The sequence below is a fragment of the Nothobranchius furzeri genome, chromosome 17, assembly GCF_043380555.1.
Source record: "Nothobranchius furzeri strain GRZ-AD chromosome 17, NfurGRZ-RIMD1, whole genome shotgun sequence".
Lineage (NCBI taxonomy): Eukaryota > Metazoa > Chordata > Actinopteri > Cyprinodontiformes > Nothobranchiidae > Nothobranchius > Nothobranchius furzeri.
In genome coordinates, this window is record NC_091757.1 from 36,944,610 (window position 1) to 37,086,469 (window position 141,860).

The 141,860-nt window shown below is 41.6% G+C and overlaps 7 protein-coding genes and 3 long non-coding RNA genes across 13 annotated transcripts in view; 3 read left to right on the plus strand and 7 right to left on the minus strand.

Annotated features, from left to right (window-relative positions):
• Window positions 1-4,438: 4,438 nt before the first annotated feature.
• On the minus strand, window positions 4,439-10,858 carry LOC139063754 (uncharacterized). Of its 2 annotated transcripts, XR_011517106.1 has the most exons (3): window positions 4,922-10,858; window positions 4,600-4,801; window positions 4,439-4,528 (listed from the first exon to the last, which is right to left on the minus strand). It is a non-coding gene; the product is annotated as an uncharacterized lncRNA (long non-coding RNA). The 2 variants fall into 2 exon arrangements; XR_011517105.1 differs by having other exon boundaries at window positions 4,600-10,858.
• A 2,164-nt stretch (window positions 10,859-13,022) lies between these two features.
• mfsd3 (major facilitator superfamily domain containing 3) lies at window positions 13,023-42,827 on the minus strand. 2 transcript variants are annotated; one of them, XM_015972234.3, is made up of 6 exons: window positions 42,633-42,782; window positions 41,319-42,141; window positions 28,010-28,157; window positions 21,044-21,144; window positions 18,558-18,667; window positions 13,023-14,411 (listed from the first exon to the last, which is right to left on the minus strand). In XM_015972234.3, exons 2-6 carry the CDS (start codon window positions 42,013-42,015, stop codon window positions 14,202-14,204), a joined length of 1,266 nt encoding a protein of 421 aa, XP_015827720.3. In that variant the 5' UTR covers window positions 42,016-42,141; window positions 42,633-42,782; the 3' UTR covers window positions 13,023-14,201. The 2 variants fall into 2 exon arrangements, with proteins under 2 accessions (XP_015827720.3, XP_054587351.2); XM_054731376.2 differs by lacking the exons at window positions 13,023-14,411; window positions 18,558-18,667; window positions 21,044-21,144 and adding exons at window positions 25,131-26,389; window positions 26,466-26,608 and having other exon boundaries at window positions 42,633-42,827.
• A 1,891-nt stretch (window positions 42,828-44,718) lies between these two features.
• anxa1a (annexin A1a) lies at window positions 44,719-48,617 on the minus strand. Its single transcript, XM_015972237.3, has 12 exons — window positions 48,476-48,617; window positions 47,904-47,982; window positions 47,167-47,257; window positions 46,824-46,918; window positions 46,620-46,733; window positions 46,391-46,481; window positions 46,233-46,312; window positions 45,823-45,967; window positions 45,630-45,725; window positions 45,488-45,546; window positions 45,281-45,403; window positions 44,719-45,158 (listed from the first exon to the last, which is right to left on the minus strand). Exons 2-12 carry the CDS (start codon window positions 47,961-47,963, stop codon window positions 45,099-45,101), a joined length of 1,014 nt encoding a protein of 337 aa, XP_015827723.3. The 5' UTR covers window positions 47,964-47,982; window positions 48,476-48,617; the 3' UTR covers window positions 44,719-45,098.
• A 3,155-nt stretch (window positions 48,618-51,772) lies between these two features.
• Window positions 51,773-62,801, minus strand: LOC139063762 (uncharacterized). The gene is made up of 3 exons (XR_011517110.1): window positions 62,674-62,801; window positions 53,258-53,346; window positions 51,773-53,067 (listed from the first exon to the last, which is right to left on the minus strand). It is a non-coding gene; the product is annotated as an uncharacterized lncRNA (long non-coding RNA).
• A 138-nt stretch (window positions 62,802-62,939) lies between these two features.
• si:dkey-96l17.6 (uncharacterized) lies at window positions 62,940-68,531 on the plus strand. Its single transcript, XM_070546429.1, has 17 exons — window positions 62,940-63,059; window positions 63,150-63,242; window positions 63,370-63,430; window positions 63,509-63,648; window positions 65,279-65,449; window positions 65,540-65,700; window positions 65,813-65,919; window positions 65,990-66,087; window positions 66,240-66,339; window positions 66,413-66,608; window positions 66,711-66,891; window positions 66,965-67,202; window positions 67,384-67,544; window positions 67,634-67,738; window positions 67,813-67,910; window positions 67,985-68,063; window positions 68,184-68,531. Exons 2-17 carry the CDS (start codon window positions 63,234-63,236, stop codon window positions 68,232-68,234), a joined length of 1,956 nt encoding a protein of 651 aa, XP_070402530.1. The 5' UTR covers window positions 62,940-63,059; window positions 63,150-63,233; the 3' UTR covers window positions 68,235-68,531.
• A 104-nt stretch (window positions 68,532-68,635) lies between these two features.
• Window positions 68,636-80,164, minus strand: cyp1d1 (cytochrome P450, family 1, subfamily D, polypeptide 1). Its single transcript, XM_015972233.3, has 8 exons — window positions 80,033-80,164; window positions 79,403-79,756; window positions 78,729-79,331; window positions 77,765-77,888; window positions 77,573-77,662; window positions 71,126-71,249; window positions 70,970-71,056; window positions 68,636-70,890 (listed from the first exon to the last, which is right to left on the minus strand). Exons 2-8 carry the CDS (start codon window positions 79,682-79,684, stop codon window positions 70,608-70,610), a joined length of 1,593 nt encoding a protein of 530 aa, XP_015827719.3. The 5' UTR covers window positions 79,685-79,756; window positions 80,033-80,164; the 3' UTR covers window positions 68,636-70,607.
• A 5,489-nt stretch (window positions 80,165-85,653) lies between these two features.
• tmc2b (transmembrane channel-like 2b) lies at window positions 85,654-102,291 on the minus strand. Of its 2 annotated transcripts, none has more exons than XM_070546554.1 (20): window positions 102,049-102,291; window positions 101,894-101,935; window positions 101,367-101,769; window positions 99,916-100,071; window positions 97,097-97,187; window positions 96,932-97,013; window positions 96,721-96,827; window positions 96,543-96,641; window positions 95,007-95,149; window positions 94,783-94,930; window positions 94,397-94,591; window positions 94,133-94,312; window positions 93,786-93,944; window positions 93,568-93,696; window positions 92,371-92,438; window positions 91,870-92,109; window positions 91,441-91,566; window positions 86,562-86,640; window positions 86,351-86,477; window positions 85,654-86,266 (listed from the first exon to the last, which is right to left on the minus strand). In XM_070546554.1, the coding sequence occupies exons 1-20, from the start codon at window positions 102,092-102,094 to the stop codon at window positions 86,049-86,051; spliced, it is 2,838 nt and encodes a 945-aa protein (XP_070402655.1). In that variant the 5' UTR covers window positions 102,095-102,291; the 3' UTR covers window positions 85,654-86,048. The 2 variants fall into 2 exon arrangements, with proteins under 2 accessions (XP_070402655.1, XP_070402656.1); XM_070546555.1 differs by having other exon boundaries at window positions 85,654-86,260; window positions 101,367-101,772.
• A 5,106-nt stretch (window positions 102,292-107,397) lies between these two features.
• On the minus strand, window positions 107,398-121,436 carry tmc1 (transmembrane channel-like 1). Its single transcript, XM_070546557.1, has 18 exons — window positions 119,280-121,436; window positions 119,023-119,208; window positions 118,852-118,942; window positions 118,674-118,755; window positions 118,454-118,560; window positions 118,255-118,353; window positions 117,997-118,139; window positions 117,801-117,917; window positions 117,503-117,731; window positions 117,134-117,313; window positions 116,914-117,066; window positions 114,843-114,971; window positions 114,676-114,743; window positions 111,298-111,537; window positions 110,674-110,799; window positions 110,471-110,549; window positions 109,971-110,106; window positions 107,398-108,011 (listed from the first exon to the last, which is right to left on the minus strand). The coding sequence occupies exons 1-18, from the start codon at window positions 119,741-119,743 to the stop codon at window positions 107,803-107,805; spliced, it is 2,838 nt and encodes a 945-aa protein (XP_070402658.1). The 5' UTR covers window positions 119,744-121,436; the 3' UTR covers window positions 107,398-107,802.
• An 8,637-nt stretch (window positions 121,437-130,073) lies between these two features.
• On the plus strand, window positions 130,074-130,648 carry LOC139063802 (uncharacterized). Its single transcript, XR_011517141.1, has 2 exons — window positions 130,074-130,485; window positions 130,556-130,648. It is a non-coding gene; the product is annotated as an uncharacterized lncRNA (long non-coding RNA).
• A 7,142-nt stretch (window positions 130,649-137,790) lies between these two features.
• Window positions 137,791-141,860, plus strand: part of zfand5a (zinc finger, AN1-type domain 5a) — a 4,377-nt gene continuing 307 nt past the window's right edge. Inside the window, exons 1-5 of the mRNA XM_015972238.3 lie at window positions 137,791-138,011; window positions 140,702-140,863; window positions 140,985-141,087; window positions 141,192-141,277; window positions 141,662-141,790. Of these exons, the coding sequence (XP_015827724.1) occupies window positions 140,704-140,863; window positions 140,985-141,087; window positions 141,192-141,277; window positions 141,662-141,790 (478 nt within the window). The 5' untranslated portion in view covers window positions 137,791-138,011; window positions 140,702-140,703. The remainder of the gene's footprint in view (window positions 138,012-140,701; window positions 140,864-140,984; window positions 141,088-141,191; window positions 141,278-141,661; window positions 141,791-141,860) is intronic.

Below are 141,860 nucleotides of genomic sequence, written 5' to 3' on the forward strand. Positions count from 1 at the left end.
TAAAAATAAAAATAGGACACAATCCAGGGCCAAAAGTCTTGGAGCTAACTTTTTACCAACCAACTTCTCACCTTTTGCCCTCTATCCCCTTCAGGCAAAGTCTCTGTTTCAAAGACACGTTTAAATATTGTTAAACATCATTAGTGTTACTGAGATGTCATTGTCACACACAGACACACACATCCATGATCCTATCCATCCCCCGGCTGCAGATTCGGGGTCTGTGATGCAGATATGTGGGTGAAGGCAGCGCTGAGCAGAGCTGTCGCTTTGCATGTCTGTCTATCTTCGCTGAGCTGAGTGTGTGTGTGTGCCCATGAGTGTGTGAGGACTTTCTCTTAATAAGCAGGTCCCTAAAAGCGCGCCGATTACCCCAATTAGGTGATGTTCCCATCACAGTCTCTGGGTCCCAGGGCCCCAAGAGCCCGCTCTGGCCGAAGGAGTTATGACAGCAGACCAGACAGCGGGGCGTGGACAACGGCACAAAATGCAAAAGTGGAATTTTGTTACGCTTTAAAATTTTATAAACGTAATAATTTCATAGATCCAGTTTTCAATGCAAAAGTCAAAAATACGAAACTTTAAATGTGAGAAAAATTAATTGTACCCATAAGAAAAATGGGTACAATTTGGAAAAAGAATTGTTTGCAGCAGTTCAAAACTAAAATCTGGCATTTCAATGATTTAGCAGAACTTCTGGTACATGTGTTTAGACACCAGGAGATTTTCTTCATAAATAATGCAACACATTTCTAAAAAGGTCCTTAATGCATTTTTATAAATATGTTCAATTTTGTTGCATGTGTAAAACAAGCAGTGAAATAACAACAACAACAATAATAATAATAACAACAACATCCAAACACTAAATGTTCTAAAAATAACATTCCTTTTGGTTGCTTAACAACACAGTAGATGTTTAGTTGGATTTTCGACTCGTTTTTCAATCATGAAATTGAGATTTTAAGTAAAAAGGTGTGTGGAAAACACAAAAAAACTTTAAAAAATCTTATTTCTTATTATAATTGGTCACTTAGTTTTTCACACAGGCTGAACATGAAAATAGTCTCCTACACTTATCTCCTGCATTAGCTTCTGAAAGAAAATAGTTAGTGAAACTCGAGGATTGGTAAAGCCTGACAGATTATACGTCACCCATCTTAGCTCATGACGGGGAAGGCTGTTTTTGGTTTAGCGTCCAGGAAACGGTAGAGAACTCCTCGGCTAATAGAAGCTAAGCATTAGCAACTCCACCACACAAGAGAAGCTCCTCCAGGTTTGTGTTATTTGTGGAGATAAATCATCAGTAGTAGAGTTGCGTTGCTGTTATACAATCCGAAGCAAGATGTTCAAATATCAGGAAATAAAACTCCAAAACCTGAACATCTAGGTGTGTTCTTGCTGTGTCACGTTTCCAATTCCATGCTGTAGTTCTTTTTTAAAACACAGAACAGTTTTGTTACCTGTTTTCCCGCTACGTTTTGTTTGCGTCAGCCTGAGGAAGTTTGCAGCCGCAAACGAAACGTAGCGGGAAAACGGGTAACAAAACTGTTCTGTGTTTTAAAAAAAAGAATTACAGCATGGAATCCAAAACCTGAAGCTCAGCTGTGCTGTGGCTCACTTCTAGTTTCTCAAAATGGTGCACCGGTGTTTTTTTCCCCACAGTACGACTTAAAAGGCATTATTTCCCATTAGAGACCACTGAAAATGTATTGATTAAACAAGTGTTCAACACCTTTAGAGGAAATATACCTAACGTTCGTGTTTAAAGTTAACTCTTCCCCTACATATGCATCTCAGGTGCTCTTCAGGATCTATTAGATCAGTACATGAGGATGAGGCAGAAAAACAGGTGATCCGAGGCACTCTGATTATATTATTTTATTGAGCAAGAAAATGCAGACGTGTTTCGGTTGTGTACGACTTTCTTCAGGGCATAAACAATCTGAAAATACCCAGGTGTCCCTAGGCTGTTCCCAGAGTGCTGTATCAAGGCACCTCAGTGGGAAGTCTGTGGGAAGGAAAAAGTGTGGCAAAAAAAGCTGCACAACAAGAAGAGGTGACCGGACCCTGAGGAAGATTGTGGAGAAGGATCGATTCCCGACCTTGGGGGACCTGCGGAAGCAGTGGACTGAGTCTGGAGTAGAAGCATCCAGAGCCACCATGTACAGGTGTGTGCAGGAAATGGGCTACAGGTGCCGCATTCCCCAGGTCAAGCCACTTTTGAACCAGAAACAGCGGCAGAAGCGCCTGACCTGGGCTACAGAGAAGCAGCACTGGACTGTTGCTCAGTGGTCCAAAGTACTTTTTTCGAACGAAATCAAATTTTGCATGTCATTCGAAAATCAAGGTGCCAGAGTCTGGAGGAAGACTGGGCAGAGGGAAATGCCAAAATGCCTGAAGTCCAATGTCAAGTACCCACAGTCAGTGATGGTCTGGGGTGCCATGTCGGCTGCTGGTGTTGGTCCACTGTGTTTTATCAAGAGCAGGGTCAATGCAGCTAGCTATCAGGAGATTTTGGAGCACTTCGTGCTTCCATCTGCTGAAAAGCTTTATGGAGATGAAGATTTCATTTTTCAGCATGACCTGGCACCTGCTCACAGTACAGCACATTGAATTGCCTGTGTTTGAAATGTACTCTATAAATAAAGCTGCCTTGCCTTGCCTAATGACTTTTAAAGTTTTGTGAGACTGTGTACTGAACTGGAGTGAACAGAAATACATTTTGAATCTCATCCATCCTCCGTTCTTTCTTTTGGTTTTAGAAAAAAGGTCAGTAAAATGCTCACGTTTTTATGAAACTATTTTATTTAAATGTTTTACTGTGTGTTTGTTAGTCAGTAAACACAGCCAAAGCCAACACTATGTTTTACAGTGTGTTTCAGTTTAAAAATTGATATATTATTGACATTTACTTTACTCTGGATGTTTGAAATTTTTTGCTGTTCAAATGAAATAAATAGAGGAAGAGGATGCCTTATTTTCTCCTTTTATTAGAAAGTAGCAACAATAGAAGTGTAACCCTGTATGATGTTTAGAACAGGTGTTTTAGTCCAGTCAGCACATAGAAGAGAATAAACATCAAACATCTGATTATCCAAATACGAGAGTCTCCACGCCAGTTTGACTCATTAATGTTCCAAGTTAAAACATGAAATTAACCCATTCTCATTTGAGACTTTTCTGCTGATTTCATTTTGTTGCAGTTACCTATAGTCTTCTTTCTGTATGTAAGATAAGAGGGTTGGATTCTGGCTAATGGGCCTTTGAGCTATACACATGCTGGTTTTAATAGATCCTCCTCTGTCACTCTTCTCAGAAGCACTCAGTCAGTGTGAATGAGCTAAAAGGAGCCTCCACTGAATGAACAATGTGTGTTCAGGAAAAAGCTAAAAACCTTTACTCTTCAATCACAGCTGGCTAGAGATTTTCCTCTTAGTCCAGCAGCTCAGTTACTCAAGCCAAGTATTTACAAGTAATTAAGTAAGTATTTCCTTTTGCTGACAAAGAGAGAAAAGTGAAAAGAAAACAGTTTTATAGATTGATTTGAGTCAAGACTGAAAGTTGATGAAACATTTCCCTCTCTTTCTCACTCTCTCTCTCTCTCTCTCACACACACACACACACACACACACACAGCAGTGGTGTAATCACTGAGCGCAGTCGTTTCCTGCTGTCGTCTGGCTGTCACAACCCCAGTGTTGGAAGAAAAGCCCGCACTGGGAAGATCCCATTTAGACAGATTAAAAAGTCCATGTCCAGCTGTCTAAACCAGTCCCTCCACTGTCTCTCTGATGGTCCAACCAGACCCCCCGTCCCCCCCCCCCCCCCCGATCTGCTGTACTCTACCACACATCCATCTCACTTCATCTGGATGCACTGCATTCTCCGTCACTCCCTGCTCACTCGCCATCTCATCTTTTATTTTTGCCGCCGTTTCTCTGCAAGACCATAATTTTGTGCTCGGAGCAAGAGGCAGCTGTCACAGTGGTTCTAGCTGTTGAATTAGATTAGATGGAGAACAACAAACGCTGGTGGGGATGAGCTGGCTTTTCTCAGCAGCGTGTCACTGTAAGCCTTTTTCTCCTTAAAGAACGTGGAGATGTACCAATGCTGCTGCTTTCAAGGTACAAGGGATAGATAAGGTACTCCTTTGTGTCACAGATGGCACATAAACACTTACATAACAGTAATAAAAGATTTGTTTTCTTGTGAAGCAAGAGGAAACCCAGACTTTGGTAGTGTTGCATTTGATGCACCAGGATATACTTTGTAGTTCTGTTTTGCAGCAACATTTAAAATGGAAACAACAGGAGATCACTGCCTATAAGTCTGTAAGTGTCCTCAAAATTACAAATGTTAATAATCCACAAGAACTGTCATGGTTTGGGGCAGGAGCCTAACCCAAGACATGCAGAATCACACCACCGTACACAGATTGATGGGAAAGTAAAAATGATTTTATTAATAAGGGGAACTGAGGGCGCGCTGGGAATTCCAGCAGATCCAGAGACACGGGAACCAGGGTCTGGAGAGAGAGCAAACCAGAGGTGAGTCCAGGGGAAACGGTCGAGGCAGGAATACTGAGAGGAGACTTACGGGGGATGATTGGGTTTGTGGAATGAGGGGAGGTTGAGAGCCGGGGTGGATCCAGAGGGGAGTTGTTCTGAGCTGGAGAGGGAGCGCAGGTTCGAGCATGAGAGCGGGTCGGTCTGGGAGGAGGAGGATGATGAAAGTGACTGAATGCGGAGTCCAGGAGTCCTATGGAGGTTGAGCGAGTAGATCCAGATGAGCAGAGAACCTGAGGTGGGTGAGTCCAAAAAATACAAAAATCACACTAGGACCAAAAATACACACGAGCCAAAGTACACCAGAGAAGTTACGAGTAACCAAGAGAACTAGAGCGAAGGCTGGAAACTACCGAGTCGTAGTAATCATCCGGCGTCCAGTAGTGTTCACCATCTCCTGAAATGGTCGACCTGCTAATCAGCTGATCGGGTGCAGCTGCCGCTCCCTCTCCTGCAAACACACTCAGAGATGGTTTAGATGAGAGCGAGTACTCACCCCGGCTCACGACAAGAACAACACAAATCAGAAAGCTCTTTGTGCTATTTCTAGTATAATATCCCAAACCCTGTAAATACTATGTGACAAATTTGACATTTCCCATTTATTCATGAACTCAGTTTGAGCCAAAAGTTATTCTGATATGGGACAATGTGTAATCTGAGTACAGCGACAGTACTCTTCAATTTGTTTTCTGCCAGAGCTTCACCAAACAACTATTTCCCAGAGAGATGCTGAAGATAATTGAGGACTGGAATCTGATATGTACAAGTCTACCAGCAAGAAGGATTTCTCAGCAAGCTATTTCATTATATTTATCCACCTGAGATGGACGGACGGATGGATGGATGGATGGACGGATGGATGGATGGACGGATGAACGGACAGCTAAAAAGAAGTCGAGTGTGTGCACTAGAATGAGGCTTTGCCTGTCTTGGCCCTAATGGTTCAAATGAGGCCTGAAGGATTTGTGTTTGTGTGTGTGCGTGCATGCACGTGTGTGTGTGCATGTGTCTGTGCATGCGTGTGCTGCAGGCCTGGTCTGAAGGGGTTTCTAGCCCGTGGACAGAGGGAGACTAGAGCTCTGTGAGTCAGACTCAACACCATATGAGGTGGCAGCTTGTCACATCCCAGCCCGTCACTGAACAGAGGCTGTTTCACCACAGAGCAGCTCCAATAACTTCTAACTCCCACAAAAGATGTTTTAACATGTTTGTTATTTCCATGAAGGTAGAGTCACACCATAAGCCATGAAAGATACAAATAACCACCAATGTGGACCTGTGAGGAGGGAAGCATGTTTTTGTTTTGTTTCTTGTTGAAATAAGCAGAACAGAGGACAAAACGCTTTTAAGTGTTTTATTTCTGTTTTTTTTTATGTATAAACTTTCAATTTTAGTAGAAGAAATCTTTAACAGTGGTTTATGATTCAGAGAAGATTCAGAGATTGTGTTAAATAAAAAGAAAAGATTTAAAGAAGGCTGTTGCCAGTATTTCTGTGAATTTGCAGTTTAAGGCAGATAAAAACAAAGATTGATTATTCTGGAAAGAACAAGCTCGATAAAATAAAATAAAATAAAATTGGATTTTTATTAACAGGATTACATTTACTAAGACACATGCATGCCACTTTATTCTGGATAAAACACATTTATGAAACTTCAGCAAGTTTCAAAGGGAGCTGCTTTCTATAAACAATAAAATATCACTCTTCTTTGAAAATAAAAATATAAGCTGAAGCGGAACCTTGACTTTGTTTTTCATGTTTAAAAAATGTGATTTAAAACTTTAAATCTCCAAACCGTGAAAATAAATCATCTTTCTTTGGACTTTCTGCTAATTTGTGGGATTAATAGCATTCTTTGTAACCTTTTTTCAAACATCTCTGTATTTGATCTATTATTTAACTACATTTTCAAAGACACTGTTTGTTTTTTATAGTTTTGTAAATAAAGCACTAAAGCACGATGAGGATGAACACTTTATTTACTTTCTGGACCATAACAAAATATGGAGTGTCAGAGTTGTTCAAACACACATTTAAATCAAAATGTGTTTTATGTTAATGAACACGTAATTTAATATTGATGCAGTAAAAGTGATCATCAGTTATTTTAAACGGTTCATTTACATTCTAACTATTTCATATTAGCTTGTTAAAATAAAAATCTGACCAGGAAAATATATAAATGCCACCAGTGCAAAGGAGGATATTTTTCTGTGCAGTAACAGCATATAAATATTCATAATTAGAACATTTGTATTTGTATTTTTAAATATATAATTCAGCCATGGAAAATTATAATAATAAAAGATGATGTTTATTAGAATATCTAGGTAAAAAGTCCACAATAATGATAAAAAAGACTTCGGTCTGGTTGTGTACAAATGCGTGCCTTACATGCAGATTGTGTGGCTTTTTCTCAGGAAAATCTCACATTGTTTACCATCTTCAGCGTGCGCCTTGACAGTCTCTCACTGGAATATTCATGCTAATTAAAAACCCCTGTGCCTAAAAATAGACAGTATGATTATGTTGGAGGGAGCAGAAATCCTGTATTAAAATTAGCTGTGCATTATTAATGAAATGAGCGCAAAACATAAAATATCGTCTTATACTCACTTATTCAGTGGAGTTTTGGCTTGTCGCCCAGAGACACTTTATAAGGTAAATTCATATCATTTTGCAAGAAACTAATTGAGAATTAAATGTAGGTTGTCATTAGAATGGAAAATGTCTGTTTCTTATTCCAGTACACTATGTGTCTGTTTTTTTTATATTTTGGTAAAACACCCAGATATTCTCTTTTTTAGGTGCAAAATCCTGTGTGGGACATGCTTTATTGATGCTGTCACACAAACAGAAAACATACTAAACAAGCCACAATATATTGTCCATGTTAATAAAACTGATTCCTGTGAGGTTGCTTCTCTCTTTTACAGACAATACATCTGATGGTCTAACTTTTTCCTCTCTAACTGCACTAGCTGCAAAATGACAAAAAGATTACTTGAATATAATAAATACATTTGTGTAAATTTTTTACACTTTCTGACAGATTTTAAAGCATTGACTGCAAAAGGAATAAAATAAGTTGTTTCTTGTCAGCAGTGTTGCAGAGGTAATGTGAACGTCCAACAAGAGAGATCAAATCGGGGAGAATCTCAAGTTTGTTAAAGACAAAGTTCACTTGTTTTTTAAACACATTAGCAGTGATCTCAAATGTCTTGTGGGTCAATCTCTGTTTGAGAAAAACTCTGGTGTTCCTGTTTGAGAAAGTGAGCCGGAGCAGAAGACAGCATGATTTGGAGTCTTATAGGGAGCCTAAGTCTCCTCCCTTTCCGGTTGGCTCATGGGTCCGGGGAAGAACGAAAAAATTAATGCAAGTCAACGGCGCTAAAAGAGCTATTTTCTAATCTGCGTTGCCTTAGATCCTGGATCACACACATGTTGTACTGCAATTTAAATGAAAAGTAATGATGGGTGTTTCCACCATGCCAGTCACGCACTTTGAGATTTATCAGCTTGTAAAAGTTCATAATTAGCATGACTACAAATCAGATATCGGCACGTCGCATACATGACGTCACCACACAATCTCCTCTGCCCTAGCGTAGCGGCTACCAAATGGCCAGATTTATGGTGGTTCTTTCCTCCTGAATGAAGGATTTGAAGTTTACTGAACTTACAGCCATTTTCCCTTTGTGTTTGTGTCTGGTTTGATGACGTCACTTCCGTGAAGTGCATTTGCAGTCCTGGACTTATTTTCACACAAAACCTAAATTAATGTTTCCCTTCATTCGAAAATAAGCTTGGTATCAAAATGCTTCTTTAAAATCCACATGAGAAATCCATGGCAGAAAACAAGCTAAATTGGAAAATTGCGTTTTTAGCCCCATTGACTTGCATTCATTGTTTTGTTCTTCCGGGTACCCATGGTCCGGAAGTAGATGTAGATGGGCGTGACTTAGGCTCCCTATTACCTGATAAACAGATAACTTGCCTGTGATTGGCTAACAGCAACGTGACTCTACCACGGACTCAGTTTGCTCTGCAGCATTGATTTTTTTATCTCCACAAAACAGAGGCCAGAAGGAGGTCTACCGTGTAGTGGTAATGCTAACGGTTAGCTTCTACTAGCCAAGACGTTCTCTGCTGTTTCCTGCATGCTAAAACAACAACAGCCTTCCCTGTTGTGAGTCAAGGTGGGTGAGTCCATGAATGCTAATTTTGAAAGCGACGTAGAATTGACTGGCTTTTCTAATGCAAGTGTTTCCCTGTTTCTTTTCTATCTGCGGCTAATGCAGGAAATAGGGGTAGATAAGGATTTTCACGTTCAGTCTGCATGTTAAACTAAGTGATTGATCATGTTTAAAAAAAGACTGTTTCTCAGTGAACTTGGTCTTTATGATAAACATCAAAAAGAAAATAAACTGTATGAAAAAATTCATGCTTTATTTCCAACTTTGCATTTGTGCCACTCTTACGTTGATTTAATTGTGTTGATTAGAAACGTTATTAATATTGTTATCCAGACCCTCGTCCCATAACCTCTGTGACTAATTCCAATTCATTATGTCTACATTTGCATTTTCAATACATTTGTTTTCCTTCTTGTCACTTAAGCTGAAATGTAATTGGACATATGATTTACATGTAAAATATAATTACATTTAAAATCTGCATGCTTTTCCAGCCAAACATGTCTCAAAATCCAAAACGTGTGAAGGCTCCTTTGGAGTTATTAGGAAACTTCGAGGACAAAGAACAAAGTGATAGAAAGGACAAGAAGAAATGCGTACAGTTGGACAGAGGTGTCCATGTCTCTCATTCTGCAAATAAACAAAAAGTAAACACTGGTGAAGGAAACACAGCGACACCTGATGCTGCTGATCGCTCCTCCACCTGCCCACTCAGGTTTCCCAGGAGCCATTCTGTCAGCTTCTGGACAAAAGCAGCGCAAAAAGCCAACACCTCTCTTCTCCCAGGGCTCTTGGAGACAAAAGAAGAGGGAAAAAAGCGATACAACACCTTTGTTTGTTGAGATTAAAAGATGTTGCATTTTCTAGAGTCTAGAGGTAACTCTACCAGGTGAAGGATGCACTGCAACTGCCAATGAACTCTCTCTCCATTCTTGGATGCTCATAAAATCTGCCTTATTATTTTTGTGTTTCCTATTGTCTGGCCCTCTTTGTGGTGTGTCTGTGATTAGCTGATCAGACTTGGCACAGGCTGAATATGCAGGCGTATCGTTCGCTGGGCTCCCCCTGCGATACGGGTATAAAGTTGGTCATGTGACGATTCTTGAGATTCAGCCTGATTGTTAATGAAATAAAATAGCTGCTGAAATAAAATAAAAATCCTGTCTTTTTCTTACATGAACGGAATCTGATTCTGGGTGATAACAGCTCAGGAATTCACACGCTAACAAACACCACGCCATGTAGACTGGAAGGTTCACACTCAGTCCATGCCTGGAGATTGCCAGATGAAACGAGCCACCTTCCCTAACACTTTAGAAACGCTTATGCTGCCCCCATGACTGTTTTTCCACAAAGTTATTAGTTGACATGGGCAGAAACACACACATCTAATCCAACAATCTATCGCTGCAGTGGAGGCAGAAGTGGCCCCGAGACATAGTCTCTCCACGGGGAGTTTCTGCCAATCTGGCAACCGCAGCAGGGGGTCTCACTCTCATCAGGCTCTGCGGGATCCAGACCACTTACCTTCCTTTCAATGTCCACACAGGCCTCAAAGCGGGGCTCACAAATGATGCACCTGCAGTTAACCTATTTCTCATTCAGTTTTGCAAAACTTGAGATTTATTTATTTATTGACTCAACAAAAAGACAGTTCATGTTGAGTTTAGAGGATGGACAAAAGCAATCAGAGGATTGGTTACAGAAAAACAGTTTAACCTTTCAGTCCTTCTAAAGCTTGGTTTCATCTTACTGGAGTTGAAACTAAACGTGTACTCGTTGCAAATGTGGTTTCAATGGTAAAATGTTGCAACAGAAAATGGAAATTAAGTTTATTTCAGACTTTCAGAGACCACTAAGCCCACTGATCTCAGGCTCAGGGGGAGAGAGTTCCAGAGTCTGGGGGCCACAGCAACAAATGATCCGTCACCTTTGGTCTTTAGCCTGGTGCTGCACAACCAGTAGGCTTTGATCACTGGACCTCAGGGACCTGCTGGGGGTGTAGGGACTAAGAAGATCACCAATGTAAGATGGTGCTTGTCCATGTAAGGCCCTATAGACCAGAACCAGGATCTTGAAATGAACCCTGATGTTGACTGGCAGCCAGTGAAGCTGGAGGAGAAGCGGGGTGATGTGGGTGTGTTTGGAGGACTTGGTCAGAAGCCGAGCACAGGCATTCTGAACCACCTGTAGACGGTTCAGGGAGGTTCTGCTCAGACACGTGAAAAGAGAGTTACAGTAGTCCAAGCGTGAGGAGATGAAGGTGTGGAGAACTGTCTCAAGCTCAGAGCGGACCAGAATGGGACTCAGCTTAGCAATGTTCCTGAGATGGAAGAAGGAAGAGCGAACAAGAGAACTGACAAGAATCCAGGGTGAGGGCTGGGTCAAAGGTCACACCAAGATTCCTGACAGAGGGTTTAGTGTGAGAAACAAGCTGACTAACTGATCACACTTCAGACTAGAAGCTAGAAACTAGACTAGAAACTATATTAGAGCATTCTGGTGCAATAAACTATATTTTTTAGCACGACACAATTAATCGCCAACAAAACTGGCGATTAGTCAACTATTAGAGAAGAAAGAGTCACGTGGTGAGGTGCTGGATCAAAAACTCCTGATGAAGGTCTCTTGACTGAAAGCTCGACAAATAAAGCTCTGACATCGCAGGTTGAAGAGTGCGGATTCTGATCTTTTTGATTAGTCAACTATTAAAAGAGTCGTTTGTGGGAGCCCTAGACAAAAGTAAAGGCAAAGTTTTTGTGAGCAACCATGATTTGATTGTGGAATCAGTTTAAGTACAGATGTGGGTCTAAAGTCCCACATCCTCCCTCCTATCAGGCCTTTTGTTATTGAAGCATTACAATAATTACCAGACATCTGTTATTATTTTAGTCAGGAAAATGTCCCAAAACTGACTTTACCTTTGTCCCACAGGCAACCACCGATTTATTTTTGCTTCAATGTCTAACTTTTAAAGTGCCCCAATCCTTTACGTTGTGGTATTTCGACCACCTGAGACCTGAGTTTTTGTTTGGAGTGCATTTTTGCTGGCGATAGATGCCTAAATCATTGCAAACAAGCAGTAAGACCTTACCAACGGATGGCCATCAAGGTAAAAAAATCCTTGGTTGCACAACCTCCAGCAAAATGACAAGCACACAAGACTCCTTTTCATCACTCATTTTGTAACCTTTACAAACCAGTAAATTGCATTTGTTCTCACGGGTTCCCGTAAAGGGAAACACGGCGTCACACAGAGACCAAGGCCCAATCACGATAGTTGCACTGAAGTGCGGATCAAGGGTACAAAAGGGTCAATTTCTGCAGTTGAGAATCAGAACGCACGTGCACCCTGGATGGGATCACGCAACTGAAGGGCGCAAATGTGTGGAAGTGCAAGTTTCGGAATTGGGCCTTAGACCCACTTCCATGTATTTTAGCACCAATTTCTATAGTTATGTTATAGTTATAGCTAAGTTATAAAACCACCAACAGTTTACAACAACTGCATCGTTTAATTCATTTAACTAAATTTTGATGGACTGTCCAGAGATTAACGATAAAAACTACACAGCCTCTTTAATTTCACCTAGCTATTGTGAGTTAGTACAACCACCTAAACAATAAAAACTAAGATTTTTAGAGTGAATAATCAATAAAAATATTAAATATAGAATTACTGAAAACCAGCAGACAGTTTTCAGCTTCATTTTTGGGTGAATAACGTAAAACGTTTGCCCATGTTTGGCCTGTACACAGTATGTTCCTAACCATGTACTTTTCTTTCTTTTTATTGAGTAAACGTCTGATACTGAACATTTCAGTGACTTTGAAGCTTTATTTGGTTTTTCTAAAGAAACCAAGCTGGCACATTTTACTTGCCGCTTCCCCGTCATACAAAAGGAGAACGAATAAAAGCCTCTCCTCAAATCTTCCCTTTATTTTGCCCTTCAAACTAAATAAATAAAACCAACTAGCCCAGATAATGAGATCTGGAGAGAGAGTGGAGGCAGTGTGAGTTGGTGTAATCCTCGTTCACTACATTTGCTGTCATTAGGGCTGTTTGGATGCTGAGGCATAGGTCTTATTTACTGCTGCAGCACCGAGCCAGTGCACCGCTGAGACACAGAATGTCTAACTGAATTTGTCTAAAGGAAAGCTAAAGACCACGCATGCACAAAGAGAACGCAGAAACCCTTTAGTGGTGAAACCTAGTGACAATAAAACACCAATAATAAAAACTTACAAGCATATTCACTTAACTTTTTATTTATGTGCAAATCTGATAGCACAGCAGCTAGGAGACAAGAGATGTATTGTGACTGATGCTGGTAAGAGTCAGGACCTTACAAAGAGCTGGCTACATTCATAAATAACTGTTCTATTAATATAAAGTCAGTAAATGCAGGTGGCGAACATAAAACTCACAGATGAGATTTTATTCATAAACCAGTTCTTAAGCCAGTACGAGGATCACATTTTAGACCTAGTTTCTGTCCAAACATCCACCTGCATTACAGATGTCGAGTTATTCTTGCACCGTTTGACGAGATAAACATATTTTACTGCCGTTTCACTCATATTTTAGGCTGGGGAAACATATGTAAGGGGCACAGAAGTAGGAAGCTTTAGAATATATTTTCAAGTATATTATTATTATTATGCATTTAACATTTTTAAACATTAAACACAACAGCTTTACAACATTATAGGAACTGAAATTGGCCAGTAATACTGGTCATTCAAGTTTTCTTAAAACAGAGCTTCTTAATAAGTCTAATTAAAAACTAAGAAAACAATGGCACCATGTAGTGTAAGGCTGAGGCTTCCTACAAGTGTTACACCAACACTCGCAGAATTAACCAAGGTAAGGAGTTCACTTAGCAACTAAATAGTTGGCGTGAAGTAAATGCTCATGGATCAAAATGATAAACATCTTTGTTGTGTTTAGAGCTCTTATTGCTGGCTTCCAAATGGCTCAGATGGTAAAAAACAATTTTTTTTATTTACCTTTGATTTTAAAGACTTTACAACTCTTATTTTACTAATGTACAATTCTAAAATAGATTACACCCCTTTAATTTATCATTCCTTTGACCACATTTATTATGTTTATATGCTAACGCTTAGCTAGATTGTTTCTGCAAGGGTTATGGTTACTAACAACATCTCACTAGTTACAGATTAGTAAGACTTATTGTGAAATTTTATAACTAAAATAAAACTTTAAGACTATTACTGAGTGCAAAATGACAAAGTCGGTGTGCTTAAAAGTATGGCTGCCCTCTTTGGAAATACCTTGAACTTATTCAGGATCCTCTGAATTCAATAAACTTATTAAAATTATATTTTAAAAGACATGAGAAACATTGTTTCTAAAAACTGGTTGCCAAAAATGTATGCTTTTTTAATTGACTAGTCCTATAGCAAAGCTATGACTTGGGCTGCTCTTTGAGCTGGTGCTCCCTGAGAGCACCTGTGAAGGTGGCCGTCCACACATGCAGCGCTGTCCCTGCAGAGAGAGTGAGGAAGAAGAGGAAGGCGACTTGGAAACCAAACCAGTCCACCACCACCCCGGCTAGAGCACTGAACATCAGCTTCCCAAGCACCTCCAGAGTCGCCAGGAAACTGTAATGGGTGGCCTAAACAGAGAAGCACAACCGAGAAATAGTCTGAGAAGGGAGGTGGGGGATTAAATGGAGACTGTTAAAGGGGAAAGTAAATGAAAACAGAGTGAGAATAACATCAAATTGGTAAACAGGTTTATAATAAATGTAAAATTAATTGACAAAACCTTTTTCTTGTGATCTTTAGATCACAGTCTGAAAGTAGGGGTGGGCGATATGGGGGGAAAATATCATCACAATTTATTTGTTGCAAAATCACGATCACGATTTTATCACAAATTTTTTCCATTTCCACACTTCAGACATTTTGGAAGTTATTTACCAGTAAAACACATCAATTTAAAAGAATATCTCGTCACAAAAAATAGGATAAAAGATTTCAGAATCTTAAAAATTTCCTAAACTTCCAATACAAGTGCTGGCCAGTAAATTAGAATATCATCAAAAGGTTGAAAATATTTCAGTAATTCCATTCAAAACGTGAAACTTGTACATTATATTCATGCAATGCACACAGACCAATGTATTTCCAATGTTCATTACGTTTAATTTTGATATTTATAGGTGACAACCAATGAAAACATCAAATCTGGTATCTCAGAAAATTAGAATATTCTAAAGGCCAATGAAAAAATGTTTGTTTCTCTAATGTTGGCCAACTGAAAAGAATGAACATGAAAAGAATGTGCATGTATAGCACTCAATACTTAGTCGGGGCTCCTTTTGCCTCAATAACTGCAGTAATGCGGCGTGGCATGGACTCGATCAGTCTGTGGCACTGCTCAGGTGTTATGAGAGCCCAGGTTGCTCTGATAGTCGTCTTCAGCTCCTCTGCATTGTTGGGTCTAGCGTATTGCATCCTCCGCTTCACAATACCCCATAGATTTTCTATGGGGTTAAGGTCAGGCGAGTTTGCTGGCCAATCAAGGACAGGGATACCATGGTCCTTGAACCAGGTGCTGGTGGTTTTGGCACTGTGTGCAGGTGCCAAGTCCTGTTGAAAGGTGAAGTCTGCATCCCCATAAAGTTGGTCAGCAGCAGGAAGCATGAAGTGCTCTAAAACTTCCTGGTAGACGGCTGCATTGACCCTGGACCTCAGGAAACAGAGTGGGCCAACACCGGCAGATGACATGGCACCCCACACCATCACTGACGGTGGAAACTTTACACTGGACCTCATGCAACGTGGATTCTGTGCTTCTCCGCTCTTCCTCCAGACTCTGGGTCCTTGATTTCCAAAGGAAATGCAGAACTTGCTTTCATCAGAAAACATAACTTTGGACCACTCAGCATCAGTCCAGTCCTTTTTGTCCTTGGCCCAGGCGAGACGCTTCTTGCGCTGTTTCTTGTTCAAGAGTGGCTTGACACACGGAATGCGACACCTGAATCCCATGTCTTTCATGAGTCTCCTCGTGGTGGTTCTTGAAGCGCTGACTCCAGCTGCAGTCCACTCTTTGTGGATCTCCCCCACATTTTTGAATGGGTTTGTCGTCACAATTCTCTGCAGGGTGCGGTTATCCCTAGAGCTTGTACACTTTTTTCTACCACATTTTTTCCGTCCCTTCGCCTGTCTGTTAATGTGCTTGGACACAGAGCTCTGCGAACAGCCAGCTTCTTTAGCAATCACCTTTTGTGTCTTGCCCTCCTTGTGCAAGGTGTCAATGATTGTCTTTTGGACAGCTGTTAAGTCAGAAGTCTTCCCCATGATTGTGGTGCCTTCAAAACAAGACTGAGGGACCTTTTAAAGGCCTTTGCAGGTGTTTTGAGTAAATCAGCTGATTAGAGTGGCAGCAGGTGTCTTCTATATTCAGCCTTTTCAGAATATTCTAATTTTTTGAGATACCAAATTTGGAGTTTTCATTAGTTGTCACTTATGAATATCAAATTTAAATGTAATGAACATTGGAAATACATTGGTCTGTGTGCATTGCATGAATATAATGTACAAGTTTCACGTTTTGAATGGAATTACTGAAATATTTTCAACCTTTTGATGATATTCTAATTTACTGGCCAGCACTTGTATAGTGAAAGTTTAGGCAGCCTTGGTAATCTTCAGAATTTTTTTTTTAGAAATCATTGGTTGTTATGATAAAAACAATTCAGTTAAACATATCAAATAGGAGACACACAGGGATATTTGAGAAGTGAAACTAAGTTTATAAGATTTACAGAAAGTGTGCAATAATTGTTTAAACAAAATTAGGCAGGTGCATACATTTGGGCACCACAAAGAAGAAATGAACTCAACATTTAGTAGATCCTCCTTTTGCAGAAATAACAGCCTTTAAATACTTCCTGTAGCTTCCAATGAGAGTCTGGATCCTGGCTGAAGGTATTTTGGACCATTTTCCTTTACAAATCTTCTCTAGTTCATTCAGGTTTGATGCTTCTGAGCACGGACAGCTCTCTTTAACTCACACCACAGATCTTCACTAATACTCAGGTCTGGGGATTGAGATGGCCGTTCCAGAACATTCTATTTATTCCTCTGCATAAATTCCTTAGTAGATGTTGAGCGGTGTTTATGGTCGTCTTGTTGAAAGATCCAGCCCCGATGCAGCTTCAGCTTTGTCACTGATTCCTGGACATTGATCTCCAGAATCTGCTGATTTTGAGTAGAATCCATGCGTCCCTCAACTTTAACAAGATTCCCAGTCCCTGCACTGGCCACGCAGCCCACAGCATGATGGAACCACCACCATGTTTTGCTGCTGTGTTCTTTTTCCTCCATCTATAACGCCACTTGTTATGCCCAAATAACCCAAACTTAGGCTGATTTTTTTTTTTTGATGATTAAAGGTTTCCTTTTTTGTTTAACAACTGAAACCTTTCCCTACAGCCACCGTCCGTCTACAGTGTGTAGACCTGCTGCTTTTCTTCTTCGTGTGTTTTCTGTACGCTGTGTTCTTTTTGGTATTGAGCCATTCGCCCGAGGAAACAAAATGTCTGAAGGTTTCACCTCAGACAATGAAACCAGAAATTCTCAACTCAATTAATAACTGATAGTGATTTTAAATTTTAACTAATTTATTTGTATCAGTATGTCGATTCACAACAATAGTGTCAGGGTTCAATACAAAGAACAGATAAACATGTCGGATCTAAACCCAATTACACCCAGTCCAGTTTAATAAGACAATGTGCTGAATTTAGAGTCTATTAGGTTGAGCACAAATCTGACAGCCGGAGTTGTGGTTGTGGTCTGCAGGCTGATGCAGACAGAGAGAGAGTGTTCTGAGAGTCTGTGTGACCACAGCTAAGTGGAGTGTCTTTATTCTGAGCACCTTGTTTAGCAGATTATGTTTCTTTCTCCTGGGTATCGTTAACAAGCACTCACACTATCGGCTTTCTGTCACTGGATAGCACGACTTTCAATAACACGCACATATGCACACAACGTGCACAGAGAAACTAATGCTTTTCCCGTGCTGCATGTGCACAGATTCATGCACAGACTGCAAAATGCACACTGTGTAAATATCCAGAGGAACCCAAAAATCGACCAATGATTACATATTCCTGAGTGTTTTCTCCGGTTATTTATTTTCCTTCATACAATGACCCTGACGTCTGTGCAAATGCCTGTAGAGTTTTTTGTTCCTCCTTCACACGTTGGGACTCACAGCAATTTACGTTATAATTTGTCACCTTCAGCGGCTGACTGAGTGACGTCTGAATGGCTGTGTGAACAACGATCACCTCCAGGCAATGATGGCCCAGTTACAACAAGGACAAAAGGATGTTGTGTCAAAGACGAGACATTAAGGGAAAAAGTTTGATAGGAAAACACAGCATTTAGAGGATTACTCTACAGAATAGTGCAATAAAACAGTATGATGCTGGAGATACGATGGCAGCAAGGGAGGACAAAAACACAAGAGGAAATCAGTGAAAGGTTATGGGGTCTTCTTGTAATTTTCAGACCATCTAGGTGGAAACAACTAATAAGAACTGAGGTGACAGAAGGTAAGGTGGTGTATCTCACTTTGATAGAAGAAAATATAGAAAAGAAAACATATAAGTGTCAGGATATGTCTCAACACTAAATAACACAATAATTAAGAATAACACTTGAACAAAAAGGTAAATGTGCAGTATAAAAGTAGTCTGAGCAGCCTGAGTGAGCCTGCTGTTAGGAATGAGTGAAGCCTTTGTTACCTGAATGCTTTCCTCTGCTCTCTGAGTACAATGCATCATAGTGGTGAAGGTGAGTGTGGTGATCAGGCCACCCAGGAAGTGCTGAACACTCATGCTTAGGACTGCCATACCTGAAGAGGAAAACAAGCTAAATAAATCAAAACTCAGTCACAAAACATCTACGTCCAACGGCAGTCAAACATCCAAGAACATGAGTGATTCTTCTACAGTCTTACAGTGTTGCCTGCTTTTCTACGCTAGTTTATGTAGAAGTAAAAGTGAAGAGACAAAGCAGCAAGAAAAGGTAAGATGCTGAAGAGCCTCCCGCCTCACAACTCCAAAACACATGTAGCGTTATCCTCTGAGGGGAAGTGGCAGAGCAGCGAAACACAGAGGAACCACAGAGCCTATCTGTCTCCGCTCCCACGAACACTGAATTATTCACTCAAGCCACCAGAGTTTTTTGCCGAATAAGACTCTTCAGTCAGCGACACAATGCTGGTGGAGTCACACAGATACACCGCCTGATCAGACTGGAAGAGGGGAAAGCGGAGTGTTATCATGTAATATTGAAAATCTGAAACTGAATGTTTTTCTGCTTGCCGTTTTTTCTTCCTCCCATTTTTTTTTGTCAGATTTCTGAAATCTTTGTTAGGGCTTTGAAACAGAGGAAGGAGAGGCCTCAACTTTTAGTTTGAGAGATTTGATAGAAGAGACGTTTCTGACAGAGATGAATTATGTGAATCCCAAAACACCACGGCACCAGGAGCACAGTGATTGTAGATGTTTTAAACTGATGTGCTGTCTGAAAAGAGACCTCTTGTCCACATCCATCCAAAGCATCAACCGCTTGTGTCCTTTCCTGTTTAAATGCATCTAGATGAAAGGCTCATACACTTATCCAGTCATAAGTGTTGGTAGTATTTTCTATAAAATTAAGTTTTACATTCAGCTATGGGGAAGCTAGAGCTTGGCAATTAAACAATAAAAATAAATAGCTTGAAATAATTTTTCCTTGACTGAATAATGAGAAAAAACTGATATAAGGCCTTAAAATAAAGAAAAGATGAACAGCTTTGCACCGGACCAATCATGTTGCTGGAATAAAGTCATGCTACAATAGGTTGATGCAGAAGCAACATAGTAGCTAGACATGCTAATGGCTAATGTTTATGCAGCTGTAGCCACTTCAGGTACCAGGTAGAACATTGCTGCAAAAAAATTAGTGTTCCAAAACAGAAGACACAGCAAATGACATTGTTGGTAAGAAGGGCCCGAGCAGCTCAGTCATGTGATATTTTGGCTATTTACAGGTGCATGAAATAAGACTGACATCCTGTGGCCAAATGTGGGTACTACAATCCATGTATAAAAACAAACAAGTCCCCTCCTCCCTTTGTGAGTTGTGTGCCAGTTTCCAGTTACGGAAAATCGGCAGAAAATTCTAGATGATGAAGGAAGATGAGTCATACACATTAAGTAGATAAGTAGATGAATACATTTTACTGTAATATCGAGTTGTTGGTAATTGAAAAGGTAGCTTACTAAATTGTGGCACTTAGGAATGACACCACGGATTTCTCTGTACCACTTTAGCAGAGCCTGCCCATGTCCTGTCCACATCCACGTTCCTGAGAAGGCTGTGTAAACACAACTTGTCCACGCAGAGGCGGGCTGTCCCAACCTGGCCCACGTAGAGCAGATCAAAGTGTAACTTCACCGTTAGGTTCACAAAAAAATACCTCTGCCTTTTACTTACATTTGATTGGCTCTGGAACCAGGAAATATGGTGGCAGGACAGATTGTAAACAAAGACTATGTCCCTTTGTGGCCTTTTTAAAGGTGCATCAAGTAACTTCCTTTAAATAATTTTCTTGTGCCAGTATGGTGCTACAGTGACCCTTTACCTGGTGACTAAATAGTCCCTCAGCTCCATCCGCTTCTTGTGGGCAGATCACTGCATTTGAGACTTGAGCCTCCCTGAACTCAAAGTCACAAATCTCACAAGAAGCAGTAAAGCTTTACGATAACCTATGTTTACACTTACAGACAAAAATGTTTAAATATATTTTTGTTTCACAAGTCCCTTTCAAAAATGAACATAAAACATCAATTTTGTTAGGTCAAAAATGTATAAGTTGATGAAAAGACAGACCTGTTGGCTTTTTGCTTTAATTTTTGATTTTAATTGCATTTTCAACAACTTCTTAACACAGGATTTCTTGGTTTCTTTAATGATTTCTTAAATGAAATTTCATAAGCTATGGATACTCTTCAGTTTCAGACAATGGTAAAGAGGGAAAACCTTGAATTTGCAGAACTAAATTGAAATTATGTCACTGAGAAAAATGAATGTATTGAAAATAACTCAAAGTTTTTGTTTCATGAAGATCTGGTTTATTTTTATTTATTTTATTTTATGAAACATCTTCTTGTATACCATCTAAAACAATATGGCAAACTGGACAACTTCTTGTCTGTTGTTGGGAGAGTTGCTTGTTTCTCACCTTTCATGAGGGGGGATGGTTCCAGTATAGTAAGCAGAGAACTCTGGAAGACCATGCTGATGGTTCGTAGCATGAACACACGCCGCATCAGAGCCCCGATGCTGAGAAAAGACCAGGAAAAGTCAGAGAGATGTCAGCTATGTTGTTTGGTATGAGTGTATCAGATAGCAGTCTGTTGCATGATGGCAAAAGACAAACGGGTATCATAACATTTACAGACATCATGAGTGTCTTGATGCAACACACAATTACACTAATGCACACAAATGGGGGGGACACACATTTACATGAGAGCATGAGCATAAGTAAACAAGTCCCCAGACACTAATTGATTCCCTGTTAGTGCAAACCCCTGTGGGTTTGGTTCGTGACGTAATCAATAACCTAAGGAGATCCCCAGCATGAGAAAGATAATTAATCACTGGTAACATAAATACAAACACACAGACACTCACACACATGCACTCTCAGTGTTGTGTGACAATAGGGATTAGCAGTGCCAATCACACAGAGGATACCTGCCACTCAAAGGACTGCATGTGTGCGTTTGTTTTTTTTGCATGTAATTATTTTTCTGTAATAAAGGTTGTGAGAGGCCTGCACTAATCACAATATCTGATTTAACAGTTTAGTTGCAGTTGGCTGCAAAAAACTTACCTCCAGTTTGTGCTTTTTTAGCATTATTCTAGTATTTGCAAGATGGTTTTACATCAGAACACAATGTTTTTAAAGTAAGATGACAAATTCTGCTGATTTTTATTTCCTTAAATTTCATTCCCTTTCCCCTCTCACCCATCTTGCCTCGAAGCCCAGCCTTTTCTTACACGCTGGCTAGAAAACCCAAGCCTGCACCATTCACATGCAAAGACATTCTTCCATTTGTTTCTTCTTTACCTCCTTTCTCAATGATAGCCTTTCATATCACACTTTCTCAAGAGGTGTGTGTGTGTGTTTGAGTGTGTGAGAAGAGAGAGAGAGAGAGAGAGAGAGAGAGAGAGAGAGAGAGAGAGAGAGAGAGAGAGAGAGAGAGAGAGAGAGAGAGAGAGAGAGAGAGAGAAGGAAGAAAACCTGCCTGGCTGCCACCTTACTCAGGACAGGCCCAGATAAGAATAGGTTTGTTCTCAGGTTGCTGGTGGCGGTTCTAAAGGGGGTTACTCACTGACCACTCAGCCGTTTCTGATGGTGGAGAGGATAAACCTTCCAACGGAGCTTTTAGACGTGGGACAGCAGCCTGCTGGACAGCCCCCCTCTGTGTGTGTGTGCGTGCGTGCGTGTGTGTGTGTGTTAAAAGAAAAGTAAAGGGAGAGAAAGTGTTAATCTGGAACGGAACGTTTCTAACAACGAACAATATCATGTTCCTGATTTTAAAGCATAAATACCGTTCTGGAAACATGGCACATGATTTTATCTCGAAAATCAACTTTCACAAACATCATCTGCACAGCGAAGAACCCTGGTGACTTTCAGCTTCAAGAAAAGCTACTGTATTTTATTTACAGCTGCTTCTCTAATCTGCGTTAACCGTGAGACATTGTGTGAAAACGAATGACCAAACAAACCCTCCACACAATCACCCTTGAATCTGAAGAGCTCAACTGAAGTCTAATGGACGGCGCCACGGCTGTAACACCAGCCTGCACCAGGCTGTAAACGTGTTCATTTCTGCTGTGAAGTTGGCATTTCTAACATGTAGTCAATGGGAACTTGCTTCTATCTGGAGTCAGCCCATACTGGCTGAGGGGGAAACAGCTATACTTTGGACAGACGGAGGTTTATGTTTGTTTATTTATTTGGCAGATGCTTTGATCCAAAGTGACGTACAATTGTTAACCATAGGGCATGTTGTGATCTGTGGGGGAAACCGGAGTATCCGCAGGAAGCCCACGCATGCATGGGGAGTACAAGCATCTCCACGCAGAAAGGCCGCAGCTGAGTTTCGAACCTGCAACCCTCTTACTACAAGGCAACAGTGCTAACAACTGTGCGATCACGCAGCCTCCTTGGCGAAACCCCCCCATACACCTCTAAATCAGAGCTAATCAATCTCGGTCCTCAAGGGCCACTACCTGCATGTTTCTCTGCACCAACACACCTGGTTTGAATCAATAGGTGATTGCAATGATAGAGAAGCAAGGGATGCTTCCCATCCAGCTGCAAAGGCCCATTATTGTTTTACAATGAAAAAGGTCTTAACCAAGTCCTGAATAAAGATATTATTAGAATTATGTCCTAATTAGTTGAATGTTAGAACTCAGAAATAATGTATTGTCTTTGTAATGTAACTGCAAACCTCACTTGATAAGTTTGAATCTCAAGTAAACACTGTGACATCAACGTAGCTGTTTGTTTTATTTAAAAAGAGAAATAAAAACTGATGACTGAATGGCATCACTCTACCAGTCTGTTAGGTGATTAATGTTACAGATATAAATAAGTGATTGAATCTGTACTTTTACATATGATTTATTTGAAATGCCTTTAGTTCAAGATGACCAAAGCTCAAATTAAAACCAGCTGGCTGGTGGTGAGAAACAAATAAAACTCAATTTCTCTTGATCCAGCTGCACGATTTTTCTGACTCAAGAGGTATGTGAAGTGAACATGTCACTTCCTGACACGGAGACAGAGTTAAAGATCAAAAGCCAAAGTATCACAATGACAGCTTTTCAAAGCACTTTAGCCTTTAGAAAAGTTTGGCCTTTGGAGAATTCCTCTGTTTATTAGTGTTTCTTCACAAAAGAAAAGAACCAAACGGACTGACATCAGAGAAAGTAAAGAACAAAGACATGGGCACACTAACACACACCTCCAATATCGACATAGACACCAACATCTGAAAAAGACACCATATCTCTCCATTTCCAAACAATGAATTACATTAGCTCTACTGACTTGTGATCAGTTGACGTAGCTGGGTATGTAACTGTCTAAGCAGCAAATAATCCTCACGTTGTAGATCGAATGACTATTGAATATATTGTTAGGAATATAACAATGCATGGAATGTAAACTAACAGGGCATCCACCGAAAAAGCATTGTTGTTATATATAGTTCCCATTACATCACACTGGGTATAGGAAGAGCTGTGCTACAGTAAGATTTCAGTCAACAGACCCAGCTGTGGTCCTGCAGTAAAGGCACAGTGTCAAGTTGCAAGGACTTATGAAAATTCCAGAAAATTTGCTGTTTCTCAAAAGATTGTAATGCTTTTTTATTTTTATTTTCTACATTCTAAAAAGTTCAACATAAAATGAGAACGGCAAAAAATTAAAAGTTCTCATTCACTTTTTTCAACACATTTTCTGTAGTATCTAGTATGAATGAATGCCTTGTGAGTCATTTTCTATGGAATAAAGCTTTGGTTCTCCTGTTTGAGGGAGTATAATTAAGAAAACAGCAGGGTTACGACTCTTGCTCAATAAAAATCACGACATTTAAATATTTAACCTCTGACTAGCTAACAGAAATGCAGCCAAGCCAAGGTGGGCAAGGCCATAAATACTAGAGGTGTCTGACAAATAATCTAATTCACGTCTGAATCGCGATTTCTATTTATAAATATTCAGAATTATAAAAGTCAGAAATTAATCCTGTCGGAAAGCCTAGATGTAAGCTGCCATCTTTACGAAGGTCCATGAACACATCTTCGCTGGAGCTGGTGCTAGCATTAGCTGGTGACTTTGTGCTCGCGCTGTGTGCACCTGCGCTGCAATCTGCTGAAATATGACAGGGACTTACCTTCATTTCTATCCTGTGTGCATTTTTTGAGTCAAGAAGTAAGTTCCATTATGTTTGATAATGTTTAAATGGTTTTATCTTTGAACATCTTAGGTGTGTTCTTGCTGTGTCGTTTCTCTAATTCCATGCTGTAGTTCTTTTTGAAAACACAGAGCAGTTCTGTTTACCTGTTTTCCCGCTACGTTTCGTTTGCCGCTGCAAACTTCGTCAGGCTGACGCTGATGGTGGCGTCACTTCCTTCTCCGTTTATTGGTGGGCAGCAGAGGACGTTGTCGCCCTCTGCTGCCCGCTCTCCCCTCTCCGACGATGCAGTCCCATGCGCGGTCCACCGTGTAAACTCCATCGTCCCTGTTCATGGTCCCACATCCACGTCTCCTTATCTCGATTGCTTCTTTTATCCATCTTTTGTATTTCTGTTGTTCGGTGTTTATGATCCTTGTGTTGTCCCAGTCCATTATATGGTTTTTCTCTTATGCAGTGATCTGTTACGGCTGATTTCTTTATTGTGCTTTCTGCTTCTTCTTTTGCTGCTCTTGTGTGTTTTCAACTTGCCTCTTTCTCGCACTCTTTTCTGTTTTGTTCGTGTGTTTAAACAGACTAGTACACCCAAAAGACAAAATATTAGCTGGACTTAAATGTGGAGTCATTTACGAAATCCCATGCAAACTCTGCAATAAAACATACATAGGAGAAACCGGACGCCAACTCAACTCTTTGTATTTGTTTGTAAAAAATAGACATTCATTCACCTCCATGTTGGTTCTGAGCGTGACTTCTATCACGTGTTGTGTGTGTGCACAAAAATGTGTGTAAAGGATGTGCTTCTCTTGCTGTTCTCACACCACACACCACACAGGGGGTCCCTGTGCTCTCAAACAAGGCAATGTTTACTTAAATTACTATACACACACTGTCAGACAGACAGAAATGCACACACACAATCTCCCAAAGTGTAATAATAAAGAAGAGAAGGTAAAGGATAAATCTGCATAATCAACTGAGGAAGCTGATCAAGACTGAAATGGTTGACAGCATGTAAAACCTCTGATTATGTGGTACAACAAGCTGCAGTCTGGTAGGGGTTTTTGGGCTCTTGTATATTTTTAACACATCCTTAACTACCTTTACCATCCATCCCCATGCCATAACAGGGTTTAAAAACAGATACAATGCTAATCATACAGTCAGGTCCATAAATATTGGGACATCAACACAATGCTAACACTTTTGGCTCTATACACCACCACAATGGATATCAAATGAAACGAACAAGTTGTGCTTTAACTGCAGACTGTTAGCTTTTATTTGAGGGTAAATTACATCCAAATCAGGTGAACGGTGTGGGAATTACAACAGTTTGCATATGTGCCTCCTACTTGTTAACGGACCAAAAGTAATTGGACAATTGGCTTCTCAGCTGTTCCATGGCCAGGTGTGTGTTATTCCCTCATTATCCCAATTACAATGAGCAGATAAAAGGTCCAGAGTTCATTTCAAGTGTGCTATATGCATTTGGAATCTGTTGCTGTCAACTGTCAAGATGAGATCCAAAGAGCTGTCACTATCAGTGAAGCAAGCCATCATTAGGCTGAAAAAACAATAGAAACCTATCAGAGAGATAGCAAAAACATTAGGCACGGCCAAAACAACAGTTTGGAACATTCTCAAAAAGAAGGAACGCACCGGTGAGCTCAGCAGCACCAAAAGACCCGGAAGACCATGGAAAACAACTGTGGTGGATGACCGAAGAATCCTTCCCCTGGTGAAGAAAACATCCTTCACAACAGTTGGCCAGATCCAGAACACTCTCCAGGAGGTAGGTGTATCTGTGTCAAAGTCAACAATAAAGAGAAGACTCCACCAGTGTGAATACAGAGGGTTCACCACAAGATGTAAACCACTGGTGATCCCCAGAACCAGGAAGGCCAGATTAAAGTTTGCCAAACATCTAAAAAAGCCTTCACAGTTCTGGAACAACATCCTATGGATGGATGAGACCAAGATCAACTTGTACCAGGGTGATGGGAAGAGAAGAGTAAGGAGACGGAAAGGTCTCATGATCCTAAGCATACCACCTCATCAGTGAAGCATGGTGCTGGACGTGTCATGGCGTGGGCATGTATGGCTGCCAGTGGAACTGGTTCTCTTGTATTTATTGATGATGTGACTGCTGACAAAAGCAGCACGATGAATTCTGAAGTGTTTCGGGCAATTTTATCTGTTCACATTCAGCCAAATGCCTCAGAACTCATTGGACGGCGCTTCACAGTGCAGATGGACAATGACCCAGCATACTGCAAAAGCAACCAAAGAGTTTTTGAAGGGAAAGAAGTGGACTGTTTTGCAATGGCCAAGTCAATCACCTGACCTGAATCCGATTGAGCATGCATTTCACTTGCTGAAGAAGAAACTGAAGGGAAAATGGCCCAGGAACAAGCAGGAACTGAAGACTGTTGCAGTAGAGCCCTGGCAGAGCATCACCAGGGATGAAACCCAACATCTGGTGATGTCTATGTGTTCCAGACTTCAGGCTGCAATTGACTGCAAAGGATTTGCAACCAAGTATTGAAATGTATAAGTTTGATTTATGGTTCTTATTCTGTCCCATTACTTTTGGTCCCTTAACAAGTGGGAGGCACATATGCAAACTGTTGTAATTCCTACACCGTTCACCTGATTTGGATGTAAATACCTCAAATAAAAGCTGACAGTCTGCAGTTAAAGCACATCTTGTTCGTTTCATTTGATATCCATTGTGGTGGTGTATAGAGCCAAAACTGTTAGCATTGTGTCGATGTCCCAATATTTATGGACCTGACTGAAGCTGCTCCCATTCTGTCCAATAACTTACAGATTCACCATAAGAAGTGTTCCAATGTTGGTTATTTTCAAAACGCTATAGACCTAGGCCGGGCTCCATGGGTAAAAACCTGGCCACCAGGCGCTCAACAACATGCCCCCCTCCAGGCCTGGCTTTAGAAGGGGGCATCTGTGACCCGTGTCTGGGCTGGGGAGCACTGTTTCCATTTATATTTTTCTTTATAAGGGGTTTGACCCTTAGGCCTAAACCTTTTTTTTTTTATTATTAAAAGGCATTCCTTGGATTCAAGACGTGGAGAAATTTATTAGAAGACTTATGCATAGTTGAATTTAAATGCTATGCATAGATAAACCGAAATTATTTTGTTCACCGCATCTCAAACACCATGGTTGTTAATGAAACCCACCTAAACTGTGCGAGCAGCAAGCCTCCCAGAGAAGATCCACAAATGGAGAAGCCCATGGCGATAACGCCGTTCCAGAAGCCGAGCTCCCGGGCTGTCATGTGGTGATCCAGGAGGAAGAGAGGAAACATGGTGACTGCACCCTGCTCACCTATAGACAAGACACACATGATTTAAGAGAACATGAGCAGAAATAGTAAGTCTTGCAGGTTAAAGTTTAAATCAGCACACCATGTGCTGCATGTTTCTGACTAAGCAAAACTATTTTTCATCTACAGTAAATATGTCGTAGTGATGTTGAATCAAACGGTTTAGCCTGCAAGCCTGAACAAGTTTTCCTGAGATGACGACTGCAGGATTAAATGAAGAACAGCGACGTGCAGCGTACCTAGGCCTATTCCTGGAAAGTGTCAATAATAGATGCCTAACAAGAAAAAGAATACCGTCAGTCACTTCATCAAACAGGAGCCTATCACTTTTCCTAAACCACAAAAAAGGAAAACACAACAAAAACACAAAAACTTCCACAGATAAAACAGACCTCACAAAGACCTTTCAGTCAAAATAAAAAGTTTCTGCCAGACGGTAAGACTTTCTCTGTGTTGCGTTGAGTGAGGGGGTAACGTTCTGCAGAACATTACAGTAAAATATTCAGTGGCGCCGACTACATAGCATTATTATATTAATGGAGACTGACTTCAGAAAGACAGTGGGACCAAGGAGCTGTTTGAGTGACAGCTTGGCTCCCAGACTGCTGTCAAAGACGACGCAACACAACCGACGACTCACTCACTCAGTCAGCCAGGAGACAAACAAAAATAGAGAAAGAGGGGGAAAAAAGAAAGATGAAACAGACTCCCAGTGATAGGGAGTGCAGCAGCAGAATTAAGAGTGTCACCGCTGTAACAGTGGCGTGACAACCTTCCAGAAACCTGGGGAGGAAACATGGATTCTCAGTGTAGCAAACACTTGTCTCTCACTTCTGTCACTCATGTGTTACTGCTGGCATATTACACATGCTCAACATACAGACAGGACTGACTGTGTCAAAGTCCCCCATGAAGGTTAATCCAGCCAATCAGATTGGACATCTGCTTTATGACAGAAAATGAGTCGTTTCATCTTTTATGGTAAGACATAGTAAAAAGCTGCCACAGTGCAGGTAATCAGAAACAGTTTTTTTCATGAAAGAAATCTATAAAACATGCTATTATAAAAAGCTATAACTTAATTTAAGCCAACAAGATTCGTATAGCAGCAGATAAACAAATAGTATCAATGTTTATAATAAATGCAGTTTTTTTTTCAACTAAAAATAAGCAAACATTGAATATATTCAGCTCCAAAATAACTAGACTGATACATCAGGCCAATATTTACAGATTTTTTAAATATATCGGCCAATGTTGAATACCTCTTTACTAGAGTTAATTTAAAGTTAGGCACATGTGTAGATAACATGATAGAAAGTCTCAATGTCCAGCCTTCGGCATGAGGGGTTTGTTATTGTGGTGCTGCTAAGTCAAGAGTGTGAATCAGAATCAGAATGTCTTTGTTGTCACACAATCACATTACTCTGGCCCTCTTACACAGATCTGCATCATGTCAGCAAATAAAAAAATAAAGGCTTTATTTACAGTTTACCGACAATGTTTAAGAATTAGTATTAAAAAGTGAAAACAAGTGAATACACTTTAGGTGTTTTAGCAGGCTTATTGATTTGTTTGATAAACTTTGGTTAAATGTTTTGTTTTAATACTGAAAAGTGTACAGATTTAAGATTCAGGAGTTGGCTTATTTCATTAAAAAACTGGATTCTGAAATAAGATTCATTCATTTTTATTAGTGTGATATTTCAACATGCAAATAAGGCAGAAAACATCTAAATATCGGTCATGGAAACTGGCCCAAAACATCGACAGGACGTATTACGGACCATGACCTCTGCATATCGAGATTTGTAATAGAAATATCTATCTGTCAATCTGCAATTTTAACATTGTATACGAAAGCGAACAACTCAGTTCCTCATGTCAAATGTAAATCAAAAAGTCTGTCTATTATTTGTCTCATCTGTTATTTTACTGTGAAAGAAATGGAAATCAAATAAATTAACTAGGAAAAGAAAATTTGCTAAACTGTCTATCCAGTTCCATTATAATAATGAATGTATGAATAATGATGTTTTGATTTGTTGGGTTTAAAACTATACTGCACCTCTAATTAAAAGGAAAGAATTCATCTACTTTCATTGTGTTATCACCTTCAGCAGCATGGAGTAAATTTCATCTATATGCAGACGATTACCAGATCTACCTTCCCCTTCAGTGGGTGGCAGGCAGATCTGTGTCAAACCGATTAGACTGCTTAGGGGATATTAGATCCTGGATGGCCTCTAACTTTTTTTGTGTCTGAATGATGACAAAACTGAGGTCATAGTTTTTACTGCAGGTAATGTGAGTGCTGATGGTGATCTAGAACCTTTGCAGGCTAATTTGAAGAGCACCGTTACCAATTTAGGTTTGAAGATGGATTCCTGCCTCAAGTTTGAGATGCATATTAACCATGTTATGCGGGCATGCTTCCTTAACCTATATTGCTTGGCTAGAGTTAAGCCCCTGCTATCAAGAGTACACCTGAATTCTGTCACTCATGCTTTAGTCATATCCAGAACGGACTACCACAGGGAGTGCAGAATTATTAGGCAAGTTGTATTTTTGAGGAATTTGAGGAAGGTATTTTTTATTATTGAACAACAATGTTCTCAATGAACCCAAACAACTCATTAACATCAAAGCTGAATGTTTTTGGAAGTAGTTTTTAGTTTGTTTTTAGTTTTAGCTAATTTAGGGGGATATCTGTGTGTGCAGGTGACCATTACTGTGCATAATTATTAGGCAACTTAACAAATACATACCCATTTCAATTATTTATTTTTACCAGTGAAACCAATATAACATCTCCACATTCCCAAATATACATTTCTGACATTCAAAAACAATACAAAAACAAATCAGCGACCAATATAGCCACCTTTCTTTGCAAGGACACTCAAAAGCCTGCCATCCATGGATTCTGTCAGTGTTTTGATCTGTTCACATCAACATTGCGTGCAGCAGCAACCACAGCCTCCCAGACACTGTTCAGAGAGGTGTACTCTTTTCTCTCCTTGTAAATCTCACATTTGATGATGGACCACAGGTTCTCAATGGGGTTCAGATCAGGTGAACAAGGAGGCCATGTCATTAGTTTTTCTTCTTTTATACCCTTTCTTGTCAGCCACGCTGTGGAGTACTTGGACGCGTGTGATGGAGCATTGTCCTGCATGAAAATCATGTTTTTCTTGAAGGATGCAGACTTCTTCCTGTACCACTGCTTGAAGAAGGTGTCTTCCAGAAACTGGCAGTGGGACAGGGAGTTGAGCTTGACTCCATCCTCAACCTGAAAAGGCCCCACAAGCTCATCTTTGATGATACCAGCCCAAACCAGTACTCACCTCCACCTTAAGCCGGGCGTACACTGTGCGACTTTTTCACTTTTTTGAGCCGATTTTCCAGTCGTGCGAGAATCCACGACATCGGGGCGAGTTTTGCGCCGAGCAGTCGTGTAGTGTACAGGGGGTTACGAGAGGCGATTAATACCACGTGACCAGCTGCTGATCAGCAGTCGTGAGGTTGCACGGACTTCTGGTGTGTTTAATATTTCGCTCGTCCCTCGTGAGGGTATCGCACTGTTGAAGCGGCGCTGCGAGCAGCTGGGAGCAGCTACGATCCAAAAAGTATCAGAACCGCTCACGGCGCATGCGCGCGCAATCCTGCATCAACGCCGGTCGCTCGCTATTTCCCTAATAACACACGCTGTTCGTTTTTGTTTCTACACGTTTTTTTTACTCACAAAGATTGTCAAGAAAGCGTGTTTGTTGTGTTCATGTCAAATTAAACTGATCACAAAACACAGATTTACTCTCTTTATTTCGTTTTCCTCATCCAACCCCCATAAATCCCTGTGTATCCTCCTGCAGCACTCCCGAAGGACAACAGGCAAGACAAGACAAAAAAGTCTGACGTGTTGAGTAAAAACTGCTATTTTTAGCACATTTTTAGAGCCGACGTGTTGCTACCAGACGTACAGTGTGAGCAGTCAGGTCGCATGCAAGAACTGGGTCGTACAGTGTGAGCGCCTGGCTCGTGAGATATGCTCTGCAAGGAAGTCGTACAGTTTGAGCTGAAGCTGAACGCTGCGAGTGAAAAAGTCGCACAGTGTACGCCCGGCTTTACTGGCGTCTGAGTCGGACTGGAGCTCTCTGCCCTTTACCAATCCAGCCACGGGCCCATCCATCTGGCCCATCAAGACTCACTCTCATTTCATCAGTCCATAAAACCTTAGAAAAATCAGTCTTGAGATATTTCTTGGCCCAGTCTTGACGTTTCAGCTTGTGTGTCTTGTTCAGTGGTGGTCGTCTTTCAGCCTTTCTTACCTTGGCCATGTCTCTGAGTATTGCACACCTTGTGCTTTTGGGCACTCGAGTGATGTTGCAGCTCTGAAATATGGCCAAACTGGTGGCAAGTGGCATCTTGGCAGCTGCACGCTTGACTTTTCTCAGTTCATGGGCAGTTATTTTGCGCCTTGGTTTTTCCACACACTTCTTGCGACCCTGTTGGCTATTTTGAATGAAAAGCTTGTTTGTTCAATGATCACGCTTCAGAAGCTTTGCCATTTTAAGACTGCTGCATCCCTCTGCAAGCGATCTCACTATTTTTGACCTTTCTGAGCCTGTCAAGTCCTTCTTTTGACCCATTTTGCCAAAGGAAAGGAAGTTGCCTAATAATTATGCACACCTGATAAAGGGTGTTGATGTCATTAGACCACACCCCTTCTCATTACATAGATGCACATCACCTAATATGCTTAATTGGTAGTAGGCTTTCGAGCCTATACAGCTTGGAGTAAGACGACATGCATGAAGAGGATGATGTGGACAAAATACTCATTTGCCTAATAATCCTGCACTCCCTGTATAGAGCTTCGGACCCCACGTAACAGTTAGTAGATGCCATATTGGCAGGTAAAAGAAGCTAAACAAACACGGATCGTAAACATGAACATGAACGGGATCGGCTTGGATTTTACTTCGTCTGAGTTTACTTCACACTTTAAAACCGAAGAAATCGTTTTATATAGTCAGAAATTAAATAGACTAAACATCTCCGACCCTTACCGTGCCCCTGGGATACTTTTTAAAAACGCCAGAAGCTGTCGAGCTGACTCCTTACCGGACCTGGCCGGGGAACCACTTGGGATTTACCCGGAGGAGCTGGCTCAGGTGGCTGGGGATAGGGAAGTCTGGGCCTCTCGACGCTACTGCCCACGCAACCAGACTCCGGATACGCGGACGAAAATGGATGGACAAATAACAGATTTACAGGTAAGTAGTTTAAATAGAGTGCTGTGCTGTTTGAATGTATAAACTGAACACCAAGAGAAATCACTAGTTTGATTGTTTTCCGTGAATAAAATAAATATGTCAGGCAGGAGCGTCTCAGGATCTGTCTGAGATCTGTCTCGGTGAGACAGATAATAGCAATCCAAAGTGCTTTTTATGTGTGATCTGACAATTGATCAACCATTGCTTAAAAATTAAATACAGCTTAGCCGGTTAATTGCTGGGATCATAAAACACGTAAACGGCAGCACGCAGAAATCACGAGGCAACGTTTTACATGACGTTTACTTGTTGCTATGAGTAATAAGACAGAAAAAGCCACGCCTGAATAAGTTTAGGAAGCCCACTAAGAATCGTAATAAAAGCATTTAAAATAAATACCATACACAGTTGAGGAAATGTTGGTTTAAGTACCTGATATGAAGCGGTCACTGCATAAGCAAAAACCTTTACTCTCGGGATCCCACAGTTTCATTTTAGCCCGGTCACTAGCGTGTTTTATTACAATGATCCAACGTTTGCGGCGTTCCGGATCTTGGGGAATCCTGTAGATGGCTCATTCCTTATGTCATCCGTGTCTGTTCTGCATCCTGGGGCACAACAGGAATCTACCATATTTCCTGTCTGATTGAGTTTTCTGACAATAACAAATAGTCCAGCTGCCGGCTTCTACCTGCCAATATGGCGCCGTTTCGATTTGAACTGTTGCATGCCAGGAGAAGTGACGTCAACTCCCGGAGCTCTATAATGTGCTGTACGTCGGCCTAAGTCAGGGTGCGGTGGTACGATTACAGTTAGTAACAGAATGCAGCTGCTAGTTTCTTGACGGACACAACACATAGGGAGCATATTACTCCTGTGCTGGAAAATCTGCACTGGCTCCCTGTGCACTTCAGGGTGAAATTCAAGGTGCTAACTCTGATGTAAATAGTTCCTCAGGGAACTGCGCCTCCTTACCTGGCTAGCCTTTTGAACTATCATGCTCCATCAAGAGCCCTTGGCTCGGCTGATAAAGAACTGTTAGGATCGTGCATTCTCAGTGTTGACTTTGAGGCTATGCAATGAACTGCCTTTAATTGTCCGTCCGTCAGCCAGTAAACTTCCTTGATGCTTTTTAAGTCCTGTTTGAAGACACATTTTTATGTCATGGCTTTTCAACAGCAGATGTCGTAGCATGGATTCACTGTCCTGCATGTAATGTGGTCTTTTTTTTATTGGGTTTTATGATTTTATGGCTATATTATACTGTTCTACTTGTAGTTGTTCTTGATTGTTGTAATGTCCAGCGCCTTCGGTGTCCGATAAGGTCGTGGAAGGGGCTTTACAAATAAAGTTAAATGAAATGATATTTATGTGCAACTCAGATGACAGCATGCATGAAAATAAGCCATCGGGACTCTAAGTTAAAGCTTTTAGTACAGTGTGTAAATAAACAGCAACAGAATTTGCTGGACAATGACAGTTGATTATCTATACAGTACACACTCAGTGGGTGTTACACCTATTTTTATGTATTAATCACATTTGAATCTGTCATTCTCTGACCTAAACCGTTCTGAGTTCCTTCAACTATGCAGTAACTATATTAGTCATAACAAAATAAACACTGGCAGCATCAGTACCCATAATGCCAGGGCTATTTACCCATGGTTCTGTGGTTCAGCTCAATGCTTTCACAGTCCTGCCTTCAACTAATTATTTCTTTACAGGAGGGGGAGTTGTGGGGGGATCTACGGATAAATAAAGCCAAGCTGATTATTTTTGTTTCTATAAATATTCTCAAAGCAACAACTGTCCATTTTAACTAAGGTTTTATAGGGCAGCTACAAAATTTTACAAAGTGAAGAAAGTAAAAAGAAAGAGGGAGAAGGGAAAAGAGGAAATCAAGTGGATTTAAATCATGGAAAAGCCAAGAGTAAGAGAAAGTGATGAAGAATATTTAACAAAACAAAAAAAAAAACAAGACAAACAAGGATCAGAACGAGACAGTCTAGAAAAGAAGAGATTTAATGGAGAATAAAAATCAAACAGTCATAAGTGGAAGGATGCAAACTAAACACGATGTAAGGGATAGGACAGCAGCCATGGATGGAGACAGTTGGAGTGGGATGAACAGAGACATTGTTAGGAGGTTAGTGAAGAGGAAACAGGAGGGATGGCAGGCTCAAAGAAACCTGTGTTTACAGTCAGCACAAAAAGACAAAACTATCATTAGGAGGGAGCATTAAAAACATCAGGGAGATGAAATTTTTTATCCTACTTTTTTAAAATGTTAACAGAAACCGTCTGCACTCATATGAAATTTAGGACAACTTTAGCATTTCAGGAGAGGAAAGAATACTTCCAGCCCTTGGCTTTTGTTAACTTAGCGGTTTTATGAGCATCGCCTTTTTAAACCGTGATCAGGATGTTACAGGTTATTTAACAGCTAATTAGCATCTAATAATAAGTGGAAAACACCCCTTCTACAACACCAAAAACCCTAATAAAAATGTTTTTATATTTCCCTAATCGGTTTATTTTAGCAAAGTCAATCTCCATCACAAGTCCTCCAATTTCAGGGCATTTCACAAAGGTAATTTTAATGTTACAACAATGTGTCGGAGGAGCTAGGGTTGTAATGTGGAGTGGGATCAAAGAAGGATAAACTTGAGGGCGTGAGGTCGACAAGGACAGAGGGGTGAGTGCCTGACGTCTGTGCAGCAGCTCTAACAAAAGAGCTGGGAGAGCAGGACAGATCACAGTGTACACACAGAGCCACCCTGTAGAGCAGCATTGCTACTCCACACACAATATCAGGTTCATACAAACATGTCTAGAGACAAGGCAGTAAATGTATACATGCATAAAAAAACACACTTTTCAGATGGACAGTCTCACTGAGGACAGCAGCGAACATGACCTGGTCAATGTGCAGTTTTACGACATTCAATGTTTTAACACACTTGGACAAAATGAGTCAGCGGGTTCTTTCTGGGCTCAGGAACATAAAGTCAATGACTAGTCAACACACCATCTAAATGTCTTATGGCCTACTGGTCTTTTTTATTTAGACATTTTAAATATTCAGTCAAGTTTTATAGTTCCCATTATATTATTGTTCTTACAAGCAGGTGAATTTTTTTAAAATGGCTGATAATTGAAAGTGATTCCAAACGACATCCTGTTGCCAAATTTGGTTACTGCGGTCCATTTTCTAATCACGAGAGTTACTTTCTTACTACCGTCTCATGAGTTTCATGGCAGTTGCCATTTATGGATCAATGCCAAAAGATTCTAGATGACGAGCGAAGACGAGTCATCCACAGCAAGTTGATAAATACACTTCACTGTAAAATCGAGTTGCTGGTAACTGAAAAAGCAGCCTGAGGTTTTTTTAGAACAGAAAATTTGTTTCTAATTATCGTTACCATTGTTAGTTCAACGTTAGCCTCTAGCCTTCTACACTTGATATTAGAGTAAAACAAAAATACGCTCATGCTACTTAAGCCTGACTTATACATCTACGTCAGCTCTGCGAGGGAGAGACGCACACGCGTTGACAGATGTTTTGCTCTCGGACTTCTCCGTCACCTGGGGAGTGTTGCAAAGCAATTTCCCACCAGGTCAACAGAGGGCGTAATGCTTCTCTGTGAGATCATGCCACCATTACACTCATGTATCCGGTCCACAATAGTGTATTTACCATTGTTTATATATTTCAGAGACTTTATAACATGGATAAATTTGTCCTCCATTCTCCTGCAACTCTAAACCATGCTCTAAAACAATGTTTCCCGTCATTTCCGTCCACGAATAAAAAGTGTGCTCCGTATTTTAGAGCTCCTTCAGTCATGGGTGAATAAACGTTAATATTTTAAGACTTTTACCGCAATGCATTTTTCAATCTGTTCCATGTCATTTTTGACAGGGCAATTGAGGTGCTGTTGACAAATTTAAAAGAAGTGGCGTCCTGAACAATCACAAGTTTGGGGCCTCCAACACATTGGCCGGATGTTTATAAAGTTTTGGGCATGTCTCAGCACCCTCTGTGTGCCTGTTGGAGAGCCCTCGAGGCCAACGCATTATGGCGTTGTGTGTCTCTGCACCAATGCAGAAGTATAAACCAGGCTTTAGTGGTTCTTTACAAATAATGGCGCTGCGGCACCCACTAAGCAACCCCACGGCTCACAGATTGTAAACAAAGACGGCATCCCTCTGTGGCCATTTCGAAAGGAGATCCATTTCAGTGTAACCTTCCTTCCAACAGGATTGAGACATTAGACAATTTTGTGATTATTTCCCCGTAAAGTTTTTACTTGATGTACTTTTAACATATTTATCCTGGTGGCTGTACAGTGGAAGAGTAATGCATTGCCTCTCAGTGTAAAACAAATTAGCTAAAAAATTTAAAACAGATCTTTGTTCCACGAGCTGCAAAACATTTTTCATTATTTCTAGAACAGCAGCAAAACATATTTTTATTCCATCTTTCTAAAATGAGGCTTTGCTTTTTCCATTCATTTAGTCCTCCATACACTTGCTTAGGGCTGGACAATAATTCAATAACGATATGTATCGATCGATAGACATGTGGAAAAATAATGGTTCAATAAAAACTTCAATAAAAAGTTTCCTTTTTCCATTATAACCTATAGTTTCATGCTAGAGTCATTCCTTACACCCAACCAATCAAAAACCCAGACCCAGGCACACTTCATCACCAAGCACCCTCCTCACAAACCTAAACAGACAGCAATGTGACCTAAACAAGATGTTGTAGCAATGAGAGGGGGAAGAAATTGTCCCAGAAAAAGGTTACAGTACTTCAGCAGTGTGGCGATATTTTCATTCTTACGAGTCTGACAAAAAAACAAACAATGGTGGTTTGCAAAATTGGCAGAGAATCAATAAAAGCCAAGTTTGATAATGCAACCAACTTGTTTTATTATAAAGTAATTACATTAAACGGCCAGGACTGCACTTTAAAAATATTTTCTACATTTTTCATATAGTTTTCAATAATTATTGATATAAATAAAGATGCTTTTTGTTTTATCGATAGTTTTTTTCTATATCGTCCAGCCCTACACTTGCTTAATTCTGACTTTCAGTTGTTCTACTGTAAAGCAATTTTATTATCTCTAGCATACCTATAGAGTTGACTTATGAGATATGGTCAAGGAAAAGAATTTCTCCAACTTCTTTTCTTTTGCACCCAAACATATCAGTCACTCAGACCACAAACACAAAAACTGTCCACTAAAAAAAACTTTCTCTGTTAAAACAAGACAAGAAGCAGTTTGCGTGTACTTTTCCATTTGTTATCATATTTTATCTTTATCTTATCTTTTTGTTTGAGCTACATTTTAAATGTTTAGTCATGAATTACCTCTTTATCACACTTTTTATAAAATAACCTCAACTCAATATTTAGTGAATACAGCGTGACAAGATAAACACATTTACATGTAAGAATAATTACAACTCCAAGCACCATTGTTTGCCACTTTCCTGGCTTATTTCCCATTTTCTCTGCCCCCCCCCCCTCCCCCCGTTGCTCCACCCGCCCGTCTCTCGGAGTCTACCCAGACAGTTCACCCATCATGCTCTTAGCCTCAGATGGCACAGGGGTCACAGTTCAGACACAAGGCTGCCAGTGATTGGCTACAGTGTTGGACGCAGCACAAATTCAGAGTTCATTAGTGACAGCCGAGGGAGAGGGGTTTGAGCTTGTAAGTGCGTGTGAGTGTGAGAATTGGGGGGTTCAGACAGGCAGATTACTGGTCTCACACAAACATATCCACATACCCCTTGAACAAAAACAATACTGTCTCACATTGATAAGTATGCTGGGACATCCGAACGTAATCTAAAATTGTTATTGGACATATTGCTATTGGTAGAGAAGGAAAATCGTTTTGATAAAGTGATCAATTGTGGCGCTTAAAACATTTAGAACAATCATTTTCACCATAGGCATAAACAAATAGTGTGTGTGTGTGTGTGTGTGTGTGTGTGTGTGTGTGTGTGTGTGTGTGTGTGTGTGTGTGTCCCTGTTCATACGGTAGAGAGAGTGTTGAGTGGGGGGGGCTGCTCCCTAGACAGATTAGGGGGTCCAGCCAGCCTTCATATTTTGTCTAGTAGTGTCGTCTGCTGGGGATTATCAGATTACTGAGCCACCCTTAACACTCTGAAAAACACACACCGTCACACACACGCAGAATAAAAACAAAGGCCTATACATTTATCCACATACACAAGCAAGGAACATGCAAATAGGAGGAGACAATTAAATTCCCACCACCCACGTACACACATACATGTAAACACACAACCGCATGCATCGTCTTCCGTTTCAGTTACTTTACGCACAGACACAAAGACGCTCTAATCCTTACATAATCCCCTTCTGCTACCAAAAACCAAACTCTGGTCATGTTGACTCTCGCTACCACATGCTCTAAACCTGGACTACTTCAGAAACAGTTTAAAATCTGTTTTATTTTTATTGCTTCCAATAAAAAAGGTTTAAAAACTGGCCGTAGGGTTGTAATAGTGTAACTAGTGTAACTGCAACATTAAGAACAAGTGTTTAACTGGTCTGGGGTCTGTAATTCTCTGTGTGTACTCAGGAGCTCCTTGGACAAAATAAAGTTCTTTGACACAATCATGTCTCTTATTTCTTTAATACACCAGTTGTTGGGTTTAAACACTGAACACCAACAGTGGCATCTAGTGGTGAAATAGGGATGTTTAAAATGGGACACAAAGGACAACTTAAAAATCTTAGACTTTTGTGGTCTAATTTCCACGCAGAAAACTTAAAAACACCTTAAGTAAAAGCTTTTAATTCAGTGATTAAGTTTTTCTTCTTTCGTTCCTCCTTTTTTGGGAGACTACTGTGAGTTAATTTTGAATTTATTTCAAAATACTTGATATAATGTCAACACAGTGCTTATTTTAACAGTCTTTTATTCTGTTCTAAACCAAAGACGTTTTTGTGGAAAAGGGGAAGTATAATAAAGGGCCAAAACAGCTACTTAAAGGTCACTTTTTAATTATTATTTCTGATTATGACTATGAGTTTATCATACTGGCTGAACATGAAAAAAAAAATCCATCCCCATTTCCTGCATTAGCTTCTGACAGAAATAAAGAGAGTGAAATGATAGAATTTGAAAATCCTCACAGATCTACAGTCACAGTCACTTAACGTTCATGGACTCACTCATCTGGGTTCGCAACTGGGTAGACTGTTGTTGGTTTAGCATCCAGGAAACAGCAGAGAATGTCTAGACTAGTAAAAGCTAACATTAGCATTAGCAACTACACCACACAGCAGAACTCCTCCAGGGTTGTGTTAGTTGTAGAGATAAAACATTAACATTGCAAAGTAAACTGAGTCAGTGGTAGAGTTACATTGCTGTTAGCCAATCAGATGTGAGATGACTTTTCTGTAGTCAAACAGGTGCACCAGAGCATTTTTCCCCAGAGTACGACTTACAAGGCATTCATCCCTGATAGAGACCACAGCAAATGTATTAAAATGAGTGAAGCTGACCTTTACAGTCACATATTTGATTGAGAATCTATACATACTTTGGAATTCATACCAATTATCTACAATCAGTAACAGATCAAATTAGTCAAAGATTAACAGTGATGTATACAATTTGAAAATGATCCAAGATGCTGTGAAAAAAAGTTTTTCTAATGATTTCCTTCACATTTGACAAAAAAAAATTATGTTAACTCGTTGGGATTAAGTGAAAAAAATGGATCTATAGAACAAAATAAGTTGCATGTGTGTGGGTAAAGGATATGATGAAAAAAAGGCATTTGTTACCAGTGTTTATAATAAAGTATTTACATACAATCAAGACTTACCTAGTTTGTATGTGAGCACATAAAGGATTGTCCAAGATGTGCCGGGTACTGCCATCAGTTTCCTCCACACCTTCCATGGCCTTACAGCTTCTGTTCCCTGCGCACCTTTCCTGCCATCAGCCTGTTGGCTTCTTAAAGTCTCATCGTCCAGCACAGGGGCCCCCCACACAAACAGAGCCACGCCAGCATACACAAAAGTCAGCAGCATAAACATCCAACTCCATCCTGCGACATCAATCACAGCCAGGAGTCCTCCTCCAGCGAATACTGATCCAGCCTTATAACCTACAACTTGGGCAGTATTGCCCAGCCCCAGCTCCCCACGTCCTTTCAAAAGCCCAACTGCTGCCCCATCCACAGCAATATCCTGAACAGAGGCTAAGGTGTTCATAGCCAACAGAGTTCCAGCTACCCCCCAGATATGTGCTTCTGGGGCCAAGGCAGCACTGGATAGACATGCCAGTGCAAGGCCAGACACCGTCCCCACCAGCCAGCGACGCTTAGTACCCACTCTGTCCACCAAAGGGGCCCAGAGAACCTTCAGTACCCAAGGGAAGTAAAGGATCTTGGTGAAACCAATGCGGGTGAGAGAGTGGCCAGCTCCACGCAGGTAGACCGGCAGCAGAGAAGACTGGAGACCATAGGGAATACCCTGAACAAAATACAGCAGGCCCAAGAAGACTAGTTTGTCATTCATGGTCTTCTTCAAAGCACACCTCTCTAGTTGAACAGACTCTGCTGTGGTCCATGGGTCAGGTTGTTGATTTTTTTTATTGTTGTTTAGATTTTAAATGGGTGGCTTCAAAATGATTAACAGACTTCCCTGAAATACAAAACAGAAAAAAATCAGAGTTTGTTAAGATAAATGTCAAATCTAGCAGTGCTGGGTGTTAGTAGGGAGCTAATTGCCTCCACATCCCATACCAGCAGCCTTAAAAGGCTGGGTCATTGCTGCTTGTTTACTGCTGCTCTGTCCATCTCAGTTACCTGTAACATTACCCCAGCGAGCAATGGCCTCCTTTGTGTCAGACACGGTCAGACTCACTTAATAATCCAGTTACACGTGCATTTTCATAATTAAATTATTACCACTAAGTCTGAGCAGCATTGGGTTTACAGTAGCCAGTTGTCAAACTAAATGCTAAGCTAAGTAGCGAGCTAGTTCCATCGTGTCTATTAAAATAGTTTTTAAACGCAGTTGTACGCTGTGTCAGTCTAATTAGAGCCAATAATCTAACAGAAAAGTAAGAAAGAATACTTTGACAACTACTGTGTATTATTTTTTAGCAAAATACTGAAAAAATGTTGGTTTACCCAGCGTTAGCCACTCATAGCATGCACCGGTTTGTTGACAGGCTGAATGAAGAGCTTGACGTTGCCAGGTATGAGTGTGAACATCCCCCTTTCCGCACATACAGAAAACGTTCGAAGAGCGATTCTTCTTCTTCAAAGAATTTAGAGCAACAGACCCGTTTAGACTTGCAATACTGCCATCTTATGGACTTAGACACGCTTATAAAATGTTCCTGTTTTCATCAGACCCGTTATTCAATCTAAAAACTACATTTCCATTTGCCAGACTCCATGGAAACAGCTATTAAAGCTAACTGGAGATTAAAAAGTAAAAGTAGGGATACAGTTTTTGTTTATTTTAGTGTTTTCATAAATGTGGGATTTGTTGCTGAAACAGAAGATATGCAGTGTTGTGGCCGAACGCATTCATTGAACGATCGTTCGTGAATTCGTATATATATATATATATATATATATATATATATATATATATATATATATATATATATATATATATATATATATGAGGAAACTATGAACTAGTTCGTTTTTGGAATAGTGAACTTAGTTCAAATTTTTTTTAATTATTGACTAAGAAACTAACTAGTTCGTTTTAAAATATATGAACTGAACTTTGAACTAGTTCGTTTTTCAAACGAACTTTCCCAACACTGAAGATGTGTGTTTACAACATGAGTCATTTATGAATTTTCTCCCACAGTAACTTCTACACTAAATAAAATGGACAAGATGAAATGCCATAAATATATATGGTAAATGGCCTGTATTTGACATAGTACCTTCTAGAATTTTACAACCACCCAAGGTGTTTACAACACAACCAATCATTCACCCACACATTCACATGCTGGCGGTGATAAGTTACAATAGCCTCTGCTTTCCTGGGGCACACTATAGAGGTGAGGCTGAGCACTGGTGCCACCAGTCCCGCAGATCACTACCAACAGTGGATTACATGACTTGCTCAAGGACACAAAAGACAGGTCTTGAACCTGCAATCTTTTAGCTACTGGGCGGCCTCGATTCCTCTGTCATTGTTGCCCCACATGATAATCTGTACTCAATGTGTGAAGAAGACTCATTTGTTTCCATCAATATTTAAATGTGGCTGATTAACAGATCTAGAAAAGCACAGCTCAATCTGCAAACAAGTGAATGATCAGGCTAAAAATTACAAATATAAATACCGGTATTCAACTGAGCTTCATAGAATACACATTAGAATAGTTACAAACTCCACAGAAATTTTAACCAGATTTTTATCACGAAGGCTTTCAAATGGCTGTGCTGACACAATCAGCCACCTGTTTCTAGAGATTTGACAAGCTAAAATAAAAGCTCTCAATATTCTTGGTTGAAATCATCACATGGTGTAATTCATATGTCATGTCAAAATTGTTTTAATATAAAGTTATTTAATAATGTAGTGTAGTCGTTAGCCTTAGATGGGCAAAAACGCAGTGCAATGTAGTTTAGGCTTTTCAGCTTGACCAGTTTTTAATATTTTTTTATTTTGTTAATGTATTGTTTAATTTGTTTCTCTTTTCACTGAACATACCTGATAATGTGTCATTTAATTATTAATGTACTTACAGGTATTTCACAAAAAAGATGCCACTGAGATTAAAAAAACTTTTTCAAGCAGCGCCAATGCCAAGATAAGTAAAACAGTGAAAACAGATTTCTACTTTTGAGCTACTCCTTTTCCTATACTTACACAAGTACCACACCTTGATTATTTGTGAACTCATTAACATATACTCTTCTTTGGTTGAAAACTTTGACTTTTTCCCCATTTTCATGACTTTTCCACTCTCAACACTCATTTATATTTGTGTAGCATTGATAAACTACATATTTAGGAATTAAAGGCTGTTGCTATTCAGCTTATGTTTTAATTCCTAAGAGATCAAAGGCCATTCAGTGACGCTGCATTTGCTACATTAATCTTTTTCATTTAAAAAAGCTCCTGAGGATTTCTGAAATTTTTTGCATTGTATTATTATCATTAAATTCATCATTCTTAATTTATTGGTGACTTTGTGTTTTATGAGCATGTGCAAAGCAATGAGACCGCTCAGGCTGCTTTTCATTAAAAAAAAGCTTTATTTGCAGATATCAAAGCTCCTTCAAAAGTATTACTACCACTAAAAAATGACTTGTGATGATCTGTATATATCAGCTACACTGCAGCCTGACTTGAGCTTCAAATGAAAAAGGCAAAGCTAAAACATTTGAGACCATAGATCCAGTGGTATGTTCTTGTAAGATCTATTCTCAAATATTTCAGATTAAAACTTAATTCCTAGGGGGGAATACGTTTGCTGAAGCAGCATCAACTTAATATTTGCTCTTGGCTAAAGGCTTTGGTGGTCCCAAACAAAGTCGCTCCTCAGTTCTCCACAATACAAAAAGGCACAATATGGAAAACCTTTGGCTTTTGAACTTGATCCCAGTAAAAGACGTTTAGTTTTCACCCCCACAAAGAGCGAGCAGGATCGTCTCATAGTCTCCTTTAGTGTCATCCTAAAGAGAGAAAATAATAATTTCAATCAAACTTAAAACTTTAATTGATTAAGTTCATAAAGAATGAAATGTGAGACACAACTGATCATTTATATTGTTGTTCTTTAGGGATTTCCACTCACCAGAATATCCTGGTAGAGCGTTTTTCCGTAGGTTTTCTTGTACTCATCCTTGATTCGCTTCATATCGATCTCAGAGCGGCTCACCATGATGCGTGTCAGGATGTGTTTACGGGTACCTTTACCCTGATGGTGGTGACATAAACAAAATGAAAACAGGAATCAGGGGAGGTCTCGGCAGGATGTCAGCGTTTTGCCACAAGACAATACCTTCATGGCCAAGTAGAGCCTTTCTGCAAAGTATGCAGGCCTGCTTCCAGCACATTTCACTGTTAAAATTCAACACAACAGTCAAAGTTGAATTTTTATTTACGTCAGACATGAAAATTATAATGAAAGTGTCTTCTTGTACCAATTGCTGTGAGACAGTTTTCTATATCTCCCTTCATCTCCAAGTCGATCGCTTTGGCCATGTCCACTTTGCTGTATTTTGAGTAGCGGTCAAATACTACAGATAGGAGGAAGTACCAAAAACATGTTGGATTTCACAAGAAAAGTAGAAAAAAATAGTTTAAAAAGGCATGCTACTCAGCACAGCAACTAACCTTTGCGAAGATGAGCAGCGCTCCTGGTGGTCAGGATTTCAATGAAAACGGAGGCGTCTGTGCCCTTCCTGCCCTCCCCGGCTTCATACAGAGACCTGGCATCGCTGTCAATCAGCTGCTCATTCACTCCTTCAGTCCTGCCAGCCTGTGGCATGCAATGAACAAAAAATATCTAATTTATTATGTCTTTTTCTTATCTATAGCAACGATACTATAAGGCAGAAACAATGCATAGAAAACTAAATATAACATTACAATTTAGGAAAAAAAGCTTTTCCTTTTGCTTTTGATGGAATGGATGTTCATTATGTTGAGTTTATACTGTACTTTTGCTCGTCTTGAATGCCATTTTCAGTTTGTGTTCTTGTGTATAATATGAGAGTTTTGGGAGCAAGTGCAGACACATCTACCTTGCAGAGAGCCATGAGGGCATTTCTAAAGTCCCCGCTGGTGTCAGACCTGATGTCCTCCTCCAGATCCTTCTTGTAATCTTAGAAAAACAACAAAAAACAAACATTTGCATGAATTACTTGTTCTGTAATGCACCTTCTGCTCTTCTGGCACCCACCTTCCTTGTAGGCTTTCTTCAGTTCCAGGATCTGCTTGTTGTTTCTGGAGGCCAGGATCTCTATAAGAGTGTCCTCATCTGTTCCAAGACCCTGATGTAGGGAAGTGCAATATGACAGTATTTTTTGTTCGTATATTCAAAGCTAATAAATGTATATTTAAGCTCCTATTAAGAAAACAACAAATGAGAGGGTTTGAGGGGTGCATCAAAAGTGCATGCGTGTTAGTACCTTCATTGCCTGTTTCAGCTGCTGGGCGTCGTACTGGGCCGGTGTTTTCAGCAGAGCCAGCACCACATCCTCCAGATCTCCCTTCAGAGCATTTTTCAGTGCTGTTTCCAAAGGCTACAGGGAATAACATAACACAATAACTCCTGTGAACTAAATCTAAAGAGTAAACTGCTTCCTGTCATCAAGTGAGTGCAGCTTTATTACCTTGCCTGTGGCCTTGAGGTAAGCCTCTTTGATCTGCTGTCTCTGATCATTGCTCCTTTTGACCAGAACTTCGATGATGGTATTCTCATCCACTCCTGCAGAGGGATTGAACAGGGATCAGTCACTGCACAGGGTTTACACTAGAAGTTAAGAACCCAGCGATATGAGAAGTTCATTTCAACCTCTTTGCAGATGCATGCTTTGTTGTGATAATGATTACCAGCAGATGGTGCTAACTTTAACACACCAAGAAAAAACAGGCCTCAGGATTTAGGAGCAGAGCATGAAGGTCAAGACTTGTCCAAACATGCTGAAAGCATTTATCTGTGCCTTTTACGTTTACCTTTTGCCTTGATGGCCTTATCCAACACAGTGACATCTGCACCAGGGTTGAAATTAGCTGCTGCTGTCACTGTTCCTTCATTCTTCAGGGTCTGAGAGACAGATGTTTGTTTGGTAAATACTTGGAGTGAGCGAGACAGGTTGCAAAAGTACACTTTTCAAATTTTTAAGCAAGCAGATTATGCCACGCCCCTGCATCAACCATTTCTCTTGACCCTTTTTACTGTTTTTGAACGAATTTAGGAACCTTTTTACTCCCGTTTTGTACGAAGACCATGATAGTACACTTTAAACTCTAAACTGAGCCAGAACTAAAACGTTTAAATCATGCAGGATAGCCTTGTGCAATTTTTCCTTTGTTCACTTAAAGCAGCGGAGGAAAGGAGAAGTACCATTTTGTGTTTGCAGAGTTTATAAAGGGAGGGGCACAAATTCCTGCTTCGGTGAGTCACACGCTTCCAAAACCTTAGCACAGTCGTCATTCTCACTCCGTGTGACCTTTACAGTCAAGATTCTCCTTTTCTCTTTTATTGTTATTGCCATCTTTTATCTCATCATTGTGCTAAGCTTTTCTACTTTTAACTCAGTCACTCAACTCTGTGTGTATGTTGTAGACTTCGCTCTCTCTCCTCCTCTGTGTGTGCTTAATCACTTTTTCCATCCCAGCATACCACAAGAGGAGAGAAAAAAGGAAAACAGATTGGTTGGCCTAAGCAACCGAACCACAGAGTTACTCACGGATTCATCAGCCATGCCGATGTAGACGGCTTGCTGCATGAAGGCTTGAATGAAAGACATGTTGGGCTGATGGTTGCGTCTGCAGAGTAAGAAGAAAAGTTTATTTTTAGTGTGAAAGTGTGAAAGCTAAATGTTGTCTCATGGCAGCTCTCTAACTTAAACTTTACTCAGCTTTTTTCCATCAAGCTTTTAAAAAGGTTGCTTTTTCCCTTTCATCCAACAGGAGGCAACACAAAGCAAACCCTGTATTTACCAGAGATTTAAGTCAGTCTGCCCAGCAGCCACACCCACGTTCAGCTACAACACAAGATATTGCCGCCTAGATCTGTTACTTTTCTTTATTTGTTATTAATATTTAACAAATGTACAAAATGAGAAAGGCATATAAACCAGAATGTTTAATGTAAAAAATCCAGAACATCTGCACTTTTTCCACCTCAGCCACACCCTCATCTGCTGCATCAACATCTAAAAAGGGAAGTAACCTGGAGCTATAACATCAAGATCCAAACGCAGCTAACATCTCAAGAAACGGAGAACAAACTGGAGTTTTTTGTGGATAAACTACTCACCGAGTGTTCTCAGATGGGGGAAGATAATTTCAGAGTGGTTCCAGGGGCGTTTTGGTGCAGAAGGTTGTGTATTTATACACGACTAAACCCCACCTAGTAACGGTCCGGCCCACATGCTCCAGCCACTGAACTCCTTTCCTGTAGAACCCAGAGCGCAGCGCGACGCATTTACGCACAGCAGCTCTCCGTGCACCAAAGCCGAGCTGCTTCTCCTTCAGCCTTTTTTTAAAGCCACGCGGCTTACCGAAACACATGTGCAGAGCAGCCCATAAGCTTTCATAAAAATTGGTATCTCATTGAAAATCAAGAGGATATAAAACATCCGGGACATCCGCGGGTAGTTTATGGCTTCTCATTCAATCTTCTTGGCTTTCACTTATTTGTGGTAAATGAGTCATTTTGCAGACATGTAAAAGTTTGAGAAGCGTTTGATAATACGGAATAAAATCAAATTAAATATAGATATTTATTTAGACTACTGCCCTCAGTCCTGGACCCATTTGCTGCATATTTTAACGGATTTGTTTTAATTTTAATTTATATGTGAATTTTTTAATAGATGAGTTTTTCATTAATAATTTGACCTTTTGTGCACCCTCATGCACAAGAAATATTCTTTAGGGCTGAACTCATTAAATTCTTTAAGAGCAGTGTTTGAGTCTGGAAAGTAAAACTTGTTTTGCAGAAAAGAAAATGCACTTTTGACCAGGGCCGGATTATCATTGCAGGGGCCCCTGGGCACAATGTGCTTAGCCCCCACCCCCCACCCCACCCCACCCCCCACCACTTTTTAGACATTTCATAACATTGTCAATATTAAAACTTGCTTACTTATGTTGATACACGGGTTAAATATCTGCATGTTTTTTGTTTGTCTCCTGTCTCCTTCCTCCTCTTGTCTTCTGTTTCCTTTCTCATCTTGTCTCCTGTCTCCTTCCTCCTCTTGTCTCCTGTCTCCTTCCTCCTCTTGTCTCCTGTCTCCTTCCTCCTTCTGTCTCCTATTTCCTTCCTCCCCTTGTCTCCTGTCTCCTTCCTCCTCTTTTCTTCTGTCTCCTTCCTCCTCTTTTCTTCTGTCTCCTTCCTCCTCTTGTCTCCTGTCTCATTCCTCCTCTTGTATCCTGTCTCCTTCCTCCTCTTATCTCCTGTCTCCTTCCTCCTCTTGTCTCCTGTTTCCTTCCTCCTCTTGTCTCCTGTCTCCTTCCTCCTCTTGTCTCCTGTCTCCTTCCTCCTCTTGTCTTCTGTCTCCTTCCTCCTCTTGACTCCTGGCTCCTTCTTCTTTTTTGTTTCCTCTTGTTGGTCTCCTCTCTTGCCTTCAGAAAAACTGATTTCTGGCCTTTTATTAGTAAATTCATTTACAATGTCATCAAAGTCCAGATTCCTGACAAGCTGAGATTCAATTGCCATCAGTGACAGTGCACTGAAGCGCTGTTGAGTTTGTGTTGTTCTCAGTTCATTTTTTATTCTTGCCATTTGTGAAAATCATTCCCCTTCACAATTTGTAACTGGTAGCAGGCGCGTTGCAAGCTTTTCAAAAGTGTGGGGGATGTTGTCTGTGCCTAAAATAATTATGTTATTCATCTTGTTAGTTTAATTTCCATAATAGCTGAGCAGGTATGAACTTTAGACGCGTCATGCATGTCTCCATTTTAAACACGTTTAAACTGTTCAGAATACAAATCCAGGCTCTGTCTCGCTAGATTGGTGTGACTAAAGTTTGGACTCAATGAAATTTTTACATTAAGCCATGTCAAAAAGGTAAGAAAATGATCCGATAAAATCATTTTCCCCCTCATTTACAGTCAGTACAGCGCAGTGCGCATAGCTCTGGTGTTAATCAAGTTGAATTGTTTCTCTTTGCAACAATCTTCACAAGAAGGCAAAACAGTTGAATGGCAGGTTACAGATATTTTCCATTTGACTGTTTATTTTGATGGATAAACTAAAGGATGTTGGTTGTTTTGAAAGAATTACCCGACGCACACTGATGCGCACACAGATGAGCTGACATTTTAATCGTTAACGCACATCGCGGAGGGAACTAAATAAATCAAGAAAAGATTCCCATCAGAACATCAGAGCTTTATACTGGACAATGTGCTCAGAGCAGCTTGCAGCGCACACGGTGGACAGTGGGCTGAAGATCTGTAGAGGGGTTCGCAGTGCAGCACAGAACCACAGCGATGCGGTAGGACTTCCTTCCACTGAAGTGGTCTGGAAACCCTGTCTCTCTGAGGCACTTGGAAAATGTTCTCTGATTATGAAACTTTGGCTGAAGAGCGCTTGTTCCCCTCTCCAATATGGAGACGCATGACGCATCTAGTCTGTCTGAGGAAGAATAGCCTCTTCAGCTCAGAAAGCACCTGTAGAGACATTTGATCACGCACAAAGTTTATGTGGAGCAGAAGCGGTCGGGCCACGGCAGGTGAAATGTTCCTAGCCTACATAGAGTAAAACTGTGTAATTGTAACATTAATGTCACTGGACATGCTGGTCTGGTTGGTTAGACCAGTGGTTGAAGTGGAAAACACACACACACACACACACACACACACACACACACACACACACACACACACACAAACACAAACGCACCAATTAAAATAATGGTGATAGCGTGGACTAGAAGCCAGGTAATGGTATTTAAATGATGATCAGGCTGCTGTAAAATGTAATCTCCATCCACATCCAGACAGAATTATCCTCTATTCTGTCTCTATTTTCTCTGCTCTTGTCTGGGCTGATGTAGCTGATGGTGTGGTACCCTTATGAAAGAGTCCTACGTTGAGAGGTACATATAAGAAGTGCAGGTAGAGTTAGAAAAATCCACAGGGCCACAAACACATTAGGGAAGATGGACGGTAGGCTATTTTTTAAACCATAAACAATCATGGTTCTATTTATATTAAGTTATTCATGTGGACTCTGCTGGGATTATTTAGAGCTGAGAGGCGCAGAGCTCTGATGGTTGACGAGCTCCAGACAGATGCGTCCTGAGAACGGCCACAGTAACATTCTCAAAGTGTCGCCACCTCAAAAACAAATTTAACACGCAATCGTTTATGTCGGCTCATATCCTTTTATATTTCCTGTCTTTTATTTGTGCCTGATGCATTTTACTGCTGCGGAGCGGATAATCTGTTTCGTCCTCCGGTGATTTCACCTCACCGGTGCGGCCGGCGCGGGGTACGCACTCCGATATTTTTGTGGTCGGTAGATCTTTTTTAACTGCAGTTCAAAGGTAACTCATAAGGTGAATGTTTATGAAGCCATTTAGCAGTTTTTCTTTAGGACTGAGAGGAGATGCAGGAAGATAATGAATAGACAGGACAGAAAAAATAGTCAAATACAAACAAGTTCATTTTTGTATCTGGTGGTTGCAACAAACAGACACCATTGAAGGTCATCAGAAGTGAGGAACAGAAAATTAAAAGATTCTTTCAATGTTTAGAGCAGCAGGAACTCTGAGAGGCTGCAAGCGCATCAGTGAGTTTGGAGCTGCTGCGCAGGGGGAGGGGGAGAGGGCAGAAGCAGGAACAGTAAAGATGCAAAAACCAACATTGTTAAAAGAAATGTGTGTTAACTTAGAAAATGTGGGTGCAATTTTAATTACTTCTCAACATTTTTCTCCATTGTTAAGACTGCTGCACAAAAAAAAAGACTGCTGCTTGCGTGGGCCCCCTTGTGGCTGTGGGCCCCTGGGCCTGTGCCCAGTTTGCCCATATTATAATCCGGCCTTGCTTTTAACCTTTGACATTGTTCTTTTTATCATCTTTGATCTAACAAAACATTGTGGGAGGTAAACGCATCACAATGCATTTAAACCAAGCGTCACCTGACTTTACCTGAATATTTGTGATTCCTGAAAATAGTCTGACTCCAGTTTTATGAGGTATGCTCCTTTAAGGTGTGGTTTCAGGTTTGTACAGCAAGAACATAAAGCAACCACATGCCTCAACAGAGGATGAATGCGTTCGCACAATGCTTTCGCACCGTGATAATGATGAATCCCTTGATGAAATCACTTGGACACAGTGAGACTTTGTCTTCGTGCCAAATAACCAAACCTCTGAGTGTTAGTGTCTTTGTGATCAGCCAGACTGCTGTGACCCGCCCATGTGTGTTCATTGAAACTGTCTTTTATTTGTTGAAATTGGCATATTTTACTTTAACCTGTGGAAGTAAAAGAGCAGACCTTGGATTGTGAATAAAGACTGAATGGTCAGAGCTGTATTTTTTCATTAAAGTAGCATCAGGGTGGATTTTTCTTTAAGTCGGGTATGTTAAGCAGATGGCCAAGCTATGGTCTAAATGTTCCAAATGATTCTTTTGGCTTACAAATAAGAAGGAAATCCTCTAAGAGCGTCTTTGCCAACAACAATAGAGCAAAGGAGAGAAATGTTTGTCAGAAGCAGGAGCAGCAATGACCTTAACATTGATTTAATTTATTATTTGCACATTTTAGACAAATTCTGACACATTAGTGTAGAGAATACTTTATTGTTTTAACTTCTCTACAGATTACTTCTTTATTCTCATCAGTGCCTCAATCTGTGTGGCTTATTTCAGCTTGACCTTCACAATTTTGGAGTTTCCTGGAAAACAAATAAAAACAAGAGGCCAAAGTGAGTGAGTGTGTGTGTGTGTGTGTGTGTGTGTGTGTGTGTGTGTGTGTGTGTGTGTGTGTGTGTGTGTGTGTGTGTGTGTGTGTGTGTGTGTGTGTGTGTGTGTGTGTGTGTGTGTGTGTGTGTGTGTGTGTGTGTGTGTGTGTGTGTGTGTGGTTACCTTACGTTTGGGAAACCTGAGGTCTCTGGAGTATATTTCTCCCGACAAGCTCTGTGGTACTAAAGCCAGCTCCTGGTGAAACTTCATCTCTGTGGGTTTAATATTTAAAGACTGTTTAGAGTTTGGTTCCCCTTAGAGATCAGGATCAACTCATCCTTTTCACTCCACAACACTAACTGCTCCGAATGTCCCACAGAGGATCTGTTCATCTCCCAGAATCAGGTAGTTCTTTTTATTCAGTGTTTTTACTTTTATTTTCCAGCTAAGTTAACCTCTCCATTATCTCAAAAGGAAATAATATCTTCTTCAGCTCATTTATTCATATACTTTAGATGTTTAAGCAAAGTGGTTGTTTGTTCAGTAATAACTGAATGTGAATTTATTTGGCTAGTTTGCTCAGACGAAACCAAACCTTGAGGAGAGCTTACATAAAGTAAAAAGAAAACACCAAATATTGAAGTTTTAAAGTTTTAACTGTTGGGCTTCTTACAGCAGCTGGTAGAGTAACAAATTACAACCTGGAGATAAACTTTGTGTGTGAGCTTTTAGACATCTGCAAATAATAAGAGTTGAATGAGGTTTCATAACAGGGAATAAAATATTTGGAGGCAGCTGATTGCATATTAAGTAATATTTCTCATCTCTCCAGGCTTCAGAAGAATTTGAATGTACTTCTTTCTGCAGATTTTAGAGTGATCCAGCTCTAAATGCTATAATACATCCACCAAACAGAAGCATAGAAGTGAACGCCAGCACATACTCAACACAATGTACATGAACTCTGCAAGTGGGTCTTGTTCACTGACCTTTCTAGGGAAAAGAGTTGGGAGAAACCACTCAGTGGCCCCTGCAGGCAAGCAAAGTAAGTAAACCAGCTAATCTTAATAGTCTTAGTTGTATGTATTTTTTTATTTAATTTGTTTTTGTTTGTGCTTTTGGCCATTATTTTACTGTTTTTGACTCATCTTAAAAACACTTGTTTAGATTTAACAAGATCTGAATTCTTAGACAGGCTGACGTAGGTGAGGTTTAAATATTTAAGATGCTTGTCTGCCTCTATTATGAGGCAGACAGCATAACACAACAAATATAATACACAGTTTCGGCCATGGTGTGGGTGAAGAATGTACTCAAAACTCACATGCCTGAAAACACACGTAGAATAAACCCCAGCTGCAGCAGAAATACAAATGTGTTCAAAAAGTTAGGCTCGTCGCTTGTGTGGGTCTTCTGAAACCAAACCACAGGGTCAAGAGAATTAGGTCAGTGCTCCTCCAGGAATGGGTGCATCAAGCAGCAGAACTGAAAAAATCCAATAAAACAGCTGAAGCACCGACCATTTTCTAAACTTACTTCATTTTGTGAAAATTTTAAGCTTACTGTGAGTCAAAATTGTTGAAAAAAAAATAAAAAGATAAATTCCAACTCTTTGTTTGAATCGGTTTTTATTCAATTTTGTTTCCCCAACAGGCAGATGGTCGCTATGAATATGGTTCAGTTTTCTCTGTGGCGAGGGGGCAGTCTTCCAAACAGAAAACTAACTGTGCAGCCTCTCACCAGCCAGGCCTTCAGAGACGTGTCTAAACGGCACCAAACAGTCTTGATGTGAACTCATATAGACACCAATGACTGTCAGACTGAAGCTTCTCTGGAACTCTCGGGTGTTGCATGAACACACTTTATTGCAGTTAAACATTTCTGTTAAGATGAAAAATAAACCCACAGAGATTCAGGACCAGCTTCAACAATCATTCATAATAAGGGAGCTGAAGTCAGACATGTTTTAGTTTAGTGTTTTGACCAAAGAGAAGGTTCTGTATTATGAAATTAAATAGTTGTTCACAAGCCAAAACGTGATTTTGCTTTGATTTTGTTGGGCAACTTGCTTCTTATAACTTCTTGTACCCTTTGTCAAGAATCTTGGCATGACCTTTGACCCAGCTCTCACCCTGGATTCTCGTGTCAGTTCTCTTGTTCGCTCTTCCTTCTTGCATCTCAGGAACGTTGCTAAGCTGAGTCCCATTCTGTCCCGCTCTGAACTGGAGATCATTATCCACACCTTCATCTCCTCACGCTTAGACTACTGCAACTCTCTTTTCACATGTCTGAGCAAACAACAAACAAAAAAATACTGCTTGCTTGCAATGATTTAAATATGTACATTTCCAGGGAACATACAGACTGTCACTTTAACTGCATGTTGATCACACTAAACCTTTTTTTACATTTAAGGATAGATCTGAATTTTTTGTTGTTGTTGTCATAATAGACAGATCTGATCTGTGGTCAAATGACCTACATGTGCCCGTCTTGATTCTTCTGAACGTTGTTTTGTGTCTCAGTTGCCTGGGAGACGCCTATCCGGTCTCCTGACCGGGTAGTACCATCTCACACCGGTCGAATCCCAGTGGCGGCACAGGTGCATGAAAATCTACCAGGCAGCGTACCAGATTTAAAGGAGGAGAGGTCACGTCCGATGCCTCACAACACACAGTTGGACCAGCATGGAGACAACAGACCAGGTCAGACTTGGGGACTCATTCAGTTTCACTCTGCTTCGAGAGTTTCTGGGGTTCATCTCCTATCTGCTGAGACATCAGATCACTAGTCTGAATCACATTTTGCCAACTTTGTTATTCCTGACATCATTTCTATTTCTCTGCTGAAAGGTGTTTCTGGGAAGAAAGTCACAGCATGATGACACATCCGCATTCCTGTTTGAGGAAAAATAGGGGGTGTGTGGGATGAGTCTGGGCGGTGAAAGCCGTACCCAGTTTATGGAATGTGTCAGTGTATGAGATAAAACTGAGTGATGCAACAAGTTAAAATGATGATATATAGGGACTAGCCTTTTTGTTAGCAAACCTTTACCCTGCTTTTTTTCAGTGTAATAGAATTGTGAACAGAATTAAAAGAACGCGTTCAGCTTAATGTTGCAGTGTAAGATTTGTTTTAAATATTCTAAATAAAAACATAAACATTCTTAAGGTTCATGTGGGTTTTTTTTCTGCAGACTGTCTCTGTATAAAAACAATAAAAGTATCATAAATTTGTTATTAATCAATCTAGATTTAAAGATGAACTTTGGTAGCTACTAAAAGACTCTTTTTCTTTACGTTTCTTTTTTTCTGTACTTTATTATATTAAATCAATATTTAATTAGATCATTGCGTTCAAAATAAAGAGAGCCAATGGAATTTCTGGCTTCCTTCTCTTTCACCCATCCCATGACTACAACCATCTATCAACAACTGTTTGGCCGTCCAAGCTCCCTGTCATCACGAAACTCTGTGGACGAAGAAATGGGCCTCATTCAGACGCTGGATTGCCGCTGGTCGAAGGAAACACAACCGGCCAGGAGCTGACCAAGGTGCTGTAAAAAACATTATCTGTGAAGTTACAGAAAGTGAGCCTGCATGACCAAGGCAACAAAATAAATGTATTTTATGCAAACATGATTCTAATATGATTAAACAATCCTGATAGCATTGACTGAGAATTTAAATACACACACTTTGTGGTCAAATGGCTTCTAATTGTCTCCATAAATTTCCATATCATGGGATGAAACTGGGACTGCATGATGGCACAGTTGATAGCTCATAGTCTTGCAGGAATGAGGTTGCTAGTTTGAATCCCAGTAGCAGCCTTTGGGTATAATCGTTAGTGTATGTATAAACTCCCCCAAACAGAACAAACCAACAAAAGAAAAACATGACTACCCACAATGCACGTCACTCACTGCAGCTCCCGCAGCTCTCTGCAGCCAATCGGTCGCTTTACCAGTCCAACTTTGTAATTAAAGGGATGAAGTCTGCGAATTAACTCTGCAGTTCAGAGTTAGCTTTTCAGGATTTATTTTCTCCAAAATAACACCTACAGAGCTGATCAGGAAATACTCCCTTTTAACACTCGGGTTTGACTCTCTTTTAGTGGTTAATTAACTTTTCTTAGTGTTAAATTGGACCAACACCTAAAAATTAACACTTTTAAATTTGCTGTGTAGAAAAAAAAATTGTTGTATAGAGTTTTCCGTGTTCTCTGCATGAATGTGTGAGCTCTATCTGGTTATACTAACTTCCATCCATCCATCCATCCATCCATCCATTTTCATCTGCTTATCCGGAATCAGGTTGCGGGGGCAGTAGCCTAAGTTGAGAGGCCCAGATTTCCCTCTCCCCAGCCATTTGGGCCAGCTCCTCCAGGGGAATCCCAAGGCGTTACCTGGCCAGGTGAGAGACATAGTCCCTCCAACGTGTCCTGGGTCTACCTTAAGGTCTCCTCCCGGTTGGACATGCCAGGAAAACCTCACCAGGGACGCATCCTGGAGGCATCCTGACCAGATGCCCGAGCCACCTCAACTGGCTCCTCTCGAATTTTTTCTAACTGAGAAATCTTTATCTTTCAGTACAGTTCAGTTCATTTATTCAATCCATTTTCCTCCACTTATCCGAGGTCGAATCCTAAGGCTCTCCCAGAAGGCATCCTCCCAGGAGGGATACTAAAGATGCCTGAGCCACCTCAACTAGATCTTCTCGATGTGGAGGAGCAGCGGGTCTACTCTGAGTCCCTCCCGGATGACCGAGCTTCTCACCCTATCTCTAAGAGAGAGCCCAGCCACTCTTCGGAGAAAACTCATTTTGGCCGCTTGTATTCGTGATCTTGTTCTTTCAGTCACTACCCAAAGCTCATAACCATTGGTGAGGGTAGGAACGTAGATCAACCGGTAAATCAAGAACCTTGCCTTCTGACTTAGCTCTCTCTTGACCACGACAGACCGGTACAATGCCCGCATCACTGCAGATGCAGCACCTATCCGCCTATCGATCTCACGCTCACGCTCCAGTTTTCCCTCACTCACTGAACAAGACTCCGAGATACTTAAACTCCTCCACTTGGGGCAGGACCTCATCCCTGACACAGAGAAGGCATTCTACCCTTTTCTGAATCAAGACCATGGTCTCAGATTTAGAGGAGCTGATTCTCATCCCAGCTGCTTCACAATCGGCTGCGAACCGCTCCAGCGAAAGCTGAAGATCATGTTCTGATGAAGCCAACAGGACCAAATCATCTGCAAAAAGCAGAGACCTGATCCTCAGGCCACCAAAACGGATGCCCTCCACACCTTGGCTGCACCTAGAAATCCTGTCCATAAAGGTTATGAACAGAATCGGTGACAAAGGGCAGCCTTGGCGGAGTCCAACTCTCACTGGGAACGAGCCCGACTTTCTGCCGGCAATGCGGACCAAGCTCTGACATCGGTCATACAGGGACCTAACAGCCCGTATCAGAGGGCCTGGTACCCCACACTCCCGGAGTACCCCCCACAGGGCCCCCCGAGGGACGCGGTCAAATGCCTTCTCCAAATCCACAAAACACATGTAGACTGGTTGGGCACATTCCCACGCACCCTCCAGGATCCCTAAGGGTATAGAGCTGGTCCAGTGTTCCACGGTCAGGATGAAAACCACATTGCTCCTCCTGAATCTGAGGTTCAACAATCCGACGGACCCTCCTCTCCAGAACCCCTGAATAGACCTTACCAGGAAGGCTCAGGAGTGTGATCCACCTGTAGTTGGGGACCACCACCCTGGTCTGCCAGTCCAGTGGGACTGCCCCCGATGTCCACACGATATTGCAGAGCCGCGTCAGCCAACACAGCCCCACAACATCCAGAGCCTTAAGGAACTCCGGGTGGATCTCATCCACCCCTGGAGCCTTGCCACAGAGGAGCTTTTTAACCACCTCAGTGACCTCAGCACCAGAGATTTGAGAGGCCAACCCAAAGTCCCCAGACTCTGCTTCCTCACTGGAAGACGTGTTGGTGGGATTGAGGAGGTCTTCGAAGTATTCTGCCCACCGATCCACAACGTCCTGAGTAGAGGTCAGCAGCACATCTTCCCCACTATACACTGTAAAAAAAAGTCCAGTGAACTTAAAAAAGTAAAGCAACCAGTTGCAATACAATTTTAAGTTCAGTCAACTTTTTAGGTGCTTGCTTTGCCAAGTCTCATATTTAAGTTGGTCTAATTTATATGTGCATTTTATGCTTACTTTTAATAATAAATACAACCAAATTGAAATATTACATTTGTAGAACCAGGAATAAAGAGTTAACTGAACTAACGATAATAAGTTTGGCAAAATTGGGATACATAGTTCTCTAAACTTAGAATAAGTAGTGGAGTCAATGGCCAGATAAACTTAAAATAAAAAGTTGGCACAACTTTCTACTTGCAAAAAGTTGACTGAACTCAAAAAGGGTTTGCAGCCAGTTGATTTAATATTGTAAGTTGAATCAACTTTTGAATTCAGTTCTATAAACTATTTCAACTGTGTTGTCCTTCACACATTTTGCTGACAAACAACACTTTCATTAAAAACACAAAACTGAATATTTCAATTTCATGCATGTATTTGTTAAAATGCTAATGGCACATTTAAAAAAAGTTACAAAATTTGTAAAATTCAAAATCTCAGGAGCATTAACACTACAATAAAATATATTGGCCACTTAAACTGATAACATGGCAAATATATAACAAGTTGCTAGTGCAAGTGTTGTAACATACTTTCTTACAGCCTATACATGCGAACTTCCAGTATCTTTGAAAAGGTAAAGCTCTAACTGCTTCAGCAATAAAGACAAGATAAAATTAATAATTATTACCCAGTACCAGGTTATTTTTTTACCTAAAATGAAAACAGTGTGGACAGTGTTGGTAGCGCACTGCTTTCCCCCCATGAGGCGCGGGATGGTGGACCAGAATCTCCTCAAAGCCGTACGGAAGTCTTGCTCCGTGGTCTCACTGAACTCCTCCCATGTCTGGGTTTTTGCCTCGGCGACCACCCGAGCCGCGTTCCGCTTGGACTGCCGGTACCCGTCAGCTGCCTCTGGAGTCCCACAGGCCAAAAAGAACTGATAGGTCTCTTTATTCAGCTTGATAGCATCCCTAACCGCCGGTGTCCACCAGCGGTTTCAGGGGTTGCCACCACGACAGGCACAGACGATCCTGCGACCACAGCTCCAGTCAGCTGCCTCAACAACGGAGGTACGGAACAGGATCCATTCAGACTCAATGTGCCCTGTCTCCCCCGGAACATTTTGGAAGTTCTGTTGGAGGTGGGAATTGAAGCTCCTTCTGACAGAAGACTCTGCCAGGCGTTCCCAGCAAACACTTGCGATACATTTTGGACCTGCCTGGTCTGACCGGCATCCTCCCCCACCATCTGAGCCAACTCACCACCAGGTAGTGGTCAGTTGACAGCTCCGCCCCTCTCTTCACCCAAGTGTCCAAGACATGCGGCCGCAGGTCAGATGAAACAACCACAAAGTCGATCATCAAGCTGCGGTCTAAGGTAATATGGTGCCAAGAGCACATATGGACACCTTTATGTCTGAACATGGTGTTCATTATGGACAATCCATGACTGTCACAGACATCCAATAACAAAACACCACTCAAATTCAGATCGGGGGGGTGTTCCTCCCAACCACACCTCTCCAGGTCTCACTATCATTGCCCACGTGAGCGTTAAAGTCCCCCAGGAGAACGAGGGAGTCACCGGAAGGTGCGCTCTCCAGCACCCCCTCCAAGGTCTCCAAAAAGGGTGGGTAGTCTGAACTGTAGTTTGGTGCATAAGCACAGACCGCAGTCAGAACCCGTCCCCCCACATGTAGGCGGAGGGAGGCTACCCTCTCATTCACCGGGGTAAACCCCAACGTCCAGGCACCAAGATGGGGGGCAACTAGTATGCCTACCCCGGCTCGGCGCCTCTCAGTGGGAGCAACTCCAGAGTCCAACCCCTCTCAAGGAAACTGGTTCCAGAGCCAGAGCCATGTGTTGAGGTGAGTCCGACTATATCTAGTCGGAATCTCTCAGCCTCACACACCCACTCAGGCTCCTTCCCCACCAGAGAGGTGACATTCCATGTGCCAAGAGCCAGCTTCTGTAGCCGAGGACCCCTTTGGCCCCTCCCACGAGTGGTGAGCCCATAGGAAGGGGGACCCACGTTTCCTCTTCGGGCTGTGCCCGGCAGGGCTCCATGGGTGAAAGCCCGGCCACCAGGCGCTCGCCAACGTGCCCCACCTCCAGGCCTAGCTCCAGAGTGGGGGGACCCGGTGACCCACATCCGGGTGATGGAACACGGTTTCCATTTATATAATTCATCATAAGAGGTGTTCGGGCTGCTCTTTGTCTGATCCCTCACCTAGGACCTGTTTACCATGGGTGACCCTACCAGAGGCATAAAGCCTTAGGCAACTTAGCTCCTAGGATCATTGGGACACTCAAACCCCTCCACCACGGTAAGATGGCAGCCCAAGGAGAGGGTTATACTAACTTCCTCCCACTAATTAAACACATGCATATTAGGTTAATTGGAGACTCTAAATCAGGGGTGCCCAATCCTGGTCCTGGAGGGCCGGTAACCAGCAGGTTTTGTGGTTTGTCCTCTTCCAACACACTTGATTCAGTAGTTGAATCACCTGTGCAGCAGTACATTAGGCTCTGCAGAAGCCAGATGATCACCTTTCGATTGAAATCAGGTGTGCTGAAGCAGAGTTAAAACTAACACATGCTGGATATTGGCCCTCCAGGACCAGGATTGGGCACCCCTGCTCTAAATTGTCCCTAGACGTGAGTGAGTGAGTGAGTGAGTGAGTGAGTGAGTGAGCGAGCGAGTGAGCGGTTGATTGGTTTGTTGGTTATTTAATGCCTTGTGATGGACTGGTGATCTGTCCAGAATGTCCCCCTGTCTCTCTCACCCCATGATTGTTGAAAATAGGGAACAGCTCCCCAGCTACTGAAGATGATTATGTTAAGATAGAGAAAACTGAAACTAACTTAAAATCCTCCTCTAAAGTGCTGATGTTTTTATGTAACTGTGCCAGTGACGACTCATTCTATTGTGAGCCATAAACTTTAGTTTTTTCTTCAAACAAATCAAGTTATCATCAGAAACTCCCAGCAGACAGATGAGAAATGGGTTTGATAATGTGACAATGAAATCAAAAAGAAGTGAGATTTGATATCAGGCATGAGTAATACCCTGACTCTAATCTGTATGTTACCTAAACAGGCTCTGAATCTCAGCCACCAGCTGGCAGTGAGGCAACAAAAGCCGAAAGCTCACAGGATGTCAGAATCTACATTCCCTATGAGTCAGCTGAGCTCTGCATCGCCCAGGTAAAATAACAAAAAACAGCTCTGAACTTTTACAGGATCTCACATCTCAACACTGAAGATAATTTCACACATTTACATGAGATGTCCTGCTCCACACAGACAACAATATGAAAACAAAAACAAGGGTTGTATTATAAAATGGTGAAAAAAACGCTTTAAAAAGCCTTTTGCTTCATCACTTAGAAAGCATGCAAACACACAATGGAGGCAGTGTCTGGTTTTACTCACATGGCAGCACTGATGCTTCAACCTCGAGGATATTTGTCCAACATTGTGCTTTGGTGAATTTGTGCTAACCGATACTGTATGCTGTGCCTCTGCTACAGATAGCTCAAGACATGGAAACAATGAAGAAGAGGCATCTGGAAACGGTGCAGGGGCTGGAGGAAAGATTTCAGATCACATCACAGAAAACCCAGGTTAACGAAGATGTGAGAGAGCTTGTGTGTGCAATTTGACACAAATGCAACACAAATGTTGTGTGTTACCAGAAATGGATCCTCCAGAAGGTCAGGTCCTACTATCAGAAGAAGTTAAACGCTTTGAGGAGAATCCTCGATCTCTACCAGGAGAGGGTGGAGAAGAACAAGGCTGAATGGGAGACAAAAGTTGCAGTCGGTCATCAGTTTTTCATCCAATCTCCTCTCTGTTGTTTCCACCCAAAACATTGTAGTTCCGTTAGTAGTGTTTTCTTTGTGCTGCAGAGTTTAACGACACAAAACAAGCATCTTCTGGAGGAGCAGAGAGCTGAGAGGAGAAGAAGTGAGGAGGAGGCCCTGCAATGGCAAATGGAAAAGGTTGGATCTTTATCCTCTGAACAGGAGCACACTCTGGTGGCCACATCTCAGCAGAACACAGATTTTCTTTTTCATATTATCTTAGAACAGATGTCAGTCAGATTCATTTTATGTGTTACTGTATTAGAACAAAATGCTGGAGCTATTCTCCAAAAGGATGGATGCCCTACAATGCCACCAGGCCACTAGTGAGAAAAGCAGCATTTAAAATATATCTTATACTGCTTTTTTAAATCTCTGAAAATCTCACGTGTTGCTCTTAACAGCCCTACAGGAGCTGCAGATGACCAGACAAGAAATAGGAAAAGTCCAAGACTTGATGGTGTCAGCACAGGAGCAGCAGGAAGCCAAAGAGGAGACTGAACGCTCAGATAACAAAGACCTTACAGCTCAACAACAAGCTGGGGTGAGTTGGAGTCAGTTGCCATGGCCATAGCTCAATCAACTAATCTTAATCTTCTCTCAGGCATCATGTAAAAAGCATTAAATGTTTAAAGACTCCGCCCAGTGAGCTAAAATCATCTGCTGGACTAAAGTTTATCTCTTGATCAACAAATACAGGTACATCTAAAAAAAATAGGAGTATATGCATATAACACACACACACACACACACACACACACACACACACACACACACACACACACACACACACACACACACACACACACACACTCACACAATGATAGAGAAGCGGCAGAAAGATGTGCACTTATAAACACACTTTTGGCCTGTACTGTATGTACAATCAGTGTCTCTGAAAATTGGAATATTACATAAAATTAATCTAAAAAGAACAGAAATATTAGGTCTCAGAAAAGTAAATTCATTTCTAAATTTGGTTGGACTTTCTTTTGCATCAATCACTGCATCAGTGTGGTGTGGAATGGAGTCCATCAGCCTGTGGTTCTGCTGAGGTGTGATGGACGTCCAGGTTGCTTGGATACCGACCTTCAGGCCCTCTGTATTGCTGGCTCTGGTGTCTCTCATCTTCCTCTTGACAATTAATTCTGTACTGTTCTTTAAACCACAGGAATTTATATCTATATTTGTATCAATCAGATGAAATGATTTAAAATCTATACTTGAGTAAAAATGTATAAAATCCTTGAGTAAAATCTTTTGTTACTTTACTCATGCTAACGTTTTCACAATATTCTGAATTTCTAAGACACTGAATGGTGAGTTTCCATTAACTGTCAAAATTACAAGAAATTAAAGCTTGAAATATTTTCCTCTATGTGTAACAAGTCTGTATAATAAAAGTTTCAAAATGTTCTAATTCACAAGATTTACCTAAAAATATTTATTATCTTTTTTAGCTTTTTTTGTGTTTACCACTTTAATTTAACCACCAAATGATTCCTGAGCGCAGCTGTGTCTGCAGCTCACCGCTCCCCATGGGGATGGGTCAAATGTGGAGACCCATTTTCACACCACCACACCAGTGTGTGTGACAACTATGGGACTTTTAACCCTTTAGGCCCAAGTCCTTTTTTCTTTGGGCCCTGGCGCCTCCCAATTGGAATGAAACGTTGGAGTTTCATGTCCCAAGTGTCAGTGATTTTTTGCATTCCCCTGGCACAGCTACAATCAAAACAGTTTAGATTGTAAACAAAGCCATTTTTGGTTTTTGAAACATTAAGATAAAATAATACTTGAACTTTATTTTAGAAGAGCTGCCCTGTGTGAAAGTGCTGACAGGATGGAGGTTGTGAGTTCAAATTCCATTTAGGAAATTTAGTCAATTGTTTTCTTTATTCCAGGGGTTCTCAACTAAATTTGTTCAAGTTTTTTTTCCAGCAGACACCAGTGAAGGTCAGATGCTCTTCAAAAATAAAGTTCAAACATCATTGTATCTTAATTTATTACTATTTAAATTGGCCTTGTTTGCCATCTGGGCTGTTTGATTGTGGTTTTAGTGGTGTTTGGAGAATGTGGACAGTTGTAGATGTTTGGGACATGAAACTGTAGAGGCCCCAAATTTGGGGGGCGTTAGGGTTAAACAGGTAAAACTAATTTGAATCTTTATTCAGTCCTGCAGTGTGTCCGATCAACCACTGGAGGGTGCTAATGCCCGTCTGGAAGAGCTGAAGAAGAACCTTTACCAGAGGGAGAGAGAAATCACTGAGCTTCTAAAGGCAGAGAGAAGATCCGTCCCTCCTGTCCCACACTGCAGTGTTCTGCTCCCCACTGTCATACACAAGGTCTAAACCAATCACCGCTCAAATAATTCCAGATACTCCAAACTGAACCAACTAATTCAAGGCTGTTGTGCTGATACAACCCAAATCTAGGCGCATGCGATCTGTTGCTCAGAGGCTGAGACAAGAGCTCTTTTGGACAAAATGATCGAAGACAATCAAGTTGCTTTGGCTGAAGTTAGAGACAAACTGGACCATCTGCAGAATGCTGCCGACAAGAGCGATGACAGAGAGAAGACAGTAGACAAGGAGTGGTAGGAAGTCATTTAAACAGTGTAAAAATAAAAATAAACTGTAAATTAGGTCACATTCAGCTACTACATGTTATTTATAATCAGGAAAATGTGATATTTTTCAACTTTACAGGTCAAATGATTCCATTTTAACTATTTTACAAGACACATTGAGGGAGTACGAAGTCTGCCATGTGGCTTTAGACTGCATAAAATCTGGAGAAAACCCTGTAACAAATGGTAAATTAAGTGCTCCAGTAATAAGATGTGACCGGACCTCCTTTTGCTCACTGATTTTGTTTTTGCTCAGATTGTGAAACCTCAGAGATGGAGGACATTGTTGGACGAGAGACAAATGCTCACAAAGCAAAGAATGTTGGCCAGCAGCTTCTCCTGCTGCAGGATCAGGTTGGTGTTTAGTCACACAACTCAGATAAGAGTCCCGTCAAATCCAGTGAGACTGGAAATCACATATTCTAATTTCTGCTCAGCTTTGATTTAATGTTTACAGACAAGTGCATGGGGACAACTTTCTGCTGCATCATCTTTTTTTTCTCAAGTTAAAGCAGGAAAGGGAGGACAAAAAGAAAATTATTGAGAACTACACATCAGAAAGGTCCACGAGGAAGAAATATTACAATATGGTGGAAGAAATGAAAGGTGTGGTAAACAGTTTGAGCGGGGTGACCTGTTGATGAGTTATTGGTGAGGTTCACATTTCTGTTCATTACAGGTAAAATTAGAGTGTTTTGTCGAATTCGTCCAATGAACCAAAGTGAAGCATCGCAGGGTGGGGTGGCTGCTGCTGTGGATAAATTAGATGATTACTCTGTCTCCGTGGAAACCCCTCGTGGGCCCCGAGACTTTGTGTTTGACCGGGTGTTCAGCGCCGAAGCCTCACAGGAGGATTTATTTCAAGACACAAACAGGTGAGGACGTGCGCAAATTAAGTGAGCTTTTATGAAATAAATAAAATGTAACATCTACAGATGCTTTTATTACATTCAGATAGGAAAATGTTTCTCCATCAGGTTGATCCAGTCGGTCATCGATGGATACAATGTTTGTATCTTTGCTTATGGCCAGACCGGCTCCGGGAAGACCTTCACCATGGTGGGGGACAAGGATCAAAAGAACCCTGGGATCATGCCGAGATCTTTCAATGCTATATTTGATATCATGCGGGACAACGGGTCTAAATTTGACTTCAAGGTAGCAGACAGAACGTTTCCAAAAAGCAAAATAACGAGAACCACTTCTGATTTGATGACTCTTATGCCCTCAGGTGTCAGCCTACATGCTGGAGTTGTACAACGACAAGCTGCAGGACCTCCTGGCCAACCAGGCAGGTGAGACCCATGCACAGACCCAACCCCGCAGCCCAGCCAGGCGGGTGGAGATCAAAAGAAACAGAAAGGGGGTTGTATTCGCTCAAGGAGCAGAGACAAAGGAGGCCTCCAGCACCCAGGAGCTCTATGCTTTGTTCCAGCAGGCCTGCGCCAACAGACACATCGCTGCCACCAGTGAGTTCTCTGTACAGTGTGATGTCACTCAGTTCAAAAAGGGTCATGCAAATGGTTCAGATTAGTAGACAGGAAGGTGGTCATGTTTACTGGACCAACAAGAGGAACCCATCAGAATATTGGCTGGCACAGAGCCCAAACCGTTTCATGCTTTTTATTCCTTTTTTTCCCATTTCTCAAGAGATGAATGTGGAAAGTTCCCGCTCCCATCTCATTGTTGGCATCATGGTGGAGAGCAGGAATCTGACCAATGGGAGTGTGAGCACTGGAAAGCTGAGCCTCGTGGATCTAGCAGGTAGTGAGAGAGCAGCCAAGACTGGTGCCAAGGACCACCAGCTCAAGGTGCACCCTTAATTATCTCAAGTGGGACATGTAGGGATCTGAAAATGACAAATATTCATCTATGCTTCTTCTCCTCATCCCTTCTGCAGGAGGCAAACTCCATTAACAAGTCTCTGAGTGCTCTGGGTGATGTGATCTCAGCCTTGTCTGCAGATCTGCCTCATGTACCATACAGGAACAGCAAGCTCACACAGGCAGGGATAAAAAAATTCCATGACCACAGCATTTAATTGGATGAATAAAATCAAATACTTGTCCTGTCTCTCAGGTAATGCAGGACTCGTTGGGTGGAAACGCCAAAACGCTCATGATCGTCAACATCTCTCCTTCAGAATGCAATCTTGATGAGACTCTGACATCTCTAATGTAAGAAACACAGAAAAGCATTTCTGTCCTTGTGGTGGTAACCACTCATTAACACCTGAACCTGCTGAACTCAGTTATGCAACCAGAGTGAAAGCCATAACCAACAACGCCCAGAGAAACGTGGAGAGCAAAGAGATCGCCCAGCTGAAAGAGGTGCAAACTGTTATGGTTAAGTCCAAGTGTGAATGTCTGTCATGTTGCTTCTTGACAGCAGGCAACTAAACAACAATAACACAAACACAGTAACGTTATTCTTGTTTTTATTTCTGACAGATGGTCATGAAGCTAAAATCTGGACAAACTGTGGAGGAGGTGAATTTTTGAGCTAATTGGGTTTTATCATCTTTAATTGAGCTTAATTTATGCTAACAGTCACATATTTACAATAGTTTCAATAGTTTATTTGATGTCAGGGATATTGAGATTCATTATCCCTGAGCACATTCAGATTTTTTTCTTCCAAAGACGGTGACTGCCTGTAATGTGTACGGCTTGGATGGCTCTTTATCATTAAACATTTCTAAGTAATTGATTGATGCCAATAAAAAGTCATTTAAAATTTTTAATGATTGGATCGTTTATCATCTGTTTGTTGCCTAAATGCCTCTAAATAAAATTAAAAAACCCAACACAAGCTTTTGGTGTCTTGATGAGTCAAATTCAACAGCTGGGGATTAAAAAATATTTTATGAGTTCGTTTTTCATCATAAGACAAACATAAAATGTGCTGGATAGTAAACTTTATTGAAAGTCATTATTTACTGTGATAACGTACATGCACATTTAGGATTTGTTTATAGTGTTTTGTGAAAAGAAGAATCATTAAATCTAACTCGGATTTTTAGAATAGAGATCTCCAACTGACCCTAGGACACCTCTAGTGAGGCTGACTGTTATTCTTTTTGTTACAGAGGAATCACAATTTCTGACTTTGCAAAGGAAAATGAATGCAAATGTTAAAAACTGCAATTTATTTATTCATACAAGTCCACAGTATGGGTTTTTTGTAAATTACATAATGTCTCTGACATTTTTGAACAAGTTTTACTCAATTTCATATTAATTAGATTTTGTGAAGAAAAAATATGAGTAGACTGCAATTATTTGAAATTTGAAAACACTTGAAATAATGTGCTACAAAGTCAACTGTAACGTGCCTGATAACAATCGGTGTTTTTATCATAACAATGGCTTCATGCATGCAAATAAAAACAAGAGTCTCTGATTCTATGTGATGGAAATAAGAATAAATGTTGTGTTAATTAGACAAATTTGGATGTTACTAAAAGGAATGTCAATCAGAGATTATTGTTATACAAGCCTACAAATATATATTTCCAACAAATGATTTAACCTCTCAATGTGTTTATGAATACAATCACCACTTTGATTCCTCATATCAGAAACAACCTAAGAAGCCAAAAGCAAAAGACAATGGTGGAAGACTACAGAAAATCCAAGCTCAACAGTCCTGAATAGATTTTTTTATGGTAAAGATTCCCTATGTGGCTTTGTTCAAGGTCTTTCTAACTAAAAATAGGCTTTTGTAGGTTTAGCTTATTTAGGTGGAGCGTTATTCCATGCATCATTGCCCCATGTGTCTGGGGAAAAGACCTAGGACTGCCTTATTTAAGAACAGTACTCATCTGTCCTCAGGGAGCTGCTGGAGAAGCTAAGCAGGATCATTTAGAGCAGGGATGTCAAAGATGCGACCCGCGGGCCGGATCCGGCCCGCAAGCGGGTTAAATCCGGCCCGCGAGATGGTTGTGTAAACTTTATTTTCATACTTTACAATGTAGAGTGAAAATAAACATATCATTGTGAGCAAGTTTTCTCTGTAATGAGTATAAATAAAACAAAGCTGCGCTCAAGGCTCACACAAGAACTTGAATCACATCCTGAAGTTGGTCGCCACTCAGGATGTGACTTCTGATGTTGATGTGCTGGTGAAAGCTAAAAGATGTAAAGTAAAATGAGTCAAATATACTTTAAGTGCTGCAAGAAACTGATCTTGCCATGTGATCTGTAAGCTCTTTGAATCACTAAGGAATGTGTTTTTTATTTGTTGATCTTTTTTTTTTTTTTTCAAATTTTCAAGTACACTTCAGGTGTTTTACTTATACTACACTGTCCTCAGGCTCCAGCCTTGTTTTATATTGATTGTATTAAAACAAAGAAAACAATCTGAAGTTTTTTATTTTATTTACCGGTCCGGCCCACTTGGGACTAGATTTCCCTCAATGTGGCCCCTGAGCTAAAATGAGTTTGACACCCCTGATTTAGAGCAACTGTGTTTGACTAACCCACATTCAGGTGGTGGTTGCTGTGCAGTGCAAAATGAATGACTAGATGTCAGAGTGCAGCCTCTGAGCTTTTGATCTGAAAAGGCACAAAAATAACCAGGCTGGACCTTGCATGAAGGTTTTCTGTGAGACTCTGATCTCCCTGTGTCTGTTTATCTGTAAATAACAAATTTCACATAAAGATTTTAATGAGGTGCTGTTTTCTAGCTAGATTCACTTTTAATTAGGTGAGACTGAGGCTGGAACTCTTTCAGAATGAACAAACAGAAGAACTTTGACTGAACCAGGCCACCTTAACAAATACTGTGTTTAGAACAATACTAGTTATTTCTCAGTTCTTCACCGAACCAGAAACACCAGTCTGTGACCTGTGGAGTTGGGGTTCTCATGAAGTCTAAAATCTCGGGGAGATGGTGATCCTGTACGGACGTGGCTTCATAGTGAGACCAAACTCGGTGCAGAGATCCAGTTCTTGCCCAGGAACGTTTTCAATCTTAAGCCCATGAAGCAATGTGGTGAGAAAGACAAACATCTCCAAACGTGCAAACCCATCACCAAGGCAGCGCCTCTTTCCCAAGCCAAAGATCAGGACCTTCTCTGTTAGTTCCTTGTTGAGCTGTCCGGATGCACCTAAAAAGCGGTTAGGTCGAAATTTCTCTGGATCTCCCCAAAGATCACTGGAAAAAACACATCAAAGATTGAGCAATAAAGCTACAACTTTATGAACCAAAGTAAAAGATTTCCCACTTGACGTACACATCATGATTGGCTCCATATTGGTTAACGAAAACACACGTATCCTTGGGAATGAGATATCCATTCAGGATGGTGTCTCGAGTGGTGCTGAAGAAAACACAAACAAGTTTCAACAGGCTGTAAACCTTGATGCTGTGAATAAAACCTCCATCTTACCAGTGAGGAATGGTGAAAGGAACGTAGGAAGAGTGACGAAACACTTCATAGATAAACGCTTCGGTGAAAGGCATCTTGGGATTATCTGAAAACCGGGGCAGTCTGGCTGAGCTCATGTGATCATCTGAAATAAAAAGGAAAGAAAAGACAAAATTCTACAGAAAAAACATTCCTTTATAAACTAATGTCCACTTCCTTCTGGTGCTTTGGGTTTCTCTTGAACTCACTCACCTCCCCGTGTTCTCGTCCACTCTGTCACCTCTTAGTTAACACCCCCCCCCCCCCCCACACACACACACACACACACACACAATTCAGTCAGCCTGCTTCAAAAGTATGTCTGGTGTCAGCAAAATGGACAGATCTTTGTGCGTCTCTTTCTGTAACTCTCAGGTCCATCACTGTTGGGTATTTAGGTCATTTCTCTAATATTCAGAAAACAGATGACACAAAAACCCGGTAAGTATATGTGATAAAGTCTTATTTTACTTTATACATTTTTATCTGCTTGTAACACTTGTTGGGAGAAGATAACAGTAATATAGCTATTTGAATGAGTAAGTGTTAGCTTCTTTTTTATTTAAATTCTGTAATTTAAGTTATTTTTGAAGTTTTTTATATTTCGTTAAGTTGTCGTCGACGTCTTCCTCCGCTTATCCGGGTCCGGGTCGCGGGGGCAGCATCCCAACTAGGGAGCTCCAGACGTCCTCTCCCCAGCCACCTACACCAGCTCCTCCGGCAGAACTCCAAGGCGTTCCCGGACCAGATTGGAGATGTAACCTCTCCAACGTGTTCTGGGTCGACCCAGGGGCCTCCTGCTGACAGGACATGCCCGAAACACCTCCCTAGGGAGGCGTCCAGGAGGCATCCTGACCAGATGCCCAAACCACCTCAACTGACTCCTTTCGATCCGGAGACGTAGCGGTTCTACTTCGAGTCCCTCCCGAATGTCCGAGCTCCTCACCCTATCTCTAAGGCTGAGCCCGGCCACCCTACAGAGGAAACTCATTTCGGCCGCTTGTATTCACAATCTCGTTCTTTCGGTCATTACCCAAAGCTCATGACCATAGGTGAGGATTGGGATGTAGATCGACCGGTAAATCAAGAGCCTGGCTTTCTGGCTCAGCTCCCTCTTCACCACGACAGATCGGCTCAGCGTCCACATCACTGCAGATGCTGAACCAATCCGCCTGTCGATCTCGCGATCCCTCCTACCCTCACTCATGAACAAGACCCTGAGATACTTAAACTCCTCCACTTGAGGTAGGACCTCTCTCCCAACCCGGAGTTGGCAAGCCACCCTTTCCCGGTCAAGAACCATGGTCTTAGATTTGGAGGTGCTGATCCTCATCCCAGCCGCTTCACACTCGGCCGCGAACCTACCCAGCAATAGCTGAAGGTCAGAGCTGGATAAAGCTAAGAGGACCACATCATCCGCAAAAAGCAGAGACAAGATTCTCCTGCCACCAAACTCGACACACTCCACACCACGGCTGCGCCTAGAAATTCTGTCCATAAAGGTAATGAACAGAACCGGTGACAAAGGGCAGCCCTGGCGGAATTCAACCCTCACCGGGAACAGGTCCGACTTACTACCGGCAATGCGGACCAAACTCACGCTCCTCTGGTAAAGGGACTGAATGGCCCTTAACAGAAAGCCACCCACCCCATACTCCTGGAGCGTCCCCCACAGGGTGTCCCCGGGGACACGGTCATAAGCCTTCTCCAAATCCAAAAAACACATGTGGATTGGTTGGGCAAACTCCCATGCCCCCTCCATCACCCTTGCAAGGATATAGAGCTGGTCCACAGTTCCACAACAAGGACGAAAGCCACATTGCTCCTCCTCAATCTGAGATTCAACTATCGATCAGACCCTCTCCAGTACCTTGGAGTAGACCTTTCTAGGGAGGCTGAGGAGTGTGATCCCCCTATAGTTGGAACACACCCTCAGGTCACCTTCTTAAAGATGGGGACCACCTCCCGGTCTGCCACTCCACAGGAACCGCCACCGATAACCATGCAATGTTGAAGAGACGTGTCATCCACGACAGCCCTACCACATCCATAACCTTGAGATACCCAGGACAAATCTCATCCACCCCTGGGGCTCCGCCGCTGTTTAGTTGTTTGACTACCTCAGCAACTCCTGCCCCCGAGATTGGACAGTCCATCCCCAGGTCTCCCAGCTCTGGATCCTCCTCAGAATGCGCGTAGGTGGGATTGAGGAGCTCCTCAGAGTATTCCTTCCACCGTCCGACTATAGCCCCAGTTGACTTCAGCAGCTCCCCATTCCCACTGTAAACAGTGTGAGCGAGTTGCTGCCTCCTTCTCCTGAGGCGCTGGACAGTTTGCCAGAACCTCTTTGGCACCAATCGATAGTCTTTCTCCATGGCCTCACCAAACTCCTTCCACGCCCGAGATTTTGCCTCGGCAACTGCCACTGCAGCACCCCGCTTGGCTACCCGGTACCCGTCTGCTGCCTCCGGAGACCCACAGACCAGCCACGCCCTGTAGGCCTCCTTCTTCAGCCTGACGGCTGCCCGAACCTCTGGTGTCCACCAGCCGGTACAGGGGTTGCCACCACAAATGGCACCAGCCACCTTAAGACCACAGCTAGCAACAGCCGCCTCAACAATCGCAGAGTGGAACCAGGCCTACTCGGAGTCAATGTCCCCCACTGCTCTCAGAATGCGGTCAAAGCTCTGTCGGAGATGGGAGTTGAAGACCGTCTTGACAGGTTCATCTGCCAAGCATTCCCAGCAGACCCTCACTATGCATTTGGGTCAGCCAGGTCTACGCGGCATCTTCCCCTGCCATCTGATCCAACTCACCACCAGGTGGTTATCAGTTGACAGCTCCGCTCCTCTCTTCACTCGGGTGTCCAAAACATACGGCCGCAGGTCAGATGATACGACTACAAAGTCTATCATCGACCTGCGGCCTAGGCTGCCCTGGTACTAAGTGTACCGATGGGCATCCTTATGTTAGAACATGGTGTTCGTTATGGCCAAACTGTGGCTTGCACAGAAGTCCAATAACGAAACACTACTCGAGTTCAGAACAAACAACAGTCAGCACCCGTTCCCCGACCCAAAGGCGTAGGGAAGCTACCCTCTCGTCCCCCGGGGTAAACCCCAACACACCGGAAGAGAGTCTTGGGGCTAACAAAAAGCCAACCCCAGCCCTCCGCCTCTCACCCGGAGCAACTCCAGCAAAGGGTAGTGTTCAACCCCTCTAATGGACTTGGGTTCCAGAGCCAATACTATGTGTCGAGGTGAGTCCGACTATATCTAGCTGGTACTGCTCAACCTCTGCCACAAGCTCCTACTCCTTCCCCACCAGCGAGGTGACGTTCCATGTCCCAAAAACCAGTTTCCTTGTCTGGGGATCAGACCGCCAAGGCTCCCGCCTCGGTCTGCCACCCAACCCACATTGCACCGGACCCTTCATGTTCCTCCTGCGGGTGGTGGGTCCACAGTTGGATGAGCCCATGTATCCGGTTCGGGCTGGGCCCGGCCGGGCCCCATGGGCAAAAGCCCGGCCACCAGGCGCTCACTCACGGGCCCCAACCCCAGGCCTGGCTCCAGGGTGGGACCCCGGTAACCCTCCGGGCCGGGTACTCCGACTCTTTGTTTTTACATCCATGAAAGATCTTCTGAACCGTTCTTTGTCTCACCCTTCACCTAAGACCAATTTGTCATGGGAGACCCTACCAGGGGCACAAAGTGCCCCAGACAACATAGCTCCTAGGATCATTAGGGCACTCAAACTCCTCCACCACGATAAGGTGACTGTTCAAGGAGGAGTATTTAGTTAAGTTCCTTTTCATTTCTATTTTTACTTCCTGTGTCCCCTCAAAAGTCCCCAAAGTTTTCCTTGCCTTCAGCTTCTTATGCCTAATTTATAATTCTTTGTCAGCAAGTGTGTGCTTTATACTCAATATTAACGGAGAAGTGTGTCGGGTGTTTTGCAGCAATTCTCTGTTAGGACAACAGAGGGCGTAGCGTTTCCCTGGGGTATCCTGCCATAACTGCAGTCACATCTTGTGTGACCTAAGGCCTAAGGATCAGGCCTCTGCCTTTTGCAGATGATGTGGTCCTGTTGGCTTCATCAGAACGTGATCTCCAAATTTCGCCAGAGCAGTTTGCAGCCAAGTGTGAAGTGGCTGGGGTGAGAATCAGCTCCTCTAAATCTGAGACCATGGTCTTAAATCAGAAAAGGGTAGAGTGCCTTCTCCAGGTCAGGGACGAGGTCCTGCCTCAAGTGGAGGAGTTTAAGTGTCTCGGGGTCTTGTTCTCTAGTGAGGGAAAAATGGAAAGTGAAATCGACAGGCGGATTGGTGCTGCGTCTGCAGTGTTGCGGGCGTTGTACCGATCTGTCGTGGTGAAGAGAGAGCTGAGCCAGAAGGCAAAGCTCTCGATTTACCGGTTAATCTGCGTTCCTACTCTCAACTATGGTCACGAGCTTTGGGTAGTCATGGAAAGAACGAGATTGCGGATAAAAGAGGCTGAAATGAGATTTCTCTGCAGGGTGGCTGGGCTCTCCCTTAGAGATAGGATGAGAAGCTGTGTCATCCAGGAGGGGCTCGGAGTAAATCTGCTGCTCTTCCACGTCAAGAGGAGCCAGTTGAGGTGGCTCGGGCATCTAGTTAGGATGCCTCATGAATGCCTCCTTGGTGAGGTTTTCTGGGCACATCCAACTGGGAGGAGACCCAAAGGAAGACCAAGGACATGCTGGAGGGACTGTGTCTCTTGACTGGCTAGGGAACGCCTTGGGATTTCCCCGGAAGAGCTGGTCCAGGTAGCTGGGCAGAGGGAAGTCTGGGCATCTCGGGTTAGGCTGCTTTCCCTTTGGCCCGACATCGGATAAGCGGCTGAAAATGGATGGATGGATGGATGGATGGATGGATGGATGTGTAGTGTGTTTACTTCTGTGTGTTTACAATTTGTCTCTCATTCTCCACCTCGTCATGAAGTTGCCACATCCAAACCCACGTTTCCCATAACGTCCTGACACATATAAAAAGTTGCAGCGTATATTTGTGCTTCTTCAGTCACAGATGTAACGTTTACATAGTTAATGTTTTTCTTAGAACTTCTACTTTCTGCTCAGTGTCTGCCAATAGATATCTTCATCTCTTGTTCAATTTTTTTGACTGGGGATGGTGCTGATGTTGATAAAGTTAACCCTCTGGAGACAGGCGTTGCAGATTTGCAACGTTAAAACCTACCTACCTGGTTACTCCACATACATATTTCATGAGCATTTTTTAACTCAGAAGTAACCCTGAAGGACTTAGTTGTTCATCCTTTTATCAAAACTTATTTTGAGCCTGAGAGGGTTAAAAGGAAGCAACATCCTGACCAATCATAGGCTTGCAGTCTCCGTCGCCTTCGATGGATTGTTAGAAAATTGGGGTCTACTCTGTCCTTGCCAGCTTGTTGGAGAGCCCCTGCGACCACAGGTAATGGTGTTGTGCGTCTCCAAACGGAGAAGTAAACTAGGCCTCACCCCTTATTTACTCCGTGTGCACTTGATGTAAATGAGGGGTTGCTCATGCATCTGTTCATCAGCCCAGCTGTTCTCACTTAGTAATCACCTTTCCCTCTACTTATACTTCAGGTTTTTCAGTCAGTTCCTACTCTTGTGCCCTTATGCCATGTTCCAGCTTCTTACTTGTTTATGTGCACACGTTTTTTCTAGTCTATTTGTTAGTCTGACTTTGCTGCCTCATCAGATTCTTATTTGTGATTCCTTCACTTAGTTTCTTTCCTTTGTGTTTTTGCTTTGCAGCTATAAAATGACGTATTCAAGACATAAGTTTTCATCTCATCTATCCATCCACCTTCTTTACTCTCTAAATCCACGCAGGGTCGCAGGGGGGGCTGGTGCCTATCTCTAGCAGTTTTTGGGCAAGCAGGCAAGGTAAACCATGGACAGGTTGCTAGTCCATCGCAGGGCAACACAGACACACACAGGACAACCAAGCACACACACACACACGCACACTGTTTGACGTGTCCTTCTGATGTTTGTGAGAGCGCACGGGTGTGGCGGGAAGGTAGGGGGTGGTTAGCGTTCTGCCAAAGACAAGGTGAACGGTCCTCTGCAAAGACTTGGCTCTCATCATTCACTTCCAAAATCCGATCAAAAGACTCAATTTGTTCGTGAATGTCACATCACTACTTTCAAATATTTGATCACATATTCCACATTTAAAGCAAAATAGCTAAAGTTGAGCTCTCTTTACATTAAATCAGCTAACACAAACTCACTTATTAGTGGTTTACTTAGATTAATAAACCAGTAAATGAGAATGGACAGGCTCACGCCCCTTGTTCTCTTATTTTATCTTCTGAATGAATATTCCAGCTGAGTTTTTTCAAACATCTAACTCGGTATATAACTGAGCAGAGCAAACCATAAGACTGCAGGAATCTGCACCTATTTCCTGGTGTATTTTGTCCTGGATGTCAGGAAACTTGATGAGGTAGAACAAGCTCCACTGCAACCCAGCAAAGATGGTGTCAAAACCTTCAAAAGAGTACCAACAAAACAACTGAAATAAAATCTACCCAGTAGGAAATTATGTATTATAGTCATGCAATAAAAGTCAAGAGACAGAGTTAGTTTTACCTGCACCAAAGATGTCTATGACAGTGTGAATGATCTGAGAATCGGAGAGCTGAGACGTTTCTTTACTTTCTTCTCTGTCTTCACACAGTTGAATCAGAGCATCTGTAATATCCCGCATACAGTTCTGTAATCACACACACACACACACACACACACACACACACACACACACACACACACACACACACACACACACACACACACACACACACACACACACACACACACACACAGAACATTAATAACTTTGCTGTGATGTCACTCCCCTGGCTTAAAACATGTTTTTCTTCTGATTATATTAATTAGGTTTAAGATTTAAGAGCATCAATCAGGAAAGAGGCGGTGCTCAGTTATAGTAGGAAGTGTGTCTTCTACTAGGTTGGTAATTCTTAACTGGAGTGCACGCAATCATGTTAGCCTCTCTGCACAAGAAAAAAAAGCCCATTCCAGGGTACTTGTTTGTTATTTTGTGGCTTGCTTCTGTATGTTTGTGAGGTCAGATTAAATAGAAGCAAATTAATGGGAAGAAAGAAAACACCATCAGACTCGCCTTCCCCAAGATTGTGCAGTCTACAAAGTCTTGTGTTTGTATTGTGCAATTGCTGTATGGAACGTCATGTGAAATTGGGCCATTAATCAAGGTAGTGAGATTACTGGTTTGATAACATATTGGAACAATCATTTAGGAGTTGGCAGTCATGTGAAATCTTGTTGTGTTATACACAACTTTTCTTGTCTCCACACTGCAAAACATCCAAGGAAAATGCAAAGAAAAAACACAAGTTCAATATTTCCACAGAAGCTAGTAACCAAAACTAAAAGGCCTTTAATTTTGAAGAGCTGAAGATAAAAGTTTTGAGAATTACATAATTAATACTTGTAACAAAAAGATTTTAAAACAAAATTTTGTGTTAATCTCAAACTTTTCCATTGAATCTGAGGTCTTGTCTGCAGGATTCTTTACCTTATCAAAGGTGTTGATGTGTTCCTCAATCCTTCGCTCCATGAATCCATTCATTCTGCGAATGTACAGGACCAGTTTTCTCAGAGAGGGACTCGGAAAGTAACGGAACACGGGAAAGAAATCCGCCAAGTTTCCTGCTGCAAAGAGTTTCAGGACCTCGTTGTTGATGTTGATGATGGTGAGGAACTCCTCATCGTTGTGGTCGTATCTTCTTCCAAAACAAAGGGCACACACAACATTTGCCACAGAGGTCAGCAGGGATATTGATGGATCTACGCCTATTGTTTCACAGTCTGCTTGCATTTTAATCATCTCCACCATCTCTGCAGCCTCGGCACAAATGTGCTCCTCCAGGAGGCAGGTGGCCCCGGATGCCCTCGGCTCAGCCTGGGAAAAAGACCTGAGGGCGTTTTTACACAGCTTCTTGTGAAGCAGCCATGTGGGCCCATACTTCTCACTGAAGGTCATACTGGTCCCATTAGCTACAGCAGAGAAGGTGAAAAGCTCAGGCCGTCCAGCAAAGTCTTCTCCCTGACGAACCAGAGCCTGCCTGATGGTGGAGAACCCACTGAGAACAACAACTGGTAAAGAGCCCAAGCTCATCTGAAACAAAACATCAAATTACACAAAACGAATCAATAGATTTCTCAGAAATAATCAAATATTTTTGTTACCTTAAAAACATCTCCATACTGATGCCCCAAGCGAGTCAGAGAAAGATGCATCTGGTCCCCCATCTGGAGCAGATTGCCCACAAGGGGCCATGGTGTGGGACCCGGAGGATAGAGGAACTCCAACTGTGAGTCAGAATGGCTGTGGAAAAATAATCTGTGCTTCTGCTGGACCCTGATGGCCATGAGGATGACGGTGAAAAGACACAGAGCAGAAGTGACACTGGACACAGAGACACAGGGGTCATCCATGACTGGCAGATTAGCAGACAGCACCAGCCCCATACTGCTGCTTAAAGAAAAGGGAATTGTCAACAGAGAAGGTGATTGTTTTGGTCTTGATCCCGGATAGTGTGCCTGTTAACGAAGAACAAAGACAGGAAGAGAGAGAATAAATGCAGGAAAAGTGAGAAGCTCCTCCTAACGCCCTGTTAGTTTGTGTATAAAAAGAAGTCGTTCAAGTTCACCTCTACATTAAATGAGTTTTTGTTCATAATTTAACATTTAAACTAAACAGATGCATGAAAATAGTCGCGTTGGGTTTAGCGCAATCTGGCAAACAAATAAATCATACAGAAAAACATCTCTGCAGGATTATAGGAAACTTTGAATTTTATCTTTAAAGAAACTCACCAGACAAGGTCCTGTATAGCGTCGCTGTAAAAACTTTAAAAGACATGAGACAGAAACGCGCAGCAGGAGAAGTTTGGAGCGTGCCGAGTTGGAAACCGTGGTTACGTCCCACTGCAGAGGAAACCGGAGCTGGCCACTTTCTCTGTGGGTGTTATCTTCATTCAGGATGAATAGGCTAAAATATAATATAAAACATATAAGCAGTTTGTGCATTTAGAAATCTATAAATTAACATTATTGAGCAAATTCGGTAGTTTTTATGTATCTTATTTTTACAACATTATAGGCTAAATTCTGTTAACGTTTATTCTGTCAAGTTTTTAGCACAGTTTAGGTGTAAAAACTGTTTTTAAGGTAACAGAAAAATCTTAGCCTGGTCGTTCTGACAGTGGAGTGTATTTTCTGCAATGTGTCACCAGGGGGCGGTGTTCATCTGTCAGGACAAGACTGCAGATAATCTTGATCTAACAAACCTTCTGTATCGGTGGAGATTTATTTTATCTCTACTGCCTCTATTTATAGAGCTATTTAGAGCTATAAACTACAAAGTCACCTGATATCAGTGACTGAAATCAGTCAAATGTTAGTTTCTTAAGTTGACGTTACCTGTGTCTTTTGCTCGCTGATGTTGTTTTCTTATTTAAAAATTCCCATCTCACACTCCACGGGTGGTCTCATCCTTCCAAGCTCAGGTCCTCTACCAGAGACCTGGGAGCCTGAGGGTTCTGCAGTATCTTAGCTGTTCCTAGAACTGCACTTTTCTAGACTGAGATGTCTGATGTTCTTCCTGGAATCTGCTTTGGTGGTTACCGCCCCAATGACCATGGGCACCACTGATGTCTTCACCCTCCAGGCTTTCTTAAGTTCTTCTTTGAGGCCCTGGTACTTCTCTAGTTTCTCATGTTCCTTTTTCCTGATGTTGCATCACTTGGTATTGCCACATCAACCACAAAGACCTTCCTGTGTTGTTTGCCCACCACCACAATGTCCGGTTGGTTCTCCATCACTATTGTGTCCGTCTGGATCTGGAAGTCCCACAGGATCTTGGCTCACTCAGTTCTCTACCACCTTAGGGGGTGTTACCCACTTTGACCTTGGGGCTTCCAGTCCTGCACAGATGTTTCTGTACACGATGCCAGCCACTTGGTTGTGGGGTTCTATGTATGCTTTCCCTGCCAGCATCTTACACCCTGCAGTTATGTGGTGGATTGTCTCAGGGGCCTCTTTGCATAGCCTACACCTTGGGTCTTGTCTGGTGTGGTAGATCTTGGCCTCTGTTGCTCTGGTGTTCAGGGCCTGTTCCTGTGCAGCCATGATGAGTGCCTCTGTGCTGTCCTTCAGACCAGCTCTTTCTAGCCATTGTTAGGATTTCTTGATATCAACCACTTCAGTTATCTGTTGGTGGTGCATCCCATGGGGGGGTTTGTCCTCCCATAATGGTATTTCCAGTATCTCCTCCTCAGTTCCGCATTGTCTGAGACATTCACTGAGCACATCTGTTCGAGCCTTATCCTTGATGTATTTATGGATCTTTGATGTTTCATCCTGGACAGTGGCTTTCACACTCACTAGTCCTCAACCTCCATTCTTAGAGCTAGTGTACAGACTCAGGGTGCTGGACCTGGGATAGAACCCTTCATGCATGTTAGGAGCTTCTGTGACCTATACCTCGGTGTTCTGTATTTCTTCCTTTATCAGATTACTGGCAGGGCATGGCTGTTTGTTCCCCAAATTTTGTTCTTGCATCTTTTAAACTAGTGTAGTAGATATTAGTTATATAATTGCATTTTTGTGTACATATTTGTAAATAATCAGTATGCATATACATACGTAGGTACGTACATGCATGCATGCTTATACAACTAACCAGTATTTGTTTTCAGTGTTGGGAAAGTTGTAATCTCCCGTTTATCATTCAGTATAATGGTTAAATTTCAATGCAAAATATGTTGATGTACTTTTTCTATTTTAGATTAAAGTAACTGTTGTATTTTTGGCACGATCGAGGTGGATGGTGCCACTATTAAAAGGAGATTAAATAGGTTCTAAAAGAAGGCAAGCAGCGCAACCTTCGTCTTCGTCTTCCTCCGCTTATCCGGGTCCGGGTCGCGGGGGCACCATCCCAACTAGGGAGCTCCAGACCGTCCTCTTCCCGGCCACCTCCACCAGCTTCTCTGGCAGGACCCCAAGGCGTTCCCGGACCAGATTGGAGATGTAACCTCTCCAACGTGTCCTGGGTCGACCCGGGGGCCTCCTGCCTGCAGGACATGCCCGAAACATCTTCCCAGGGAGAAGTCCAGGAGGCATCCTCACCAGATGCCCAAACCACCTCAAATGAATCCTTCCGATCCGGAGGAGCAGCGGTTCTACTCTGAGTCCCTCCCGAATGTCTGAGCTCCTCACCCTATCTCTAAGGCTGAGCCCGGCCACCTTACGGAGGAAACTAGAGCGATATAAGGACCCACCTTTCATCAAACTTTTGACAGGTCTATTGTTCTTTGAACTCATGACCTTACAGGTCTATTGTTCTTTGAACTCATGACCTTACAGGTCTATTGTTCTTTGACCTCATGACCTTGCCCCCCCCCCCCCCCCCACTTCCATAGCATAAATTTAATTGACAGGTCTATTGTTCGTTGGCCGGCTGATCTTGGCCCCCCCGCCTTAGCCTAATGGGTGTAATGGCACATGAAGTTTCCTTTTGTGAATCATTTTAGTTACGCTTGATAACTGTTTTGTGTTAGCCCCGCAGTTCCCACAGCCCCTCCCTTTCATACCCTGATTGCCTCTTTAAAAGCTCAGATTCATGTATGGTCAGTAGTCTCTTTTGTGAAGATCTATATGTTAAGAAAATGACTGGGAGTAATGGCGCATGAAGTTTCCTTTAATGAATCATTTAAGTTATGCTTGATAACGGTTTTGTGTTAGCCTTTCACACGTGAGACTCTTTTATCCAGATGTATATTGTTGATTTGCAATGCTTTGAGTTAGCCACACAAATCCCTCCAACCCTCCTTGCCTTTTTAAAAGCTCAGATTCCTGAAAATTACATTCATTTGTTGTAACATTTAAACATAAAGAGATCATTTGTGAAAAAAGATGTGAGCAGAGGGTATATGATGGATCAGATGTACTAAAAGACGTCACATACAGTCAGTTTTGATACTATGGAAACTTGAATTAAAGCATAATGACAGCAGCTACTGATACAGGCCAATTTTATCACTTCTGGTCAAACCTTCTTTATCAAACCTTTAATGTCTTACCATTAGCCAAGCATAAATCTCCAGAACCAGCCCGGTAATTTAACATCTCAGATACGAAGTGCAGAATAGTTAAACTCAAGGAAATAAGACACATAACTTAGATCCACATGCATGTCGTAAACTGATTTACACACACACACACAAACACGCACACACCCCTATCCCCCCCCCCCCCCACACACACACACACACACAGTACATTTCTCTAAGAAGTAAAAGATTTTTAGGGTTACATTCAGGCATTTGTCTCCGACTCTAAACCATTCAGCCACACCTCTCCTTACACTTTACAACAAAATCACCCCATCTCAGCCACAAAGCATTTGACTTACTTTTTGTTCTGTGGTGGGTTTTTAAACAGTGCCAGGAAGTTTGTGAACAAAAAACTAGTTGATCATTTACCACCCATTTGGCTATGCACTATCCTAAGACCAGTAATGGTTTAACGACTCTAAACCATTTATTGTTTTGTTGTACAGCACCCTGCATATTCAGGCCTATATGGTGCTTTATAAATAAAAGTTGAGCCATACCTCTTGTGATGCTGTAGTCGGCATAGAGACAGCTCCTCAGCTCACAAAGCATTTGACTTACTTTTTGTTCTGCATGGTGGTATTGTTTCAAAAAGCTCATTCTAACCAAGAGCTATTTAGGTGAACAACATCCTTTGGTTCATCAACCCTGAAAGACTGCCTCATTAGCACCTCTCCTTGCTTCCTATCCTTAGTGTTACATTTTTTGTGACCCTTGTTTTCAATGTCACACACACACACACACACACACACACACACACACACACACACACACACACACACACACACACACACACACACACACACACACACCCTCTTCCACAACAACATTGTCATACATTAGTGAAAGAAGCTGCAGGGGGTGATGGTCGTTTCAGAGCTGCAACATTTGATCAAATATTAAGGAAACATGAGTTTTGATCCAAAAATTCCTCATATTGCTTTGCTAAAAACGACTTTTGAATTGTGACATGATGAGATAGGTTTGACATCGCAACAGATTTTTCATAAACGTTTCCATGAACAATTGTCAGGTACAAAGCCGGTCAAGTATTATTTTTTGGATCGTAAAGGGTTTTTTATTTCTGCTATGGAACGTTTTGAAGAACCGATGGACACGAGTTAAAAACAGGCTAATTCACACACACACACACACACACATGCACGCACGCACGCATGCACGCACGCACACACACACACACACACACACACACACACACACACACAAAACATGAGTTAAAGATCAGAGCAGCTTCAAATCAGCTCACTGACTGGCAGCCAGAGGAAGACGGCTGCATTTGGACTCAGCCTGTTAACGTCATCCCACATGTGGCTAAAATGACAAAACTTAAAAATCTAATTTCACATGAAACTGTCATGGTGAATAATACTATTTATTCAATGAAAATTATTTCATAAATGAGTTGAGAACAAATTTTATGTTTTGTTTCTTTTTTCTTGAGGATTTATTGAACACCTGTATTTTTGCACACGGATGAGGAAGTGCCGCAGTGCTTTTACCCCTTTTAATATGAACAAATAAATCACTCTAGAATAAACATTTACATAAAATGAGTGTAAAAAAATACATGCATCATTTGCTTGTACTTTAACCTTTTACCTTTATTAAGCAGAACTATTATTAAATTACCACAAACTTTTATTAAAATTATCATTATTTTACTGATAATAAGAAATCTGTATTTTGGAAATAGGAAATATTAATCGGGCAACAATTTACAGGCATTTTAAAAGTTATTTCCATTATCTAGTTGCTTGGAAAATTGAACAATGACGTGATAAGTAGTATAAATTTGTAAAAATAATCTGAAGTAAAATCAACTCTTAATGACAATGAGGCAGTTTTTCAGGGTTGATGAACCAAAGGATGTTGTTCACCTAAATAGCTCTTGGTTGGAATGAGCTTTTTGAAACAATACCACCACGCAGAACAAAAGTAAGTCAAATGCTTTGTGAGCTGAGGAGCGGTCTCTATGCTGACTACAGCATCCCGAAAGGTATGGCTCAACTTTTATTTATAAAACACCATATAGGCCTGAGTATGCAGGGTGCTGTACACAAAACAATAAATGGTTTAGAGTTGTTAAACCATTACTGGTCTTAGGATAGTGCCTAGCCAAATGGATGGTAAATGACATGCACATTAGAATAAAAACAAGTAAAACATGCAAACAAATAAGAACAACACTATCACACTGTGACATATTAATAATGAATAAATAATAATAAAGCCTGGTAGATTAGTAACTTTATTAAATCTTTAAAAATAGAACCTTTCAATACATTGATTTAATCAATCTAATATACTGTCAGGGGTAATCTAGCTTCAATACCTGCAGTGTTGTTTTTACATGAGATCTGTTGTTTAATATTCTTAGTCATGAATGTGTTTCTGACATGCTGCAAAACAAATTGAACATCAGTTAAAAATGTGTTCATGCATGACATTCATGAAGATTTGCATTTATTAGAATTATTTGCATTTTAAAATAAATGGATCAATTCCAGTGACTCTCTTTTATTTAATGCACTTGTTATTTTTGAACATGTACAAAATAATTATTTTGATGTGTGTATACGGATATTTAACCATATACAATTGTTTCATCATTCCAAAGAAACATCAGCACTCCATATGTGACCCAGCAGCAGTCATTCTATCTGTTCTTGTGTTGTTCAAAGTGTTTTTATGGCTTTCTATCTTCTCGGGGGTCCACCCCTACCTCTGCCTCTGCCAGGCTCAGCATGAGCCCCCCTGGCATTCATTGGAGGTCCCGCTCTTTGTACTGGGGCTTGAGTCACAGGTCTTCTGGGGTTTGGGGCAGCCAACGACACCTCCTTTTCCACATTAACACCCTTTCCCGTTGGGCCAGGCTTTGTTTTAGTCTGCTTGCTGTTCTTAACACTAACTGTCTCTGTAAATACAGAAGAGGAGAAAAACATAAGGATGTAAGTGAATGTGTGTGCGTGTGTGTGTGTGTGTGCGCGCGTGTGTGTACCAGAAGGTGTGTCCTCCTCAAATGGAGGCGGCAAAAGAGATTTGTTTGGCAGAAGTTCCTCCAGGTCTTTCATCATCTGATTTGTACTGTCCTTGTTGTTTCTGCGATTTTTCTCATCATCTCGAGCCTGAAGTATGTTAAACAACAATATTTGGCAACAGGGACACGAAAAACACTTAGCAAAAAGAACGTAAAAAATTTTCATACTGACCGTTTTCATCTTCTTCTTAAGGTCAGCGTTTGCTTGTTGGTATGCCTTTGACACCGTGTTCAGATAGTAGATGGCTAAACTGTGAATTAGCATCATATTAAATGTGTTACTAAGAGCCGGTAGTTTTGCCAGAGTTGCAGAGAAAATGACAAGAAGTTTATGTTTCATTATTGTATTTCCCTCAGCTTGTCAGGAGGACTTGGGTACTCCTGTATAATCAGAAACAAACTAAAAGCAGTTAATGAGAGGTCCAGACAACTTAAGAAATGGGTATATTAAATAGAGTTGAAGCCAATAATCAAATAATCGATGCATCGGTTATGAATTGTTGAAGAAGCACGCCATAATCGATTATAGTGGAATGCAGTTTTGTTTTGTTTTTAACCGCGGCACTGATGTTGCATCCAAATTTGTCAGAGTGGGACGTATCCTCCACTTTTACCAAGTAGGAAACATTGGTCCGCCTTTATGTGGTGTTGCAGGGCTGAGCGCTGGAGTTATAAAGTGAGACCAAACTCGAAACGAGTAAGCCCGACGGGTTTTGTCAGATTTGGGCTGCATCGAGTCTCTGCTCACACAAGAGAGGAGAGGAGGGTGCACCTCTAGACACGTGTTAATATTTCACCTTAGTGTTTTAACCCTCTCAGGCTCAAAATAAGTGTTGGTAAAAGGATGAACAACTAAGTCCTTCAGGGGTACTTCTGAGTTAAAAAATGGTCATGAAATACGTTTGTGGAGTAACCAGGTTGGTAGGTTTTAACCCTGCAAATCTGCAATGCCTGCCTCCAGACTGGTTAAGTCGAGCTCAGATGCTTGGACGTTTCTAGCCTGCATTTGGGGCTGCTGAAGCGCTCCTAAACTGAATCCCAGCACTCCTAAAGTTTAAGATTCATGTAATTATTTAATCATCTTCATATTCTTACTGTTTTTGGTCATTTTTAAGTAACTAGTAGCTGAATAGAATTGCAGCTCTTTTTTTACAGTTTGTCTAAATAGACTTTTACCAGATTTACTTATAGAAACACTTGTCAAATTTTTTTTTCAAACACTTTGTATCGTTACCTTGAAAGAAGGGGAATGTGTGCCCTCTGCCAGCAGGGCCGTATCCACCATTGAGGACACCGAGGTCTGGACCTCGGTATTTTCTCAGTGTATTTAAAAAAAACATTCAAAGAATGCTCGAGAACTGCTTGCATTGTCCACCTGGTTGTGGCAGGGGCGCCACAACAATGCGAGACAGACACCCAAACTAATGATGAAGAAGAGCGCCGGTCGGCTCAGCCAGTAAACACGAGAAGAATAAGAAACAGGAAGAAGAGTGATGACCGCAAAAGATAACAGAGGTAAATAGCTGTAAATACTTTCATGCCATTCTTCTCTGAATACGAGTCAAAATTAATTTCATCTGTCAAATAGGGCTGAACGATTAACTGCATGTGCAATTAAATTGCGATGTAACAAAAGGAGATTTTGTAATCGATAGGGTTTGATTTTACTGGTAGCGTGTGGTTAGCGCAATGCTAATATACATGGAAAACCTCATAAGAATGCTAATGCTAAGGTTGCAGATTACATTCTTACAAATTATGATTTATAAATGTTAAATAATGCGTCAACTCAACACGGTTTCGAAAGTGACCACTTACAAAACGTCAAAAACAAGTTCAACACATGTCTCGCATGCATTAACTCAAAAAGGCTTGTAAATTCACTTTGATTTTGTGTTTACTTTGTTCAGACGATGAAAAGGCAGCTGCACCAAACAAAACTTATGTTTTGGAGTGAGAAAGTGGTGAAAAGACGGAGAAGTAATGGAGGTGGTGGAGAGAATATTGGTAAGAGAGATAAAGTTGACAGCTGTTTATGAGATAAAACCATTATCACTTATTAACCCATTATTAACTCACAATACAAAGTTACAGTGTCAGTGTTATAATAGAATGTATCTTTGTTAATAAAGCAGGTTCTTTTAGAAAATAATTGAGTAGGTTCAATCTAAAATCCATTCAGACATAAAGACATTCCAAGTAAGGTAGATGTAACTTGTCTATTTATTGGGTTTTTCAGGAGAGCAAGGTGAAAGTATAAGGGCGGAGGAAAGAAGACAACAGAAGAAAGTAGACAGAGATGAAAGAGAAAAATACTGAATAGATGAGAGAACAGGAGGATATAAAAATGATATAGCGGTGGTTTGTGAGAAACTGCAAGAAAAAGAAAAGGAACCTGGCAGAAAGAAACAGGCTGAAGGAGAGGGGACAGAGAAACTGCAGAGAGAGACCATGTGTGAGAAAGAAAGTGTAAATCAAATACACCTCTCCAACTAAACTTGATCCAGCAAGCTATAAGAATAAGACATTAGCAGATGAAAATAAATATTTTCTTCTTAAACATAGGTTTAGCAGCTCTAGCTATAATTATCCCAAATCAAAGTCTGGTGAAAAACTGTGACGATGTAACATAAAGTGGGAGGAGAAGTATCCCTGGCTTAGATTTTCAGCTTCAGAAGATTCTGCATACTGTGCTACTTGTTTGTCATTTAGCACAAAAACAGCCAATACAGTTTTCATTAATCAAGGATTCAAAGACTGGAAAAATGCAGTTGGAGACAAGCAAGGAATCATCTCAAACCACAGTTTCAGTCTAACACATCAAAAGGCCTCTGAGCATGCTGAAAATGTTCTGGCAGTTGCACAGGGAAAACAGAAAAACATTAATGCTGTTCTGAGAAAGTTAATGTAAATCGCAAAGTTCTCCTTTCTATTTTAGATGTTATTATTAACCTGGCAAAGAGAAATATTCCACTTTGTGGAAACTGGACAGGACAAAGTGAAGATGGTAACTTTTATCATTTTCTCACATGGAAATCTACATTCGATGAAACACTGAAACATCATCTTCAGACGGCACCAAAAAATGCTGAACTCATAGCACCCATCAGTCAGAATCAGCTGATCGCATGTTGTGAAGCTGAGATTCGAGAGGACATAATAAAAGAAATGAAAAAGGCCAGGTTTTTCACAGTCCTTGCAGATGAATCAATGGATGTAAATGGGACAGAACAACTTTCTATCTGCATTTGAGATACATCAACTGGGTAGACTACCATTTAATCCTAATTCAGCCCACCGCCTCCTGCTGGTGTTAGTATTATCAGCAAGAATAAAACAAACTTCTCAAATATTATTGGAAGTTTAGGAATTTTTTTATTTGATTTTTTTTATTAAACAGAATTTGGTCCATGCTCCAAGGTTTCTGAAATGAGACCATTGGGTTCCAACTAAATAACAATAAGACAAACATTTCATTTCATGTTATTTATTTATTTCACCCATGAACTGCGGCATGAATATTTGATCCTAAAGCTGCTCCAGAGATGGTGAATTTTGTAACCTAAATTAAAGAAATTGGACACGACCTATAGGTTTTCAGGATTTTTAAAGATGTTAGCATCAGCAGAACATGTTTTTCCCACAGCCTGAGATGTTGAAAAAGGAAACTTTTTTTTTTTACTGTTAAATCTTCTTAAATGTTTAAAACGATCTGCACTGTTACATTGTCCTGAGGACTACTGTGACTGAAGAGTTTTTGGGGCTGGCATATTGTGTCAGACATATTTTTGCTTAAAAAAAAGCAAATATCTGAAATATTGTATTTATCAATAAAACTAATCCAAATTAAATAATTGTGCTGCATCGAGATAATGAATCGAATTGCACTGAATAATTGACCCAGTAATCGTAATAGAATCGAATCGTGAGACTAGTGAAAAGTTACACCTGTCCTTTACAATGAAATATTGCAACCAAAGACATGAATATGTAAATGCCCCATTGAGAGCTGGAGAGCGTAACAGCGTCGCCGCCATATTGGGTTGGTTCTTCAAACCCAACTGGAGTGAAAGCATGGTGAGCAACTGTGCCCCATTTTTGTGCAGCCTACAGTTGCACCAATTGGCGAACTATTAAAAATAGATCACGCAAGATTACTATTGACTTTTCTAGCCTACCTGTTGGGATTTCTAATTTTTATTCATTTTGTTTATTTATACTTAAATTATCATGCCACACATTGTGTCTGATTTTAGGAAAAAGCTTGTTAAAATGTGTTTTTTAGTTGAGTAAATGCCATCCTCATTAGAAAGAAAATAAACTGGGGTGAATGGAGACCCATCCAAGATGGCGGCCAGCCACTACAGCAGCTCCAGTCCACGGGGCGTCTACGTGTTTGATGTTTGTGGTTACAACACGACATGAATGAAGTATTGTTGTTTGTTTTTGATATTTACTTGTAGCAACCAATCTGGTGAGAATCTGGAGCCAGGGTGGTTAACACCCTTAACGATAAAAATTAGGTCAAGACGTGTGTTTTTCATCACAACTGAAAAAATAAAACGTTTACTTCAACATGTAAGGTCACCTAAATCAAGTGGAAAAATTAAAGTCAATATGGGCCATTTAAAACAAAGACGTAAATGGGAAAAGATGGAAACTTGTGCTTGGGATTCTTTAACCATCAACTGCTGTAATGAATACACATCTCAACTCTCAAAAATAGAAACTAATGGCATATTTGCAAGGCTGACGGAAAAGATGAGATGAGGGTAAACCCGGACATGAAAACTTCTAACCACCTTGAAATTAATCTTTATGAATCTCAAAGTGAAAGTGCCACTAAGACCTCGTATAAATCAGTGAAGAATAGACCACCAGGGTCGAACAATAAAAGCTACCGTCAGAGTCAAATTTGAGAAGAAGCTGCCATTGAACTATTGAAAAACGCAAATTGGAAACACAAAATGTGCAAAACCTTAATCATCAGAAAACTGTTTATATCATTATTATATATAAATGTTGCACTTGATACCTTAAATCATACTCACACCATCAGGAGGACGGCAGGCATAATGAGTCCAGGGTTGCTGGCATATGAAAAAATGGTCCCCATAAAGGCTGGTAGATCTTGATTTATTGTCTCCATAACCACATCATACATTTTCTGCTGGCCACTGGAGGAGGGAGCGGGGGTTAGATAAATAAAACAGTGTTTTAACTATTCCTCAGAATGAAGCATCAAACAAATCAAAGTTTATAATAACAAATATATGTTGAAAATGCATATTGATCATTAATTTGATTGTTTGTTGATGACTGCCACCTGTCTGATGTAGAATCTGTTTTATAGCCTACGTCTTGGCTGTAGTGTACATGACTGGTATTGTAAGTTACCATAAACATGGTCTGTCTTTAACTTACAGAACAGTCATAACAAGCATGACTTTGTAACAATAAAATATCAACATTCTACTGACCTGAATGGTCCACAATCAAAGGATGGGGGCATGGTCATAATGGTGTAGATAACAGGAAGAATGCTGAGGAACAGCACAAGCAGCAGCAGGCCCATATAGAAGTTGTTGGACTTTGAGGCCTTAAAAACCCTCTCATGAGGAACATTACAGGCCATCACTGCCCAGCACTGGAAGTACATAGAGGTCAGGAGGCGCAACACGTTAATTCCTATTAGACCTGGGGCATAAAATGCTCCCATCCTGAGAATGACAAAGCATGAGACAACATTATTATAAAGATAGTGTATCATATTACTTCCAGTTTATCATTTTGGTAAATATGCATTCTAATTAAACATTTAACACCGTTTGTTGGAGTTTTGCTGTCAGATTTAACAAAGCAGGCTCTTGAAATGTAAATTAGGTCCACAGGGAGTTGTATTTCAGCTCACTACTCTACTTTTCTTCACATCTTGGTGTAAACAGTGACTAAGTAATCTGTGCATATGTGTAACAATTCACCATATCATTCCTTGATTGAAGACAAGGCCCAGAACGTTTCCACTGATGTCAAACTCCCCATATGAAGGCTGGAATAAACACAAAACCATGATCAAAAAGGTGGCTTGAGTTAGAACAGACAAAAACACAGCAGGTCAATACACTTTGTATTTGCTGCTCCTTTTTCTCTCCCTCTTTCCTTCTCTCTCCGTTCCACTCTCTGTAATTAAGTTTTCATTTCAGTCTCTAGTTTCCCCAGTGTTTGGGATCACCTGTCTTGCCAAATGTTAATGTACGCTATCAGGTGAACGTGAGTCTGTTGCACAATGTGCTGCGTTAAGTGTTCAAGAGCAGGACAATTTGGTGGTTGTGAACTTATTACATCAATACACCTTCTTAAAGATCCCTCTAGCTCTCCAGCAATATGTGGGGTCAAAAATAATTCATGTTTGAATGTAAATAATAACATTTAGATGACAGAATACACGTGTTTTGTGTTTTGTGACTGTTTTTTGTTAAAATTGGTTGATTAGATCATATATTGACCATATTTTCTATCTGTAGTTTTAGTTAGAATTTTATTTTTTCTGCAATTTAGTTTCCCTCATCTTCCTTTCTGTCCTTCACTCACCCCCTATTCATCAAATATTATCCAGCTGTCTCTCATCCACTAATCACAGCAGGTAAATCGCCCTATCCATCACCAGGCTTAGTCAGATCCTTCACTGTTTTCTTCAGTTGTTGTCTATTGGCAGCGCAGGTTGTTTTTTTAATCCGGTTCTGTTTACTTCTGATTACTTGGTTTGTCTTCAATGTTTGTTTTTTTGATTTTTTTAAGATTTATTTGCTACCTCAGTTGACTATTTTGTTCACTAATATGACAATTACTAATCCTTCATTTTGTCAAATGGAATACACATAAACATCCACAAGAAGGCACGTTTTAGTGTCGAAACAACTGGAGCACCAAATCAATCAGTTCAGGTTCCAATGAAGACACAGATGAATGAGCATGTGGAGTAACCTGACTGAGCACAGAGTCTTGATGTTAGCCCAACAAATATAGAAGCTTTGGTGTGAATTTACATGAAAAGCATAACCAGACGTTCTTGTCCAACAGCACCTGAACTCACAAATTCTCCTCAGGAAGATGGATCAAAGATTTCCATAAACACATTTCTCATTTCCTGTAGAATTGAAGTACACACATGTACTCACAAATCCAGCCTCCAGGTCCCAACACCAGCAGTAGTTAAGGAAGCGAACAATGAACGCTCGTACAAAGTCACCGATTAGAATAGTCAGAAAGGTCACTTCTACATCTGACACAGTTAACTTCACAAATTCCTGCAGGACAAGACACAATCCAGGCCAAATAATCAGATCATCTTTGTGTTTTATGAAAAGTCATTGAAGTGAATAATATCAGTACTGACTTGTCCAACAGCAGTCTCCCAGCAGGGACCTCTGATGACATCAGCTGGGCTCACATTTGGAGGAGGCACAACTGTGGTGTTGTAGAAGGCACTGTAGTTGGCATAGTACTGACTCAGAGCCCATTCAGAGGAATTCTTGATAGAGAGTTCTTCCTCCAGCTAAAATCACAAATCATTCTCAGTAAAAAGCTAAATTTGACAATCAGCTCTGTCCACTGTCTACAAACACCAGGTGCAGGCAGACATTTAATCACTTGCTATAACATAATTTGCTTCAATGCAATTGCACGGATGTCCAGATGTGATGGGTTTACTGGTCAAGTTCAGTTGTGACATATCTTGCATACCTTGCCATTAACTTCATCAAAAAGGGCAAAAAGAAAGGTGTAAAGATTTCCAAGGAAAAGGGCAAAGATCCGTCCCAGCTGCCACTTCAGGGCGATACGAGGGTGATAATCTTCCAATTCTGCTATGCTTTCAAATAAAGGTGGACACACAAGTCCCAGAAGTGACATCACAAACTCCACCTGAAACAATGGACAATGCTGATCAGTCAGCCCTCTCATCAGTTAACCTCACTTTCTGTCTTCAAATGTTTTGTGTCAACTTGCTTCGTTTTTTTCAAACCACGAGAGACTGCTTGGATCCATCTTAGCAAAGTCCTGAGACCGTTTCACCACATAGTAGATGAGATACCCGCTGCCACCAAGCGAGCACAAGATCAGAACGTTTGCAGAGACTCTGCAAAAACGCCGGAGATGGATGTTTTCATCTTTCTGGTTCTCCTGTTCATCCACAATGGATTCCTGCAGAGCAGATTAAAACTGTGCATTGTTGTTTACACGCCCCAATGAGAAAACAAAGGCTTTTAAGAAAACCACATTGTTAATGATTTTTTCTTATATGTCAAAACTGTTCAGTTTTTCTATTTATTTATTTGTTGTTGTTGAAATTTTCCCCAAACCTAACTCTCTAATATTTTCTAATACCTGCTAACCTTGAAGCTGGTGGTAATCGAGGCATATTTATTGTCTGCAGTCTCAGGATTTCCTATCAGGTAGTCCCAGCTGGTGAACATCTTCCAGCTGAAGGTGAAGTCCGCATCATCACCCCCATCCCCTCCAACATCAGCGTTACGAGCCATCCTGAAAAGATAAACAACGATCAAATGCCCTACAGATCACAGTCACCACTTGACTCGTGTTTTAAAACATTTCATACATTCTAATTACGACCAATAAGCTGTATCCAAATATTCCAACGCTTGTGAGCAGGTAGGACAGAGGCAGTCTGAACTTCAGCACCCCAATGGTTCGATCGCTGTTGTAATATCCATAGAACAAAACAGAATACTGGCAGTAACCCTGTTGAAGACAGAAACAAGAATATTTAAACAACATTCTGTAAAATTAACCCTCTCGAGGCAGGCGTTTCAGATTTGCAACAGTTAAAACCTACCTACCTGGTTACTCTACATACGTATTTCATGAGCATTTTTTAACTCAAAAGTACCCCTGAAGGACTTAGTTGTTCCTCCTTTTATCAAAACTTATTTTGAGCCTGAGAGGGTTAAAACAAACCTAAGACATACTGTCAGCTCCCAATTATAATCTCTGCTGTAGTTCAGTAGATGTTTACATTTACATTCTACATTCAATTTACATTATTATACTCTGTTTTTTTAATAAAGGGTATGTATTATACAAAACTCACTTTTTGTATCCTATTGTACTGCCTTGTGGGTCTCTATTGCCTCTATAAACACTCCAAATGTGAAAAAAACCCTTCCATCCATTTACTGTCAGTATTTGGTTTTAGGAATTACATGTCTAAAATACGTTGTTTCAAAAGGTTTGTGATGTTACAAATGGGAAAAGTAGAATACAATCACTTCTCACATGCAAGAGAGAGCTGATGCTTAACTAATTTACTGCCATTGATGACAAAAGTCGTCATTGTAAATCCAACCGTTCACTAAATGAATTAAGTCATCGTTTGCAATTTTTTACTGAATGGGCATCGGAACGAGCCCCTGCACCATGAGAACAAACATCACAGCTCTAAAGCCGATCTTCATCCGCATACATCACACGTCACGTGATCAGGAAGCAGAAAATCCATGTGTTAGGAGATCGTTTGGGCCGCAGCTGTAAAAAAAAGTGAGGCACGAACCTGAAAAGCTTCTGCCGATCACAATTCGACAACGGATTATGAAAGAACGGGTAACGCTCGAAGCGCGCAGATTCTTCCTGATGTAAGAAGTGAGTCTCTGCTTTGTTTTGTTAATTTTGGTGTCAACATCATCATAGCGCGCAACATTCTGTGACTCTTTAAAAAAACAGCTGAAAAACGCTGGCAGCGAAGGGCTTTTCTGATCAGGAAATGGCTGGCAGTGAATGAGTTAAGGAGCAGTGACTTTACTCCAAGGTTCTCGGAGCTCCCAGCTAATATCAGCCTGAGCTGGGGATGGGTGGGTGTGGCCAGCTCCAGCTTGTTCACTTAAAGTGACAGAGCCTGAAAGAGCTCATCCTGGAAGGTACTGAAAATATCAAAAATTCAACCGGTGTAATCGTTTTATGTGAGAGTAATTTTATGCAAAGAAATTCGTGAACATGTTTTGTATTGACTATAAAACTACTGAAAATAAAACGATAACATGTTTGAATATGTCCCCTCTAACAGTCTGGTGATGCAGATATATTTGGATAATGCTCAATACGCCTGGATAAAGATTATGTGTTAAGCTATGATCCTCACTCCAAAATCAAGGAGCACTGAGAGGTCCATCTCGGTGGCCTGATCACTTCTAGGGACAGTTTTCCTGGGAATAGAGCCATAGGGAAGACCCATGAGAACCTAAACATAAAGAAGAAAGTAATCAGTGCTGAAAATGTTTTGATTACACCTTACGCTTGGTTTGTGCTAAATGTTGTACCTCAGGCATCACCACCAGGCCGAACATGAACCCAAAGAGGATCAGATTCAAACCATACATCCATCTCAAAAAAATGAAGTAGGACGCCACAGATGATCCAAAGTGACCTATAACCAGACATAAAAAGATTCTGTTTGGAAACGTGAATGTTGCCATATATGGATGTTAGGATGATCACTTCATCTTAAATAATTGTGTCTTTGGTACCAACTTTCTACTTCCTTTATCTTCATCTCCCAAGGTATACAGGCTGTTTTGAAGTTCTCAAAGTCACGGTTAAACTTGATAAGTTTCTACAGAAAGAAGTTTTCAAAAGATTACCTGTGCAATTGTAGATTAAATAATCACAACAAAGATTTTGCGGTCAGAACTTTACCTTAGTCATCATGACTTTGAATGCATAAAGCCTCCTGCCTTTTCCTTTCCCAAGAGCTCCTTCAAACCTTTCAACAAAGTCCTGGGCCTCCCTGTTTGAATGTTTACATGAAACAAGAGTATAAACCAAACAAATAAACCCAACCCAATGATAAAAACATCACCTTCATAAAACAATAAACACATATTGTCTAAAGTTTAGGATGGATGTGTGATTTGTGGAAAATCAAAAAGATATGTAAAGCAGGACATCCATCCACCCACCCATCCATACTCCAACGCATTACCAAATGTGTGTTTTGGACCATTTGTGGTTTGCACAGAAATTTAACAATAAACACCTCTATGGTTCAAATCATGGAGGCCACTTTTTCATGTAGGCCTCGTCTTTTCTTGGTGACTCCATCGCTGCCACTTTGGGCACTGAAGCCTCAAATAAACAACATAATTCTGAAATGGAAACCCTTCCAGATAATCATCAACAAACTCAGCCCATTGATATGAAGTTGGTATTCAATAGCCTCACTCAAGCTCCAGTTCATTTCCTGCTAACAAGATGTTATTAGATATTCCACATACCCAAGGCCAGGTCGTCCCACGCACCAAACATTAGAATAGAGTCTTGTTCATTAAAGTTGTCCTTCATTATGCCCTTTTTGCCCTTAGTCTGACTATCCTCCTTAGCATGACACTCCAGATACCACAGCACCATGGGGGTGGTCCTCAAACCATGTTAAAGTGGTGTTTCACCAGAACACACACACACACACACACACACACACACACACACACACACACACACACTTTATAGATACTCAACCCACATTAACAGACCTGTTTATAAATACATTGGAGGGTTTCATCATTGAAAATAACTAATTCGTAGACAACAGATGCCGTAAATGACTACATTTATATGTTTAACGATTCATTTTAAAGGGGACATATTATGACATTTTGACACCAAAAATGTTCATGAAGTTCTTCACACAAAATCTCTCTCACATAAAGACATTTCAGCAGTTTTAGTCTTGACAGTTTTAGTACCATCCAGAATGAGTTATTTCAGGACTCTGTCACTTCAAGAAAACAAGCTGTAGCTGGCCACGCCCACCTATCTCAGCTCAAGCCTCTACAAACTGAGAAACTCAACATGTGGGAAGGGGTCATGACACTTGTATGTGAACGTCAGATCTGTTGGCAGTCTGATATGGGCAGCCTTCTGCTCCACCCACCTCACGTACTGCACTCACGCATTTAAACGAGAGTGCTCTCACTTCTCCTTTCCCTAAGTTTCCATCCCACATGTTACTGAGTGCGTTTACATGCAGCCAGTAACCCTTTTAAAACCCGAATATTCACAATAACCCGGTTCCGCACGGCCATGTAAACACCGCCAAAAAACCGGATATGCTCATAACTGGGTTTTTAAAAACCTGGTTACTACACCTGGAGTAACCCTTTTCTAACCCGAATGTTTGGTCGTGTAAACGCATATCGGGATATCCCCATCAAAGCGTGTGTTCTGCGCATGCTCTGTTCGCAAGGAATCTTGGTCTTTTGAGTAGCGAGACGTCTTGTATGCGCCAGAACACCGGAAGTAAACAACAAGTTGGGAGCAACATGGCGAGTCATGGCACAGCACCACACTTTTGGAGTGACGAGGAAACTAAAGCGCAAACAAACGCGGTCGCTATCTCTTCCGAACTGGGAAACATGTTGTTGCTTTCACGGATACCAGAACAAGAAGAACCGGAAATGATGCATACTGCGTCTGGACGTAGTCCATACGTCCTGACACTACCCCAACGTCCGCATTTAAATCGGCAAGTTAGGGGTAACTCTTTCTATTTATGCTTGTAAACGGGTTATTCTGATCAACTCAGAAACCCGAATACCGACCTTAACCCGATCATAGCCCGGATATTGGCTGCATGTAAACGTAGTCATTCTCAGTGTTTTCTCTCCTACTCCTGCTGTTTGGACCTCTGCTGTCCCTTGAACTTGTTTTAGATTAAAGATCTTGGATTACAACCTTCAGATTATCCCCACTGGTAGAGTGGACATTTTGAAATTAATTAATGACTGCGTTATTTCCAGTCTAGGCACAGTTTGGACATTTGAAACATCAGTCATTCGCCTCAGCATGGAGACATTTTGGCTTATCCTAACTCCAAATACCCTTCATTGGTTTCTCCTGCCTGTTTAAACAATTTGAACTGGTTCTAGCCTTTATTCAATCTTGAGGTGCTGTTTTCTGGGTCTTGAAAGTGAGAGATGGTTCTATTCTACTTTCCCCGTTTGTGACATCACAAACGAGGGCATTTTGAAACAGCTTGATAAAGGTGAATAATTCCTAAAACCAAACACTGACAGAAATTAGATAGATGTGGGTTTGGTTTTTTTTTTTTTTTTACATTTTGAGTGTTTATATAGGCAGTAGAAACCCACTTGGCAGTATAATAGGACACAATGATGAGTTTTGCATAATATGCCCCCTTTAAGATTTCAAAGACAATGATCACTTGCCCCATTTTATTTTGTTCAAAAAACAGGATATAAACAATCAACGGTTGCTACAGTATCCTGTTTTATTTTTTACTATGTGTTTTCAAAAGTTATTTTGATTGTTTTTAGAACACATTTAAGATGAAGAAATGGAAGATATGGCTAAAGCTGCTTTTAACATGACACAAAGGCATTATCCCAAGCAGAAGATGTCAATAATACTGAAGAAAATACGGTCACACATCAACAAATATAACAGCAACAAGTGGAGGATGAATCATTTTGCTACTAATTATTTTGATCTTTTTTTACTTCAGCACTGAGAGCCTCTTCTGCATGCGCCAGGGTTTGTTCCTTATTGTAGCGATTAGCTTCTTCTTCTCCTCTACCTGCTCCTTTAGGGCTTCCAACTCTCCCTCTGACATTTCTTCTGACTCTTCATCAGAATCATCAGAAGATACGGGGGAACTGAAATTTAGGAAAATGCAACCAAGTTATCAACAAGCATTTAAATATTCCATGTTGTCGTTCTTTTTTAAAACACAGAAACGGTTTTGTTACCTGTTGACGCTACGTTTCGCCAACGGCTGCCGGCTTCTTCAGGCTGATGCTGATGGTGGCGCGTCACTTCCTTCTCCGTTTATCTGCGGGCAGCAGAGGACGTTGTCGCCCTCTACTGCCCGCTGTCCCCTCTCCGACGATGCAGTCCCATGCGTGGTCCAGCGTGTAAACTCCGTCGTCCCTGTTCATGGTCCGACAACGTCCTCTGCTGCCCGCAGATAAACGGAGAAGGAAGGGATGCGCCACCATCAGCGTCAGCCTGAAGAAGCCGGCAGCCGTTGGCGAAACGTAGCGTCAACAGGTAACAAAACCGTTTCTGTGTTTTAAAAAAGAACGACAACATGGAATTAGAACGACACAGCAAGAACACACCTAAGATGAGCATTTAAATATAATCAGTTTTTTAAACTGGATAAAAAATGCTCTTACTATAAATTGTTAACTTAAAGTGTAGATTTTTTTTAAACAGCCTTAAAAATCATTTAATTTGAGAAGACTTCCTCTGTAATGCCTATACAAAAACACACCACTTTCATTATTCTCACTGGAGTTTTGAACCAGAATCGACTTTCAAAGGAGGACATAAAATCATGGAATTGTTTTGCGTTTATTGTGTGTGTGTGTGTGTGTGTGTGTGTGTGTGTGTGTGTGTGTGTGTGTGTGTGTGTGTGTGTGTTTCTGAGAATAACTTAGCAAGGCAATGCAAAAGAAATGTATGCACCCCAACTTTTTACAAAATATAAGCAATTAAAAGGTGCACAATTAACACATTTCAAAGATTCAGATGGCAAGGCACATAAGAAATTACGAAGGGATCTCCATCTCACCACTGAACACATCCAACAATCTTCAAACTCATCACTTTGTTGAGATTTATTCTGTAGGCATCAATAAACCATGAGTGAGGACATTATGTTACATCCTTTAGCCTTGCTAATAATAGATTTTTTATGTTTTATGAGTTTTTTCTAATGTAAAACACAAAATTCTAGTTTATTTAGGATTTTTTTTTGTTCCTGCTTTTTCGAAAGACCTTTCTTAGTGTTGTTATGAAAAGTCGAGTAGATGTGCTGTTAATATGGGCCGTGTTTTCTAAAATGAGGCGTATGTTTTGCCTCCACAAAATAGACTTTTTCATATTTATAATTTTTTTACTCTTAAAATAATGCATTTGGGAGAGACAAATACCAACAATAGTTTACCTGTTCTTCTCTGCCTTCTTCTTTTTGTTGTTCTTATTGTCTCCATTTTTTCCTTTGTCTTTTTCCTTCTTTTCATTATTCTGTTCCTCTTTGCTCTTTTTGGACACAGCTCGCCCTCTTTTTTGCTTACTCTCTTTGTCACTTTCATCCTCCTCATCACTCTGTTCCTTTCGAGAATTCTTTGCTCCTCTCCTCCTGGAGGCTTTGGATCGCTTGTTCGCAACACTCTGTTGTCCATTATCCTCATCCTCATCTTCATCTCCCCTTGATTTGGTCCTCCTCCTTTGTCCTCGTCTTTTGGGTGACTTGTCCTCATCCTCATCCTCCTCCTCTTCATCACTGACCTGCCTGGCTTTGCGTTGAGGTTTGGCTTTTCTATTTCTACTTCTTCTTCTTGTTGCGTCTCCTTTATCAAAGGCATTATAACATATTTTCAAAGCTGAGGCTTGCAGATTATTTTTCCACACACAGTTATTTGCAAAAAATGTCTGAATATTTAAAACAAAAAACTACTGTTCTAATCTCACCTTCACTTTCACTGTCAAAGTCAGCATCCACATCCATCCCAACTGCAAAAGATTATTACCAACAGGCACAAACAGTTAAAGACATGACTTTCTAAAATTTGTAAATGTCCTTGAAAATTATGTTTTAAGCATGAAAGTATAAAATAGTTTCTCACCATTTTCAATATCAATAACCAAGTGGTTCTTCCTTTTTGGTGGCATTTTCTGGAGCTTTTTGTGGTGTTTCTTTGATTATTTTTTTTCCACTCTCTTACCTCATCCCATCTCTTTAGTCCCTTATTGTATACAGCTGATTCACCAGGAGGACACAGTGTCTGTCACAGACATACACACATAACGGGTGTGTTGCTGTTCCTATTAGTCATTGAAAGTCTGGACTCCACCTACGCCATTAGACGAAGCCGAGGAAGAAACTGAATCTATTAGACAATGGACTTGTCAATCAAAAGGTTACCTGATAGCTCCTGTCAGCCAAGAAAGAGAGAATGTACATCTAATTAAAGTATTCAAGTTTGATCAAGGAAGAAAAGCCCTGGAAACATCTGTTATTTCATATTAACTCTTTAGTTGTTAATAGTAACCATCATCATCAAAAAGAAAGTGTTGTGACAAAACGTGTCCACATTTGTAGTTACTTGCGTAAAACCTCGAAAAAAGACACCAGAGAAAATGTAGAAAAAGAAAGAGCGGCTCATTAAAGTTAGATGATTAGCTGACGTAATCCGCTCTGAGAGGTGAAGCAGCTCAGAGTGTTTAACAACTTGACAGAGTTTTGACATGGAAGTGCAAAAGGAAAAGAGAGATGCAGCTTCACTCGTTTCTGCTCAATACAGGCTCGTCTTTACAGTTTAAGTACATAGATACTCGATGCAAATTCTCTCTTTTTGTTGTTTTGTGCATTTGCAGCATCATTCTCACAGATAACTGATCCTGCCTGTGCAGCACTTTGGGCAGCTCCCATGCTGCATTTTAAATCTGCTATAGAAATAAACTAGTATGATATGACACGTGTTCACTCAGCATGTGTGCTTATTGTTTATTTTTTATATTCTGACTCTTTAAAAGTTAGATTCATCTCAGGAGTTATTATCTCACCGATCATTGACACTTTGTGCTGGTTGCTCTTACAGTGAAGTACACGTGTGGCTTGTGTTTGGCAAAAGCAGCATCACTCTAATTTTCCTCCCTTCTATCAATCTATGCTCTGACTCAATCCTTTCTTTAAGCTGAGAGGAATCTGTTGGTGAATCCAAGGTTTAAATGTGCAGAGGGGATCAGGCATTTTCAGTACTGGCCCCGATAACACGTCTCCATTTACCCTCTTGGGAATAAGGGATCTCAACTGCCTGATGAGAAAAAAAGTTACCATCTGTATTTAACTAAGCAAATAGGTAGGAGCCTCCTATTGGATAATTACCGCATGAGTGATTATCTTTCAGCTGGCAACAAGTTATTTAACCCCAACTGTTGCAACAAGTCACTTCTCATTTCTTAAACAACCATGTGGAAAGACACATCTGGTCGTGGAAAAGACGTTACTCTGTGTGAGAAGGGTCAGATCATTGGCATGCTAAGACATGATTAAAAACTGGTCTGATGAGTCCAGATGGGCCGTGTTCCAGAGTGATGGTGCATCAGGGCAAGAAGAGAGGCAGATGAAATGATGCACCCATCATGCCTAGTGCCTACTGTACAAGCTTGTGGGGGCAGTGTTATGATCTGGGGTTACTGCAGGTGGTCAGGTCTAGGTTCAGCAACAGGATGTGCTCCAAGAATGAGGTCAGACTACCTGAATATACTGAATGACCAGGTTATTCCACCTTCCCTGATGAAACGGACATCTTCCAAGATGACAATGCTAGAATTCATCAGGCTCTAATAGTGAAAGAGTGGTTCAAGGAGCATGAGACATCATTTTCACACATGGATTGGTCCCTACAGAGTCCACACCTCAACCCCATTAAGAATCTTTGGGATGTGCTGGAGAAGGCTTTGTGCAGCGGTCAGACTCTACCGTCATCAATGTAAGATCTTGGTGAAACATTGATGCAACACTGGATGGGAATAATTCTTGTGACATTGCAGAAGCTTATCGAAGCAATGATGGAAACCGTTTTTGGCCAGGCTACAAGTACATCTGTGTAGTTTTTAAAAGGCATCTGAATTTGCACTTTAAGAGATCTCTCTGCTGGTTTTAGTAATATTGTCACTGCCCTTGTTGTTGCCCTGTTGTGCTGTGTTTTTTTTTTTTTTACTTAGAAATGGTTTATTGTTCGAATTAGAATCTTTTTGCTTCTTTTTTTATTATTGGCTTGCTGTCTTGTTGTCATTTTACTTTTGGCATGTACAGCACCTTGGGCTTATGCGAATGCTCACAGAAGGGTCTTCTATAAATAAATGAACTGAACTGAATTGAATTGTTAACATGGAAGTTTACTTCACTCCTAATGAGATGCACACACGCTTGTCTGTTAGATCATCTTAGAATCAGAATCAGAAGGGTTTTATTGCCGTCCGTGCAAGAAATTACAACATTTGGAAATTGTTGCGGTACTTGGTGCAAGAAAAAGTAAAGAATAAGCAAAAATTAGAATTAAGAAAAAAAAACACAATAAAATAATAACATAGGGAGGCAATCATTAAAGACGTGGCTACTATATACAAGTCAGTGCAGGTACTGGTCAGAGCGGGTCAGTTCAAGTGCAAACACAACACAGGGTCAGGTGACTGATGCAAAGCATCTGGAGTGGGCAGTTCTATGATTGGATTCACGAGTCCAACCGCAGACGGAAAGAAACTGTTTTTTGTGGCAAGAGGTTCCGGTCAGAATGGATCGGAACCTCCTGCCAGATGGGAGCAAGTCAACGAGACTGTCTAGGGTGAGACAGGTCAGCTGTGATTCGGCCTGCACGCCTCAATGACCTGGAGGTGAACAAGTCCGGTATAGAGGGGAGTTTTCAGCCAATGGCCTTCTCAGCAGAGTGCATGACACGCTGCATTATGTCTCTGATGGTGGCTCCAGCATACCACACGGTGATTGAAGAGGTGAGGATGGACTCGATGATTGCGGTGTGGAACTGCCTCATCGGCTGTAGTGACAGGTTGAATTTCTTCAGCTGCCTCAGGAAATACATCCTCTGCTCTGCCTTTTTTTTATGACTGAGATGATGGTGGCCTCCCAGGAGGTCCCTAGGAGATGGTGGTGCCCAGAAAGCATCATGAGTCCACCATCGTGATGGGGGTGTCAGACAGGGTTTGGTTGTGCTTCCTAAAGTCCACCACATCCTCCACTGTCTTCTGGGTGTTTAGCACCAGGTTGATGTGGCTTATAATCTTATATCATTAGGATAATCTTATATAATTAATCGTATAACGATAAGGAAGTTGTGAAAACGGTATAGTATGTTCAACTGTAGCCATTTGGGGATGGTCTATGGTTCATGTTCACTGTGTTTCACACCCTGATACCAAACATTTTGATGAATGATGGTGCAGCTGAAGACTTATTACCTTTTCCTTGTGACTTGTCTATCAACAAGACAATCAGTTCTCCCCTCTGAGTTTCATGTAATTCTACTTTGGTCAGATTTACTCCTAAACCCCAATGCTGAAGCAAACCTTCCACACCTTTGAAGTCAGTCTCGGTGCCAATCGTTCCTCTCGTAAAGCTAAACTGGACAAGATCAAATCAGTTCTCACTTTACCGCTCCATCTCTTCATTACTGTTAGTGAACAAGAGATGACCATCTGAGTACAGAACTCAGATATCCGGTAATGTGCGGTTCGTTGCGGCTTATTTTCCTAACATAGAGTACCATTTGGACTGAGACTGGGATGAAGCCAAAACCCAGCACCAACTGGAGGGTGATCCAGGGGCCGTCAACAGGTTAGTGTTACAGAGAAAAACTGTCTCAGCTCTCCTTCTTTCTCTGTAAGGAAAGGATAGAGTCCCCAGTAAACAAAGAGAACACCAAATAATACTTATCAAGGCCTCTTCCAGCTTCATTAAATAATGCAACAGTCTTGTTTATCGTGAAAGAAGAGCCGCCAACCATTAATCTGTAGATCTCAAATACCTGCTGAATTAAAACTTAATGCTTACTTGCCATGAATTGATGATGAGTTACCACAGAAACAAATTTGGTAATACTGTCATGTTATGGGGATGGTTTGGACCCAAAAATGCAGATACCCAGGATGACACGAGGCAGGAGTTGATATGTAAAGTAAAAATCCTTTTATTGTAGGAAGAACAAAAATAAATCCAAATGGCAGCAAACCAAAAATCCAAAAGTCCAGAAGAAACAAAAGCTCACCTAGAGCACAAAACTGGGACGAGGCACAAAGCTCACTAGAGCATGAACAAACGCTGACAACAATACAACAATGGACCGACAAGACACTGAGACAAGACAGGGCTTAAATACACCGGGAGGAGTAATTAGGGAAATTGGCAGCAGGTGTGTGGAGTGGGGGCTGGAGGGAAGACAGATGAATATAATAATCTACCTGGGAAAACAGAAACAGAGAAGGGCAAATACCTAAACACAAAACTAAACAACAATATCTGAAGACAGAGGGAAGGGCTCCCACAAACTAGCTGGAGGAGGATATAACACACACACACACACACACACACACACACACACACACACACACACACACACACACATACACATACACTGAGTTGGGAAGGACACACACACACACACACACACACACACACACACACACACACTTACACTGAGTTGGGGAGGGCCCTCACACACACACACACACACACACACACACTTACACTGAGTTGGGGAGGGCACTTACACACACACAAACACACACACATGCACTCACACACACATACACCGAGCTGGGGACAAAGAGGCTGGAGCTGACCTGGGAGGAATGATTAAAAAGGGTAACAACATAAGACACTTAACTGAGACGCAGACAAAAGACACATGAGGGCGCTATGAGACACCGAATGGAATCTGGAGAGGGATGGAGAAACATCAGGAGACACATGAAGGAAGACACAGACACAGACCCTGACAAATACATGTCAGCAGCAGCATTATGAGCTTGTTAGCTGTTGTCACCTGATTATCAACTCAATACTTTTTACCTGAGTGAAAATGTTTACACAAGGCAGATTATTGCAAAATCAAAATTTAATTTTGTATTTCGCCCCACCTTCACTACACACACATATTGGTGAAAAACTAATCTGAGTGTGTTGGAGATGAGTGAGGGATCTATTTAAGTCTTCCAAGCTGGATTAAATGGCCTCTATGTCTAATGATCATTTAATACTCTGGCCCAGTCACAGTTCGGGACGGCTTACCTCAGCCTCAAAGGCCATCTGTGGAAAATAATTAATTCTGGTGTGAAATGTTAAAAATACTGAATGTGTTCAATGCTAATCTGTTTAAAAACAAAATGTCAAATACCAGATTTGGTTGATTTATCAGATTTTTTATTAGCATTTTACATGTTTTCAAATTCTCTGTTTTATATAATAAATCAAAGCTTGATTACATTTGTTTTACTTTCAAATGTGTCATATTTACTGTATATACAAAACATTTTCTGATCATATTGTGCAGATAACTCTCTTGGACATCTGAATAAATGTTCTGCACAGAAGATAATATGGAAAGCATGAGAGAGAAAGCACAAAATAAACAATAAAAAGAAGAATTATTCATGCATTTCAGGTTAGATTTAAATATTATGTATATGCTACATTTATTATTTTGATATAAGACACCATGTGAGAATTTGAATAGTTTATTTGCATTTGAGGAGACATAATGTGTGCAATATCTTCCAATTTCAGCATTTAAGATTCTCTCACTTTAAGACGTGAAGGTTCAATCTCTCCAGAACACGTTTAGCTGTGACTGTTTTCATTCTCAGTGACTCTGCAGGCTCGGTGTTCTGTAGATCCTGGGATTGGTTTGTTGAGATAAGCCAGGTAGATACTGAGAGTTCCCACGGTTGCTGTAGCACCTGGAAATGGGGCCTCTGACTGATGGTTGGCTAGCACTGCCTCCAGCAGAACTACATCCATATCTCCCATTGTGATTCCTGTCATTTCTTCCATGGTTTTCTTCAACCTTTACTGAAAAAAAAAACCTTTACTGAGAAAAAGATTATAAACAAAAGTCTTTCCAGTGCAATATGTGCGATTTATCCATCCGTTTAGCTCTTAGTCACATTTTTACTGCTGTTAAAATAGCATGTTTGTCAAGTGAAAAGTGGATGTAACATGGGTCAGGGCCTGTATTTCATCAAATGGGCCAAAGTTGACTTTCATCTCTCACATGCCGGTTGAGTCGACCCGACACAGGAGGTGTCATTATGAATATCTCCGAACTTGATCATTATCTGGTATCTCCAGACACCTGACGCCTCTGGAAACAAGACTGCTTATCCATCTCCTTTTAATAAAGTTATCTTTTGTTTTAGGCTCATAGAATAACTTTTCTAACTTTACAAGGTATGAACTTGATCATTATCTGGTATCTCCAGACACCTGACGCCTCTGGAAACAAGACTGCTTATCCATCTCCTTTTAATAAAGTTATCTTTTGTTTTAGGCTCATAGAATAACTTTTCTAACTTTACAAGGTATTTACAATTATATTCTGCGATACCTACGATGTTTTAATTCTACAGTGTTTTAATAATGTTGAATGTAATGAATAATGAGTTAACATAAATGCTTATTCCTATAACGGTTTATTTCTGATCTTGAATTACACCGAATGAGTATACTTGTTGATGTTAGTAATGTTTTATTTACCAGTATATTTACACATTAATATTGGTATATTATTATGAATGTTTAACATATTTACTTCACATTAATGTCTAATAAAATTTATTCCACATTAGGTGAAATACCTCTTTTAAGTATTTGAGAAAGGAACGGTGTCTGAGGTCTTTGGTGAACGCCTACATCAAACTTGTAAGTTTTTGATTTGTCCAACTTGATAAACAATAGTTAGTAAAAGAGTTGACACTTCCTCTAAAGGAGTTCCACCATGTGCTCGGCCTGGCCAAGCCGTGCAAGCAAGCGTTGAACCATCCTTCAAGGTCAAACCTTCTTTGCAAAGCTGCGTCAGATGCATTCATGCGTCAGATGCAAAAAGGTATCTTAGACCAGCGGTTCTGTATTCGAGGTGGATCTACGTGCTGCGAATACCACAGAGGTCAACTCCATCAGCAGCCCGTCCATACCACCTTCTCCGGCCACCTGGATCGCCGGGAATCTTCACCACAAGGGTTCGTAATTTCTGCACAACTGGCCTGGTTGGTTTGATAAATTTGTAGTTTGTTACATTTACAACCCAGACATCACAATTTTCTAAAACACCTAATTAGGTTTTCCTACATAACCTCTAAGCTTACATTCCATCATTTCATTCACTGTCTCAGTTATCTTGTTTCAGCCATCATTTATCATAATTTGTTCTGTCATTGTTAGTAGCAGAAATTTTTTTATAAACTATATTTTTATATTTTCCCTAGACTACCAAAATACCTGGTTTCATCTTAAATCAAATATCAAGACCAATAATAATTCATATTTATATGGAACATAACATCTTAATGAACATTTATCAAAACTAACTACTTACATCACATTACATGGGGTAAAAATCCCTCATTATTATTTTTGCTTTGGTGTATCACCATTAAATTGTTTGAAACATGTTTTTTGCAGTCAATATGTTGAAAATGTCTTAATTGCGCCGTTATTTTAAAATGCCAAAAGGCTGCAAATGGGGAAAGAAATTAGTTGCTGTAAGTAGAAAGTGAACAAATAAATGAGAAGAAATAGGAAGAATAATTAGAAGAGTTGGAAAAAGTATGTGCCTGAATAAAATTTAAATATATAAACATTTAGTTAAAGAGAAAATAGTAATTATTGTTATTAATATTATTATTATTAGTAGTAGTAGTAGTAGTAGTACTAGTAGTAGTAGTAATAGTAGTAGTAGTAGTAGTAGTTGTTGTTGTTGTTGTTGTAATATTAGTATTGGTATTATTATTGAGTAACTGTTGTGTATCTCACCCTCCTGGCTTTGGAATGAAGCGTTGTTGTTCCTCCGATGCTCTGCAGCCTGAGTTGCTGCTTTTCTGGCCTCTTCCAGATCCATTTGTGCTTTCAGTGCAGCTTGTTTATTTTTCTTCTTGTTTTCCTCATTTTGCTTTAAAAGATTAATAAATGGTTACTAGCCAAAACTAAGAACTGCAACAGTATAGCATGTTTTTTGATTTAGTTTATGCATGAATAGTGTCGGTTTTCAGTTGTTACTCTGCTGCCTTCTGCTGGAGGAATTGCATTAATACAACTAAAAAAGTGGAAGCGGTGGATCTTTTTTAACATCTTAACACTGTTAAAGTGTAATTGTTGTTAAAATGAAGTGGAAAACACTAAAACATTAAAATATAAGGACTATTTCACCAAATATTTCTAAGTGGATGATTTATTCTAATATGTTTGTAATCACCTGAAAGCTTTCTCAACTTGTGAAAGACGAGAGATCAGATGAACACTAATTCATGCATTACCATTTGTAGTTTTTTCTTCAGTTCTACATTTGCTTCTTTGTAGCTTTTGGATGTGGACTGTAGATAATAAATTGCTAATCTGAAAGATAAATAACAGATGATTATGAACAACATGGGTGAAAAGAAAATAGTGTACAATTGTGTTGTGTAAAGTTTTCATCCATGTGAAAATGAGACATTCTTGCAGTTTGCAAGTGACTCACACCATGAGCAGTATGAAGGGAAGCACTAGACCAGGGTTAGAGGCATAGCTGAACACTTTACTGAACCAGGCAGGAAAATCCGACTCCAGTGTCTCCTGGATCACATCAAACATCCGGTTCTTCCCACTGTTGGGGGAGGGTGGTAAATGGAGGAGATGTTTTATAGCCTAGTGAACTAGACCAAATTCTTGCTTTGCAAAGTTTGGTCTAGGCACGCTCCACTGGAACCTCTGCAGCCCCAACAGCAATCTAGCTGGCCAATCACAGCTCTCTAGAGGGGTTTCAAACACATAAAGAGCTGTGATTTGTCCATAATTGTGGGCCAGTCATAGTGCTCTATCTGCTTAGTGAACAAATCACAGAGCTTTATCCGCTTTGTGGGCCAATCAGGGCACTCTATATGCCTGGTGGGTGGGATGATGCAACAGAGTGAAACAAGAGTATGTTACATTCATTGTCCAGTGGAATGTGGAGATCATTTGAAAGACATCGGTAGAACCCGCCCCACAACCGAGAGCCGTCAATGGAGCGTGGCCAGACTAAATAATACATTTATTTAGTCAGGCTTGCCAGGCTAGGTGTTTTACAGAAAGTAGACCAAACGCCACATACTTGCTCTAGTACCTGAAAGGTCCACAATCAAATGAAGGAGGGATTGTGACGATTGTGTAGATGGCCGGCAGAGTGGACAAGAAGAGGATGACCAGCAGCATGGCCATGTAGAAATTGTTAGAGCCCGAGGCTTTAAAGACTCTTTCCTGCGGCACATTACAGCACATCACAGCCCAGCACTGCAGGTACATGGATACATGGAGGCGCAGGACGTTTAGGGCTGGGAGGCAGGGGGCGTAGAAGGACCCCATCCTAAATGTAAAAGTGAAGAAAAAAAAACAGCATCATTTTTCAAATCTATGGTCCGTAGCGTGATAACATTAAGGAAAGGAAGATGAGACTTTGAAAGTTAAAGGGCTATAGCTAATTCCTGCTCCCACTCCTCTTCTAAAAGGAGCTGAAAGCCACGCCTCACACAGCAAATGCGCAGACATTTAGCTTTGTATGCTAACAAAGAGCAGCTCTGGCCACATGTTTTCAGTATGTTCCTACTCAGACACATGATTCTGACTGCTCCTCAGCCTTCGCTGGGTTCTCCAGGAGCTTTTAATCACAACATCTAGTGTTCAAGCAGGGAAACCAAAAACCAGCAGGACTCCAGCACTCGTAGTCTACCACTGCTAATGCTAAAACAATACAACGCAAGGTTGAACGCTCTAATGATCACTTAGCTTCTGCAGTGTACCACTTACCACTAGGGGGCAGTGTGGGGGGAACCCTTTATGAATGGTTTTGTTCTGTGAAGTCGATAGAGGCGGGCCGGGGTGGCTCTAGAGGTGGATGAGCTACAGAAGCCGCTGCCTGGAGAGAGCGAAGACCTTGGTCGAAAGGAAAACAATGGCAGGTAGGCGCGACTGTTTGATGAATGAGAATGAGTGGGGAGACATGGGGGACTGTGAGAGCGAAGACAGTAATTTAGAGTTGAGTTTTCGTAGGGAGTCGATGAAGGGAAAGAGAAGTAACAACTCTGATGACGATAGTACTAGGAAACAAATTAGGGTTGTGTCAAGTGAAAGTGCAGATGAAGGAGAAGGAGGGTTCAAAATCATATTGAGATTCGGTGAGGGAAATGGGGTGAACACAGTGAACCCAGTTAAGCTAACGTCTATCTTAAAAAAATCAAGTAAGAGACATAAAACTAGCTAACACTTTGAGTTTTGAGAGATGGAAATTTGCTGATTGTTTGTAAAACTGAAGATCAGAGAGAGAAGGCCTCCTCATTGCAGGAGTATTAAATGCAACAATGGAAACAAAATCAAAAACGGAAAGGATACAAATCATTGTGAAAGCAGCTGTTCATTATCTGGACTTTACTGAGTTGTCATGGGAGGAGGTCAGGAAAAACCTTATGCGAGTTCCAGTCAAGAGGGGTTGGGATAGTGAATGGTAGGGATTTTACAATGGAATGCTAGGAGTTTGATTGCCAACGGACAAGAATTTAAAATATATATTGATGAATTATTGGAGAAACCAGATATTATTTGTGTTCAAGAAACCTGGTTAAATAAAAAATTAGAATTTAAATTATATCCATACACAATAATAAGATGTGATAGGGAAGATGGTATTGGAGGAGGTTGTGCTACTTTTATTCATGTTAATCTGAATTATAGAATAATTAAAATAGGAACCGATGAAGAATATATAGGAATAGAAATTTATGTAAATAATAAGAAGTTGTATATAGTCAGTTATTATGATCCATGCAAATAATTAGATATTAATAAGCTTATATTAATTATGGAAGGGAATCATGATCAGGTGGTATTGTGTGGATATTTTAATTCTCATAGTTCTTTGTGGGGAGGAATTAAGGAGGGTAAGAATTGGGAAATCATTGAAGAGTTCATGGATGATATGAATTTAGTCTGTTGAAATGATGGTAAAGGGACAAGGATAAACGTAACTACGGGTAAAACCTCGGCTATAGATCTAACAATAGTGTTGAATGCATTAGCGGGAAACTGTAATTGGGAAGTTCGGGAACATAATCTGGGGATTGATCATTATATATTTTTTACAAAACTTTATAGGAGTAAGGAAGTATATCTGGACAAAAGTGATGGTCGTTGGGTATTTAAAAAAGCTGATTGGGATAAATTTAGAAATATATGTGTGAAGACGAGAATGGAAGGATTAATATGGAAAAGGATATAGACATAGTAGAACAAAATTTTAGGAGAGTGATAATTGAAGCGGTGGACGTTTCTATTCCTAAAAGTAAAGGGACCATGAAAAAGAAGAATGTTCCGTGGTGGAATGAACAATGTGAAAAGGCAATTAAAGAGAGAAATAAAAGTATGAACGTTTTGACCCCCGTCAGCTTCACAGAGCTTCGTCTCAGCTGTTATTTTCGTTAAGGAGTGTGCACGTACAGCATGCGCGCCTCGTGCACGGGCCTCCTATTGAAGCTGTCGTTACGCTTTTGGCCAGAGGGGGCAATCGCAAGCATAAAAATTCAAAACTCCCTAAAGTCCCTTTAAAGTCAGTCTAGTTTAATTTGTTAGTAATAAAATTCTTAACTTTTAAACTTGACTCTCTCTCTTCTGTTGTCTCTGAGTGAATACGAAGCTGTTATCTAATCCCTGCATTAAAAAGTTCCAATCTTCTGGTTTAATTAGATCCATAAGGTGGATTTCATTGTTCCTATGGAATCCGACGCCTTATGGCTTATTAAATAACATGTAATTTGATTCATTACATCAAACTCCCATTCAGTAGGTGGTGGAAATGCATCTGAAAGTTGGTTGCCACCCGCCAATTAAACGACAAAAGAAGAAGAAGAAGTCGACAGAGCGTCTTCCTTTCAAGTTCAAAAAAATGTTCATGCTGAAATTTGTTGATGTCACTGTTCAACTTGTATCTGTAAATCTGTACACCTGTTTCACTTTTGTTTAGCTGTTGCTGTAGTGTAGCAACAGTTAGTCTGCATGCTAAGTTGCGCTTCATTGTGCTATGTTTGTTAGCCCATGTGGTTGTTGCATGCTGCTGTTAACCTTAGCTCATGTCGCTGCAGGGCTCCTTCACTGTTGTCAATAAAGTTACCTAACATTGAAAGTTTCATCAGCTTCAAAACAGAAAAGGTAAATTCATTTTCATTTCCCTCCTTCCTCTCCCACAGTTAGCTTGAAGACTACAGATTTGTATTAACTCAGTGCAAGTCAAGTAGCGTTTAAGCTAGGTTGGTGTGCACAACTGTGCATCACCCCATAGTGCATGCTGGGATCTGGGGCGCACTCACATCGATTGGCAGCTCTTGGCTCACGTAAATTATTTGTTAAAAAATTCAACTACATACCCCTGCTTTAATATGACAGTTATAAATAAAGTATTTGAATTGCACCTTTTATAATTAACTGAATCTAAATCAAGCTAATATTTTTTTCTCACCATATCATTCCTTGATTGAAGATCAGACCCAGAACGTTTCCACTGACATCAAACTCAGAGTAAGATGGCTTGGATAAAAGTGTCACAAAATCAACAGTGACTCAGATATAGCTTGATTTTATTCAGAAAAGATTCTTCGTAGCCACGAGTCTGCAAAGGTAACTCACAAATCCAGCCTCAAGGTCCCAACACCAGCAGTAGTTAAGAAAACGGACAAGCACAGCTCTGAGGAAATCACCAATCAGCAGTGTGATGTAAGTAGTCATTGTGTCTGATATGATCAGCCGGACAAACTCCTGCAAATCATCAAGCAAATGCATATTAACAGCTTTATACAGAATTGTTTAACAAAGACTCAAAGGGTTGTTTAGTGTGTGTAATGTGGTGGCCAAGTTATTCAGACCCAGAAAACAGCCAATCTTCAGCTGAATGAATTGTGAATTACAAGTGCGGTGAAACAGAGATTAAACACTTTAATTCACAAACATCATATGGAAGATTGAGCTGTTAAGAAAAAAACATGCTAATAAAAATATTTTAAATTTCATTTGAAAATGTTATGTCACATTGGTCATTTCAAACAAATTAAAACAGATTTACTGGTTCTAGTCATAAAATTAGAATATTATGATGAGACTGATTTACCTCAGTAATTCCATTTGAAAGGTGAAATGTGCATATTATATTCATTCATGACACAGATTGATATATTTCAAATGTTCATTTCTTTTCATTTTGATGATTAACTAACAACTAATGAAAATCCCAAATTCAGTATCTGAGAATATTAGAATATTGTGAAATGGTTCAATACTGAATACCTCTGGTGCCACACTCTTATCAGCTAAATTACTCAAAGTCCATGCAAAGGCCATGATCTCTCAGTCTTGTTCTGTTGGCTACGCAATCATGAAGAGACTGCTGACTTAACAGGTGTCCAAAAGATGACCATGGTTGGTCACCTTGCACAAGGAGGACAAGACACAACAGTTCATTGCTAAAGAGGCTAGATGTTCACAGAGCTCTGTGTCCAAGCATATTAATAGAGAAGTGAAGGGAAGGGCAAGATGTGGTGGAAAAATGTTTACAAGCAATTGGAATAACCACACCCTGGAGAGGATTATGAAACAAATCCCATTTAAAATTGTGGGGGAGATTCACAAAGAGTGGACTGCAGCTGGAGTCAGTGCTTCAAGAACCACCACACACAGACATATGCAAGACATGGATTTCAGCTGTTGCATTCCTTGTGTCAAGCAAGCCACTCTTGAAGAAGAGACAATGTCCGATGTATCTCGCCTGGGCTAAAGACACAAAGGACTGGACTGCTGCTGACTAGTCCAAACTTATGTTCTCTGATGAAATCAAATTTTGCATTTCCTCTGGAAATCAGTTCCCAGAGTCTGGAGGAAGAGATGAGAGGCACAGAATCCATGTTGCTTGAGGTCTAGTGTAAAGTTTCCACAGTCAGCGATGGTTTGGGGTGCCATGTCATCTGCTGGTGTTGGTCTATTGTGCTTTCTGAGGTCCAAGGTCAATGCAGTTATCTACCAGGAACTTTTAGAGCACTTCAAGCTTTCTGCTGCTGACCAACTTTATGCAGATTTCATTTTCCAACAGGACTTGGCACCTGCACACAGTGCCAAAGTTACCAGTACCTGATTTAAGGACCATAGTACCCCTGTTCTTGATTGGCCAGCAAACGTGCCTGATCCTATCCCCATAAAAATATCTATGGGGTATTGTGCAGAGGAAGATGCAATAAGCGACCAACAATTCAGAAGAGCTGAAGGCCACAATCAGAGTAACATGGGCTCTCATAACACCTGAGCAGTGCCACAGACTGATCGACTCATGGCACGCCGCATTGCTGCAGTAATCCAGGACAAAGGAGCTCCAACTAAAAACTGAGTGCTGTACACGCTCATACTTTTCATTATCGTACTTTTCAGTGGGCCAACATTTCTAAAATTCCTTTTTTTGCATTGGTCTTAATTTATATTGTATTCTGAGTTACTGAATTTGAGATTTTCATTATTTGTCAGTTCTAATCATCAAAATTAAAATAAATAAACATTTGAAACATACCAGTCTGTGTAATGAATGAATCCAGTATACAAGTTTCACTTTTTGAATGGAATTCCTGAAATAAATCAACTTTGTCATGATATTCTAATTTTCTGACTAGCACATGTATAACAGTTACATAAAAGTTTGACAACACATGTGCACACTGACCTGTCCCACCATTGTCTCCCAGCATGGACCTCTGGGCACATCAGCTGGGTGGATGGTGACTGGAGGAGCTGTGACGTTTCCTGACATACTGCTGTTGTAAAGACTGGTTTCCCACGTTGTTATATTGAACTTTACTATCGTCTCCTCTTTTCTCTGAGACAAACACACTCTCATCAATCAAGCTTTAACAACACATCATCACACAGTCTTGCATCCTCACTTTGAGATTGATCTCATCCATGAGAGCAATGATGAAGGTGTAGAGGTTTCCTAAGAAAAGGGCAAAGATGCGGCCCAACTGCCACTGCAGGGCAACGCGGGGGTGGTAGTTCTCCAGCGTACTGATGACATCAAACAGCATGGGGCAGAACATTCCCAGTAAGGACATGACCATGTTTACCTGAGAAACACAAAGGCCTTACAATCAAAGGAAATACTTCTTGTTTTTGTTGTACAGACTGTATTCATCCAATGCCATGAAACAATGCTGGATCTCACTAAATATCCAAGATATATGTGCATAGTTTAAATAAAATAGCCTCATCCTTTCACAGATGAAAACATTAGTTTGTCACTTTTCCATTTTTACCTCATTCCTTTCCCACCAGGTGTGATTCTCCAGACCCTCCAGAGTAAACTTTTGAGAGCGGCGCACAACAAAGTAAATGAGATATCCACTTCCTGCCAAACAGCACAATACCAGAAAATTCGCCAAGACGCGCAGGAAACGAGTAAGATGAATGTTGTCATCTTTCCGACTCTCTTGCTCCTCCAAGATTGCTTCCTTGATTCGAAGCAGAAATAGGAAATAATCCTTTCTATCAATTCCTGTATTAAATGTCCAAACACCTGCTCTGACCTTGAAGCTGGTGGTGATGGAGGCAAACTTATTGTCTGCGGTCTCAGGGTTTCCTATGAGGTAATCCCAGCTGGTGAACATCTTCCAGCTGAAGTTGAAGCTGTTGTCATCTCCGATCCCTGACTCGTTTGCATTGCGGGCCATTCTTTATTCAGAAATAAGCTCTCAGTAAAACATTTTTAATCAGGATGTGCATTAACTGCACATTGCAATTGCTGACTCACGTTCTTATAACAACCATGTAACTGTAGGCCACTGTTCCTACACCAACGAGGAAGTAGGACAGAGGCATGCGGAACTTGAGCCAGCCAACGGCACGCTGGTTATTGTAGAAACCGTAGAAGAGGACTGAATACTGAGCGTAACCCTGTGAAAATGGAATTTCCTAAATCTGGGACGCAAAATCATTAAATACATGTACATAATAACATGAAGGAAACTAAAAGTGATGTTTATCATTGTTTGGTATAATTATGATGGACCTTGAAGTCCCATAAAACAGCAAAGTCCATGGCACTGGCCTCCTCAGCCCTGGGGACTGTCTTCCTAGGAATGCTGCCATAAGGCCGTCCCATTAACGCCTGTTAGCAAGAAACAGGGAGGAGAAAAAAAGAAATCTTTCTGAGATGATTCAGTAAAATTGAACTCATAGTTAAGTTCCAGTCCAGTCAGGTCATATACCTCTGGTACCATGACCAGTCCAAAGGTCAGTCCAAACAAGATCATGTTGATGCCGTACATCCACCTCAGGAAGATGAAGTAGGAGGCAACCGAGGAGCCAAAATGGCCTGTGCGTGAATAAACAACGTACTTTCTCAGGGAGACATGAGTCTGATCAATGTGTAAATGTTTGACCGAACCAAACTGGGATGGAAAAGTTTTCCTTTTTATACAAACTTACTTTCGATCTCTTTTATCTTCATCTCCCATGGAATGCAGGCTGTTTTGAAGTTTTCAAAATCTCTTTGGAACTTCACCCACTTCTACAAACATTAAAGAATAAAAAGAAAAAGATGTTGAACGTTTTTGGTTTTGTGAGAAGTTCTTAGGTGAATCAGTGGAAATCGGTCTGTACTTGCCTTAGTCATCATGACCTTGTAGGCGTAGAGCTTCCTGCCTTTCCCCTTCCCTAAAGCTCCTTCATATTTCTCCACAAACTCCTGAGACTCCCTGCACAAAAGGTACGCACCAGCTAACACAGGAAAACCTGTAATCAAGTTTTTCCCGATGTTCAGATCTTAACAAATTACCGTAACGTGACAAGTTTCTTCTTCATGGGCCAGGGTTTCCCCTTCAGGCTTTGGATCAGTTTCTTCTTCTCTTCCACAGCTTCCTTCAGCTTCTCCAGCTCCTCTGGTGACAAACACTCTGGTCTCACCTCATCATCATCATTGGTCTCTTTATCATCTTCTTCCTCACTTGTTTCCTGTTCTGAACTGAGATTGAAGATTGCCATTGATCCATAACACAATGGTTTTTCTTAAACAGCAGAAATTGTTTGACTAACCTCGATTCGACAACCTTCTTGTGCTTTTTTTTCTTCGGTTCCTGTGTTTTTTCTTTTGCCTTGTCTTTATTTTCTTTCTTCTCATCGCTTTTGGCACGTCCATGCTTCTTTTTCATTCTTTCTTTAGCTTCTTCCTCCTCATTGTTGTTTATCTTTCTTGTTTTTGTGTTCATGCTCTTCTTTTTCTTTGGTGTTTTATGCATCGTTTGGCCCCAGTTCCCCTCATCCCTCTCACTTCTTTTAGGTCTTTTTTCATTCTTTAAACTTTTTCTTCTACCCCTGTCTTTGTAGTCAGATCTTTCTTTGAGCTCCTTTTCTCCTTCTGCAGACGATGATGATCGTTTTCTCCTCCCATTTCTCCTCCTCCTCTTCTCTCTCGTGGAATCTCTTTTTTTCTTTTTGTGTTCATTTTCAGATTCTTCCAGAAAATCTTTGTCACCTGCAGTTAAAATGTTTTTATTCATCAGCTTACATGGACATCAACAGATACATGATTGTTGTATTACTGGTCATTTAGTAAATGATGCCTCAGCATGAGAAGACCTGAAACTAAATTTAGAACAAATTCTTTACCACTCATCAGCTTCTAAAACCTTTTTTGTGTCTGGTTATGTGTGTTTCAAGTTGGCTTAGAGGGATTTTTACTCATTCTCCCAAATTAAAACTTCAAATATTGAATGCAAAAAATGCATCAAAATTAAAATGAAACAACGTACTGTGGTAAATCACAGACACAAAGTGCATGTCAGTCATGCATTTGGCAAACACTGCTGCCATAAATGCCCACAGATGATTCAGATGTTGATGTCTGTAATGTTACAGCACGCAGAGACAGAGTTGTGAGCAGAAGTCCACTTCAGTATGATTTTATAGAAAATTGTTTGGGCACTGCAACAATCAGCAATGATTGTGTAATTAAAGACTTTCCTCACACTGAGATTAGCCTACAACTTTCATCAATGTTTAGACTGACATAAACACATGATAATAGCATAAAATGTGGTTAATCTGTTAGTTATTTGAGGATTTATGGTTTGTTTAGAATCATTCCTCTTGCAGATCATCTCTAGCTTTGCAAGCAAGCTTAGCATTACTGTTTGCAGCTTGGACTTTATTTGGGAAAAATAAGTCAAATCTGCTTCACTTTGCATAAATCTTTATGAATAGCATAATTACTCTGGATGAGCGCCTGTGACAAGCCCAGGTTTATGAATCCAGTCAGTTTTGTAGAGCTTTATCATGCCACACTGACTCCTTTCACTAGTTGAGCCAAACCTTCCTTATTGTGCACCTGGCTCTTGAGGAAAACAAAGAGGACCACTGACAGACTGAGCAGATATTTATGTACTCAGCCTTTTGATGTGTGTCCTTACTGTAACCGGAGTGGGCAGCACACGGGTCATTACGGTCGGGTGCAGCAGAGGGGCACAAAGGAAACGAACAAAAGCCTAATGATGGGAGATGGGTTGGACAAGTCCACAAAGACAGAGATGGTGGAGGGCCAGCAGCCAGCTTTCAAACGTGAGCAGAAGACAGGAATGTACTAGTTCATAGTGCAAACTTTTTTTTTTCTCCTTAAAGCACCTGGAATTAAGTTTTGTTTTCAGATCAAGAAAACCTCTGTAAGACTCGACTAATGTGTATCTACCAAACACAAGTCACCTCAATGAAAAATCTCACTGTTTAAATACTCAAAATTCTCAGATATATGAATAAACGTGTCAAATTAAACAAAAATATTGAAGGTATATCACATGCATAATCTCTAAATATTTCATACTTATATCAAAAGTAATAAACAAATAAGGCGTGAAAAGCAACTATTTTGCCATCGAAATAGAAACATTCTTGTAGTCTTACTGTCGTTCTCAGAGGTGATCAGATTATCTTGAGGCATCTTCCTTTCATGGTCCTATCTCTGAGCAAAATGACCCTGCAGCATCCAGAAATGATGTGAGCTGGAGACGAATGAAGCTGCAGGGTTTAAAAGATCTCACCGCTGCTGCATCTTGCTCAGCAGAAGAGAAGATCTCATCCAGTAACAAAGTGTACAGCTGGACGTGGGCTAGAAGGCTGGTACATGATGGGTAACTTGTGTGAGAAGTTCACTTTTTCCTCACCACCCATCGACCCGAAACAGGAACAATGATCGGATTGAAACCTTAGAGCGGCGCAATTTCACTAACAATCAATTATTCAGAGCAGTTATGACCGCCTTTATGCAGCTTTTTGTATTTGTGAATAATTATTTATGTGCAGTTGTGAATTAGGTTTATGGAGCAGCGCAGACAAAATTAATATTATGGCTCTCTTCAAGAATGTTTTCATTGTTTCATAATTAGGATTCTCTTAAGAGCTGTGGAAAAAATAACTCAGCTCTTAAAACTGTAGGTATACAATTGTTTTAGTCTAATTAAAATGGGATAGGTCTATATGTGCAAACAGTTTTTATAAATGTAAACTGATTCACAACCAGATGTTACTCATTAATAGTTATGGTGTAAAAAGATGAATCACGACAACTTTTCCCCACTGCGGGACAATAAAGAGATTTATTTGATTAACTTGGTTCTTGCATTTGTTTATGAAAATTCTTGGTGGAAAAGAATAATTTAGCCAAAAGATTAATCCGATTGTGTATTTTAAACGAACATTTAGTAACGTTTACAAAATGTTTACGCCACTGAATAATTAGGTGATTAAGTGATGATGCACTTCACCTAAAGTAGCAAATCACACACAATACCAATAATATGAAAAAGCATCAAAGATGTGCAACAAGCCAAATCAACGTTAGTATTTGACCTCCATGGATACGTGTAAGTTCTTCTAAAGTAAACAAAATGAAACATAAAGATAAAAATTGTAACAGAAATGAAAAGAAGATCTTATGTTTGCAGTTTTAACAGCTTCCTGCTGTCATAACCTCGTCGTCACCTCTAATCCCCAGATGCCCACCGAAATGCGAATACACCCCTCAGAAACCCACAACGCGTCATCATCAAAGTCAACCAAGTCTGGTTGTCAACATAACCAGCAGACTAGGACATGAATTACGCACAAGCACACACCAACACATTCAATACACTGACCTTCATAAACAAAGCCAGAGAACAGAGAGTTAGTGGGAGAGAGAGAAAAGAAAAATCTATGTGAAGTCAACCTCCCCTTGGAGAGAGAGAGAGAGAGAGAGGGCCTGATACAGAGTTCAGCACTCAATGTGGTGGTGGAGGTGCTGGAGGTCCAGTTTGGACCATGAGCTCCAGAGTGTCCTCCAGTCGTCTCCACAAACCACGGAGCGAGGCCTCCATGGGGTCAAATGTGCAGAGAAGTAACGGAAGAGGGCATATGCCAATCCGAGTGACAGACCGCAATTCAAACATATAGTTAGGAAAATAACAGATTCGGCAGAGGTCCATAAATAAGTCACAGGCTGAAAGCTAAGTCCGGAACCAGAAGACATCTCCCGCAGCACCCTGTCTACCGCAACAACCCAAACTGTTGTTAGACCTATGAATGTACACGTTCTGTGGTAGCAGGGGACACAGCAACAGAGATGTTATCATAAAAAGGAGAATGCTCTATAGTAGCCTCGTGTTGAGCAGGCTCTCATTAATGCAAAGAGACCTCACCAATGTGGACCATGGCACAACGAGGGACTGACATCCACAACGTCTGGGATGGCAGATCAACACGGGTGGAGACGTCGTGGTGGTCATAGTAAACGTCGGCCTCGAACGCATGGCCGTGGACTAACCAGCGCAGCCCCACGCTAACAGCAGTGGTATGTAAGATGTTTGCAAGATGCGTCAAAAATCTCCGAACTGATAACAATGAATTTCTGCAGCTGTTGTAGCATGTGAGCGATGTCGGTGTCAGAGTGCCACATCATAGTCCGAGTCCAGTTCATACCAGTCGCAGTTAGCGCACTGAAGGACTTTTGCAGTTTCTGACGGCAGGCCATCTCAGGGTCAAACTTGACAAACACCTTCTGGGTAACTGGAAAACAGTAGTTCGTCATCAATAGCCCTGGACATTCCTTGAGTGCAATCCCCGAAGAGGGCCCGGGGTCAAAAAGCTGCTGCTGAGAAGGCTTAGCCGTGTCGGAGATCACTAAGACACATACGACCACCATCAGAAACTTCGCCAGTCCAGACACCTGGGACTTCGACCGATGGAGACCAGAAACTGGCGCACAAGCGACCTATCGAGGGCTCTGCATGGGAACACTCCTGAGCTGATGAAAGGGGGTCAACCACGAAGGGACAGACCCCAGAGGCTCTCAGTTGGAGTGCGAGTGCAGCCAGAAAGAACGGGGTCAGCCTTTAACAGTGCAGGGTCGGTTTGACCTTTGACGACACCCCCCCCACCCCCACCCCCCCACCCCCCGCAGTAGGTGGACAACGCAACATAGGACGAGGTGTCTTAGGGTGCATAGAGACAACACAGACACTAGGCATGAGACAGACCAGTGAAACACCATATCGACTAGCTACATGGGCGGCGCTGTTCAAAGCACAACGAGAAGAAATGAGGTTCGGAGGCTGCTCCGTCAGCAGAAGTTGAGCAAATTGAGTCCAGAGCTTCGACCCTTGGAGGTCAACAATGGGCTGAAGGCAATTGATCAGATCTTTGCCAAACAGAAAAGGAAAATACTCAAGGTCAGACACAAACACGGGATGACTCAACCAACTGAAGAGTCTAAGGAAGACACCGACAACAAAGTCGTTGAAACCGGAGGACAAGGACTGACGTCCACGGGCCACGGCACAGGGTTCAAGTTTTAAATTACAACTCTGGTTCTCTCCAAATGGAGGTGATCCCAAAGTGAACGAGATATGAAACAAACGTACGGCCCAGTGTCCAAGATAGTCTCACAGGTTAGCAACCCCTCTAGAGTCACAGGGATTCAGGGTTTCTGTCGGGTTTAAGTTCCTCAGGCTTGTCAGGCTGGAGCACCAGGGCTGTTGCAAGTGCAGTCGCGGCATGGTGAGGAACGATCAGGGCAAGGGCGTCATTCACCCGAGCCAGACGACCGCCCCGTGGAGGAGTACCAAGAACTCCTCCCTCCAGAGTAACCCGAAGATCACCCCCTCTTTTCATAGTATACTCGCAACCATCCACATCCAGGAGGCAAGTTTGATCAAAAAGACCTTATCCTGGACTGTAGCACCAGGGTGTCTGTTCAGATAGCAGCCAAGTTCACAGAGATAAGCACAAACCTCATGTTATTCCCCTGGATTGGGCTCAAATTTGATGATGTTCCTGACCATTCTGTAAACATCTGCAGTCATGACGGCCAGAACCCGGTCTGTTGCAACTGGAACAGGAAGGCTGATGTCAGAATCACCAGCAGCCAGGGAAGCAGGTGGTACAGCTGGAGAGGAGGCTTGTGAGACTGTACCCCTCTTACTGGGCCCAGATTGGTCAAGCGGCCGCTGAAGCATCGAAGCAAAGGCCACACGCTGTTCAGCTGCCTACAATAGTAATTTAAGCTCAACAATGTCCTTCGCCTAATTTTTAATCGTCATCACACACTGGGCCTGATCCGCCTGAAGTTTAGTTAAGTCTTCAAACAACTTAGTGACCCTCCTTTCAGCTGAGTCACGTTTCTCCCAAAGAACCACAGAGTCTTTAGACATAGATTTACAGGACTCCTCAAGGGTTAGCATCTGTTTATTTGCTTTAAATTTCAGGCAGATAAAGATGTTCTGAGTCAAGGAATTCAGCAGCGTTTATCTCCGCGAAGCTTAGGGTCAAGATTTCTGTATGGCTATAGCTGTTGTAAGCTTTGTTTTATTTACACTTTTTAAGATAAGATGTTTAAAAGATGCCTAGAATGTCACGGTCTGAGGTATTTCCCTGCTGTCACTCCCTGTCTTTTGAGTTTCCCTCTGCAGGTGGGCGTGTCTGGAGGTGACCAAGCTGCAGCAGATCTGCTCATCAGCTGGCCAGGGGTATTTAAGCAGCTGGGAGACTCCTACACTTCGCTGGATGATTACTCTACCTGGACAAACCTACACACTCATCTCTGACTGGCAGAACTCTGGAGCCCACACCATTTGGATCTCCAACTCCGCTCGTCTCTCAGCCTCTCCCCTGGCCAGACCCGCCTCCAGCTGCCCACCTAACCTCCCCGGACCTCCCCAAGCTCAGCTCCCTCCACGTCTCTTTTCTGGATCTCAGTCCCTGCTACCCAGACCGGACCACTCCTCCCTCAAACCAGTTCCCACCTCTCCAGACCGTAAGTCCTCCACATAAGCCTGATTCCCTGTGCCATCCGCAAATTGGATCTAACTCCGATCTGTCCACAGCTTCTCCCGCACCAGCTTCCTCGTGCAAGAACTCAGCTACGTTTACGCTGCTTCCTTGGTTTCCCTTTAAAAAATAAATTTTTTTTAAAACATTTTACACCGTCTCAGATCTGATTCTGTATGTCGTGGGTTAGATTTCTTCACCACAACATGACAGAATCATCCAGCCATTCCTCTAACCTCAGTACAGAATCAGTTCCCTCTGTCGTTTCCGCCACCCTAGCTCAGCACAGTGATTCACTCCAAGCTCTGTCTGATCAACTCTCCCACACTAACCACACCTTGTTTGAAGTAGGAACGATGGTAAAGGAATTAAGCCACAGACTCACCTCCCCGGAGCAAGCCTCATCCCCCGCTCAGAGTCTGCCCGGACCCGTTCTTCCTGCACCATCCAGTCTGCCCAGCTTCCGGGTCGCTACCTCTCCTCCACCGGAGACGTTTGACGGCAACCGGGAGGTTTGTCGAGGTTTTCTCCTCCAATGCCAGCTGGCTTTCCAGCGATCTCCGGAGTCTTTTTACACCGATGAAATTAAGATCTCCTACATCATCGGTCTTCTACGAGGTAAGGCACTCCGGTGGGCGGAGGCAAAAAGCCGGAACCCGCACTTCCTTAAGAGTCCGTTGGATGAGTTTCTGGCGGATTTTAAAATGACTTTTGACAAACCTGAGTCAGCGGCTGAAGTGGCCAGACAGATTTGGAGCTTACGTCAAGGGAAGCTCTCAATCGAGGATTTTGCCATAGAGTTTCGGACCCTAGCCGCCACTTCCACCCTCGATGAAGCCTCACTTAAGGGGGCGTTCACCCAGGCTCTTAACGAGCAGCTTCAGGATCAACTCGCTTTCTGCCAGGAACCACCTGATCTCGAGAGCCTTATCGCACTGTGCAGTAGGATGGAGAAGAGACATAAGGTACGCCAAAGAGGTAACAACTTCCCCTTACCTTCTCGCCTTAACTGCCCGCAAAATGTGTATCCAGCAGCTCCAGCTCCGCCCCCCAGTGAGCCCATGCAGATTGGTCGAGCTAAATTAACCCAAGAGGAGAGAAACAAGCGCATGAGTTCAGGGGTGTGTTTGTATTGCGGCATGTCTGGACATTTTGTGGCCAACTGCCCCAAGCAGTTAAACTCCAGGTCCCATCAGTAGCCCCGAGAGTACTGGTGGGAGGTTATCGGTCAGATTCAAACTCTCGGTGTTTGCTGGAATGTTCTCTGTCACATAATCACATTACTCTTCCCTCTCTCGCATTAGTTGACTCTGGCTGTGAATTAAATCTTCTTGACCAACAGCTAGTGGAGCAACTCCTGGTTACCACTTTCCCTCTACAAACACCCTACCGTGTATCCTCTCTGGACGGAGGCTCCCTCACCTCTATCACTCACAAGACTGCACCCATTCGCCTGATGACGTCAGGTAACCACAGTGAAGAACTCACCTTTTTTGTATTTCCTTCCCCTCAGTCTCCTGTGGTCCTGGGTCATCCCTGGCTTAAGAACCATAACCCCCGTATTAACTGGGTCACAAACCAAGTGGAGATGTGGAGCAATAACTGTCATTTAACCTGTTTGGGACCAGCCCGTTCTAGTTCCGAGCCTCGAGCCCTGAAGACCACACCACCCGACCTCACCGGTGTTCCGCCTGAATATCACGACCTCCAGCAGGTATTTTCTAAACATAAAGCGTCCTCATTACCACCTCACCGCCCTTACGATTGTGCTATAGATCTTCTCCCTGCAGCACCTCTTCCCTCTAGCCGTCTCTACAGCATCTCCAAGCCTGAACGTGAAAGTATGGAAAAGTACATCTCCGAGTCCCTGGCATCCGGCATAATTCGGCCTTCCACCTCTCCTCTGGGTGCTGGCTTTTTCTTTGTCTCCAAGAAGGACGGCACCCTGAGGCCTTTGCCTCGACTACCGCGGTTTAAACCAAATCACGGTGAGAAACAAGTATCCTTTACCCTTACTGTCATCCACTTTTGAACCCATACAAGATGCGACCATATTCACTAAGCTGGATCTTAGAAATGCTTACCATCTGGTTCGCATCAGAGAGGGAGATGAGTGGAAGACGGCTTTCAAAACACCAATAGGACATTTTGAGTATTTAGTCATGCCTTTTGGCCTCACGAACACACCTGCCGTTTTTCAGAACCTGGTTAACACTGTTTTGAGTGACTACCTGAACAAGTTTGTCACAGTATATCTGGATGACATTTTGATTTTTTCGAGGACCCCCGAGGAACACACCGGTCATGTCCGAGCCGTTCTCCAACGCCTACTCGAGAATCGGCTCTACGTTAAGGCGGAGAAATGCGAGTTTCATGCCCCATCTGTTAAGTTTCTGGGTTTCGTACTGGAGAGTGGAAGGCTGGGACCTGACCCCGAAAAGGTGCAGGCAGTTAAAGACTGGCCAACTCCTTCCACACGCAAACAGCTACAGAGATTTTTGGGTTTCGCAAATTTCTATCGTCGGTTTATTAAAGGGTACAGCCAGATAGCCGCCCCTTTAACACAACTAACCTCAGTTAAGAGGCCTTTCATTTGGGATGCTGAAGCCTCCAGGAGTTTCTGTGACTTAAAGGAGAGGTTCATTCAGGCCCCTATTCTCACCCGTCCAGACCCTGCAAAGCAGTTTACTCTCGAGGTTGACGCCTCGGACACTGGAGTCGGGGCTGTGCTTTCTCAAACCTCCCCCACAGATCACCGCCTCCATCCCTGCGCCTTCTTCTCACGGCGCCTCTCTCCTGCCGAGAGAAATTACGATGTGGGAGATCGTGAGCTCCTAGCTGTGAAACTCGCCTTGGAGGAGTGGAGGCACTGGCTGGAGGGAGCTGAGCACCCCATTGTGATATGGACGGATCATAAAAATCTCTCCTACCTCAAAGAAGCTAAGAGACTCAACCCACGTCAATCCAGGTGGGCCCTGTTCTTCTCACGTTTTCACTTTATCATTTCCTATAGACCAGGCAACAAGAACATCAAGCCCGACGCTCTCTCACGACAGTTCTCGGTGAATTCGGATCCCGAGCCCACTACCATCATACCACCGGATTGTGTCCTGGGAGCCGTTACCTGGGAGATACGGGATCAGGTGCTCGAGGCTCAAAAGAACTACCCCTGTCCCAATCAGGTACCCAACCGCACCCTGTTTGTTCCGCCTTCCGTCAGGCATAAGGTGATTAACTGGGCCCACACCGCCAAGTTTTCTGTCCACCCTGGTATCAGTCGTACCGTAGCCTTAATCCGGAGGTCCTTCTGGTGGCCAACAATGTTTAAGGATGTCAAGGAGTACGTTTCCGCCTGCCAAACCTGTGCCCGCAACAAGGGAAGTAACCAACCCCCTTTTGGACTATTACATCCGCTACCCATTCCCTCCAGGCCCTGGTCCCATATTGCACTAGACTTTGTCACCGGTCTTCCCCCTTCTCGAGGCTTTACGGTTATTTTGACCATTATCGACCGTTTCTCCAAGGCTTGTCACCTAGTGCCGCTAAAGGCTCTACCTTCTGCCGCTGACACTGCCACTTTGCTTGTTAAGCATGTTTTTAGGCTCCATGGCATTCCTGCGGAGATACTTTCTGACCGCGGCCCTCAGTTTATCTCAAGGGTGTGGAGGGACTTCGCCACCTGCTTAGGGGCTAAGGTGGCGCTAACATCTGGTTTTCATCCGCAGTCAAATGGCCAATGCGAGAGACTAAATCAGGAGGTAGAAGCCATGCTCCGCTGTCTGTGTTCTTCTAGCCCTTCCAGTTGGAGTACCCACCTTCCTTGGATCGAGTACGCCCATAACGCCCATGTCTCCTCCGCCACTGGACTATCCCCCTTCGAGGCCTCGACAGGTATTCAACCCAGTTTGTTCCCTTCTGTATTTCCCACCACAGTTTCCTCCGTTCCTCAGTTCCTGAAGGGGGCCCGACGGGTTTGGGCAGCCACGCAACAGGCCCTACAGAGGACTGCAGAACGCAACCGGCGTCTGGCCGACCGGCACCGGCGTCCTGCCCCAGACTATGCGCCTGGACAGCGCGTCTGGCTCTCCACCAGGGACATCAGATTAAAGGACCACTGCAGAAAACTTTCCCCCACATTCATCGGTCCCTACACGATTTCTGCTGTCGTCAACCCGTCCTCCGTCCGCTTGGATCTGCCGTCCCACATGAAGATCCACCCCGTTTTTCATGTCTCCCTCCTTAAGCCTGTCATCTCCAGTTCCCTGTGCCCTCCTGTCGACCCTCCGCCTCCTGTGCGTCTCGCTGACGGGGGCCTCGGTTACCGTGTCCAGCGCCTTCTGGATGTGCGACCTCGTGGCCGAGGTTTCCAGTACCTGGTCGAGTGGGAGGGTTATGGCCCGGAACATCGGCAGTGGGTCCCGAGGTCATGGATCGATGACCCCTCTCTCATTCGGGATTTCGAGTTGGCCCGCTCCTCCTCCTCCTCCTCCTCCTCCTCCTCTGCTCGGCCGCCAGGTGGCGTCCCTTGAGGGGGGGGGGGGTACTGTCACGGTCTGAGGTATTTCCCTGCTGTCACTCCCTGTCTTTTGAGTTTCCCTCTGCAGGTGGGCGTGTCTGGAGGTGACCAAGCTGCAGCAGATCTGCTCATCAGCTGGCCAGGGGTATTTAAGCAGCTGGGAGACTCCTACACTTCGCTGGATGATTACTCTACCTGGACATACCTACACACTCATCTCTGACTGGCAGAACTCTGGAGCCCACACCATTTGGATCTCCAACTCCGCTCGTCTCTCAGCCTCTCCCCTGGCCAGACCCGCCTCCAGCTGCCCACCTAACCTCCCCGGACCTCCCCAAGCTCAGCTCCCTCCACGTCTCTTTTCTGGATCTCAGTCCCTGCTACCCAGACCGGACCACTCCTCCCTCAAACCAGTTCCCACCTCTCCAGACCGTAAGTCCTCCACATAAGCCTGATTCCCTGTGCCATCCGCAAATTGGATCTAACTCCGATCTGTCCACAGCTTCTCCCGCACCAGCTTCCTCGTGCAAGAACTCAGCTACGTTTACGCTGCTTCCTTGGTTTCCCTTTAAAATAAATTCTTTTTTAAAACATTTTACACCGTCTCAGATCTGATTCTGTATGTCGTGGGTTAGATTTCTTCACCACAACATGACATAGAAAATGTTTTTATTTACACAATTTATAAGAATAAAAGTGAGATTTTTATCAAAAATGCTGAAAGGTATTACGCAGAACAACGCCACAGTAACAGAACTATTAAGAGTGAGAATTTGTACTGTAGGGGGCAGTAAAGCTCCACACTGACAGGCTCAAACCAAACACCAGAATCTGAAAGAAATCTTTCATCTTGTTAAGAATTATGTATGATGTAGCTGGTCTTGGTTGTATTTCATTTCTGTAACACTTTACAATAACGGTCCTTTTATTAACAATACTTATTGCATTATTAAGCAATAATAAACAAATGATATCTTCATTATTGCTCCTGATATTGTTAACTATTAAGTGTCCTTAAGGTTAGGATAAAGGGCTGGGAAGGGGGGGGATCTGCTTAGTGATACTTAATACCAACATTAATATGAAGCAGTTATTGATACTTTTTAAAAAGTGTATTAATGCTTAATAATGCACTAAATACCATTCATAAAGAGACCCTTATTGTAAAGTGTTACCGTAAATACTTTTCTTTTACCTGTTTTTTTTTCTAACTGTACTTAATTTTGTCTTTAGTTATGCACATATTGACTAGTTTGTGTTGTTTACACAACTGCTGGCCGGGACTCCCAGACAGATATCCAACAGGACAGATCATATGGAACAATTGAGATAAATAAATATATTGAAGTATGAATTTAGAATACTTGTTTTCCTGTTATGGTGAATGTACATACCTAAAAATCAGAATTAGGGACTTTCATAGGGAAGATCATATCACTTGAGCCAACATGCAATTTTCATACAGAACATTCAGCCCATTCTTACTGAGAGGCGCCACAAATCAGTACACCAGCAGTCTGCCTGAAATACTGTATGTTGGTGTCAGAACAGAAATGATAGGGGTTTGTGTGCTCTGAAAGCTCAGTTTGACCGTTTTTGATGTTACTTTGTGAACCTTTGCATTCAGTTGTAGCTACTGTACCAGTGTGCAGGCGTCGGACTGTGACTCATGCGTCTGTTGCAGTGATGAAAGCAGTGCCCATCAGGAGAACTGGTCGTCTCTAGACTCTGTGCCTCCTAACACATGCCAGAGTGACTGGAAAAACAAGAGGAAGCAGGTCTAGTGAGGACAACAGACAATATCATCAATTAAATATGAGAAGCTCGTTACGAAGACAGTTAAGTAAGGTCACCTAGAAACAGTCACTGCAAGGAGTCTATTTTATGTGCTGTTTCTATTTTCAGTCTAAAGAAACAGCCATGAGCTGAGTTAAAGTCTTCTCTGTTTAACTATTGTTGATGCTAAATGTAAAGCAGCAGGGAGTTTAGGCCCCGAGGGGAAAGCCTAGCTTGTTTTTGTAAGGAAAGGAAAGGAAGTGAGAGAAGAGTTCAGGTTAATCCAGGTGTGACTCAGGCTGTAAACTCTTTTTTTTTTTTTTTTTTTTTTTGCCGCAGGCACCAAAATGAGACGTTCATCACATACTGATACTTATCACAATGTCTTTCAGCGTCACAGATTATTTTCACCTTCAAGACCATCTGGGATATCTGGTTGCTTCTGACTAGTGGAAACTATCTTTTTAATTTCAAAATAAACAAAAACACAGACCGACGTGCTTTTATCAACATGCTTCAATTTGAAACTCATCTCATCTCCACTTGAATCTCTCCCTCCTTTGTTTTCCCTGTAACTGAATTCCTTCCCCGTTTGTGGTTGTTGTTAAAATGACAAACAAGGAGTTTCAAGCCATTTTACTATGCAGATCAAAAAAGAACCTAAGCCCAAGTGTTAGAAGAGGAACCTCCATGTTTAGGTGAGTCAGGCACAAACACAGAAAGCCCTGTAATCATGCATGAGTAAAAGCAGCGTCATCCAGCAGGGAGGCACGCTCGGGTGGTGTTGAGGGCAGGACTTGGCCACAGAAACTGACAGATTAGGGGAGAAAGAGGAGGGAAAGGCGTGGCCTGTCCCCACAGTCATAAGCACGTGGCTGTACTCGTTTGCACGAGGGAACAGCGACAAAGACCAGCCAGTCTGGGAAAGAGAGCAGAGCTGAACACTGGACGTCTGCTGCACACACATGCTCTGACCTCCACATGCACACTCACATGCAGCATTAGATCAAGACTTGCAGGCGTGCGGTCACTCACAGAATCACAACAACCGCTTGAGTACAATCACTCCAGTCAAAGTCAAGAACTGTCCATACACACATATTGAGAAGATAAACATAAGTAGTTTCAAATGGACTTTTAGCTGTGGATTACATATGACAGTTGTCTGCTGTTTAAAAGTGTTTCAGCTTCATTTCTATCTGCGGCAAGTATCCCGTTGTTTTTGCAAGAATGCAAAAAATGTACGAATTTTAAATAAAACTGACCGTGATTCACACAAATTTGTTGTTCCTGTTTCACATTTTACTTTACTGGGTTGAGCTCATTAACGCGTAACTGCTAACTTTGTGACAGCGTTTGGCAGACAGTGCTGGAGTTGTTGAGGGGATGGTTTTGATACTGAGCAGAGCTTATCTTGCCCCAGACGCAGCTTCTATAAACAGATAAGCTGCCATCCCCACCACTAGTCCCTTTATCAACAGGGCCTCAACGCACCAAAGCCAGACACAAGCTGTGTGTGTGTGTGTGTGTGTGTGTGTGTGTGTGTGTGTGTGTGTGTGTGTGTGTGTGTGTGTGTGTGTGTGTGTGTGTGTGTGTGTGTGTGTGTGTGTAGTGGGCCAATATCTGCCCAGTAACTACAAACAGGCTGCTCCAGATTCAACAGAAGTAATCCTCACAGCCTCTTACACACACAGGCATACATACAGACTATAAATCACACACACACACACACACACACACACAGAGAGAGAGAGAGAGAGAGAGAGAGAGAGAGAGAGAGAGAGAGAGAGAGAGAGAGAGAGAGAGAGAGAGAGAGAGAGAGAGAGAGAGAGAGAGAAAACATGGTTGTAAATTGTACTATCTGTTGTCATGGCAACTTTGTCAATTCCAGTCTCTCACGTGCGTCCGTCATAGTCAGGGGGAGGAAAAAAACAAAGAATAAACACCTACATCCCACATAAAGCACATGTCTACAGGCCAGGCTATGACAGCGAGGGGGGTGGGTAAATGATACTCAACACCATGGTCTCGCCTCAGCTGCCCCCTCCTCTCGCTGAAACCCATGAACCTTCACATACTAACCACACACATGCTCCTTCTCTTCTGCTCTGCATTAACACCACACTCAAACACAAAGAGCTCAGTGTAAAACACAGACAAGGTTTCCTTTCCTTCCCCCACCCCATACCCTCTCATGTTGTGAAGAGCTTTTGAGCGAAAGTCTGAACAACAGAGGAGTGATACTACTCCTGTATGTGTTAGCCTCACAGCAGATCGTGTAATTAAAGGGTCTAGAATTCCTTGACATAATGCGAATCACCTGCTGCCTTTCATTCTAAAGTTCTAAGTGAATAGATCAAAAGAGAAGAACGATGGAGCTCCTGCAGACTCTTGGAAACTGCACGCATTTTCAAGCTGTTTTGTAAAATCTGTTATCTCAAATTATGCAGATTTTATCTGAAAATCGATTAAATTAAGTCATAGCCAATTTTTATGATTTCCAATTTCAGCTGGCTGTGACAGTCACCTTGACTTAGACCGTCTACAAACGATGTTGATGAATTAGTTCATTTCTGAAAGCGTCATTAAAATCCATCCAGGGGTTAATAATCTCATGTTGGAGATTACTACCAACTCAACAAAGTTGCCATTTTTTTATCCTTTAGACAGCTGATGATAAAAATGATAACATGAACATTAGATAATAGAATGTGTTTTAAGCCCTATGGTAAAGGTGACTCCTTTCTATTGATTTGTGTTATTGATCAACTATTTGTTTAGACTTAAATTCTTCAAGGCTGTAAAACGTGGATAAAATGTGTAACCCACTAGTGCCATGCCAGTTGTCAGGGTAAAGTTGTGTAAAGAAACAAAGAAAATACACAATGTAATTCCAGCCCGTTTCAGGCTGTTAAACATCAACAACTTGCCTGTAGTCCATTTGTGTACATGTTCAATATCTGAAAGCACTGCTGGCTGTGTGTGTGCATGTTTCTGTTTCTGGTAGAGGGGGTGAGAAAGAGAGAGTACCCTCATTCCCCTTGACAAATACCAGGAAAATTCACAACAGCTCCTATTTTTGCTTTCATCGTGCTTCACTTCCAGTTTAAATCCATCTGAACAAACTGTGACTTCTGACCTACTCGTCCATGTATTCCATGAATACACACACTCATAGAAGACAGCATGTTCCCTCAGAGAGCACACCAACACCACCAGTGATTGCTTGCTCAACAAAGCTGCCTGCAGCGCCCAAGGATGTGTGTCTGACGTAATGCTGAAAAGGTGGGGGAATATGTTTAGACTTGTTGAACCTCAGGGCAAACAATAGAGCACAAATAACACACCACAAAGAAATGTCATTATCAAATTATGTATTCACATGCCTGTCAAAAACCGAAGTTAGGGTGAAACTTCCCTTTACACGATCATCTTAAAGGTCTGCGAATGTAAAATAATCACACCTTTTATACTCAGTAAACAATCAAGGTAGGGTTTGTGTTGAATGTATGGATCCACCTCCTCATTGTTGTAGTGTATTTGTCTTTGTCTTAATTCTCAGTGCAGATAGGGGGAGTGTGCATTACTTGTATGTGTGCGTGCATGTAGTTACGTGTGTGTGTGTGTGTGTGTGTGTGTGTGTGTGTGTGTGTGTGTGTGTGTGTGTGTGTGTGTGTGTGTGTGTGTGTGTGTGTGTGTGTGTGTGTGTGTGTGTGTGTGTGTGTGTGTGTGTGTGTGAGCCAAAGTTTTACTCATTGTTGGTCATTCACATGTGAGGTTATGACATGAATGTGTATATAGGTTTTATGGGTTTTACAAATGTGTAATTTGGATGTGTTTTTAGAATTTAGAGATTTTAGTGCCGGCTGCTTCACAATGCTGTCTCGAATTGCCCCTCGGGGACTAATAAAGTTGTCTTGAGTCTTGAGTTACACAGGAGATTTTTTGTTCATTTTCTAAGAACTCTCCTTGTATGGTAGCCCATTACCAGCACTCAGATTTAAAACAACTATCTTATAATTATGAATTAGCTATCTCATTATAATGAGATGCTACCTCATAATTCTGACTTGGGTATCTCAAGTCATAGTTATGAGATACTAAGTCATAATTATGAAATAGTCAGAGATACTATCTCATAATTATGAGATACTAAGTCATAATTAGGAGATACTAAGTCATGTTCCTTGAGTTAAAAGAGAAGTAGGGAAATATGCTTTTAGTTTTAAGGCCCCTTATCTCTTCGGTCCATATCTTCATTTAGAATGTTTGGCAGAGCCTTGAGTGATTATTTTCAGAACATTTGTCAATGTTTCTAATTGTGTTTCTTTGACTTCTGCTCTCACTGGTTATTTTTATATTTTATTTATGTTGTTCAGTCAAGTGTGTTCATTAGTTCAGACCTGTGGTTGTCTTTACTTCATGTCTGTAGTGGGGTTTGTGCTTGAGGGGTGGGTTTCAAATTCAAATTCAAAGATACTTTATTAATCCCTGAGGGAAATTAGAGTTTGAGTATTGTGAGTCATTGTGTGTGTGTGTGTGTGTGTGTGTGTGTGTGTGCGCTTGCATGCGTGCGTGCGTGCATTTGTGTGTGTGTGTGTGTGTGTGTGTGTGTGTGTGTGTGTGTGTGTGTGTGTGTGTGTGTGTGTGTGTGTGTGTGTGTGTATGTATGTGTGTGTGTGTGTGTGTGTGTGTGTGTGTGTGTGTGTGTGTGGTAATCACTGACTACCGGTATATATTTTGAGGTTGTAATGCTGCTTGTGTCTGTGATCTCCGATCTGCTTTTTTGTTCGTTCTTGATCTGAAATAATGGAGGACCCCCTTGAAAACTAGATGTTTCATCGCAAGAGGTTAATCCTCCTTATAAAGATATGTTAATAAGATAGAATCTCACAAATATCACTTCGCTATCTCATAATTATGAGATAATTATTTTTCTATCTGAGTGGTGGGAATGGGCTTCCACACTTCATGTGTAATCTGTTAAACTTTAGTTGTTGTTGTTTTCTTCTCAGTAGATTAGAAGAATCCCCTAAACAAAACTGGTAGCTTTTCCAATATGTTCTCAGTGGAGCCACAATCCGCTTTACAACCAAAATACCTATTTCATAATAGTTTTACAACAGACCAGAAAGCACAGTGATCTCTAGTGCTAGTCAGCACATTTATTTCACCACTCACGAGATGTGTTTACACCACCACCACGTGCCTGTGTGTACTTCTGTCTAAGTGTGCTTTTTAAAATCTGGTGTTTTTCTGCTGCAAATTTGAGTTATGAGATTTTTAAAGCATGTGCTTTCTTGTAACTAGGATGAGGGTTGTATTTCAGTTAAACTGAGTAAAAAGTTTAAACTTGGACATATAGTTTTGGTAATGTAGATGCTTTTTAAGTAATTTAGGACTTTCAAAAAAATTATCTTTTTAGCAAAAAACAAAAACAAATAAATAACCCAGTGATGACATTTATAATTCCTGCAACTGTTATTTTGTGAAATTTATTATTATGTTGGCTTGTTTTTGTCTTACTTTTTTATAGTGTGTGGGGGCCCCGGCATAACCAACTGACTCCATATTTCAAGTTGTAAATCTGCTTCTTTGGTAGAAATTACCAAAAAGATGATAGCAGGGCTCTCAACAAGCAAACTCTTTTCTGATATACAATAAAGGTTTCATTACAAACAGGATTTCCTTGTTAAGCAAACATTTTAGCACAACTATTCATTCACTTAGGTGTATTACTCAGTAAATGGACCCGTGTCCTTGTAGGTGGATGACGAATAGACATGTAATAACCTAACGCTATGTTGGTTTTGCGCATGAGCACGCCCGGCTCCTCCCCGCCCTTGTGCCCTCACAGCGTCAGACAGCCGCTCGGGGCTCCACGGGTAGCCAATTGGTTTTACCCGTGACATCATCCACCACTCCTCTCTAGCTAAAGAAGGAAACAAACATCCATCCAGAAGAGGACAGGACACGGCGAGAGGAAGGAGGAAAAGGCAGGAGGCCGAGGAGAGGAGAGGACAGCCAAAACCGTTTAATCTCATCGGACGAGGGGGACGGAGACTCATTAAACGCCGCTACAAAGACGCCAAGACTTACTCGGACCGGAAACCGTCGACATTTTTCGTTCAAACAGTCACTTTATTTCACCCTCTCGCGAGAAATTCATCATTTTTAAGCAGGTGATCATTCTTGATTATTGTTCATTTTTACTGAATTTTAACGGAGCTGAATGTATCGACATAAACAAGCAAGAGGCGAGTGTTTCTACTCAGGTGATGGTCGATCATGGCGACCTTTAACTGTGGCTTTAAAAGGTCAGGCGGTGTGATGGGTTCTGTGTGGTGAACATCCTTTTTGTCTTAGCTCTTGTAAGTTGCCACCAACATGTCCTCCACCTGACTTGAAATATCACAAGTCTTCAAACGTGACTCCAGCAGAAACCAGACGGAGAGGGGGAAAAAAGCAAGGGAGGGAGCTAGCTAGTCCTGTCTGCTTTTCAGTTTGTCCCGAGCTGGGGGATGGGGGAGCCACAGTATGTTAATTCCTGTCAACAAATAGAACATTTATAAGCAGAATAGACAAGTAGAGCGAGAGACTTGCTCTGAAATGAGCACACAGCGTTTGCTTTGATATTATAGGATCAAGCTAACTACCTGCGTTTAGCTGTAGATCCGTCTTGGACGAGGTTTGCTCGGTCTTTGCTAAGACTTTGTGAAGCCACCTAGCCGTCTCTTAAGTGCCTAATCGTGATTATACAACCCTTTCTGGTCAAATTGATTTGTTGAAAACACGCAGAACGTGTGAACTGGTACAAACGCTGCCATAAATCCGAGATGTATAAACGATGTCTAAACAGGAAGCAGGGAGATTGCAGACAAAGGAAGAAAGAAGAAACAAAGAAAGCAGACACCACACTGTCTAGACCTGGTTGTTTCACGAACGATCAGCGCTGCTAGCTCCCTGTCAGATTATTGTTTTTAAATGCAAATTTTTAAAACTGGTATCAATTTCCTGCTAAAACAGTTGAAGGGGGACTGTTTGTGGCCTGCCCTTCACTCTGACTAAGGAGTTTCCACAGCAAAGGCCTGAAATATGAGCAAAGTTTGCAGCTGATAAACAAGCAACAATCTTCCTCTTTGTTTGCTTCTGATGTGTCTCCTTCAGAGTGGGCTCATCACACTGACAACATGTCAAAACAGCAGTTCTCAGCGTTTGCTGCTGCAACGATTTGCAATAACTTAAGAAAGGAAACTGTGGTTGTGACTGGTGATGTGTCCTATGCTGGAAACCCCCCAGCTCTCCCTGGGCAGTCAATAACAGTTAAACCTTTCCTCATATGCTGTGTTGCAAAATTGCAAGCAGAGAGTATTTTTCCCCTTTCCTTATCTTTGTTTTTGTGAGTTATGGGTTAATATTTAAGGAACGTGGCAGTTGTTTGCAGTGACTGCTGGAGCAGATTTGACAGCTGAGCCTTGCTGTTCATTGTTTGTGTCTGAAAGTCAGCAGTTACTACGTTTAACTTCTGTAGTCATGTTTTATGTCTCTGGTGTGATTTAGCCCCAGTTATGAATCAGTAACAATATAATTATAGTATTTTGTCAAGAAGCAAACAATGTCTTTTTTGCGTTTTTCCAGTGACTTTCTTTGTTGACACTGGTGACTCCCTTTAGAGAGAGAGAGCAAAACAGGGTTTGGCTGTTTGCTGAAGAATGTTGAGTACTTGGCATACTTCAAATAAACTTGCAGGACGTTTCCAAAACACCTTTCTGTCTCTGCTTGAATGTTTTGGTTTGCCTGCTCTTGTCTGTGATCAGACTAGGAATGATTTTCAGCAAAGTGAGCAGCTGTTGTGTTGCATCAGAGCAGAGCTGAAGGTTGTTTATAAGGGAGATGTGATCAGATGGATCCTGAAACTGTCCAGGCAGGGCGGGCGTAGAGGAAGCTTTTTACCCTACTAATCTAGGTCCGCCCCGCCTCCCTGTTTGTCGTAGAGGTTTTTGATCTATTGCGTAAAAGTCTGCATCTCCTATTACACAACTTCCTGTTGTATTGCAGCAAAGGCGGGATTGCTACGTCACAGAGATACTTGTTCTGCCAAACTGCACTCATACAGGATTGTTTACCGACTGGAGTTGCACTGATCGATGACACATAAACCTTTGTAGTACTTTTTATTACCAGGAGCACGGGACATCTTTGGAAACTGCTGATCTATGTGGTTTATCATCTTTCGGGAACAGAATGTCATTTCACCTGATGAGAAATGTTTGTTCTGTTGTGGTGAGGTGTACTGCCACTGAGTCAGAACATCTAGTTGTATAAAAAAAGGAAGTACAGCAGATGCCCTGATAAGGAAATGTTAGCAGTTGTGAATAATAACAACGTTCCTCTAAGTTCTCCTGAGAGCAAGCCAGAAGTTGATACAGTTGTTCTAGCTACAAGGAAATAATGAAATGAGTTTGACAACAGTACAGTTGATTAAAACGATCTTCGTCAAGATGGCTGGGCAATGCTTGGGTTAAACAGTAGAGAACTGTTTTCAGATCTGCCACAGGAGGAGCTCAAGGGACAAAGTCATCCAGCTTTTACTGAAAGCTCTGAACAGGACCGAGTGTGTTGTTTGTTCTGGTTTCCTGAGCTCTCATTACTGTATTCAGACTAAAGGGCAAGTCAAAGTAGACAGGTGTGTTGTTCTTGAATTTTCATATCATTCCCTTTGTTATCTGTCATCTTTTCCCTGGAACTAGATCAACAGAGAAACTTTTGCTTTAGTGTGTTTCAGACGGAAGTATTTGTGCCGAGACAAAAGTTTTCTCTGTGCCTGTCGGTCCACTAAGCATTCTCTCCCCCTCTCCGTCTCTCCTTTTAGCAATGGCTCAAGAGACCAACCAGAGCCCAGTCCCCATGCTTTGTGCCATGGGCTGTGGTTTCTATGGCAACCCACGAACCAATGGCATGTGCTCTGTGTGTTACAAGGAACACCTGACGCGACAGCAGAGCAGCGACCGCATGAGCCCCCTCAGCCCGATGGGTAAGATGACTGAAAAGATTTGGATCCATTGGTTGTGAAATAAGTAACTTGGTGTGTGTTGGGTCCCTTTGGTCTTCTATTTGTGTGTGTTTAATTTTTGTTTTTTTTTCTCCAAATCAAGGCTCCACTGCTAGTCCTACCTCAGAGGCCTCAGCCATTCAGAGACTAGAAGCCAGTCTAGCAAAGGTTGAAGCCTCTCCTGCCTCTTCACCAGACATGTCTCGGTCGGTACCAGCTGAGGCGTTTTTGTGTTTGTGCTCGTTAATAAACTGTTTAAGTTCATGTGAACTGCTGACTGACTGCTTTCCTATTTATCTCCAACCCACAGGGCCGTTCAAGGATCTCTTCCTGTAACTCAACAGATGACAGAAATGAGCATCTCCAGAGAGGAGAAGTCTGAACCTCTAGAGCCTGGTAAAACACACACTCGCACTTGTTTGTATAGCAGACATATCCCAGAACATATTGTCACACACCGTTGATAGCTCTCAGATGTCTTAAGGAACAACCACAGCTTATTTATTTTTTCTGCTGTGCTGCGTACTTTAAAGTCAACAGTTGGTTTTTACTTACAGCTTCCAGAAGGAGATGGTGTCTAAAAATAGACCTGTTTAAAAATACCTTTTAAACCTGAGGACACTCTGATTTGTTCCTGTCGACTAGAGTGTTTCTTACACTAGAGTACTGATGATTTCTGTTGGGGCAAGGGAAAACAGGCCCTCAAATTAAACCATTTATGTTTATTTTGGCACTTGGCAAATTAGTGAATTTTATTTTTTTTACATCTTTTTTTAACAGTTGTAAATCAGCCTGCTGCATCTAGCCTGACTCCTGTAGCTTCTTCCAGCTCTGAAGAAGGCAAGGGTGACACCCCCAAACCCAAGAAGAACAGGTGCTTTATGTGTCGCAAAAGGGTGGGCCTTACAGGTGAGCAGAAGGAACCAACCCTAGATGGAAAAATCAAGTCTTTGTTTTTTCACCTGTCTTGTAGTTGTTC

Excerpts from the sequence above, each read along its gene's own strand:
- mfsd3 (XM_015972234.3), bottom strand. The coding sequence starts at position 42,015 with ATGAATGACAAACTAGTCTTCTTGGGCCTGCTGTATTTTGTTCAGGGT. Across the intron at positions 28,158-41,318 it reads TGTGCTCACATACAAACTAG|GTGAGCAGGGTGCAGTCACC; the intron begins GTAAGTCTTGAT and ends TCTTGTCTATAG. Across the intron at positions 18,668-21,043 it reads ACCATCCCCCCTCATGAAAG|GTATGGCAGTCCTAAGCATG; the intron begins GTGAGAAACAAG and ends TTTCCTCTTCAG.
- anxa1a (XM_015972237.3), bottom strand. The coding sequence starts at position 47,963 with ATGTCTTTCATTCAAGCCTTCATGCAGCAAGCCGTCTACATCGGCATG. Across the intron at positions 46,919-47,166 it reads TAAGGCCATCAAGGCAAAAG|GAGTGGATGAGAATACCATC; the intron begins GTAAACGTAAAA and ends ATCCCTCTGCAG. Across the intron at positions 45,968-46,232 it reads CCCTCATGGCTCTCTGCAAG|GCTGGCAGGACTGAAGGAGT; the intron begins GTAGATGTGTCT and ends TGCATGCCACAG.
- si:dkey-96l17.6 (XM_070546429.1), top strand. Across the intron at positions 67,739-67,812 it reads GGAACAGCAAGCTCACACAG|GTAATGCAGGACTCGTTGGG; the intron begins GCAGGGATAAAA and ends CCTGTCTCTCAG. Across the intron at positions 68,064-68,183 it reads AGATCGCCCAGCTGAAAGAG|ATGGTCATGAAGCTAAAATC; the intron begins GTGCAAACTGTT and ends TATTTCTGACAG.
- cyp1d1 (XM_015972233.3), bottom strand. The coding sequence starts at position 79,684 with ATGGGGCTGGTGCTGTCTGCTAATCTGCCAGTCATGGATGACCCCTGT. Across the intron at positions 77,663-77,764 it reads CATAGACATCTTTGGTGCAG|GTTTTGACACCATCTTTGCT; the intron begins GTAAAACTAACT and ends ACTCTTTTGAAG. Across the intron at positions 70,891-70,969 it reads TATGGAGCCAATCATGATGT|TGATCTTTGGGGAGATCCAG; the intron begins GTACGTCAAGTG and ends TGTTTTTTCCAG.
- tmc2b (XM_070546554.1), bottom strand. The coding sequence starts at position 102,094 with ATGCCACCAAAAAGGAAGAACCACTTGGTTATTGATATTGAAAATG. Across the intron at positions 100,072-101,366 it reads AAGAAGGCAGAGAAGAACAG|TTCCCCCGTATCTTCTGATG; the intron begins GTAAACTATTGT and ends CCTAAATTTCAG. Across the intron at positions 97,014-97,096 it reads TCAAAGTCATGATGACTAAG|AAACTTATCAAGTTTAACCG; the intron begins GTAAAGTTCTGA and ends TTCTTTCTGTAG.
- tmc1 (XM_070546557.1), bottom strand. The coding sequence starts at position 119,743 with ATGAATAAAAACATTTTAACTGCAGGTGACAAAGATTTTCTGGAAGAA. Across the intron at positions 118,943-119,022 it reads AAGAAACTTGTCACGTTACG|GGAGTCTCAGGAGTTTGTGG; the intron begins GTAATTTGTTAA and ends CCTTTTGTGCAG. Across the intron at positions 117,918-117,996 it reads TACATGGTTGTTATAAGAAC|AATGGCCCGCAATGCAAACG; the intron begins GTGAGTCAGCAA and ends TTCTGAATAAAG.